At 42.6% G+C, this 144,179-nt stretch overlaps 1 protein-coding gene and 1 long non-coding RNA gene across 5 annotated transcripts in view; one reads left to right on the top strand and one right to left on the bottom strand.

Moving 5' to 3' along the window:
• Window positions 1-16,155: 16,155 nt before the first annotated feature.
• LOC123335031 lies at window positions 16,156-67,581 on the top strand. The gene is made up of 4 exons (XR_006553272.1): window positions 16,156-16,343; window positions 58,662-58,844; window positions 63,950-64,012; window positions 66,938-67,581. It is a non-coding gene; the product is annotated as an uncharacterized LOC123335031 (long non-coding RNA).
• A 62,861-nt stretch (window positions 67,582-130,442) lies between these two features.
• GRIA1 (glutamate ionotropic receptor AMPA type subunit 1) overlaps window positions 130,443-144,179 on the bottom strand; it is a 360,169-nt gene continuing 346,432 nt past the window's right edge. For all 4 annotated transcript variants that reach the window (XM_025292371.3, XM_025292374.3, XM_025292372.3 and 1 more), the window contains exons 15-16: window positions 141,404-141,538; window positions 130,443-133,297 (exon numbers count right to left, since the gene is read on the bottom strand). In XM_025292371.3, coding sequence (XP_025148156.1) covers window positions 133,097-133,297; window positions 141,404-141,538 — 336 coding nt within the window. In that variant the 3' untranslated portion in view covers window positions 130,443-133,096. The remainder of the gene's footprint in view (window positions 133,298-141,403; window positions 141,539-144,179) is intronic.

A 144,179-nucleotide genomic window follows, 5' to 3' on the forward strand; every position in this document is an offset into this window, starting at 1 on the left:
GATGAGAGTCGGTTTCAGGACCTTCTCTGCTAGGAAGATTACCTTGATCTGAATTTTCTTCTGTATGTCTTGTGTAGGGAGTGTCTTTCTTTACTTAAAAGAGCTACTAATTATTGAGTACCTCCTATGTGCCAGGTGGAGAAGGAAATGGCAACCCACTCTAGTATTCATGCCTGGAAAATCCTATGGACCAAGGAGCCTGGTGGGCTACAATCCATGGGGTTGCAAAGAGTCGGACATGACTGAGGGACTTCTGTGTGTGTGTGTGTATGTGCCAGGAATTGTGCTTGTTTTTGGAAATTCATAATTGAATAAACAAGGCCTTTGAGAGTATTACTCTCCTCTCAGAAAAATGTGTTAGAAAAATGAAAGAGTTGGCCATGAGGATAAGGAGTATAAAATGCCTATGTCATGATTTCTCAGTAGAGAAACATTTGATCTGTGTTTTCAAGAACTGACAGGAATTTAGAAAGAACAATATACAGAATGGGCCTTCTAAAGAGGAAAACATACAAACAGGAGGAAAGTGTGTGCTGAATTCGGGGACAGATTGGCTAGAAAATGCATGGCGGTGAGAAGCGGAAGGAAATGGAGCTGTGATGGTAGGAAGAGGCCTATTTACAAACGTTCTGAAGGTCATACAAATGATTTTGGACATTTTTTCCTGAACTAGTGGATAGGCTTAGAAAAAGTTTTGAGCAGGGGAGAGATAATTTCAGATGGTGCTTTAAGAATATCACTGTTGTAAAGGCTGAAGAGATATGAACTAAGAAGGGCTTTTAAAACAAAACTACTCTCCTATGGTAAGGGGACATTGCTGCCAATCTCATTGTTGCAAGTAAAACCCTGACTAGGGACTGTGCAGTGGAAATGTCTGTTTGGATCAGTTCAATTATTAAAAGCAATTAAAAAAATTTTTTTTACACAAGTGATGAAAGTTTGTAATAGAAAAAAAAAATACAGATGAGCAATAAGAAAACTAAACCCATCACTCAGAAATAACAATAGCTAGAACCATGTGTGTGTGTGTGTGTGTGTGTGTGTGTGTAGGGGAGCTATTCTTAGTGTATGTTTTGTACTTATCCTGTACACATGCTTTTTTGATTTATACTATATCATGGATTTAATTCTACATCATACCAATAATTATATATCTCCCTAATTATTTTAATGGTTACCTATACTTCCACTGAGCTTCCCTATTGGCTGAGTGGTAAAGAATCCACCTGCCAATGCAGGAGACATGGGTTCAGTCCCTAGCTTGGGAGGATGCCCTGGAGAAGGAAATGGCAACCCATTCCAGTATTCTTGCTTGAGAAATCCCATGGACAGAGGGGCCTGGTGGGCTACAGTCCATGGAGATGCAAAAGAGTTGGACACGACTTAGTGGCTAAAACAACAACAATACTTCCAATGGGTTAAGGTACCTCAAAGTCTTGAACCAATTTCCTTAAAATTTATTCCATATTTTACAAGGAAAACCCAGTGGAAAGTGAGTAAACTTTGGACAAGGGGAAAATTTTGAAGATTTTCAAGGAGAGGATTAACATGACTGGATACCAGCTTGGCACAAAATTCAAACTCTGTGAAGCTTTTCAAATAGCCTATAGCCTGTTAGACTTGAGATAGGGCTGGAGGGTGACTCTTGGGGTTTTCTCTGGACTCCGGGAGCTCACAAGTCTTAGTTGTTCTTATCTGTCTGCTGCCATAGCAAGAACTTGGCACCTGAATCTGAGCTGCTCTGACTCTAGCAAGAAGAACTGGAGGCCAGGAGTGCCACTGGGCCCTGGGTTTCTAAGCCTCTAGCTGTGAGTTTTAAGACCGGAAACCTCCAAACTTTTTGGGTCAGTTCGCTTCTCAGTAAATTGCTATTACATTTGCTTTAAAATTATATTCAAACTCTACTGTACTAGGTATTTGGTACATTATAAAACATGCAATACATAGAAACTTTAAAAATATGAGTGGAAATAAAGCATTTAAAAATAAAAACAAAATCCACTTTGCTTTCAGTTAAATATTATTATTCATACAGCATATAGCATAGTTATGTATTATTAATATTTTAGGGAGATCAATGTGGTTGAATATGTTTCACTATGCTTTTTTTAAAAATTGGTTTCAAACTTTAATATTTATGAATTCTTGTCCAAGTTCAATTCATTTTGATACTTGACTTTTACTGACTATCAAAATCAAAAAGATACTGCCAGAGATGTATTGATCCAAATAGAAGAAGAGTATAATTGGATGTACTTTGTAAATCATGATGTTCATTTAAAATTTCTATCCACTACTTTATGTAAAGATTTTGGTTGAAATTCAGCTAATAGATGTCTTTCCTTAGATGTCCGTTAATTGGTTTATTTTGAAAGCTGTGGTGAAACCATGGAAACTCTTCATTTGAAAGAGTTTTGAACAGGTTAGGAAGTAAAGTTTTTATTCTACTTTATTTATTCATTTTAGAAAATACAGTGGAGAAAAATTTCCGACATCTGTTTTCAAAATGATCTCTCCATAACAAAAGTTGTTGTTGTTTTTAAAGCAAACTTGGAAGTTTCTAATTTTTTAAATAAAAAAAATGAGTAGCTTAGCTTTAATTTCAACAACTCTTAAATATTTTCCCATAAAATAATCAGCTTATCTCAGTGGGGCACTTAAGATTTTCATGATTACTTCCTACCTCATTACAAAGTTGTATAAATATTCCATTATTTGGCAGTCATTTCTTTTACAAATTATCAATCTTAGTGACATTCTGAAGCATGCAAATTTCAATACGCTGTAATACTCTAAGACTGAGAAAGCAAGAGGGGTCCTGCTTTTGATTCTTCTGGGTTGTGTAATTCCATCCTTCTTTCTGGATCCATCACATACTTTCAATAATAAGTGACCACTTGACCTCAGACAAAGGGAACCAGTGCCAGCTTGCGCATTATGTAGTAACAAAGCGAAGCTTAGTTTCCTTCTCTGTTTCAACATAAAAAAATGAGTATAAGAAGAATTTTGAATTCATCTTCTTCTATACTGCAAGTCTGCACACTCCTTAAGGTTCATGGACACTGTGAAGTTCCTTCTCTTCAATAGGACACTGTTTCTCATCTTTAAATGAGGGGAATGGATAAGATTATGTGTTTGAGGCTTTCCTACTCTGATATTCTAGGAAGGATTATTTCAGTTTTTCAACTTAACAGGGTTCAGTTAGCTGAACCCTGTGGTGCTGGGATGCTGGATGGATCATTTGCTGAGCAAGGTGGGTGTAGGAGAAGTACCATTGAACAAAGATGTGCTGTGATTGGCAGTCCCAGGTGGGAGAGGATGGTGGAGGTGGCAGAAGAGCCGTGGCAGTGAGGAAAGGATGGTCCTGAAGGCATTGCTCTTGCTTTGACCTTATTCAGTTGCTAAGTCATGTCCAGCTTTTTGCACCCCTGGACTGTAGCACGCCAGGCTTGTCCGTTCTCCACTGTCTCTCCCGGAGTTTGCTCAAATTCATGTCCATTGAGTCGGTGATGCTATCTAACCACCTCATACTCTTCTACTCCCTTCTCCTTTTGTCTTCAATCTTTCCCAGCATCAGAGTTTCTTCCAAATGAGTCAGTGCTTCGCATTGAAAGTATTGGAGCTTCAGCTTCAGCATCAGTTCTTCTAATTAATATTCAGGGTTGATTTCCTTTAGGATTGACTGGTTTGATCTCCCTGCAGTCCAAGGGACTCTCAAGGGTCTTCTCCAGCACCATAGTCTGAAAGCATCAGTTCTTCAGTGCTCAGCTTTCTATATGGTCTAATTCTCACATTTGTACATGACTGTTTTTGACCTTGGATAGGCTATTTTTGATTTTCTGGACCTCAGTGACCTTATGGTAAAATGGAATGGGGAAGGGGAGTAGGTTATTTTTCAGATCTCTTTGAGCCATAAAGGATCCTGATTTTGTGGGGTTCTTGGAGGAATAAGGAATAACAGAGCAGGCATCCTCACCCTGGAGCCCAAAAGCTCCTTTCCAGGGCTGGCAAAGGTGATCTTGGTCAGGACTGTAGCTTCCGGGGCCTAGGGGACTTTTCCACATGGCATATTACACAGCGACTGGGAGGGCAGCCTCTGGGCTTAGAATGTCCCACTTCTTCCACTTACTCTGTGTGTGACTTTGGGTAAGTTTTTTATCCTATCCATCTCTCATTTTCATCATTTGTAAAATAATGGAAATAATAGGACTTTGCTCCTGGGTTGCTTAGAGGATTAAAGCTAAATGAAATAACATTAATACAAATTAGAGAGTTTAACACAGTGCCTGACATATGATACATCCTTAACAAACATCTGTAATTGTCCTGTAGTTCTTATTTGTTTCTCTACTTAAACCTGGAGGGAACCAGCAAACTTCTTTGGTCGAACCCCAACTCAGCCCTACCAAACAAAATAATAATAACCAACTAAATGTGCAGAAATAGAAAAGTCTTTCTTCCCATGGGATCTGTTCTGAAATCCGCTGAACAATCAATCCTTCCAGGTTTTTATGCTGGTCCTTAAATATGCCTTCTTCTTTCATCCCTTCGAATACCACCTCCTTGCACCGAACAAATCTCAATGCCAAATACAACAAAGTATTTCCTTTCTTTTTTAAGAACAGCTTGAAGCTTGGTTGAAGCAGAAATACTACTCTGTTAGAGCTTAGAATTTGCAAGAGATTTGTAAATCTCTTCCACAGGCAGGTGCACGAGCCCCAAAAGATAAGGGTGTTAAGAGGTACATTTTCATGTTGGAAATATTCTCAGATTAATTTGAAGGCACTCGTTAATAGAATACTATTTCTCCACTCTTGGGCATGGTTTTATTGCTCAGTTCACCAACTTGATGTCTTAAAATCAAACTCTTGATTAAAAAATGAGAGAAGGAATTATGTATTTCCACTTCTAAATCACTCCTAAATAAATAAGTGCATGAAATAATTCTGGACACCTTTTTGGAAGAAGAAAGGTATTTTGAGAAAGAAACAGGTTTGAAGCCAGGAGTTTGCTTCTGCAGCAAGTGCAGTCAGGTTGCCCATAGCTGGGTGTGGACTCCTGAAGAGGAGTTTGTGCCTGAGGTCACCAGCCTGAGGGAGCTGGCAGTTTCAGAAAACTATGCAATTGCTCATGGAAAAGATGTCAGAAGAGCCCTTCATGAATAATTTTTGATTGGCTTGTTTGGTATTCTGAGTTTCCAGCTGGCACCAGGGCATCCTCAGGAGTCTATGGCACTGTGCCCTAAAGCATGTGAGGTCGTAGAACAGACATGACATATTCTGTAGTACTGATTGGTCTCAGAATCCCCCTCTTCCTTTAAAGATTAAAATGAATGGGGATATAATTTGGAGATTGTTTTTGCAAATACAGAGATTAGGAACACAGGCCTTGTGGTTAGGCCAAACTGTATCAAATCCTGGCTTTGACATTTACGAGCCTGAGCCAGTGACATAACCTCTCTGGATATCAGGTTCAACACGTGTGGAATGGAATGGAGGTAATGATACCTGCTGCATAGGATTACAATGGGGACTATACGAAATTAAGTCTTAGCTCTCAGTACAATGCCTGTACATGTAAGGGCTCAGTAAGTGGTGACTCCAGTAGGCTCTTGGTAAGGGCAGAATTAATTTGGTCACAAACAACAGCAGCCCACTCAGTCTAACTCAGATAAAGAAAGGTTTGTTAAAGAATATTGAAGGCAATCTCAAGGCAACCAAAGTTAGGAAATATAATCCAGTTGGCTTTGCAGGGGCTGACCTGATAAAGACCCCGCCATCATGCTTTTATCTATATCTTCATTCTATTTGTCTGGTAAAAGTATGTGTTAGTTAATTCACTTCTGACATTTGGAATCCTTTGTTGGAAAAATTTGATAAAATATAATTGAATGTATTCCTAATATTGTGGATATAAAAGAAGAGAAATGATGAACTGTCAGAGAAGAAGAACCTCAGGTATCTTTTAGTCCGTGGATGGACACAGCATAGCGGAGAGGTTGCTTCTCACCCTGCTTATGCCCATGGCAGATATCACCAATCGATCTTGACAGTCCTTCCTAGCACTGCACTTCCAGACAGCCACTAGCAAAAGAACGGAAGAAGCTCATGAGACAAAAACTGATCTTCCGTTCTTTATACAGCCACTCTGTTACAGATGAACAACAGAGGTTCTTAGAGAAAAAGTGACTAGTCCAAGGTCATGCTGCTGAGTAGAATTAGAACCACACATTCTTTGGTAGGAGGGTAAAACTATTCTACAAGAGAATCAAAGAAAAGTTAAGCACGTGGGAGCTGGAAACTCTGGAAAGGTTTTACAGCAGGAACTGGAACTATCTGGACCTCAGAGGACTTGCTCAGGTAGAGATAGAGAGAGAGCAGCAGTCATAATGATGTACAGGTTTTCCAAGGTGAGGGGAGGATGGGAAGACTGGCTCTCTAAGGCAAGATTCTTCCATCAGCTGCTGTCCTGTCCGAGTTGCTGCTATAGGAATCATTACCATCACATTTGTCTCTGTTTAGAGGCAAGAAATGCAGTCTAATGTGCTGGTTTATTGATGGTCATCTTGATGGTCTTAATCATTGATTAGGCCAATCGTGCCATTGCACAAGACATTGGTGTTCTTAAAAAAGATTTTCCTTTTTTTTAGTATTTTTTTTCCCTACAAGAAGATATAACACAAAGTGGAAGCGAGAGTTACTTCTACTTTTGCTGGACCACTTTAGAAAGGAGCACACTTACTTACCTCCTTCCTGTCTTTAATTGAGCTCAAGGCTATAGTTCTGATTTCCATTTCTAAGAGCCTGCATATTTTAGAAATTATTCACTACTGAAGGTCTTCAGGCAGAACCCGTTAAGTAGGATGTTTTGAGACAATTTCTGCTCTGGGTTGGACATTTGGGTGAGAAGATTTCTAAGAGATGTTTTGGAGTAAAGCCTGCTTGAATTCTAAGTCCAGCTTCACCATTTTCTAGCTGTGTAATTTTGAACGATTACTTAACCACCCTGTGCTTCAGTTTTCTCCTCTGTACAATGTGAATAACACAGCTCATATCTTACAGAGTTGTTTGAAGAATCAATGGCACATTATGCTGAATTCTCAGCAAAGTGTCTCCATAAGTGGTAGCTATCACATTTTAAAAATAGTCAACTTGTACCTAGAATATTCTCTGGGCTCTTTAGGATTCTGGGATTTCCTACTTCAAAATGCTTCAATCTCATTTAAGGATTTCTGAGAAGGGGCAACACTAGGTATTTTTCACTTTTACAATGTTATTTTCCATCCCCAAAAGGCAGAGTGGCATTTGGGCATTAAAGGAAGGAAGGTATGTGGTATTGGGATGTCGGGGCTAGAAGGGCACTTCAAGGGCACAGAGCTCCAGTTCAGCTACTCACTTCTAGAGATGCAGAGACTCAGTCCAAGGCAGACTAAGTGGTTTCCCCAAAGTTACACACACAGCAAGTTTCTTACAGAAGGAAAGAAATGAAGCATGTGAGAAGTCAAGGGCTATCTTGCCCCGGGAATTATGATTTTTTTCCCCCTGCCTGTTGGTTAGTTCAGGCGAGCAGAGAGGATAAGAGAGACTTACACTCACATTCAGACTCTGCCAAGTGGCAGCTACGTGATCTTACAGCTATCTCTGAGCTTCAGTTCTCTCACTGGTGAACAGAATATATGGTGAAAGTGAAAGTCAGTCATGTCCGACTCTTTGCAACCCCATGGACTCTACAGTCCGTGGAATTCTCCAGGCCAGAATACTGGAGTGGGTAGCCTTTCCCTTCTCCAGGGGATCTTCCCAATCCAGGGATTGAACCTGGGTCTCCTGCATTGCAGGTACCTTCCCTACCATCTGAGCCACCAAGGAAGCCCAGCCATACTTGTAACTCTTTATAACACTGCAGCCAGACAGGCAGGCACTGGTGGAGTGGCGTTCTGGCAGTATGGCATGGGATGTTGGAGCAGGGGTACCAGGTTAGGGCAGTGTTAAGAAATTGGGTTCTGATCCACCTGAATTTTATTTTACTTGGACTGGTGCTTCTTCTCTTTGCCTTTCTGTTCCTTACTCTGTGAAAAGGATGTTCATCTAATTCATTTGTGAACTGCTGGGCACTGCACCTGGTGTGGGATATAGCAGACACCCTGGCTCCCTTTCCATGTCCAGTAGAACAGTCTCCGTGATGCTCACCACGTGGGGATGTTGTGAGGATCAGAAGCTCACAGAGAGAGAAAGGATTAGCAATTTACATTATAATTACCAATTTAATTATAAATTCAAATTGTGTTCTAAAATGAACAATGACACTAAAAAAGATTATAAGAGACACCTAACAAATACTAATTAGATAGATGAGAGAGCATGTGAATGGACCAAGTATTGAATGTGTGAAAGTACTTAAGAACAACTCTAATAAGCTTTGTTTTCTGGGCATATCAAGATGGCACCCCCTGAGGGGAGGAGCAGTGAGGTAGGAAAGAGATTATGGATGCTATTAGAGGAAGTGGCAAGACACGCAAGATAAAGTTCACCTCCTCACCTGCTTGTTCAGGGCTGTGTTAGCCTCAGTGAAGTACATATTATTTTCCAATCTCACAAGCCATCATTCTTCCCTTTTTCTTTTCTTTCCTGGCTTTTCATTCTTCTGTGTTCCGTAAAACCCTTCTGGCACTTGCTCTCATGGGAACATTGGCTGTTAGTCAAATCCTTCTTCCCTTCAGGGAAACAAAAGCAAATCAATAGATGATATTAAACAGCCTGGAAGACCCTAGTGATTTAACACTTCCCATAAATGTCAGCCAGCCCTGAAGCTGTGGATGGTCTTACTCTTCACATCTATTATTTTTTCTCTCTTCTCTCAGCTGCCCCTGGATGTCTCCCCTGGAGTAGCTTGGAGAGGCAGGGGGAAAATAAGCTTGGAAGAAATACTCAGAGATATAGTGGTCCCCGTCACTGAAGCTAGTCAAGCAGAGGCCTGATAACCTTCCTGTGTGGGACTGTGTGTCATGCAGGATTGTTTCAATTGTGAGTGACAGAAAATTCATCTTACAAGTAAGTAAAAAAGAAAATTTAATAATTCAGATCATTTAAAATCTAGGAATTGGGATGGCTTCAGGGATGGTTTGATACTGGGGTTCATATAATGTCATTGGGGACCAATTTATTCCCTCTGTCTCTTGGCTCCATTTTCTGCTGCTTAAGCTTGCATTCAGGGTCCAAAATGAGAGCAAAAACTCAAGACCTACTTCTGAGCTTTATATCCAGCAGGGAAGAGCATATACTCTCACGCCAGCATTCCCGGAAAAATATAGTTTCTCTCACTGTCTCTCCTAGGGTAGATGTCCACTCCTGAACCTATCACTATATCAAGGAGAAATAGGAGGGTCTGATTGGGTTAGAGTGTGACTTCTATGTGGATCAGGAGTAGAATCCTCTCCAAGGCCTATTGGCTGAGAGTGGAGGAGAATGTGGTTTTCAGAGGGGAAATCAGGATATGACTCTCAGAAGAATGGGGAACCAATAAAGAAGATAACATGTCACAGATGGCCATGACCAGCTCTGTTGCTTTCTAGGACCTATGTTCAGGTGGACTATCTAGTGATAATTAGGTTATGTTGTGTGTATGACTCAGAGCTGTAAACCCCTGTTGGTCATATTTGTTGTAGATGAAAGCCAGGACACTGTTATAACCTTTTGCTAAAGTGGAGGCCTAGGGAGGGTATAGACTTGTCCAAGCTTACCCAGTGTGTGAATAGCAGGGCTGGCATGAGAATGCAGCCTTCTGTGCTTGTCTCTCTTTCTCATGCCTTTGTTTCCCCATCTCCCAGCCTGCTTCTGGGAGAGCGGTTCACCTGGCTGAGTCTTCCTACAAAGGGATAGATGCTTGTTTTGTAGAGTAGGTGATTCATGGTAACATTGGATCCACAGCAAGGGTGTGACAAGCATTGGAATAAATTGCACCCTTTTAGCACCTGCTGACTGAAAGCCAGGGGTGATGGAGAAAGAAAGAAAGTGAGAGAAAAGTGGCCTTATTTCAAGGAAAGGAGCACAGGTAATTCTTTTTTCCTTTTTATTTGTTTATTCCATCTGTCCACTCTGCTCAAGGACATCTTTATGGAAAGAGATGGTATAGGGCAGAGGAATGAGCAGTGGCTTGGAGTCCAGAGATTTGAGTCCTCAGCCCCAATCTGCTCTGGACTTTAGACAACTTGAGCCCCATCTGTGGGCCACTTTCTCTGTTGGGTAAGTGAGGCAGCTGGACAACAGAGATCACCCTTGATGGAAAATGCTCTCATTCTATTTGGAGTGGTCACTTGTGCCAGTACAGCATGCCCTTTCATGCTTTGTTGCTGTTGTATCCCTCAGCTCCGGGGCCCGCATCACAACTACAGGGGCACCACCTACCCTGGAGATGTGCAACAAGGCAGCCTTTGATGCCTGGAACTTAGTAGGTGCTCAGAAAATATTTCTAAAATGACTGAATATAATTTGAGCAGAGACTGCATGAAGCACAAGCTGGAATCAAGATTGCTGGGAGAAATATCAATAACCTCAAATATGCAGATGACACCACCCTTATGGCAGAAGGTGAAGAGGAACTCAAAAGCCTCTTGATGAAAGTGAAAGTGGAGAGTGAAAAAGTTGGCTTAAAGCTCAACATTCAGAAAACGAAAATCATGGCATCTGGTCCCACAACTTCATGGGAAATAGATGGGGAAACAGTGGAAACAGCGTCAGACTTTATTTTTCTGGGCTCCAAAATCACTGCAGATGGTAACTTCAGCCATGAAATTAAAAGATACTTGCTCCTTGGAAGAAAAGCTATGACCAATCTAGACAGCATATTAGAAGGCAGAGACATTACTGTGCCAACAAAGGTCCATCTAGTTAAGGCCATGGTTTTTCCAGTAGTCATGTATGGATGTGTGAGTTAGACTGTAAAGAAAGATGAGGGCCAAAGAATTGGTGCTTTTGAACTCTAGTGTTGAGAAAACTCTTGAGAGTCCCCTGGACTGCAAGGAGATTCAGCCAGTCCATCATAAAGGAAATCAGTCCTGAATATTCATTGGAAGGACTGATGCTGAAGCTGAAACTCTCAAACTTTGGCCACCTGATGCGAAGAACTGACTCATTGGAAAAGACCCTGATGCTGGGAAAGATTGAAGGCAGGAGGAGAAGGGGATAACAGAGGATGAGATGGTTAGATGGCATCACTGACTCGATAGACATGAGTTTGAGCAAGCTCCAGGAGTTGGTGATGGACAGGGAAGCCTGGCATGCTGCAGTCCATGGAGTCACATAGAGTTGTCCACACAACTGAGCGACTGAACTGAACTAAACTGAACTGAATGGGAATCATTACACCATTAGAACATTCTGTCTTCAGGTCTTAAAAGGCCTTCTTATTAGAGTCTTCTTTTAAAATGTAAGCCATCTCAGGATTATTTGCATTTTAAGCTTGAAGTAAATAGCATCTATTTATTGAAAAGAAGCATGAGACTCAGATTAGGGGTTTGAGGGTGGAGACGGGGAGAAATGGCTAACCAGAGGAAAGGCTGACAGGCTGGATGTGGTGTGGAAGTTGGGTCTCTAAGGAACTAAAAAATAGTGAAATCTTCCAAGTATCCTAATGAATCGACAATATAATGAATACCATGTGTTTGCCACCAAGTTTTGGAAATTAAATATTATAAATAAATGCCAGACTCCTATGTGGTGTTTCCCATTCTCATCTAATCTCGGAGCTAACCATGATCATGACTGAAGTGTTTAATATTCCTGTAATGTTTTTACTCGGTTGACCAAAAAGTTCATTTGGTATTCTCTGCATATATATGTGGAGAAGGCAACGGCACCCAACTCCAGTACTTTTGCCTGGAAAATCCCATGGACAGAGGAGCCTGGTGGGCTGCCGTCTATGGGGTCGCACAGAGTCGGACACGACTGAAGCGACTTAGCAGCAGCAGCATATATATGTAAGCCTAAACAATGTGCAGAAATTTTTCATATTATATAACTTTTCAGAAATGGCATCATACTGTACGTATCATTCCACAGTTTGCTTTTCCCCTTTAATACTGTTTCGATGTTTATCCATAGTGAAATATGTAGTTTGTATTTGATCTAGATGAGTTGATCTAGTTGACCTAGTTTTAGTTTACTACATAATAATACCTTAAATGACAGTAATATACAGTCTATTTTTTCATTTTCCTGTTGATGGATGTTGAGTTTGCTTCTATGCATTTTGTTATAACCAACATTCTGTGATAAACTTCCACGTACGTCCCTCCTTGTTACACGTGCATGAGTTTTTCTGGGGTATATTGCCTAGGAAAGGGATTGCTGGGACATGGTGAGGCTACATCTTGAGCATTATTCAATGTTGGGACAAGCCTCCAAAGGGTTGGTACCCATTTGCACACTCCATCCCCTGCCCCAAACAGTGTGTGAGAGCTCATTCCTGAGTGATGTCAACTCATCTCATGGAACACCTAGGCCCACTTCTTCATGCCCATGACAAAGACCTGTACTCTTATTCAAACACCAACGGCCCTCCTAACACGGACTGTCTAAGAGGAAGGAGGTGGAAGAAACAATCTTTGGGTATTTAATTGGGTTATACACAAATACAGAATTTTTGGGAACCAGCATTTTACAAACCTAGAAATTTGATGGATTTGAGTCCTGGTGCTGCCACTTATTAGTTGTGTGGTTTTACACAACAGAGTTTGTCCCTCTTGCCTCAGTTTTTCCCTCTGTCAAATGGGGGGTTTTGTGAAGGATTTGTGAAGGATCACCTCATGGGTTATGTGAAGGATTGGATGAGTTAATACTTGTAACACAGGTAGCACAGCATGTAGCCTGACTCATTGTAAGCGGTCAACACATGGAAGCTATTAGCATTATTACAGGTGGCACAGCCTAGTCATTACCATTTTTTTCCATCCTTGAGGACTTCTTTTCAGCCAGGAAGTCCATGTTTTGAAATTTTTTTTTATGCTGAGCAAACTGTATGAATTAAGCAGCATTTAATTTGTTATTTCATTTCTAGCTATCAAGGCCATATGTGACTGCTCAACAGCTTCTGAGTAGCAGAAGGGGACAGAGTTGACACCAGGTTGTATCATGGCAGCCAAAAACAAGGGGACTTGGTTTTTAGCTATCTAGTGTGACTTTATCACAGGTAAATGTTCAGCTTCCATCAGCTTTTCCTCTAATATTTCTCTAATATTTTGAATTGGCTCTAAATAGTGACTTCCACGATGACCTCTGGGCTATAACCCTGATCTAGCCCTACCTCTGTGTTTCATAGATGGAAAAACAGAGGCCCAAAGAAGAGCAAGAAATTTTTAATTGTGCCTCCATGGAGACTCATCACTCACTTAATGGACAAATCTCACCTTGGTTCACACATATGACTAATTGGAAGAGAGGTACCTGGTTATCTATTGCCACGTAACAAACCTCCCCAAAGTCCTGTGGCTTAAAACAAACACTCATCCACTCTCATGTTTCTGTGGGTTGAATGGGCTCAGAGGAGTGGTTCTTGCTTGAGGCTGCTTATGCTCAGATGGTCTTCCCTGGTGGCTCAGAGGTTAAAGTGTCTGCCTGCAATGCAGGAGACCTGGGTTCGATCCCTGGGTCGGGAAGATCCCCTGGAGAAGGAAATGGCAACCTGCTCCAGTATTCTTGCCTGGAGAATCCCATGGACAGAGGAGCCTGGTGGGCTACAGTCCATGGGGTCGCAAAGAGTCGGGCATGACTGAGCGACCTTACTTACTACTTTATGCTCAGATGGCAGCTAGGACTGCAGATGTCTGAAGGCTGGAGTGGATGGTATATCCAAGATGGCTCTCTCACACGTTGGCACTTGAGGCTGGTTGTCAGTTAGAGTGCCCGCACACGGCGTCTCCAGGTGGCTTGGGTGTCTCACAGCATGGTGGTTGGGTCCTGACGGGGAGCATCTCAGGATGAGTGTTTCAAGAGGAAGGATGCAGAAGCTGCCAGGCCAGGTAAGGGCTGAGCCTACTTTCCTTCACTTTCACCGTATTCTCCTGGTCCATGCAGCCACAGGCCCATGAAGATTCAAGAAGATCAAGTAGATTCCACTTCTTGATGAGGGGGTGACAATGTCACATTGCAGAGAGCATGTGGCATGGGAGATGGTTCAGTTATCTTTGGAAAGGAGTCAAAATTTCTGTCATGGCATTATCCCCCACTCCCTACCAAGGATTTGCAAACATCTGTGGTCACCTGCTGAGGGAAGTAGATGAAACTGTGGCCTTTTCTCCCCAGCTCTGTCAATTCTGGGGGCAGGAGGGAGATACAACCTAATCTCAGTTGAAAAACTAGAAAGGGTGAAAAACTCTCCACTGCCTGGCAAAGCAGGAATATTAAATATTTTTTTTTACTGGAGCAACTGTGTGCATATTAATAAGAATGGATTTTTTTTAAAACTTGGGTTTTGGGGAGTGTTCATGATAAAACATCCTGTTCTTGCATTATTAAAAACAATGTTGAGTAAAGAATTGCTTAATTTAGTAAATAATTTTAAAGCAAGCCATTATTTTCTCCAAACTCAAATTTGCTGAAAGCACTCCAAGAATTTTATTACCAGGATGACTGCATAATGTAATTGTGTAATTAGTAATACATCTGACACTTTGGGAGAGATTTAGTTTTATTTAGGGCAAGAATGAAATGTAGTACTTTATTATTTTTAAGATGGCATGAGGGACACTGCCCTGTTTTGCTGATTGAAGTTTTGTTTTGTTTTAAATGGACATTGTATGGCTGAAGTCACAGAGTACCAACACTGACTGCTACTGGATCTGTGGAGAGAATATGTGGTCTAAAATTGGAGTGGTCTTGGGGAATTCCCTGGCAGGCTGGTGGTAAGGACTCTGCACCCTCACTGCTGGGGGCCTGGGTTCAATCCCTGGTCTGGGAACTAACATTTCCTAAGCAACACAGCATGGCCAAAAAAAAAATTGGAGTGATCTAGGTTTGAATCTTGGTGCTTCCTCTTGATATATATGTTTTTCTTGAGTAAGTTACATAAACAAAGTCTCAAGTTCTTTATTTATAAAATAGGAATAAGAATGTTTATTTATAAGGTTACTTTGACTCTTAAGTGGGATAATGCTCACAGAAGGCCTGAGACTTTACATATAAGGGGCTGCTGCTGCTGCTAAGTTGCTTCAGTTGTGTCCGACTCTGTGCAACCCCATAGACAGCAGCCCAACAGGCTCCCCCGTCCCTGGGATTCTCCAGGCAAGAATACTGGAGTGGGTTGCCATTTCCTTCTCCAATGCATGAAAGTGAAAAGTGAAAGTGAAGTCGCTCAGTCATGTCCGACTCTGTGCGACCCCATGGACTGCAGCCTTCCAGGCTCTTCCATCCATGGGATTTTCCAGGCAAGAGTACTGGAGTGGGGTGCCATCACCTTCTCCGGTATAAAGGGCAACAGGACTCAATTATTAGCCACATTTCACTGCAGCTTGAGGAGGCATAGGCAAGGTTACACAGCACATAAGAGGCAGAACTGGAATCTGAACCCTGATCTCTATCTTTCCCAGCTGGCATCTTAACCATTAAGCATATTGTCTGGTGTGAAACACAGAGTTTATTTATCTCTGAAGCACCAGAACACTGTCTGGCACGTGGTTGATGAATAAGAAATATATATTGGTGATCAAATTCTTCCCCAGGTCCCCCAGCTCCCCATCCAGTGCAGGCAGTTTTTGTGACAATGCAGAGGAAGAAGGGGGAAGCTGGTGAGGGCCTCTTTGGTGAAGAAGCTCTTTGTCCTCCGGCACTTTCCATTGCGTTTTGCCTCATTTGCTTTTTTTTTTTTAAATTTTATTAGAGTATAGTTGCAAGCTATATGTCCCTCAGCAGAGGAATGGATAAAGGAGATGTACTACATATACACAATGGAATATTACTTAGCCATAAAAAGGAACACAATTGTGCCACTTGCAGAGACATGGTTCCCTCAATTTGCTTTTTATTCAAAGGCCCAAACTGCCGAGGCTCGCCCCTCACTGAGGCTCTGCTTTGCTTTAGATAGTTGGCTGAGATTGTCCCAGCTGAGCACCGCATGGAATACACAGATGAGGAGATGGAGACAGTCAGAGCCGGGATTGAGTACAGGTGTGTATCGGCTGCCTGACTTTGCAGCTGCTGCTTCACGTGGGCTGAGCTAAGCGCAGCCACGCCCACCACACGGGACGCTACTCCGTGGCTGTAGCTGCCAAAGCGTGGGCAGAGGGCTGGAATTGGGCAATGGAGAGACTGACCTGGTGGCCCCTGGAGCTGAGTTCCCATACTGGCGGCACTTTGGTAAGAAGGCCCCCAGGACCCCCTGTTTTTTTTTGATACTCTAACGTCTTTTCACTGAGTTTCCTTTAGTCCGATTCTGTTATCTGTAATCCAAAGAACCTCTGCTAGTGGAGGAGCAGACTTTCAGAGCTGGAAAGGGCCTGGAACGTCGTCCTTCTCACTGTGTGGCCTGGTTGAGCCTGGCAGGGCCCTGCAAGGATCCCTGATGCCCACAGACTATAGGATCACTCGTGCCCTTCCCCACCATCTGGGTATAACCACCCTCCCCCAGCCTTCCCAAAGGACTCAATGTCCTTTGGAGAGGCTATACAGGCCCCATCTTCTACATGTCAAAGGCTTTAAGAAATTGTGCCATAAATATTTAAAATATTTCTCCTCTTCTATTCCACCCCTTATCTTCTCTACCTTTAACTTCCACTGGCTACAAGTGTATTATTAAGGTAAGATAAATCTTTTCTTTACGAATTGTTGCAAATTCCAACTTTGTGGCATCATCATAATAGCTAATATTTTTGTACTAACAGCTTAGAAGTCAGGATTACTAAATGTGTGTTAAGTGCTTCATGAAGTTTGGTTTGTTTATTTTAATCCTCTCAAAAATTTTATTGTGGTGTAGTTATTATTACTCTCTATTTCACAGATGAAGAAATTGAGGGTTTGAAAGGTTCTAAATGAATAAGGTTGTATTTCAGAACTGCTTAAATAGTGATGGCAGAATCAAATTGTGAAACATCTCTATTTTTTCCTTCTATCATCATCTGTCCTAGCGTGATTAGATTTACTAGTTTTCTGTGAGTATGGTTTCAGTGTGTTTGCCCTCTGATGCCCTCTTGCAACACCTACCGTCTTTCTTGGGTTTCTCTTACCTTGGGCGTGGGGTATCTCTTCACGGCTGCCCCAGCAAAGCACAGCCATTGCTCCTTACCTTGGACGAGGGGTATCTCCTTACCGCCACCCTTCCTGACCTTCAACGTGGGATAGCTCCTCTAGGCCCTCCTGCGCCCGCGCAGCCATGGCTCCTTGGATGTGGGGTTGGTCCTCCCGGCCATCGCCCCTGGCCTCGGCGTTGCAGCCAAAGATGGAGAAGCTCTATACAGTCAGCAAAAACAAGACCAGGAGCTGACTGTGGCTCAGACCATGAACCCCTTAATGCCAAATTCAGACTTAAATTGAAGAAAGTAGGGAAAACCACTAGACCATTCAGGTATGACCTAAATCAAATCCCTTATGATTATACAGTGGAAGTGAGAAATAGATTTAAGGGCCTAGATCTGATAGATAGAGTGCCTGATGAACTATGGAATGAGGTTCGTGACATTGTACAGGAGACAGGGATCAAGACCATTCCCATGGAAAAGAAATGCAAAAAAGCAAAATGGCTGTCTGGGGAGGCCTTACAAATAGCTGTGAAAAGAAGAGAAGCGAAAAGCAAAGGAGAAAAGGAAAGATATAAGCATCTGAATGCAGAGTTCCAAAGAATAGCAAGAAGAGATAAGAAAGCCTTCCTCAGCGATCAATGCAAAGAAATAGAGGAAAACAACAGAATGGGAAAGACTAGAGATCTCTTCAAGAAAATCAGAGGTACCAAGGGAACATTTCATGCAAAGATGGGCTCGATAAAGGACAGAAATGGTATGGACCTAACAGAAGCAGAAGATATTAAGAAGAGATGGCAAGAATACACAGAAGAACTGTACAAAAAAGATCTTCACGACCCAGATAATCACCATGGTGTGATCACTGACCTAGAGCCAGACATCCTGGAATGTGAAGTCAAGTGGACCTTAGAAAGCATCACTACGAACAAAGCTAGTGGAGGTGATAGAATTCCAGTTGAGCTATTACAAATCCTGAAAGATGATGTTGTGAAAGTGCTGCACACAATATGTCAGCAAATTTGGAAAACTCAGCAGTGGCCACAGGACTCGGAAAGGTCAGTTTTCATTCCAATCCCAAAGAAAGGCAATGCCAAAGAATGCTCAAACTACCACACAATTGCACTCATCTCACACGCTAGTAAAGTAATGCTCAAAATTCTCCAAACCAGGCTTCAGCAATGTGTGAACCGTGAACTTCCTGATGTTCAAGCTGGTTTTAGAAAGGGCAGAGGAACCAGAGATCAAATTTCCAACATCCGCTAGATCATGGAAAAAGCAAGAGAGTTCCAGAAAGCCATCTATTTCTGTTTTATTGACTATGCCAAAGCCTTTGACTGTGAGGACAATAAACTGTGGAAAATTCTGAAAGAGATGGAAATACCGGACGACCTGACCTGCCTCTTGAGAAATTTATATGCAGGTCAGGAAGCAACAGTTAGAACTGGACATGGAACAACAGACTGGTTCCAAATAGGAAAAGGAGTTCGTCAAGGCTGTATATTGTCACCCTGTTTATTTAACTTATATGCAGAGTACATCATGAGAAACACTGGAATGGAAGAAACACAAGCTGGAATCAAGATTGCTGGGAGAAATATCAATAACCTCAAATATGCAGATGACACCACCCTTATGGCAGAAGGTGAAGAGGAACTCAAAAGCCTCTTGATGAAAGTGAAAGTGGAGAGTGAAAAAGTTGGCTTAAAGCTCAACATTCAGAAAACGAAAATCATGGCATCTGGTCCCACAACGTCATGGGAAATAGATGGGGAAACAGTGGAAACAGTGTCAGACTTTATTTTTCTGGGCTCCAAAATCACTGCAGATGGAGACTGCAGCCATGAAATTAAAAGACGCTTACTCCTTGGAAGGAAAGTTATAACCAGCCTAGATAGCATATTCAGAAGCAGAGACATTACTGTGCCAACAAAGGTCCATCTAGTCAAGGCTATGGTTTTTCCTGTGGTCATGTATGGATGTGAGAGTTGGACTGTGAAGAAGGCTGAGCGCCAAAGAATTGATGCTTTTGACCTGTGGTGTTGGAGAAGACTCTTGAGAGTCCCTTGGACTGCAAGGAGATCCAACCAGTCCATTCTGAAGGAGATCAGCCCTGGGATTTCTTTGGAGGGAATGATGCTGAAGCTGAAACTCCAGTACTTTGGCCACCTCATGCGAAGAGTTGACTCATTGGAAAAGACTCTGATGCTGGGAGGGATTGGGGGCAGGAGGAGAAGGGGACAACAGAGGATGAGATGGCTGGATGGCATCACTGACTCGATGGATGTGAGTCTGAGTGAACTCCGGGAGTTGGTGATGGACAGGGAGGCCTGGCGTGCTGCAATTCATGGGGTCGCAAAGAGTCGGACACGACTGAGCAACTGACCTGATCTGATCTGATCATCATCTGTGCCATTATTTTGCACATTAGAAAAAAAACCACAAAGTGCTGAGAGGTTCAGAGTAATGTCGATGCTGCAAGAAATTTGGATGCAAAGTGAGGGAACACAGCTTTTTGTGTTTGAAAGCCAGGGAAGACTGTTTTAAGAAGCGGCACCTGGGAGGGGTGGTGTGTTATATTTTCCAAAGAAGGCTGCAATAATTCTCCCATCTTATGTGTTTTTCTAGAGTCTTAATATTCTCCATCAAGAGGTAGAGTCTGTGTCCCCTCCCCTTGAACACTGGTGGGTCTTTGTGACTATGTAGACAGAGTACAGAGCAAGTGATGGTCTGTGACTTTTTTTTTTTTTTTAAATAATGTTAGTGTCTTTATGAACCAGGACTTTTTTTGGGGGGGATTTATTTATTTATTTTCGGCACAGACTTTAGTTGTGACTGTGGGGGTGGGGTGGGCTACTCTTCCTTCAGTGAGCGGGCTTCTCATTGCAGTGGCTTCTCTTGTCGCTGAACACAGGCTGTAGGCACATGGGCTTCAGGAGTTGCAGCTCCCGTTGCTCAGGGATTGTGGCTCATGGGCTCTAGAGAACTGACTCAGTAGTTGTGGCACTAGGAGCTTAGTTCCTCTGTGGCATGTGGGAACTGCCCAGACCAGGGATCATACCCATGACCCCTGCTTTGGCAGGCAGATTCTCAACCACTAGACCACCAGGAAAGCCCCTGGTCTAAGTGACTTCTTAAGGCTAAGTCATAAAAATGTCATCCTATCATATGTTCTTAATATGTTCACTCTCCCTACCCAATTGCTATGCTGCTAGGAAGCCCAGCCAACTCAGAGAGGGGAAGTGAGTCCCTGTCTCTGCGGAAGTATAGCAGAGGCGTAGGGGAAGTATAGCCCTAGCTGAGTGCTAAGTCAATGGTCACACCAGTTTTCTAGCAGCGTGAATGAGCTATCTTGAAAGTGGGTCCTTTAGTCCCTACTTGGGCTACCCCAGCTGACGCCACATGGAGCACAGGTGAGTCATCTCCCGAGGGAATAAATGACTCTTGTTTTGGAACTCTAAGTTTTGGAGGAGTTTGTTAAATGACAGTGGATTAATGGCAGAAAAGAGGCTTTGAAAGATGGATATCTTTGCAAACAAGATTCTAAAGGTGCTATGCTGATTATTGGCGATTGCTACTGCTGCGGTGGTGGTGGTGCTAATGGTAGTAATAATAATAATAATAATGATAATGATATTACTGTTAGTAATGGTAGCAGTAGGTAAGTCTCACTAAGTTTTTTTCTGTGCTAGCTCATGCTAATTGCTTTAAACTATATCTCATTTAATTCTAATGATGATTCAATGAAGTAGGTACTGCTGCTGCTGCTGCTAAGTCAGTCCAGTCGTGTCTGACTCTCTGTGACCCCATAGACGGCAGCCCACCAGGCTCCCCCGTCCCTGGGATTCTCCAGGCAAGAACACTGGAGTGGGTGAAGTAGTTACTAGTACCCTCATTTTACGGACAGGAGTCTGGGTATTAGAGAATTTGAGTTTTCTTTAAGGTCATTTCGTACGTTCTAAGGGATGCTTCCAGAAGATTCATCCCCTTATCCAGGCAGGGCTCATGTGGCCCTTTCAAGGAAAACCATGCTTGTAATCAGATTCACACTAAATTGAGAATGACTAGTAGCTAGCTAGCATTCTTTCACAAATCTGTTTATATTTTCAAAGTGGGATGCCCATTAATCAAAATGAATAGCTCTTCCATGGAGCATGTCTACAGAGCCATCTGGGGGCAGAAGACTTCCTTATAGCACTTATTGGGGCTTCGCTGGTGGCTCAGACAGTAAGGAATCTGCCTGCAATGCAGGAAACCTGGGTTTGATCCCAGGATCAGGAACATTCCCTGAAGCTCTGCACTCCAATATGCTTGCTTGGAGAATCCCATGGACAGAGGAACCTGGCAAGGCTCCATGGGGTCACAAAGAGCTGGACACGACTGAGCGACTAACACTTCTGTTTAGCACTTGTGAAGTTATTGTGTCTTAGACAAAGGGCAAAAATCCAGCTGACATGGTCATGACAGCTGAGCAGACTGATGTCATTCCCTCTAAGCTCTGTCCCATCCTGAGTGGCAACTTAATTGTGTTATGACCCTTTTGGGGCTCAGGAGGTCACCCCCAAATATGTTCCAATGGCATATTGATTATTTTGAATTAAACTTAAGAAATGGCCAACACAAGAGGGATAGTCTGACCCTCTTCTCTGTTTCCCTGGAAGCAGGAGCTAAATCTCATGCATGTGGAGGTAGAAGAACACCCTTATAAGCAGAAATGGGGAATTCAGGCTGAGAAGCCTGTGTAAACAAACCTTGTTACTTCTTTAATTTGCTACCTCAAGTCCAAACTTTGTTTAGATTTTTCACTAAGTGAACCTCTAAAACCTAAGTTTCTTTGTCCTGTTGATTCCTCACAAATTCATTGTTTGTCTAAAAAGTAAAAAAAGCCGCTTGTTTTGGCCACTGTAAAAATTTACTGGCGGCATCTGATCTTAGTTGCAGCGTGTGGGATCTTTCGTTGTGGTGCACAGGCTCAGTAGTTATGGCTCATGGGCTTAAATCCCCCCTAGCATGTGGAGCCTTGAGGCTTCCCTGGTCGCTCAGATGGTAAAGAATCTGCCTGCAATGCAGGGGGTTTGACCCCTGGGTTGGGATGATCCCCTGGAGGAGGACCTGGCAACCCAATCCAATATTCTTGCCTGAGAATACCATGGGACAGAGGAGCCTGGCGGGCCACGGTCCATGGGGTTGCAAAGAGTCGGACATGACTGAAGTGACTAAGCACCCCTGCATTGGAAATAGGATTCTTAACCACTGGACTACCAGGGAAGTCCCTGGCCATTTTTAAAGTCCCATTTCTATGAGACTTCTGTGTGCACAATTAAAATTTTTTTTAAATTTCTCCTGTCAATCTATATATTGTTAACTTTAGTAATAGTGCAGCCACAAGAACTCAAAAGGGGTAAAGGGAGACTGTTCCCCTCCCTGAAAACCCCTAATTTACCCATGGGGAAACTGCAGCTCAGAGAAGTTGCTAGCTTGCCCTGGATCACACAGAACCAAGACGCAAGACTCTGGGTCTCCTGACTTCCGAAGATGGGTCCAGTCTGAAACTTGACTCTTTCTGTATCCCCTACACCACATGAAAGAGTCAGGGAGGTGGATGATAAAAAAACCGCCGCTGGCAGAAGGAAAGCAGTGATCTGAATACCTAAGGGAAATCCAAAACAGTGGAGAGAAGAAAGCAAACATTAAAACACCCATGGATAGGAAAAATATAGGGGAAAAAAAAATCAAGCCATTTGGAAGTGCTCATGAGTTGCTGCAGTGGATAATTTAATAAGCCGTCTGTTCAGATCCGTATTGCTTCCCTGATCTCAGCAGGGTGCTGTATGGAAGCTCCTACATAGTAATTACAAAGAATGATCTTTCCCCCTGTCTGGGATCTTAGCCTGTGATCTGGGGAGCTGGAGCCGTTAAGCTGTTTTTCTTGGGAGGCAGAGTTTGGAGGAGTGTGTGTGAGCCCTTGTGTGTTTGTATGTGTGTTGCAGCAGTAAGGGACTGAGTCTGGAATGGTCTGGAAACTCTCTTTGTAGCAATACTTTTTCTGCTGCTTCCTGGGGCCTGGTGCCAGGGTAAACTGCCAACCTTGTACCTGATCAATTCTTTCCAGGCTGCGGCCTCAGGATTCAGTTCCCTGCTATGCCTCAGTAAACGTATCAAATGAATCCTTCCTTAAGCTGATGTGGCTCCCACTCAGTTAAGAACATTCATTCATTCAACAGGTAATTATTGAAAACCTGTAAGTACCAGGCCCTGTTCTAAGAGCATTCCTGCTCTTGTGGAACGTGTTTTAGTAGAGAAGATTGGTGGAAATCAAGAAAACATATATGAATTTCAGAGACTGATGAGAATAGTATGAGCTCATGTGTTTGGTTTGGGTGATAGGGGATCAGTTCTGAGGAGGTGACATTTGAGCTGAGACCTGAATGATGGAGGGGACTCAGGGTGGGAGGGGTGTGCAGACAGGGGGAACTGTGGATGCAAAGTCTCTGAGGTGGGAAACTGGCTTGTGTTTAAGGAACTGGAGAAAGTCACAGGGGATCATGGTAAAGATGAGACTGCTGCTGCTAAGTCGCTTGAGTCATGTCCGACTCTGTGCGACCCCAGAGACGGTAGCCCACCAGGCTCCCCCGTCCCTGGGATTCTCCAGGCAAGAATGCTGGAGTGGGTTGCCATTTCCTTCTCCAATGCATGAAAGTGAAAAGTGAAAGGGAAGTCGCTCAGTCGTGTCCGACTCTTAGCGATCCCATAGACTGCAGCCTACCAGGCTCCCCCACCCATGGGATTTTCCAGGCAAGAGTACTGGAGTGGGGTGCCATTGCCTTCTCCCAAGATGAGACTAACAGAAGCTAACAGAAGCTAAAATAATTCAGGACCCTAAAGGCCAGGGTGACCAGCTAGATAACATGATCTGATTTCTGTTTTGCTGTGACATCAAGTCTTTGGGTATTAGAGTTGGAGGGTGCTTTAAAGCTCAGAGCTGACTTTTCCAAGGTTCCGGGGCTGGTAAGTGATGGATGATTTAAACAGTCTGCTTTGTGCTTGGGATTTTCAGGCCCTCTGGAGGCAGAAGCTGAGTATATTGGGAAGCCTGGGGAGGTCTTCTTTTCTTTTATTGAGACATAATTGACATACAACATTGTGTGAGTTTAAGGTGTTGATTATACTGATCAGATGGCTCAAATGATAAAGAATCTGCCTACCAGGCAGGAGATGCAGGTTCAATCCCTGGGTCAGGAAGATCCTCTGGAGGAGGAAATGGCAACCCACTCCAGTATTCTTGCCTGGGGAATCCCCTGGACAGAGGAGCCTGGCACAACAGAGTCAGACACGACTGAGCAACTAAACAACACAACGTATTGATTTGAAAGGTTTTAATACTGCAACATGATTACCACTGTACCTTGGGCTAACACTCCTATCACAGCATATAGTTATCATTTAGTTTTTGTGGTAAGAACATTTAAGATCTAGTTTCTTAGCAGTTTTGAAGTATGTGACACAGTATTGTTAACTATAGTCATGACTATAACTATAGTCATGACTATAGTTACTACTCGGAGAAGGCAATGGCACCCCACTCCAGTGCTCTTGCCTGGAAAATTCTATGGACGGAGGAGCCTGGTGGGCTGCAGTCCATGGGGTCGCTAAGAGTCGGATACGACTGAGCGACTTCACTTTCACTTTCACTTTCCTGCATTGGAGAAGGAAATGGCAACCCACTCCAGTGTTCTGGCCTGGAGAATCCCAGGGACGGGGGAGCCTGGTGGGCTGCCGTCACTGGGGTCGCACAGAGTCGGACACGACTGAAGTGACTTAGCAGCAGCAGCATAGTCACTACTATAGTACATTAGTTTCCCAGGACGTATTCATCTTCTAACTGCAGATTTCCCCTTTGACCCATGTCTTCTCAGTTCTCCTACCTTCCAGTCCCTGGTGACCATCACTGTACTCTTTGTTTCTTGGAGTTTGGCTTTTTTAGATTCCACATACACATGAATTCATATTGTATTTGTCTTTCTCTATCTGATTTATTTCACTTGGCAGAATTTGCTCAAGCTCCATCCATATTGTTGCAAATGACAGGATTTCTTTCTTTTTTATGGCTGAATAATAATCCATTGTGTGTGTGTATCATATATATATATATGATACACATATATCATCTTTGTCTATCTGTTGATGGACACTTAGGGTTTTTCTATATCTTGCCTATTATGAATAATACTGCAATAACCATGTTTAAAGCAAACATCTTTTTGATATCCTGTTTTCATTTCCTTTGGATATATACCCAGAGATTGAGATTGTTAGATTATACGGTAGTTCTATTTTAATTTGTTTTGAGAAGCATCCATATTGTTTTACTTAGTGCCTGTGACATTTTACATTCTACCAACAATGCACAAAGCTTCTGATTTTTCCACATTCTCACCCACATTTGTTATCTTCTTTTTCTTGGTAATAGTCATCCTCACAGGTGAGAAGTGATGTCTCATTGCAGTTTTGGTTTGCATTTCCCTGATGATTAGTGATATTGAGGCTTTATTCTATTTATATGGTATACTAGTTATATTAGTTGACTTTCAGATGTTAAACCAACCTTGTATTTCCTGGGATAAAACCCACTTGGTTATGGTGAATAGTACTTTTTATATGTTGCTAGATTCAGTTTGCAAGTATTTTATTGAGGATCTTAATGTATCTATTCACAAAGTATATTGGTCTGTGATTTTCTTGTGATGTCTGACTGGTTGGACTTTAGAGACCTCATAGAGGAAGTTGGAAAGTGTCCTCTACTGTTTTTGTGTAGAGATTGTATAGATTGATATTAATTCTTTATATATTTTTAAGAGTTTACTAGTCAAGTCATCTGGGTCTGGGCTTTGTTGCTAAATTAGTTTAAGAATTACTAATGCAATCTATTTGTTATGTCTATTCTGATTATCAAATTTTTAAACCAGTTTCAATAATTTATGACTTTCTAGGTATTTGACCATTTTATTTAAGTGTATCTAATTCATTGGAATATAGTTTTCATTGTTGTCCCTTATTATCCTCATTATTTCTGTAAGGTCAGTAATTATTTTCTTTCATTGCTAATTTAAGTAATATGAGTCTTTTCCCCTTTAGTCTGACTAGCTAAAAGTTTGCCAACTTTATTGATCCTTTCAAAGAGCCAGTTTTTGGTTACATTGTCTTTTCTCCATTGTTTTCCTAATCCATATTTCAGTTGTTTCAGCTCTGAACTTTGTTGTTTCCTGCCTTCTGCTTGCTTTAGGCTTGGTTTGCTTGTCTTTTTCTAGTTTCTTAAAGTGGAAAATTAGTGTATTGATTTGGGGTCTTTATTATTTTTTAATATAGGCATTTATAGCTATAAATTTGCTTCTAAACTTCCTTTTTCTGCATCCTGTAAGTTTTGCTATGTTGCATTTTTTATTTTATTTTATTTTATTTTTTTTTAAATTTTATTTTATTTTTAAACTTTACATAACTGTATTAGTTTTGCCAAATATCAAAATGAATCCACCACAGGTATACATGTGTTCCCCGTCCCGAACCCTCCTCCCTCCTCCCTCCCCATTCCATCCCTCTGGGTCGTCCCAGTGCACCAGCCCCAAGCATCCAGTATCGTGCATCGAACCTGGACTGGTGACTCATTTCATACATGATATTTTACATGTTTCAATGCCATTCTCCCAAATCTTCCCACCCTCTCCCTCTCCCACAGAGTCCATAAGACTGTTCTATACATCAGTGTCTCTTTTGCTGTCTCGTACACAGGGTTATTGTTACCATCTTTCTAAATTCCATATATATGCGTTAGTATACTGTAGTGGTGTTTCTCTTTCTGGCTTACTTCACTCTGTATAATAGGCTCCAGTTTCATCCACCTCATTAGAACTGATTCAAATGTATTCTTTTTAATGGCTGAATAATACTCCATTGTGTATATGTACCATGGCTTTCTTATCCATTCATCTGCTGATGGACATCTAGGTTGCTTCCATGTCCTGGCTATTATAAACAGTGCTGCGATGAACATTGGGGTACTCGGGTCTCTTTCCCTTCTGGTTTCCTCAGTGTGTATGCCCAGCAGTGGGATTGCTGGATCATAAGGCAGGTCTATTTCCAGTTTTTTAAGGAATCTCCACGCTGTTCTCCATAGTGGCTGTACTAGTTTGCATTCCCACCAACAGTGGAAGAGGGTTCCCTTTTCTCCACACCCTCTCCAGCATTTATTACTTGTAGACTTTTGGATCGCAGCCATTCTGACTGGTGAGAAATGGTACCTCATAGTGGTTTTGATTTGCATTTCTCTGATAATGAGTGATGTTGAGCATCTTTTCATGTGTTTGTTAGCCATCTGTATGTCTTCTTTGGAGAAATGTCTATTTAGTTCTTTGGCCCATTTTTTGATTGGGTCATTTATTTTTCTGGAGTTGAGCTGTAGGAGTTGCTTGTATATTTGCGAGATTAGTTGTTTGTCAGTTGCTTCATTTGCTATTATCTTCTCCCATTCTGAAGGCTGTCTTTTCACCTTGCTAATAGTTTCCTTTGATGTGCAGAAGCTTTTAAGGTTAATTAGGTCCCATTTGTTTATTTTTGCTTTTATTTCCAATATTCTGGGAGGTGGGTCATAGAGGATCCTGCTGTGATGTATGTCAGAGAGTGTTTTGCCTATGTTCTCCTCTAGGAGTTTTATAGTTTCTGGTCTTACGTTTAGATCTTTAATCCATTTTGAGTTTATTTTTGTGTATGGTGTTAGAAAGTGTTCTAGTTTCATTCTTTTACAAGTGGTTGACCAGATTTCCCAGCACCACTTGTTAAAGAGATTGTCTTTAATCCATTGTATATTCTTGCCTCCTTTGTCAAAGATAAGGTGTCCATATGTTCGTGGATTTATCTCTGGGCTTTCTATTTTGTTCCATTGATCTATATTTCTGTCTTTGTGCCAGTACCATACTGTCTTGATAACTGTGGCTTTGTAGTAGAGCCTGAAGTCAGGTAGGTTGATTCCTCCAGTTCCATTCTTCTTTCTCAAGATCGCTTTGGCTATTCAAGGTTTTTTGTTTTTCCATACAAATTGTGAAATTATTTGTTCTAGCTCTGTGAAGAATGCTGTTAGTAGCTTGATAGGGATTGCATTGAATCTATAGATTGCTTTGGGTAGTATACTCATTTTCACTATATTGATTCTTCCAATCCATGAACATGGTATATTTCTCCATCTGTTAGTGTCCTCTTTGATTTCTTTCACCAGTGTTTTATAGTTTTCTATATATAGGTCTTTAGATTCTTTAGGTAGATATATTCCTAAGTATTTTATTCTTTCCGTTGCAATGGTGAATGGAATTGTTTCCTTAATTTCTCTTTCTGTTTTCTCATTATTAGTGTATAGGAATGCAAGGGATTTCTGTGTGTTGATTTTATATCCTGCAACTTTACTATAGTCATTGATTAGTTCTAGTAATTTTCTGGTGGAGTCTTTAGGGTTTTCTATGTAGAGGATCATGTCATCTGCAAATAGTGAGAGCTTTACTTCTTCTTTTCCAATTTGGATTCCTTTTATTTCTTTTTCTGTTCTGATTGCTGTGGCCAAAACTTCCAAAACTATGTTGAATAGTAATGGTGAAAGTGGGCACCCTTGTCTTGTTCCTGACTTTAGAGGAAATGCTTTCAATTTTTCACCATTGAGGATAATGTTTGCTGTGGGTTTGTCATATATAGCTTTTATTATGTTGAGGTATGTTCCTTCTATTCCTGCTTTCTGGAGAGTTTTTATCATAAATGGATGTTGAATTTTGTCAAAGGCTTTCTCTGCATCTATTGATATAATCATATGGTTTTTATTTTTCAATTTGTTAATGTGGTGTATTACATTGATTGATTTGCGGATATTGAAGAATCCTTGCATCCCTGGGATAAAGCCCACTTGGTCATGGTGTATGATCTTTTTAATGTGTTGTTGGATTCTGATTGCTAGAATTTTGTTAAGGATTTTTGCATCTATGTTCATCAGTGATATTGGCCTGTAGTTTTCTTTTTTTGTGGGATCTTTGTCAGGTTTTGGTATTAGGGTGATGGTGGCCTCATAGAATGAGTTTGGAAGTTTACCATCCTCTGCAATTTTCTGGAAGAGTTTGAGCAGGATAGGTGTTAGCTCTTCTCTAAATTTTTGGTAGAATTCAGCTGTGAAGCCGTCTGGACCTGGGCTTTTGTTTGCCGGAAGATTTTTTATTACAGTTTCAATTTCCGTGCTTGTGATGGGTCTGTTTAAGATTTTCTTTCTTCCTGGTCGAGTTTTGGAAAGTTGTACTTTTCTAAGAATTTGTCCATTTCTTCCACGTTGTCCATTTTATTGGCATATAATTGTTGATAGTAGTCTCTTATGATCCTTTGTATTTCTGTGTTGTCTGTTGTGATCTCTCCATTTTCATTTCGAATTTTATTGATTTGATTTTTCTCCCTTTGTTTCTTGATGAGTCTGGCTAATGGTTTGTCAATTTTATTTATCCTTTCAAAGAACCAGCTTTTGGTTTTGTTGATTTTTGCTATGGTCTCTTTTGTTTCTTTTGCATTTATTTCTGCCCTAATTTTTAAGATTTCTTTCCTTCTACTAACCCTGGGGTTCTTCATTTCTTCCTTTTCTAGTTGCTTTAGGTGTAGAGTTAGGTTATTTATTTGACTTTTTCTTGTTTCTTGAGGTGTGCCTGTATTGCTATGAACTTTCCCCTTAGGACTGCTTTTACCGTGTCCCACAGGTTTTGGGTTGTTGTGTTTTCATTTTCATTCGTTTCTATGCAAATTTTGATTTCTTTTTTGATTTCTTCTGTGATTTGTTGGTTATTCAGCAGCGTGTTGTTCAGCCTCCATATGTTGGAATTTTTAATAGTTTTTCTCCTGTAATTGAGATCTAATCTTACTGCATTGTGGTCAGAAAAGATGCTTGGAATGATTTCTATTTTTTTGAATTTACCAAGGCTAGCTTTATGGCCCAGGATGTGATCTATCCTGGAGAAGGTTCCATGTGCACTTGAGAAGAAGGTGAAATTCATTGTTTTAGGATGAAATGTCCTATAGATATCAATTAGGTCTAACTGGTCTATTGTATCGTTTAAAGTTTGTGTTTCCTTGTTAATTTTCTGTTTAGTTGATCTGTCCATAGGTGTGAGTGGGGTATTAAAGTCTCCCACTATTATTGTGTTATTGTTAATTTCTTCTTTCATACTTGTTAGCATTTGTCTTACATACTGCGGTGCTCCCGTGTTGGGTGCATATATATTTATAATTGTTATATCTTCTTCTTGGATTGATCCTTTGATCATTATGTAGTGACCATCTTTGTCTCTTTTCACAGTCTTTGTTTTAAAGTCTATTTTATGTGATATGAGTATTGCTACTCCTGCTTTCTTTTAGTCCCTATTTGCATGGAAAAACTTTTTCCAGCCCTTCACTTTCAGTCTGTATGTGTCCCCTGTTTTGAGGTGGGTCTCTTGTAGACAACATATGTAGTGGTCTTGTTTTTGTATCCATTCAGCCAGTCTTTGTCTTTTGGTTGGGGCATTCAACCCATTTACGTTTAAGGTAATTACTGATAAGTATGACCCCGTTGCCATTTACTTTATTGTTTTGGGTTCGAATTTATACACAATTTTTGTGTTTCCTGTCTAGAGAATATCCTTTAGTATTTGTTGGAGAGCTGGTTTGGTGGTGCAGAATTCTCTCAGCTTTTGCTTGTCTGAAAAGCTTTTGATTTCTCCTTCATACTTGAATGAGATCCTTGCTGGGTACAATAATCTGGGCTGTAGGTTATTTTCTTTCATCATTTTAAGTATGTCTTGCCATTCCCTCCTGGCTTGAAGAGTTTCTATTGAAAGATCAGCTGTTATCCTTATGGGTATTCCCTTGTGTGTTATTTGTTGTTTTTCCCTTGCTGCTTTTAATATTTGTTCTTTGTGTTTGATCTTTGTTAATTTGATTACTATGTGTCTTGGGGTGTTTCGCCTTGGGTTTATCCTGTTTGGGACTCTCTGGGTTTCTTGGACTTGGGTGATTATTTCCTTCCCCATTTTAGGGAAGTTTTCAACTATTATCTCCTCAAGTATTTTCTCATGGTCTTTCTTTTTGTCTTCTTCTTCTGGGACCCCTATGATTCGAATGTTGTAGCGTTTAATATTGTCCTGGAGGTCTCTGAGATTGTCCTCATTTCTTTTAATTCGTTTTTCTTTTATCCTCTCTGATTCATTTATTTCTACCACTCTATCTTCTAATTCACTAATCCTATCTTCTGCCTCTGTTATTCTACTATTTGTTGCCTCCAGAGTGTTTTTAATTTCACTTATTGCATTATTCATCATATATTGACTCTTTTTTATTTCTTCTAAGTCCTTGTTAAACCTTTCTTGCATCTTCTCAATCCTTGCCTCCAGGCTATTTATCTGTGATTCCATTTTAATTTCAAGATTTTGGATCAATTTCACTATCATTATTCGGAATTCTTTATCAGGTAGATTCCCTATCTCTTCCTCTTTTGTTTGGTTTGGTGGGCATTTATCCTGTTCCTTTATCTGCTGGCTATTCCTCTGTCTCTTCATCTTGTTTAAATTGCTGAGTTTGGGGTGTCCTTTCTGTATTCTGGCAGTTTGTGGAGTTCTCTTTATTGTGGCGTTTCCTCGCTGTGTGTGGGTTTGTACAGGTGGCTTGTCAAGGTTTCCTGGTTAGGGAAGCTTGTGTCGATGTTCTGGTGGATGGAGCTGTATTTCTTCTCTCTGGAGTGTAATGAAATGTCCAGTAATGAGTTATGAGATGTCTATGGTTTTGGGGTGACTTTGGGCAGCCTGTATCTTGAAGCTCAGGGCTGTGTTCCTTTGTTGCTGGAGAATTTGCTTGTTATGTCTTTCCCTGGAACTTGTTGGCCCTTGTGTGGTGCTTGGTTTCAGTGTCGGTATGGAAGCGTTTGATGAGCTCCTGTCAATTAATGTTCCTTGGAGTCAGGAGTTCCCTGGAGTCAGGGTTTGGACTTAAGCCTCCTACTTCCAGTTATCGGTCTTAATTTTACAGTAGTTTCAAAACTTCTCCTTCTATACAGCACCACTGATAAAACATCTACGTTAAAGATGAAAAGTTTCTCTACTGTGAGGGTCACTCAGAGAGGTTCACAGCGTTACATGGAGAAGAGAAGAGGGAGGAGGGAGTTAGAGGTGACCCAAATGAGATGAGGTGGAATCAATAGTGGAGAGAGTGGGCTAGCCAGTAGTCACTTCCTTATGTGCACTCCACAACTGGACCGCTCAGAGATGTTCACGGAGTTATACAGAGAAGAGAAGAAGGAGGCAGGAGACAGAGGTGGCCAGAAGGATAAAAGGGGGAAATGAAAAGGAGGGAGACAGATCCAGCCAGTAATCAGTTCCTTAAGTGTTCTCCACCATCTGGAACACACAGAAATTCACAGAGTTGGGTAGAGTAGAGAGGGGTTAGGGAGGAGATACAGGTGACCTGGTGGAGAAAATGGAGAGTCCAAAGGGAGAGAGAGCAGTCAAGCCAGTAATCTCGTACACTAGTGAAAAATGGGTCCTGAAGTTTGGGTTCTTAAAGGTAGAAAATTGGTAACAAATACATAAAAGCAAAAATTAGAAATCTAGAGTAGAGTTTGGAATTTCAAAAATGCGATGTTAATGAAAAGAAGAAGGAAAAGAAAGAGAGAAAAAACGAACAAAGAAAAACAAACAAGGTCGTTAAAATTATAAAGAAACTACAGGTACAAAATTGATAACTAATACCAAAAAGCAAAAATTAAAAATCTAGAGTAGAGTTTGGAATTTCAAAAATACAACGTTAAAAAAAAAAAAAAAAAAGAAGAAGAAGAAAAATAAAAAGAGAAAACAAACCAACAAAAACAATGTCGCAAAAATTATAAAGAAAATACAGGTACAAAATTGATATTAAATACCAAAAAGCATAAATTAAAAATCTTGAGTAGAGTTTGGAATTGCAGATATACGATGTTATATAAAAGAAGAAGAGAAAGAAACAGAGGGGAAAAAAAGTCACAGAAATTATGAAAAAAACTATAGGTACAAAATTGATAACATATACCAAAAGGCTAAAATTAAAAATCTAGAGTAGAGTTTGGAATTTCAAAAATACAATGTTAAAGAAAAGAAGAAAAAGAAAAAAAGAAAAAAAAAAAACACGGTCAAAAAATTATAAAATATATATATGAAGTTTGCTGAAGAAGAAAAAAAAATAGGGTCTTTTTTTTTTTTTTGCAAAGTAATAGTTATAAAAGTAAAAATTAAAGGATAATAGAGCACTTAAAAAAATTTTTTTTAATTAAAAAAAAAAGAAAGAAAGATTGATCGTAAAAATAGTAAAAATATATCTAGGTCTTTCTCTGGTTTTGTTGTGAGTATTGTGGGTTCAGTTCATTTTTGGCAGTTCCTTAGTCCGACTTATATTTCTCAAGATCTATAGGCCCCTTCCTATGTAATCCGTAGTAACCACAGGGTTTTAATCTATGGCCTGTAGCTTCCAAGGCGTTTCCCTCTGTTATAGCTTCTTCTGTTTGCTGGTCTCTTCAGTGTCTGGTTCCCGCCCTGACACAAAGGGGATGGTTGAGGACACTATTTTTTTTTTTTTTTTAATTTAGGCTCACTTGTTCAGCCGCGCTGTGGGGAGGGAGGGAGGGATGCTGCAAACAGATAACACTGGCGTGTGCTCGCAGTGCCTCAGCCACACTGGGTCTGCCCCCGCTCACGGCGCATGTAGCCTCCCTGCCCACACTGCTTGGGCTCTAGGTTGTTCCGCCGGGAACAATCAGAGGCCGGCCCTGGGCTGAGCTCCCAGGTCCAAGCTGCTCAGGTTCAGGCACTCGGGTAGTCCTCAGAGGCGCAGACTCGGTTGGGCCTGCGTTTTGTGCTCTTCCCAGATACGAGCAGCTCAGGTGATGAGGTGTTTGGCGGGCGCCAATGCTGCGACTTATCGCCTCCCCGCCACTCGGTTATCTGGGTGTAAAACCGGCGCACCTTCTCAGGCAGCTGTTGACCGTCCAGACCCCCAAGAAGTTTTAGTTAGCAAAGAAGCCTGCTTACAGTTTTATAGATAGTGTCTCTCTGGGGCTGCGATTGCCCCCTTCCGGCTCTGGCTGCCTGTCACCGGAGGGGGAAGGTCTGCAACCGGCTATCTCTGTTCAGTCCTTTGTTCTGTGCGCGGGCCTGGCGGTGTCTTAGGTTAGGGCTGGCTTTTCGCGTGGTAGATATCCCACAGTCTGGTTTGCTAGCCCAAATTATTTCGCTCAGATAGCGCTCAGGACATTTGGCCCGATTCTTACTCTAAGGGACACAGCCCGCGCCGCACTTCCCTGCCCAGCCCCCGCTTGCTAATGCCGTGTGCAGGCGTCTGTGCTGCTTCTCCGCTGGGGGAGTTACCGTAGGGCTCACAATCCGCGATTTTTAATTGTTTATTTTTTTTTTTTCTCCCTTTTATGTTGCCCTCTGTGCTTCCAAAGCTCGGCACAGATTCGGCAGTGAGAGGGTTTCCTGGTGTTTGGAAACTTCTCTCTTTTTAAGACTCCCTTCCCGGGACGGAACTCCGTCCCTCCCTCTTTTGTCTCTTTTTTTGTCTTTTATATTTTTTCCTACCTCCTTTCGAAGAGTTGGGCTGCTTTTCTGGGTGCCTGATGTCCTCTGCCGGCATTCAGAAGTTGTTTTGTGGAATTTACTCGACGTTTAAATGCTCTTTTGATGAATTTGTGGGGGAGAAAGTGTTCTCCCCGTCCTACTCCTCCGCCATCTTGGCTCCTCTCCCGTATGTTGCATTTTTAATGGAGCCTCCTGTGCAGTTGACTCTTTGTTGTCCACAAAGCTGCTGGCTGCTGGCCACCAGGACTCTGAGTGGGGAGGGACGAGGATGGGAATAGCCCCAAGTTGAAATACCACAGGCTCCACTCTTTTGCTGATGTTCAGTAGTCTCTCTCTTGGATAGTTGATTTTAAGCTTCCCTGCTGGCTCAGATGGTAATGAGTCTGCCTGGAATGAGGGAGAGCTGGGTTCACTCCCTGGGTCTGGAAGATCCCCTGGAGAAGGAAATGGCAATCCACGCCAGTATTCTTGCCTGGAGAATACCATGGACGGAGGAGCCTGGTAGGCTAGAGTCCATGGGGTCACAAAGAGTCGGACATGACTGAGCAGCGTCACTTTTGTGGCTTGGTTAGTTGTCAGAGTCTAAAGTGATTGATTTTCATTGTTTTGCCCATATTTTCATTGTTTTCGAGGGAATGAGAGTTCATTGTGATCCTTGCTCCTCTATGCTGGCCTTTGGTGACTTTTAACTGCTCTGACAACCCTTTGTGGTGGGTACGATCATGATGTGCTCTTGGTAGATGAGGAAACTGAGACTCAGAAAGATTCAGTAACTTCCTAATGAAGCCAAATGGGGCCTCTGTACCCCAGAGTGATTTAATTCTTAGAGACAGGGTTTTGGATGAAATAGAAAAGATTTATTGCTTTGCCATGCAAAGGAGGCCAAAGTGGGCTAAAACCCTTAAAACTGTGTCCTAAACTGGAACGGCTAGTGAGGGTTATAGTAACCCTCTCCTTCAGAGAGGAGGGTGCAATCAGCTCATGGACATTCTTCTGATTGGTTAGTGGTGAAGGTCTGACTGGTCTGTGGTCTTTGTGCTTGTGGGCAGCATACAGTTAACTTCTTCCACGTGGTGGGGGCTTCAGTCTCTGCAAAACAGCTCAAAGATATTGTTATGTGTATCCCTGAGGGGGATCCAGGACCCTCCCCAAAGGCAGCACTATTGTTTCTTCACTGCTCCTCACTTATTTCTGCATCCCCTCCCTTCCCTAATTAGGAACTGTTTGAACCTGCCCTTTGGAACTCAGGGAAGGTCTTGGAGGCTGAATAAAGCCTATTTGCTACAAATGGAAACAAAGGACACAGAAAGGCTTTTGTGCCCAGGAGCCCCACAGGATCCGATATCAGTAAGGCCATATAGCTAGTAAATGGTGAAGCCAGAATTTCAACTGTGTAACTAACCTCTTAGAACATTCTGTCCGGCCATTCCCTTTGCCATAGATGTCTTCCTTGGACAACTTCTTTGCCTCCTTCAAGTCTCCTTTCAAGTTTTACTACTTCTTGCACCCTAGCCTGCCTCCTCCCTCTGCTACATTTGTGCCCAATTTCCCCTTAGTCTCCTCTGCTACTTTCCCCCGGAAACATAGCATTTAGAAACATACTGTATCTGTACTGTGTTTATTATCTTTCCCCTCTTGCTAGAGGGTCAGTTCCATGGAGGCAGCCAGCCTTGTCTATTGATTTTCCTTGCCAGAGTCTGAAAGGTGGCCCAGCATATTTCAGGCTCTCAGTAAATGTTTTTGGATCTGACCCAGAGTCCCAGCTCTCAACTCTTAAGTTAGCAGCAGGGTTTTGTTGGGGGAAGTCTGTAATTTCCTCGGTTCTGTCTTGCCACAGCAAAGATTTGAAATGGCAGACCAGTGTTACAGTTCGGTTACAGCTCAGCTTTATTAAGCAACGGATAGTACACGCTTGAGGTGTGAGGGCGGGCCAACCCTAAAGGAGAGGCCTTAATCTGTCCTGGCTTCTTCCTTATATACAAATTGTCTCCTCCCCACCCTTGAGCCTGCCCTACATAAATTGGGCTAGCAAAGAAGGGGGCATGTTTGTTTCACCTGAAGTTCTCACTCCAGTCCGAGGATTCAGTCTGAGGATTTTCCTTTGTTTCATTTTCGCAGGCGTTTCCCTTTCTTTATCTTTCAGCCTCTGCCATTTTGGACTCCTTTATCCTATTCTAACTACCTAACATTCCCTCCTCAAGAGATGGAGGCCCAATTCTTTGGGAGTAGGGGCATCGAGGTCTCTCTGGCTGCTTCCTGCTGAGCTGGGATGACAAGGTGCATTGGGCCTCCCCCTCTTGCTAGTCTCAAGCCTCCTTATAGTGGTGTCTGTCTAAGGGTGAGTGATATTTTCCATGGTCGGGTGTAGTTTTATATATCCTTGTTGAACTGGCACTGCATGTTGTAGCTTGTTGACCTGGGCAGAGACCTAACAGGTTAGACAATTGATAATACATGGAGCAATCATAAACAGCATCAATATGGTGATAATCAGGGATTAGTTGGGGCATTAGCCAATTCCAAATTCCCCCTCGCCAGGAGAAGGATCCCCCAAAGAGAGATTGTAGCCACCCTGAGAACTCTCCAGCTTGTTCTTTGAGATCCTATAGGATCTGAATGTTTTTCTTGAGGACTGTGAGACTTTCTTTAACTTAGCTGGAGGTATTTATGCAGAAACAATATGTCTCATTCAAGATGGCTCAAGTCCCTCCTTGTTCAGGGATCAGAAGATCTGTCTCTTGTCTCTTTTGGAGTACAACCCATGCCAAGCTGTGTTGGCTCTTTAGAGCTATCCTGAGAAATCTTATCCCCAGAAACTTAATTCTGAGGGGTGTTCATTAGAATGGGACTCATTTGTAGTTCTGAATAGGTATCTGAGCTCTCCCAGGGGCTCACAGGTGTATTGAGTGTCCTCTTCTGTTTTCTTCCATGGCTTGACTCATGAGTAGTGAATCTAGGAGTTATGTCCTGGTACCTTGACTGCTGCGGGGGTAGAAAGTATTACAGGGTAGGGACCCTTCTGTGTGGGCTGGAGTTGAGCCTTTGGGGACCCATCTTTCTAGATTTTAATTAGGACTTGAGTCCCTGGAGCATATAATGGTGTCTCTTTAGAATTTTTTGGGTCCTGGTTGACACCCCACAAGCATATTTCTTGTTGAAATTGCCCAAAGGCCATGGTATAAGACCAGAGAGTCTGAACTGCTGGATCTAGGAAGAGGTCATTGACATAAACAAAAGGTCTCCCATATAGCATCTCATAAGAACTAAGACCAACCTGTTCCTTAGGGGCAATATGGGTGTGGAGGAGAGTTATTGGTAAAGCCTCCTTCCATCCCAGGGAGGACTCCTGGGTTATCTTTTTTTAATCACTGATTTTAAGAATTGGTTGGCTCTTTCTACTATTCCTGAAGACTGAGGCCTCCAGGCACAATGGAGGTAATAAATAATGCCCAGTGCTTTAGAGACCCCTTGGGTGATCTTAGAAGTAAACGATGTCCCATTGTCACTTTGTAATGACCTGGGCAGACCAAATCTCAGAATTATTTCATGGAACAGTTTTTTTTTTTGGCCACCTCCTCAGTCTCCTCAGTCCAAGTGGGAAAGCCTTTAATCCATCCTGTGAATGTATCTATCATGACTAGTAGGTATTTATACCCTTGAGAAACTGGCATCTGTGTGAAATCCATCTGCCAGTCCTCTCTTGGGTAGGTCCCACACCGTTGGACGGGCTGGGCCAGCTGGGGTCTTTGAGCTCTTTGGAGGTTAATTGGCAAGTGGGACAAGAGGACCACTTGCCTTATAGTTGTTTGGAGGCCTGTTCCTCTGAAGGACCTTTCTAGTAATCTTTTGGAGGGCCTTCTCCTCTAAATAAGTGGTGGCATGTAAGGAGTTAACCAACTTCCATTGGAGGTTCTCAAGCAGAAAAGAAGTCCCTCCTTTTGGAACCACCCCATATGATCTTCTTGAAAGCTCTAACTCTTAGCTTTAAGAGTCTCACCTTCAATATATGAAGGCGTTTAAGGCAAATTAGTCTGTGGAAGTAAGGTGGCAACCCCTATTAGGTCATTGTTCTGTAATGCTGCTCTCTTAGCTGCCTGATTGGGTCCCTTGTGCCACTTCCGTGCTCCCTTTATGGCGTCCTTTACAGTGGGAGACTGAAACCTCAGTGGGAAGATGGACTACCTCCAAGAGCCTGAGGATTTGATTACCATATTTGACTGGGGACCCTCAGGTGGTCAAGTGGCCTCTTTCTTTCCAAATAGCAGCATGTGCATGTAGCACCAGAAAGGCATACTTGGAGTCAGTGTAAATGGCTACTCTTTTTCCTTTCCCCAGCTCTAAAGCTTGAGTTAGGGCTATGAGCTCAGCCAATTGAGCTGAAGTAGCTGGTGTCAAAGATTTAGCCTCTGTGGTCTCAAAATTGAAGACTACTGCATATCTGGCTCTTCTTTTTCCATCCAAGACAAAGCTGCTTCCATCAGTGTACCAGATTTCCTGAGGATTGGTCAGAGGCTCTTCTGACAATCCTTCTCAGGGTTTTGTCCAATCGTCCAAAGTTTCTAGGCAAGAGTGAAAGGGGAGAGAGCCCTTGGGAGTAGGTAGGAAAGTAGCTGGGTTAAGAACCTCACAAGGGGATATAGTCAGGCCTGGATTTTCCATCAGTACTACTTGATATCTGAGCATCCTTTGATCAGAGATCCATAAATGGCCTCTCCCATTCAGGAGTTGTTTCACTTGGTGGCTGATTAAAATAGTTACTTTGCCCTCAAAAGAGAGTTTTGAAGCATCTTCTATAAGGACTGCAATCAGTTCAGTTCAGTTGCTCAGTCATGTCCGACTTTGTGACCCCATGAATCGCAACACGCCAGGCCTCCCTGTCCATCACCAACTCCCGGAGTTCACTTACACTCACATCCATCGAGTCAGTGATGCCATCCAGCCATCTCATCCTCTGTCGTCCCCTTCTCCTCTTGCCCCCAATCCCTCCCAGCATCAGAGTCTTTCCCAATGAGTCAACTTCAGCTTTAGCATCATTCCTTGCAAAGAAATCCCAGGGCTGATCTCCTTCAGAATGGACTGGTTGGATGTCCTTGCAGTCCAAGGGACTCTCAAGAGTCTTCTCCAACACCACAGTTCAAAAGCATCAATTCTTCGGCACTCAGCCTTCCTCACAGTCCAACTCTCACATCCATACATGACCACAGGAAAAACCATAGCCTTGACTAGACAGACCTTTGTTGGCAAAGTAATGTCTCTGCTTTTGAATATGCTATCTAGGTTGGACATCACTTTCCTTCCAAGGAGTAAGTGTCTTTTAATTTCATGGCTGCAGTCACCATCTATAGTGATTTTGGAGCCCAGAAAAATAAAGTCTGACACTGTTTCCACTGTTTCCCCATCTATTTCCCATGAAGTGATGGGACCAGATGCCATGATCTTCGTTTTCTGAATGTTGAGTTTTAAGCCAACTTTTTCACTCTCCTCTTTCACCTTCAAGAGGCTTTTGAGTTCCTCTTCACTTTCTGCCATAAGGGTGGTGCAATAACTGCAGGATTTCAAAGGCAGGGAGGCCAGCCTCAGGCAGTTGGGTAGAGCCTCTTGGATAAGTAAGCTACAGGCTGGGGCTCAGGTCTCAACCTTTGAGTTAACACTCCCAAGGCTATTCCTTCCTATTTTTGGACATAAAGTTGGAATTCTTTTTCCGGATCTAGCAATCTCAAGGCAGGTGCTTGAGTTAAGGCTTGTTTTAGTGTAACCTCTGCCTTCTTTTGGGCTTCCCTGGTGGCTCAGATGGTAAAGAGTCTGCCTGCAGTGAGGGAGACCTGGGTTCAATCCCTGGATCGGGAAGATCTCCTGGAGAAGGAAATGGCAACCCACTCCAGTATTCTTGTCTGGAAAATCCCGTGGATGGAGGAGCCTGGTCAGCTACAGTTCATGGGTTTGCAAAGAGTTGGACACAACTGAGTGACTTCACTTTCTTTCTTTCTTTCTGCCTTCTTTTGGGGAGTTCCCCACATCAATGGGATTGAATCATCTCATCCCTTCAAGCTTTCATATAAGGGCTGAGCAATTAGACCATAGTTGGCTATCCAGATTCTACAATACCCAGTTAGCTCCAGGAAAGCTTGCAATTGTTTTCAAGTTGTAGGGGAGGGCAACTGGAGGATTCCTTGTATTGGATCAGAGGACAGCCTCCTGGACCTGTGTGTAATCTGAACTACCAGGTAAATGACCTTTGTCTCAACCACTTGTGCCTTAGCATGGGGGACTTTATATCCCTTCTCTGCCAAAAAGTTTAGAACCTGAATTGAATGATGTTGGGCATTTTTCTCATCTAGAGAGCAAATTAGTAGGTCATCTACATATAGTAATATTTTCCCATTAGGTCCCAGGTCCAGATCTAGGAGATCCCAGCTAAAAGCCTGCCCAAACAGGTGGGGGCTATCTTTGAACCCCTGAGGAAATACTGTCCAAGTCATCTGTTGGTGTTTTTCTCCTGGAGCCTCCCATTCAAAGGCAAAAGGATATTGGGATTCTTTAGCCAGTGATATGCAAAAGAATGCATCTTTGAGATCCAGGACTATAAACCACTTGGCACTGGATGGGATTTCTCTCAAGATTACATAGGGATTGGGTACTGTGGGATGGAGGGGGACTACAGCTTCATTTATGATCTGGAGATCTTGAACCATTCTTCAGGTCTCATCCTTTTTCTTTACAGGGAGGATCGGGGTGTTACATGGTGAATGGGTGGGGACCAATAGCCCACAGGCAAGGAATTTATTTATTAGGGGCTGTAGTCCTTCCCGAGCTTCTCTTCTGAGGGAGTATTGTTTCTGGTTTGGAAACCGGGTGGGTTCTGGGAGGACAATGATGACTGGTTCAGTTTGGTGGGCTCATCCAGGAGTCCCCTGGTCCTACACCTGGGGCTTAATTTTGTCCTCCCATAGTTTTTGGTCCCTCCCTATTGGAGAGGGTGTAATGGGTTCCTCAGTAGTAACCAGAAGCTGTAGGGCTCTAGGGGCTGAAAAGCTTCCCATCACAAGGGTGGTCCCAGTTTAGTGAGTATATCTCTTCCCAATAAGGAAGTAGGACACTCAGGGACCACCAGAAACTGGTGGGAAAATATTTGTCTGTCCCAGCAGCAAAGAAGTGCTCCGGTGAATCTTTTTGTAATTGTTTTTCCTGTAGCACCCAAAATGGTACAGGTTTGGGAGGAGAAAGCTCCAAAGTAGGAGGTCAGGACAGAGTAGGTAGCTCCTGTGTCAACCAAGAAATTCTTGGACCTACCTGCCACATCCAGTTATACCCTTGGCTCCAGCCCCGTGATGGTTATCTGTGACAGGCAGGCTGGCTGGAGCGGGCTGCTTCAGTCCTCTTGAACCATCATGAGGGAAGGCTTGACACTTGACCTTGAGGCTCTTAAATCCCAAGGGCAGAGTGCCACTCAGTGTCCCAATTGATGGCATTTGTAGCAAGCCATTGTAGGAGACTTGTCATGGTTTGGATACTCTTTGTCCCAATGTCCCACTTGTCTACAGATTAAGTTTTTGCCTTGTGCCCTTGTCCTTCAAGGGCTTGGGGTTTGCCATAGGGCAGCCAGCATGTGGGCATGCCTTGTCTCTTTCCTTTTCTCCCTTTCCTGGGCCTTGGCCTCCCTCTCCTGTTCTCTGTTATAAAAGGTATTGGTGGCTGTCTGGACCATCTCATCTCAAGAGGCAGCAGGGTCCTGCTGCTGTAGCTGTTGTAACTTTCCTGATGTTTGATGCACATTGGGACAGGAATTTGTCCTTTAAAATCACCTGTCCCTTGTAAGAGTCTAAGTCCAGATTGCTAAACTTTTGGAGGGCCTCTTTTAGCCTTTACAGAAAGGCAGTGGGGTTTTTATTGGACTCCTGAGTTATTGCTGATACTGGGCACTATCCCACAACTCATAGGCTTCCTTCTATTTCCATGGGTGGACTTCCTTAGGGGTGAATCTTTCTGAAGCTTATCCTACCGAGTACTGTTGCAACCTGAGAGCCAGGCGTCCCTGGGTCAGTGTGCAGATCCGCAGGCAGGCTGAGGCATGACAGTCTCCTGGAGACTGAATCCCCAGGCCAGTTGAGGCAGGTCGGCCTCCCGAGAATTGGGTCCCTGGGCAGGTCGAGGCATGTTGACTTCCTGGACAGGTGGATCCCCAAGCAGGTTGAAGCATGACAACCTTCCAAGGACCAGATTCCTAGGCAGGTTGAGGCAGGTCGATTTCCTGGGACCCCAGGCTGGTGGATCCCCAAGCAGGCTGAGATGTGACAACCTCCCGAGGACCAGATCCCTAGGCAGGCTGAGGCAGGTTGACCTCCTGGGACCCCCCCAGGCTGGAGTTGGGTGTCGCCAAGGTCTCCAGCATGACCAGTGCTGGGTAGGATTAAAGGGTTGTAATCTTAACTCATTGCTGGTTTGTCCAACCCAGATGGGAATAGATACCATGATGTAAAGCAATCCAAGCCTGTTCCCTGAGAGTGGGAACCTGGTGAAACAACCATAAACCTTATCTTCTTACTGCTCTGAGGGAATATAAGTCACTGATTTTTTTCCCCAGTCCTCCATAAGAGCAGTTTAGGGTGTTTCCAGTGGTAAACATTTCATTGTCATAGACACACTTTAGGTAATAACAGAAGTAATGACAAAGGAGTGGGTTATCTGGTCCTGTTAGGGGCATTAAGAGTATTTTAAGTTGGGTGGAGCTAAGTCCAGATGTTCCATAAAAGTGGAGTGGAGATTTGATCTGGGGGTATGTTTGTTAGCATATGTACTTCCAGCCATAAGGGCGAGGACCTCCTACCTTAACTGGAGGTCTTCTGGAATCTGAAACTGAGCTGCATGAGCTTTCTGCTGAGTTTGTTTTTGCTGTCCTGGTTTCCAGCATGCTGGGCTTCTTGTCACTTCCACTGTGCTGGGTTTTCTTTGCATTCAGCTTCCACTGAGTTGAGCTTCTGCTGTGTTTGGCCGCCACATCACAGGGGCCGAGCTGAGGTTGTTTCAGCCAGGTTAAATCTGAATCATGGCACCAGAGATGTCAGGGGCGTGTGTAATTTCCTCAGTTCTGTCTCACCACAGCAAAGTGTTACAGCTTGGTTACAGCTCAGTTTTATTAAGCAAAGGATAGTACACCCTTGAGGCGTGAGGGCGGTCTGACCCAAAAGGAGAGGCCTCAATCCATCCTGGCTTTTTTCTTTTATATATTTGTCTCCTCCCCGATCTTGAGCCTGCCCTATGCAAATTGAGCTAGTCAAGAAGGGGTCATGTTTGTTTCACCTGAAGTTCTCACTCCAGTCCGAGGATTTTCTTTTATTCCATTTTCATGGGCTTTTCCCTTTATTTGTCTTTTTGCTGCCACAATTTTGGACTCCTTTTCCTATTCTAACTACCTAACAGTTTGAACTTGAACTCTACCCTGCCTTTCTCTGAAGCCTGGGTTCTGAAGACTAAGTCCTGTGGCTTCCCTAAAGAATGAAGTTCACCCCAGCCCAACCACTGTTGGGTTTGCCTCACCCCGGGTGATACAGGATTTGTACCCAAATCCCCCTCGAGGGAGCTGCCCCTGTGTCCCTCTCTGACTCCCCATACCTATTGCAGCAGCATTTCCTAAAGAATGGAAATAGAATGGAAAGGGAGTAGATCTGCCAGAGGCAGAGAAAGTGGTGTGTGTGTTCCTGTTCCCAGTGCATGCATATGCACACATGGTGTGTGTAGAAACAGTAGATGTATGTGCAGAGTCTCTGAGATGGGAACTGGGTCAGGAGAGCTGAGGATAAGGTCATTCTGGGTGGAGCAGACTGAATGGATAGGCCTTCCTCAGGAAGGCAGGGGAGGTGGGGGGCAAGGTGCTGCATCCATGAGCTCCAGGGGCAGGGGAGCATCGGGCAGAGCCTGTCTCTTTTGGAACATGGGTGTGAGCACAGCTGCCCCTCCTCTGCTGCCCTCCCCTTCTTGGGTCCCTCCCTCCTCTGTGGCTCTGAAACACTTTCACAGTGACCAAGGAAGTCTTGGATAATGCATACAGATGACAGACCTAGAAAGCCATTCAAGCACATCCTTCTGTTGCTGGTTTCTTCCCTTTGACATGAAAGAATTCAGACATGAAGTGATAGTAAGAAGTGAATTTATTTAGTGAGAAACACACTCCATAGGAAGAGTGTGGGCCATCTCGGAAGGTGAGAGAGAGCCCCGAAACATGGTATGGTTAGTTTTTATAGGCTAGGTAATTTATAGGCTAATGAGTGGGAGGATCATGCCAATTATTTTGGGGCACAGGAGGGGGAGTTCCAGAAAAATGGGCACTTTCTGACCTTTTATGGTTGGCCTCAGAACTGTCATAGTGTTAGTGGGTATATCATTTAGCGTGCTAATGTGTTACAGTGAACTTATACTGAGGCTCGAGGTCTACTGGAAGTAGAAAATGCTGCCATCTTGGACCTAGTTGGTTCTAAGCAGTTTTTGTCATGTCCTATGGCCATGTCATTCTTTTAAAGGTTCTGCCTTGCCCCTTTCCCTCCTGTTTCACTTTCACGTGACAGAAGAAAACTGAGGCCCTGAGAGGCTGAGAGACTTGTCCAAAATCACAGAGGATGTTGGTGGCAGATTCCTTCCTCTTAGACCAGAGCTCTGTCATGGGGGATTTTATTTTTCATTCCTTTCTCTTTTCCTTTCTTTAAAAAATGTTCTTTGTATAGAGTGGGTGGGGCTTCCCAAGTGGCTCAAGTGATAGAAGTAAGCCAGAAAGAAAAACACCAATACAGTATACTAACGCATATATATGGAATTTAGAAAGATGGTAACAATAACCCTGTGTACGAGACAGCAAAAGAGACACTGATGTATAGAACAGTCTTATGGACTCTGTGGGAGAGGGAGAGGGTGGGAAGATTTGGGGGAATGGCATTGAAACATGTAAAATATCATGTATGAAACGAGTTGCCAGTCCAGGTTCAATGCACGATACTGGATGCTTGGGGCTGGTGCACTGGGACGACCCAGAGGGATGGTATGGGGAGGGAGGAGGGAGGAGGGTTCAGGATGGGGAACACATGTATACCTGTGGTGGATTCATTTTGATATTTGGCAAAACTAATACAATTATGTAAAGTTTAAAAATAAAATAAAATTAAAAAAAAAAAGAATTTGCCTGCCAATGCAGGAGATGTGGGTTTGATCCCTGGATCAGAAAGATCCCTTAGAGAAGGAAATAGCAAACCATTCCAGTATTCGTGCCTGAAAATCCCATGGACAGAGGAGCCTGGTGGGCTACAGTCCATCGGGTCACAAAAGAGTTGGACATGACTTAGCAACTGAGCATGCACACAGGAGGGGTAAACACTTCCCACCCATTACACCCATTAACTCTTCATGAGTGAGGCAGGCATTGCAATGAACCATATCTGGCAGATGAGAAGCTGAGACTCAGAGGTGGGGGGTATCTTTCCCAAGGTCACAAAGTCAGCAAGTAACAATGTCAGGATTCTTACCCAGGTCATTTCACCTTCCAATCCTGTATCAGGCCCCCAGTCCCTCTTTTCCCTTCACTGGCTGACAGACCAGTTAGATTGGTGGAGGCTGTTTTGATCCCCGAGAAGTCAGTGGGTGGAGGTGGGGTGCAGGCAGGGAGGTGGAGTTAGTTAGGCTGATCCAGGATGCTCTCTTGGGCCTCCCCTAACCTCAGAGGAAGTGAAGCACCTGTCCATCCAGGTGCTTCTGGCGCCTTGACCACAGCAGCACCTTGGCTCCAGGGTCTGAGTGAATTAACCTTGTCTGGTGGATGTCTTTGCCAGAGTCCCTGCCCCCACTGAGAGATCAGCTGTCCCACTGCCTGCAAGGCCCCAGCACTGCTGAGTCACAGTTGCCTGATTCCCAGTCTCCATCCACGCAGTTGCCAGACCTTCCTCACGGGAGCCCTCACTGCAGTTCACGAAGCTCGTACAGTGTGGTAGGCAACCACCACCACCAGCATTCCCGCTTGAGAGTTTTCAAAGTGCTTTTCTCATGAAACCTTTCATATTCTCTTCTGTGGGATTCATATCATTGCTATCCCCATTTTCCAGTGAGGAAGACTGAACTCTGATGTTAAAGATATATTAAAACACCCAGGACCACAGGGCTGCAAAACTGATGGGTGGAGTTGAGGCTCATGCTGTGGCCTTTATGCTCCCCTGGATGTACCAGTGTTGCACAGTAGCTGTTGTTTTGTGACTATGTGATCCTTAATCCTCTAATTTTTGGAGCTGAGAAAAATGGTGCTCAGAGGGGTCAGGGCTGGCTCTGGGTCTCATAGCTGGTGGGCAGACTTGGGTCTGTGTGAGCCACACAGTATGTGTGTACTGAATTGTGTGCCCCCCAAATCCACATGTTGAAGTGCGAGCCCACAGTAGCTCAGATGTGACCTTATTTGAGACCAAGGTTGCTGCAGATGTAATCAGTTAAATTAAAATGAGGTCATACAGGATTGGGAGGCCTGTAATCTATTATAACTGATGGCCTTCTAAAAAGGGGAAGTTTGGACACAGACATGCACACAGGAACAACGCCATGAAATATTAAAAGCAGAAATGGGGATGACGCTCCCAAGACCTGAGGAATGCCAAAGATTGTCAGCAGACCACCAGACGCTGGGAGAGAGGCAGCTTAGACTCGCTCAGTGTTAGGGAAGAACCGATCCTGCCTGTCATGGTCCTCTGAGAATGCGTTAAAAAAGAATTTCCAGGCACAAAGTATATCAGAAAGGAGCAGAGATAATGTAGGCTCTGCAAATGCAGTGAGTGGGCCGGGGAGAGCAGACACTTTTTGTGGGCTAGCAGCCAGTTTTTATAGCTTTAAGACAAAGAAAATTCCTGCTGGAAGGGTGGCATTAGGTGATTGGTTAGGACACTATAGGGTGAGTACCAGGGTGGGCATTTTTGCCTAATAGGGGTCAGGGAGCTGGCCAGTAAGAAGGAGGGGGCTTTTAGGCAGCAGTTACAATGGGGTTCCATCAGTTCTGGTGGTGACTTTGGTTCTGGGCTCCATGTCTGTGGCCTTGGTAGAAGGCCTCGCACCTGTGACTTAGGTATAGTGCTCCACGCTGCCAACACCTGTATTTCAGACTTCTAGCTTCTTCTAGTTTCCAGGACTATTAGACAATGAATTTCTGTTGTTTAAGCCACCCAGAAGCCTAGGAAATGAGTATGCAAGGCCATATTCTTAATGACTCCAGAGCATTGGCTCTCCCATTTCCTGGAATCTTAAGTTTTATAGTTCAGAGGATTTACGTCTAAGTTCCAAACGAAAGGAATGACAACAAAACCCTGAGTGCCACTGTGACAGCTAAGAGGTAAGAGAGGACAAGTTCTGCCAGGGGAGCTGGTGGCTGTGCTGTAGGAGCGAAATGCAACCATGCAGTCTCAGTTCGTGTGATGCCTGCTGCCGTGTAGGCAGGCAGCTCCTCTCCCCCTTGCTCCAGAGAGGCTGGGTTTTGGAATGTTGGTTAGATGGAGCATCTGATGCTTGAGGGGCCCCGGAAGGCCACAGAGATGAAGTACTGGACTGAGAGCTAGGAAACCACTCTGCCACTCATCCTGCTGTGTGACCTTAGAAAAGTGTCCTGCCCTCTCTGGGCCTCAGTGAAAAACTTTGAGTAGGTGATGTTTAAGGGCCCTGAGAAACTCTGTCTCTGATCTAAAGTGGAAACAAAGCAAAACTTGTCATGTGCAGAAATCAAAGAACTCAGGAGCATTCCTTTGCAGTTTGGGTTCATGTGTATTGATGAACAAGGCTGGCTGTCCTGTTATTCAGCACGCCAACCACAACTCTTTCTTCTCTTGACTTGCAGAGATCTCATTTCAGGGTAATGATGATAGTGGTGATGATGACAATGAATGAACACTATGTACTTGTAGGGGAAAAAGAACTTAAAATATACATTTGGGGCTCACTCCCAAGATTCTTGCCTTGGTCTTTTTAATGGACTTTTGCTGAGATCATGGGCACGTCCCTGTTCCTCTCTGCTTTCCCCATCTCTGAAGCAAGAATGTTGGCTTAGGTCTGTTTTCAAACTGTGGTCCATGGACCAGAGCATCAGCATCATCTGGGAGCTTGCTCTCCATGCAACTTCTCAGACCCCATCCCTGACCTACTAATCAGAAACTCTGAGGAGGGGACCTTGGTGATCTGTTTTAACGAGTCCTCTGTACGAGTTTTTGGCACCCTAAAGTCTGAAAACCACTGGACTAGACAGCCCCTTTGGTCTCCTGGCCCTGACTACCTTAGTTTGTGTTTAAATCCTCCGATGAGAGGGGCCTTCTTTGGGATTCTCAGAGAGAGGGGTGAGAAGTGGAGAAGGGGCCCTTCCTTGACTTCCCCTCCTTCTGAAAGTTTTAATGTCTCCTTTCCACCCCTCCCTTCTCTGTTGTCCTCTGATGACAGGAGCTTATTAAGATGGGGGATTTTCCACAGGCCTATTTCAGAGGTCCTAGGGAGGAGTTTTAATTGCCAGACTTCACACCGAGGGTGTTAACATTTATTAAAGTCAGCTCCTCTGATTGCCTTTTAACAAGGCGGCGACTGTGTATAGGAGATAACGCTGGGCACAGCCTGGTGGGGCCTCAGCGGAGGCTTAAAATAATCAGGTCCAGGGAAAATAGGAAGGCAGCCTGGTGCAACGGTGACAAGCCTCGGCTCTCTGCCCGGCTGGAGGTGGAGGGGTTTGGGCTGCTATGGGAGCAAGGTGGCTGTGTGGCAGGGGAGCGGGGGATGGAGAGGCCAGTGCTGGTCTATCCTTCTGGGAATAGAACTGTGGCGGGGCTGTGGTCCAGGGCTGAATCTGGGTTGCATTTGTTGGTTGAGATTCGATACTTTTGAGAGGAGGAGGGATGGGAGCATCCCCGTTGGGTAGTGGAGAATGGGAAACACAGCCAAGGCCCTGGATCTAATCTGGGTTTGCCACAACCGCCTAGAGCTTTGGTTCTAGGCCATTCCCCTCGGGCCTGCTGTTGGCTTGCATGGCATAGCAGTGATTCAAACTGCATTCAACTGGTTCTAGGGGCCCAGCTTCCCAGTCCCTGGGTTGAAGACTAGTGGAACTGAGGAAGAGACCTAGATGCTAGGAGAGATTGAAGGTGAAAGGAGAAGAGGGCAGCAGAGGATGAGTTGGTTAGATAGCTTCACCGACTCAGTGGACATGAATTTGAGCAAACTCTGGGAGATAGTGAAGGACAAGGGAAGCCTGGTGTGCTGCAGTCCATGGGGTCACAGAGTCGGACGTGACTCAGCAACTGAACGACAACAAGAACTGAGGGGTTCTCACTTCTCTAGGTGTGCTGAGGAGCTGAACAGTCTCTCCCTTCCTTCCTTTCTCCTGGAGGGGCTCTAATTTCATCCAGTTTATGCCAAGAAGTTGGAAAAGACATTCTCACAGAGTGAAAAGAAAAACAACATTGTCGCAACCCTCTCCTTGCTGGCGGCTATTGCTCTGAACTGAATCCCACCTGCTCTTTCTCAGGGCTCCCCCTTTTGGTGGAAGGTGGGTCCAGCCCGCACGCGTCCCTGCTCTCTTGGCCCCATCCCAGCATCCCGTCTGTCAATACCTGCTGCTGATTCTCTTTACCAGAGCCTGCAGAATCTGTCGTCTTATCTCCTCCTGTCCATTTTCGTCACAGCTTAGGTCTGGACCCACAATGAAGGCTCTGAACCGGCAGGTCTCTCTCCTGTCCTGTCCTCTCAAATCCCCCCTCATCCGACCAGAGTGATGCTGCCTCACGTTCTTCCCTTCAGTACCTTTCTCTTGCCCACCAAGTTGAAGCTCCATGATTCCGGGGTCTGGGACCCTTCACCAGCAGCATTCCCCAGCCTTACCATTGGCTGCTCGTCCCCTCTGCTCTGTCAGATCAAACGCCTCTGGTTCCGTCAGGACCTTTCGGGGTCAGCTCACGTGTCACTTCCTCTTTGGAGTCTTCCCTGCCTCCCTGGGCAGAGTGTATAATTCCCTGGTCTTCCTGTGACTCTAGTAAACCTTCTATCCCTCAAGATTGCATTTGTTTGCATAACTGACTTCCCCAGAAGTCTGTGAATTCCTCACAGCTACAGAAAGCATAGACGATTCAACATTGTATCCATGATGTATAGCAGGTACTTCATCAGGACGCTTGAATTCAGCACGGATGCTCAAAAAATCTTTTTCGTCCACTCCCCACTACTGTTTTCGACTTGATGGACATGAGTTTGAGTGAACTCTGGGAGTTGGTGATGGACAGGGAGGCCTAGTGTGCTGTGATTCATGGGGTCGCAGAGTCGGACACGACTGAGCGATTGAACTGAACTGAGGCTGCCATGCTGCCGTGTTGGTAAATGTTATGAGTAGCTGGTGGGCCCTGAAGGGCTGAATCTTGTTTGACTTTTCTCCTTAATTGCTGTGTGATCTTGGATTGGTCCCTTGACTTCTCTGGACTTCAGTTACTCTGTCAGTACATTTGATAACTTGGTGTCTTTGGCTCACAAGGATTGAGCCCCAGTGGCAAGTTCTCCATGTATCTCCCAGCTACAAATCATTATTTATCCAGTTGTTGAACTTATAACAGGCACTGTGCACAGGCTAAACTCTTTTTTATCTACTTAGGCTTATCTAATTCTCCAAATAACCCAAGGAGGTAGATGTAGTTACCCTCATTTCCTGGGGGCTCAGAAACATGTGACTTACATGAGGTCACACTGGTTGAGTCAGATTCTAGCCCATTTTGGGGGGAGATGAAGAAGAGAAGGATGTAACTACAAGGACAATATGCTCAAGGGAGAGCTGATGATGCAACTCACCACCCACTCACCACATGGGCGCAGGGGCCCTGGCTCCCTCTCACTCCCCTCATGCACTCTCTCCTTCCACTGTGTTCTGGCCCCATGCGTCCTCTTGCTGTTTCATGCACATGCCAAGCTTGTTGCTGCCTCAGGACTTGACAGTTGCTGTTACCTCTACATGAATGCTTTTCTGGCTACTCTTTATGGCTACTCCCTCATGACCCAGCTCAACTGTTGCCTCCTAGAAAAGGCCTTTCCTGATAACCCTATTTAAATTATTTCCCTCCTTCCTCAAGCCCCACCCATAACTCATTGTTCTGTTACTTTCCTCAGTTCAGTTCAGTTCAGTCACTCAGTTGTGTCCGACTCTTTGCAACCCCATGAATTGCAGCACGCCAGGCCTCCCTGTCCATCACCAACTCCTGGAGTTCACTCAGACTGACGTCCATCGAGTCAGTGATGCCATCCAGCCATCTCATCCTCTGTCGTCCCCTTCTCCTCTTGCCCCCAATCCCTCCCAGCATCAGGGTCTTTTCCAATGAGTCAACTCTTCACATGAGGTGGCCAAAGTACTGGAGTTTAGCTTTAGCATCATTCCTTCCAAAGAACACCCAGGGCTGATCTCCTTTAGAATGGGCTGGTTGGATCTCCTTGCAGTCCAGGGGACTCTCAAGAGTCTTCTCCAACACCACGGTTCAAAAGCATCAATTCTTCGGTGCTCAGCTTTCTTCACAGTCCAACTCTCATATCCATACATGACCACTGGAAAAACCATAGCCTTGACTAGATGGACCTTTGCTGGCAAAGTAATGTCTCTGCTTTTCAATATGCTATCTAGGTTGGTCATAACTTTTCTTCCAAGGAGTAAGTGTCTTTTAATTTCATGGCTGCAGTTGAAAGGTTGTTGTTGAATCACGTGAATACACCGGCATTCTTGGCCCCCGGAGGAGAAGAATTCAATCCGGGGCCAGAGACGAGGCTTGATCGCTCAGAGCTTTGGTGTAATAAAGTTTTATTAAAGTATAAAGGAGATAGAGAAAGCTTCTGACATAGGCATCAGAAGGGGGCAGAAAGAGTACCCCCCTGCTAGTCTTCAGCTGGATGTTATATAGTCACTAGCAGTCTGTTAATGAAAGAAAGGAATGTCTTAAAATTCAGAATAGCACCAGGCCCCTCACCCATAAGATGCATTCTGGGATAATCTTGGCACCAAATGGCTTATCCTGGGCCATAAAATGATTAACTTGAATCTTAAAGAAGGGCAGACCACCATACAAATAGTTTCATTTACATAGATTAGGGGAACAATATCTGAGTATAACATACTGGTTTGTCAAGTAGGTTCTGGGCCAAGAGGCGGAACCGACTTGGAGACAGAGTTTGGGGTAAAGGCATAGTACATTAGCATAGCTTAAGACAAACATTTCCATAAGAAAAAGGCATTGGTTATCTCTAGGCTCAAGAATAGCTAACTTCAGGGGAAACCAGGTGTCATTATGGCAACACAGTGTTTTAAGAGAAACCTCCCTTTAAATTTGTATAGAGAAGGAAAAAAAATATTGCTAGTTTGTTTCCTCCTGCCCCTTAAGAGAGATAAAAATGTCTGACACTTGCAGGCTATTTCCTCCATTTGGAGACCCCTCTCTCCTTGGGGACCCCTAGATTTCCTATCAACCTGCCTAGGAAATGACTCTCACAATCACCATCTGCAGTGATTTTGGAGCCCTCCGAAAATAAAGTCTGACACTGTTTCCACTGTTTCCCCATCTATTTCCCATGAAGTGATGGGACCAGATGCCATGATCTTCGTTTTCTGAATGTTGAGCTTTAAGCCAACTTTTTCACTCTCCACTTTCACTTTCATCAAGATGCTTTTGAGTTCCTCTTCACTTTCTGCCATAAGGGTGGTTTCATCTGCATATCTGAGGTTATTGATACTTCTGCTGGCAATCTTGATTCCAGCTTGTGCTTCTTCCAGCCCAGCATTTCTCATGATGTACTCTGAATATAAGTTAAATAAGCAGCACTCTGTACTTATTCTCTTCACCTTTTTAAAAAGTGTCCTGGATTCCCTCCTCCATCAAATGTAGGAACACTGAGGTCTGGGGCTTTACATGTTTTCCTCATAGCAGTATCCTCACCCAGTGCCTGACAAATGATGATGATAAAAAATACTTGAGTGAATCACAAAATGACTGAAGGATGGCCAGCCCTCCTTGACTTGCTCTCTTCCTATCTGGGCAACACTCACACTCATTGAATAACCTTGGCCAGTTTCCTGGACCTCTTTGGGCCTCAGTGTTTCCACCAGGAGAATGAGGGATTTGGAAGAGAGCAGAGATTAGCAAATGCGCTTAAAGAGTCAGAGAGTAATTATTTTAGGCTTGTGAGCCACATGGTCTCTGTTGCAACTTCTCAACTCTGCCATTCTCATGCACAGCAGCCCTAGACAGCTTGTAAACCAAAGGACATGGTTGTATTCTAATAAAACTTTTTACAAGACCAGGAGGCCAGATTGTGGGTCATAGTTTTCCAACACCTGGGCTAGAAGGCCACTGAAGACCTTCAGACCTTGGATATTTTAAAATCTTTATTGGTCATCTTCTAAGGAGCCCTGTTTGGCTTGGTTTCTTGGCCTCTGATGTCAAAAATCCCCATTCTGGTAGCATTTATGTTTGGGACCCTAAAGAGATGCTAATGTGGAAAGGAATAATAGACTTGTGAGGTCTGCATGGCCTGCCAACAGGTTACAATGTTTGAAGGCTTTCCTGAGATGGTTACAAACATTCCTCTAAAAATAGAGAAGATTGTGAAATTTGGGGACGGCCTTTGGAAAGTGTCTGGAGGATGCCTTTTCCAGGCTCTCTTCCTCCCTTTCCTGAAGACATATTTTACCTTCTCCACCCTTACTGGGCCCCTGGACATTCAGTGTGTGTGTAAGACCCCATCTCCCCTTAGAGGCACTGTTTTCCTACCCACAAGTGGGTGTTCTTTCTCCACTGCATTAAAAATCTCCTCGACAGAGAAGTTGATTTCTTCCTTTTCCCGACATAACATCTCATATTGAGAGAGTCATTTCCTAGGCAGGTTGATAAGGAGTCTAGGGGTCCCCAAGGAGAGAGGGGTCTGGAATTCTCAAGGAGGAAGAAAGGACAAACTTTTTTTCTTTCTCCACATTCCTTAGGATTATGTAACAGTAATGTATCCTGCCTAAGGACAGTCTTTGGATTCAACCTTCTGTTATCTTAAAATGTTAATAATGGGAGTAGACCTGGTCTTTACAAGGATGTATTTTGCCTGAGGACAGTATTATCTTAAAATGTAAATTATGGGAATAGGTCTGATGAGGTCTTTACAACTTCAAGATATTCTTTGGATTATATAACTTCATTGTTAACACTAGCAAGCGGGTACTCTTTCTGCCCCCTTCTGATGCCTATGTCAGAAGCTTTCTCTATCTCCTTTATACTTTAATAAAACTTTATTACACAGAAGCTCTGAGCGATCAAGCCTTGTCTCTGGCCCCGGATTGAATTCTTCTCCTCTGGGGGCCAAGAATCCCGGTGTATTCGCGTGATTCAACAACAACCTTTCAATATTGTTTTGGGCACATAGAAGTGCTGAATAAACATTCAAATTTACATCCTAGGACCCCTTGCCTTCCCTTTCCATCATGCATCACTCAAGAGGCTTGTCCTGCTGTTATGATGGATCTCAGTGGCTTTTCTGTTTGTTGGATTCTGTTTTCTGTGTCGTCTGGGAGCTGGGTTATCAGATACACATCGGTGTCATTTATAGTCAGGCCATGTGGCTGCAATGGTCAGATGGATATCCTCTGATACTGCGGGAGTCAGAGAGGCAGGCTGTTGCGTGGGAGGGAGTTGAAGCCCTGGCTGGAAATGGAAATGAAATGTGGAATGAAAACATCCTGGATTTAAGATACAGCTCTGCCACTAACTCGCTGAGGAAATTTAAACAAGCCACTTAACAAACCACTTAAGCCATCCAAAGCCTTGGTTTCTTAGTCTAAATGGGAGAGTAAAGCTCTGGGGTTTTTTTTGTGTGTGTTTGTGAAAATGGAAGTGAAATGATTTATGTGAAGGCATTGGTAAAGAGGAAAGGACCATATTAACATAATAAAAATTAATAACAAGCTACCATAACCAACTAGGACCTATTATATAGCACAGGGAACTATCCTCAATATTTTGTAATAACCTAGAAGGGAAAAGAATACACACACACACACACACACAAATGTGCATATAAACTGAATTGTCATGGTGTACACCTGAAATTAACATGGTATTATAAATCAACTATACTTCAATTAAAAACAAATAAAAAACAAGCCACTATCCTCTCTCATCTCCTAACTGGCCACCCTGTTTCCACCCTTGCCCACCGAGTCTGCTGTCCAAGTGGCATCTAAAGTGACCTGTAAATGAGAGTTGGATCTTAGATCTTGCTGCTCCTCTGTTAAATCCCCAAGGGCTCCCATCTTACTCAAAGCTCAAGTCCTGAAAATGACTGATAAGGCCCCTCCTCCCTTGGCTCTGTGGCATCTGACCTCACGTCCCACCCTTCTCCACTGTAGCCACAGTCTTCTTGTTCCTGCCTCGGGGCCTTTGCTCATCTTGATACCTGGTATGTTCTTTCCCTAGAATGACATGAATCTCTGTGTCCCTTGCTAAGGTCACTTTTCTTTCTCAGTGAGGCCTTCCCAGGCCATTCTTTTAAAAATTCCATCCTATCCCTCTTGCCTGCTTTGATCTTTGTCTGCAGCACTTACTACAAGCTAACATAATATTTATATTACTTGTTCTGTCTCTGTCTGTTCCTATACAGAGTAGACACTTCATGAGGGCAGGGATTTTCATATTTATTTATTCACTGCTGTATTTCCAGGGTTAAGCACTTTGCTTGATACATAGTGGATGCTTAATAAATATTTGTCAAGTGAATAACAGAAGTGATAATTTCATTAGCCCAATGAGGCTGCCTGCTGGGACACACAACTCTATAGCATTTATTGATTGATATGAATTCACTCATTTTCTAGAGCTTGGTCCCAATTAATGCTAACTTTTTCCCACTGGGATCTATGGAGACAGAATACAGTAAGTCTTCTACATATAACCTTTAAGTTGTGGACTTTCAAAGCAGCGAATGGGCTACTACCATCACTGAATCATTTTTTCAAGAGGGTAGGTATATTGAATCCAGCAAGAAACCAGAACCTGTGTCATCAGCATCAGTTTAGTTCAGTTCAGTCGCTCAATCGTGTCCGACTCTTTGCGACCCCATGAATTGCTTCCTTGTCCATCACCAATGACGTGAGTCAAATTGCAGCTCGCCCTCCATCTCCTATTGCTCACAGTCCTTCAGCTCTGCCAGCTTCCACTGTCTTTCCCTCCTCCAATCAATAACTCTTCTTCCCTGTTCACTCGATGCTGGCTGTACTACTGTACTTTTCAAAGCACGGTACTATAAGATTAAAAATGTTTGCTTTATTTTTTGTGTTTGTTTTTATGTGCTGTTTGTGGAAAGTATTATAAATCTATTACAGTACAGTGCTGTATAGCTGTTTGTGTTAGTTTGGTACCTAGGGTAACTTTGTTGGCCTTACCAACAAAATTGGACTTAACGAACATGCTCTCAGAATGGAACTCATTCATATGTAGGGGACTTACTGTATTAAAGTCAGAAAGAGAAAAATATCGTATACATATATGGAATCTAGAAAAATGGTACTGATGAACCCATTTGTGAGGAAGGAATGGTGACACAGATGCAGAGAATGGACTTGTGAACTCAACAGGGAAAGGAGAGGGCGGGACGAATTGAGAGTAGTATTGACATTTGTATACCACCAAGGCAATGGCACCCCACTCCAGTACTCTTGCCTGGCAAATCCCATGGATGGAGGAGCCTGGTAGGCTGCAGTCCATGGGGTCACTGGGAGTCAGAGACGACTGAGCGACTTCACTTTTCCTTTTCACTTTCATGCACTGGAGAAGGAAATGGCAACCCACTCCAGTGTTCTTGCCTGGAGAATCCCAGGGACGGGGGAGTCTGGTGGGCTTCCATCTCTGGGGTCGCACAGAGTCGGACACGACTGAAGTGACTTAGCAGCAGCAGCAGCAGTGTGTGAAACAGACAGCTAGTGGGGAGCTGCTGTGTAACACAGGAAGCCCATCCTGGCTCCCTGTATATAAAGGGACAGTTATGACTGACTCGTGCTGTTGTACGGCGGAAACCAACACAACATTGTAAAGCAATTATCCTCCAATTAAAAAATTTAAGAAAATGATTAAGTGGGTGGGTTTAGTAATCAGACAAAGGTCAAGACTGGTATTTACTTCTCACTACATGTGTGAAAGTGAAGTATAAGTGTTAGCTGTTCAGTCGTATCCAACTCTTTGCAACCCCATGGGCTGTAGCCTGCTAGGCTCCTCTATCCATGGAATTCACTAGGCAAGAATACTGGATGGGTTGCCATTCCCTTCTCTGGGGGAAACTTCCTGACCCAGGGATTGAACCAGGGTCTCCTGCTTTGAAGGTGGATTCTTTACCACCTGAACACCAGGGAAGCCCTACTATCTGTGTGAGGTTCAGCAAATAATCTACCTCTTGGAACCTGAATTTCTCAAATACAAAATGATCATTTCTACTTAGTGAGATTGTTGTGAGGATGAAATGGGGCTTATTATTTGTGAAAAGTGTTTAGACATATCTTTAGTCTATTGTATTATAAGTTGTTGGCTAATGGTTGGTAACTTTATGTCAGTAATGCTGTAATAATATCAGCATCCTCTAAGAGTGCATAGGAACAAGCGTAATTTTAATAGCCACTCTTTTTGTGTGAATTTGCTCAGAATTGTTCCAAATAAGCCTTTCGCCTCTGAATTTTCTATAATTTTCCTGCTATTTAAAAAAGTATGTTGTTTCCCCTTTTCCTCCTACTGTCCACCCTCCTCATTTTTCCTCAACTCCAGGAAACCTGTGTTTTCATCCTTCTATGCCACTCACGGGCCCTGGGTCTTGATTCCAGTGCTTTGCCACCATAAGCCTCATCGGTGCAGTGGGGCTGAAATCTGCGCCCTGCCAGCCTCCCCGACACACTGAGAGGACAAATGGAGAAGATGAATGTGAACAGTAAAACACAGCAAGCCCTACAGGTAACAGGCCTGCTCCTCATTTTTATAACCGCTTTCCAGCTACGGGAATCGTGAATGCCCAGCCAAGCCTCTCTGTTCTTGCCCATCTGGGGGAATTAGATGCAGCGTATGCACAATGGGAACAGCTTGCTTTTTTTGTCTCTGATTTTGTGGGTTTATTATGATCGATGCCTCCCTGAAGCCAAGATTGAGTTTATCTTTGGAGAACTGTTTTCAAGAGTGTTGTATGCAGGATGATGTTCAGTTCAGCACAGTAATTTAATTTGAATTATTGATGTGACTTGAACCTGGCATTTTGGATCTGTTTAAGCCTCGTGAAAGCTTGAAGATTTTTCAGCATTGTGAAGCCTCTAATTAACTATCTAGCCAGAGGTTTTCTGCATCCAGTAAACATAATGTAATTCTATTATGATAGTTTTCTGGAGAAGTCAACTGTATCCTTGGTGCTGAACTGGAAAATTCATCAGTCAGGAGACAGTGGTGGTGAACACAGGCCCAGAGATGGCAATTAGGGGTGGGGAGTCCAGCTGGTTCCCTTTCTCCTGGTTTCCTTTGTCTGTAGGGCCCTGCAGAGTTCAGAACTTCAGTCCTCTGTCCCATTAGATTTAAAATATTAGAATGGAAAACAAAATAACCCTGTTGGCAATTAGCTAGTTCCGGGATGGTGAATGGGTTTCTTTTCATGTTCTAGTAGGTGGTGTTTGCCTGAAACAAGTCTTGAAGGATTTTGAGTTCCTACTGCTTTATTTAGCAATTTATTTTGTACTTACCATGCTCCAGGCACTTTTGTAGGCCCCTCCACTTGGGTTAACTTAATTCTAGCAATAATGTGATGAGGCAGGTACCATTAATAATCCCTTCTCTACAGATGAGAAAACTGAACTACCTTGCTTCAGATCACATGGCTTATAAGATGAAGATCTGGGACTCAAGCCCATAGCGTCGATTCCATTGAGCTCTAGTAGTATTGTGTTGTGCTTGGCCCCAAGTCTGACATGTGATGAAAACTGGATGAATCTGGCTTGGACATACACTGCTGTTGTTGTCAGTGAAAGTTGTGATAGATAACTGTGCATTTTCCAGCACAAGAGATAGTTAAGAAACACACTCCCCCTTTGCTCGGCTACACTCTGCTCATCCTTTAGATCCAGCTTACAGTTCACTCAAGAGGGGCTTTACCTGATCTATCCAGTCATCTTCCTGGTCCTGAACAGGTGCCCTCATTATGATCTCCCAAGACATCCTTTGTTCTTTCTTTTTTACATCTTCCTCAATTTGTAGTATTTAGTATGTGTTTGTGTGATCCTTTGTGAAGCATCTGTCTCTTCCACCTGTCTGTAAGTTTGATGCTGTGTCCCCAGAGCCTGCAAGATGGCAAGCACTCAGTTGTTAGATGAACAGCTTGGTTGGCTAAGTAACCAGGGTACCCTAGAGTAGTGTTTTTTAAACTGTGGGTCATGACCCCTTTTGTTATTCAGTCACTCAGTTGTGTCCTACTCTTTGTGACCCCATGGACTGCAACACACCAGGCTTCCCTGTCCATCACCAACTCCTGGAGGTGCTCAAACTCATGTCAGTTGAGTCAGTGATACCATCCAACCATCTCATTCTCTGTCATCCCCTTCTCCTGCCTTCAATCTTTCCCAGTATCAGGGTCTTTTCCAATGAGTCAGTTCATTGCATCAGTTCTTACACTGGGTAGGATGTAAATATATTTCTGTGCATTCTAGCCAGAGATTTTTGAAAGCCCTGGTCTTAAGTGGCTTCCCACATGGGATGGGGAGTGAGACCAGGTGACCTCTGATGTCTCTTCTTGCTGATGCTAGGGCACCTACAGGTCAGGCAAGAGGTTTTGGAGCCCAGGGCTTGTTCCTCTCCATCAGATGCATTATATTTTTCGAGGCTATTTGATTATGCCTGGGTGATTTGGAAGCAATCTCTCTCTTGTTCAATTAAACTCGTGCTTGCTTTTCAGTCTGCTAAATGAAGCCTTTGATCACAGTTGAGAATTCACTGTTTCCATTGGTATTACAGTTCTAAATTTGCCCATTTTCAACAGCCGCTGATTCTAATTGAAATGGAAGGGCTGTGTTTTTTTTCCCCCTTTGGGGTTTAATTGTGTTTTTCTCCTTATGTATTACCAACTGCTGGTCTCAAAGTGGGTATGATTGGAGAACAAGGTGACAGCTTTTCTAGGGGGCAAGTTACAGCATTGAGGACCTGATGTCTCTATGACAGAGGACTAAAACAAAAACAAACCGGATTTTCTTTCTTTAAAATTGATGTGTCTTAGTGGGGGGAGAAGGCAATGGTGACCCACTCCAGTACTCTTGCCTGGAAAATCCCATGGACGGAGGAGCCTGGTGGGCTGCAGTCCATGGGGTCACTGGGAGTCAGCCACAACTGAGCGACTTCACTTTCACTTTTCACTTTCATGCATTGGAGAAGGAAATGGCAACCCGCTCCGGTGTTCTTGCCTGGAGAATTCCAGGGACGGGGGAGCCTGGTGGGCTGCCATCTATGGTGTTGCACAGAGTCGGACATGACTGAAGTGACTTAGCAGCAGCAGCAGCAGCTTTAGTGGTAGATTGAGAACATTCCTGGACACGCTCTGGCATCTTATTTGCTTGTGTCTCTACAGTGTTGCTACTCAAAGTGTGGTTAATGAATCAACATATCAGCATTATCTTAGGGCATTGCAGAGACCTGCTGCATTTGGGTCTATGCAGGTCCTGTGGGTGATCCCTGGCACATTTCAGTTTGAGAAGTGTGGTGGGCAAGACCCTGCAAGACCCAATGTATGGTGGGCATAAGTGAATAAATGATTGAACTGTTGAGAAGTTGTTGGATGAAATTTGGGAATTGTTCTGCAGTCAGGAAGTTAGGTTGGTGTATTAGGAGTCTTGAGAGAGACAAAATCAATAGGATGTATATTTTTATCTGTCTATCAAGACCCACACACACATACACGCACACAAAGAATTTTATTTTAGGAACTTGGCTTGTGCGATTGTGGAGACTTGGCAGGTTCAAAATCTGATGTGGAGACTGGCAGATGGAGACTCAGGAAAGAGTTGCAGTTGAAGACTAAAGGCAGTCTCCTGGTGCTTCAGGAAGATCAATGTCGAAGATTGTCTTAGTCAGCCTGGGCTGCTCTCACTGAATGCCATAGGGACTTCCCTGGTGGTTCTGTGGTTAAGAATTCACCTTCCATTTCAGAGGGGTGTGGGTTTGATCCCTGGTCAGGGAGGCAAGATCCCACATGCCTCAAGGCCAAAAAAACAAAACATAAAGCAGAAGCAATATTGTAACAGAGTCAATAAAGACTTTAAAAATTGTCCACATTAAAAAAAAAACAAAAACAAAAACCCTTAACATATAAAAGGAATGCTACATATTGGATGGTTTATGAGTAAGAGAAATTTATCCCTGACAGTTCTGGAGGCTAGAAATGCCAGATCAGGCTGCCATCATGGTCAAGTTCTGTTAAGGGTTCCTTTCTTTTTTGCTGACTACTATCCTCTGTTGTATTCTCACATTCTAACATCCCTATGGAGCAGAAAGAGAAGAAGCAAATGCTCTCGTGACTCTTATAAGGGCACTAATCCCATTCATGAGGAAGCTACCCTCTTGACCTCAGTTCAGTTCAGTCGCTCAGTCGTATCAGACTCTTTGTGACCCCATGGACTGAAGCATGCCAGGCTTCCCTGTCCATCACCAACTTCTGGAGCTTGCTCAAACTCATGTCCATCGAGTCAGTGATGCCATCCAACCATCTCATCCTCTGTTGTCCCCTTCTCCTCCTGCCTTCAGTCTTTCCCAGTGTCAGGGTCTTTTCCAATGAGTCAGTTCTTCACATCAGGCAGCCAAAGTCTTGGAGTTTTAGCTTCAACATCAGTCCTTCCAGTGAACACCCAGGACTGATTTCCTTTAGGATGGACAAGTTGGATATCCTTGCAGTCCAAGGGACTCTTAAGAGTCTTCTCCAAAATAAAAATTCAAAAGCATCAATTCTTTGGCACTCAGTTTTCTTTATAGTCCAACTCTCACATCCATACATGACCACTGGAAAAACTTTAGCCTTGACTAGATGGACCTTTGTTGTAGGACCTTTGCCTACTTTGTTGGCAAAGTAATGTCTCTGCTTTTTAATATGATGTCTAGGTTGGTCATAACATTTATTCCAAGGAGCAAGTGTCTTTTAATTTCATGACTGCATTCTCTTGACCTCATATAATCCTAATTACCTCCCCAAAGCCCAACCTTAACATTACCTCATTGGGGGATAGAGATTCAAGATAAGAATTTTTTTTTATAGAGGGGGTCACAACCATTCAGTCTACAACACAGATGAAGTCTGAAGGTTGTCTGCTGAAAGAATTCCTTTTGCTAAGGGGAGATCAGTCTATTGTCCTGTTCAGGACTTCAACTTTTCCACCCACATAATGAAACTCAATCTGCTTTACACAAAATCCACCAATTTAAATGTAAATCTCAGCCATAAATACTGTCACAGAAACATCTAGAATCATATTTAAACCGATACTGGTACTGTGGCCACAGTAAGTTCATATATGAAGTTGACCATCACAGTTGGTTTGGGGAAGAAATTATGATAAATGACAGGAAGAGAGATCATCCCACATCACCAGGAGATGTTATTTCCCAGGATTTATCTTTTTTATCAAGGAATCTGTGCCTATATTCTGGAGCTTGGACTTTATTCAAAAAGCCTGATGAGAAGAGCCAGACCTCAAGAAGAGTAGCCCCAGCAGACCTAGGGGATGGCTTGGTGCTCAGACTGTTGGTTCTGGAGGCAGACCACTGGCCCATCCTTCTCTGTCACTTGCTAGCTTTGTGATCCTAGGCAAGCCTCTTAGCTCTTGGGCCTCAGTTTCCTGATCTGTAAAATGGAGTCACTTTAGTTTTTATAATTGTCATGAATATGAATGGAGACCATGCTCACAGGGCAGTTAGTACGGAGCCTGACACAGGGTGACAATAAATACTAGCTGCCACTGCTGCCATTGTTTTCTGCTGCTGTTTGCTGCCAGTGTTGCTGCTGTGGCCTTGACTTCAGTGTGTGTTTCTCTTATCTGGCCTAGGTGTTTTACCATCTTTTACCATCTATACCCCACATGCTGATGGATGCCGCTTTAAGAAGCAAGGTAGGTGGGTCAAAATCTGGTGCTTACGAGCAGGTGGAACAGCCCTATTTTTATCACTACTGTTGCACTGGAATGAATCATTCCAAGGTAAAGGAAGAAAAAGTTACCCCCCCCCCCCAATTCAGGCAGACTCATTTCCAGGTAAAGCACATTCTCCAAAGACTGGAAGTTACAGCCACTCCGAAGCAGCAACTGAAATGAAGCACAGCCCTCATCCCCCAGCCCCAGACCGTCTGTGCTTTTGCTGCCATGTGTCTGCCCTGCCCCAGTTAGGCTCCTGCCCCATGGACTACATTTCAGTAGCCTAGTTTAGTCCAATCCTCTCAAGCAGATAGAGGGAAGTGTTTTCAATTAGCAGGATCTCATTGCTGAGGGCACTAAGAGACAGTTCTGGGGCAGAGAGAGTAATTGAACGTATGGCGTGTATTTACTGGAGGAGGAAGCACCGCACCGGAGTCTTAGCGCTCCCATGCTTGCTGGCTCGGTGCCACTCCAGTGACAAGGGCATCAGTTAAAGACGTGCAGTCCAGGCTCCCTCAGGAGGCATCCATCCCCTCTGCAATAGCCCTGCTGGTGGCAGGAAGCTCCTTATCACAGGCTAAGGGGGAACGTGCCTGCAGAGCAGCCTGTGTCTTTGTTGGACTCATCTGGCTATTGGAAATTTAGAGCTTTCTTTTTTAAAAAATAATTTTATTTATTTATGTATGGCTGTGCTGGGTCTTTGTTGCTGCAGGGGGCTTTTCTCTAGTTGTGGAGAGTGGAGGCTACTCTCTGCTTGTGGCGTGTGGGCGTCTCATTGTGGTGGCTTCTCTTCTGGAGCTTGAGCTCGGGTGTGCGGGCTAGAAAGCGCAGGCTCAGTGGTTGTGGTGTGTGGTCTTCGTTGCCCTGTGGTATATGGGGTCTTCCAGGATAGGGACTGAACCCATGTCTCCTGTGTTGGCAGCTGGATTCTTTACCACTGAGCCACCAGGGAAGTCCTAGAACTTTCTTTTTTATGTTGAGTACAACTTTGAGGGTTGATCACTCCTCCTTGTCGTATTTTCCTAAAATCTTAACATCACAGAGGTAATCACTCATTAATGTCCTTTGTTTTCCCATTTCTGCCCTTCCCTCCCCTGCCCCCACACAAGTATTAGAAGAAGTAGAAATGAGTGGCCATATTGAATGCATTCCTTCACCTACTATTTAATTGACCGAAAATGATCAAGTGTCTGCTCTTTGTCAGACACTCTTTAAATCTCTGGGGATTGAATGATGTACCAGGTTTCTACTCACATGAAACTTTTGCTAGTAGAGTAGATTGGTGACAAAAATAAACCAACAGGATCATTATAGGGTAACAAGGGTTTTTATAGAAGTAAATGAGGAGAAATGATTGCGAGAACTCTTGGTATATGGGGCAGGGATAAAGAGGAGGCTGGGATTAACTGGCTTTTCTTTAGATAGTCAGGAAAGCCTTCTTGTGGTGGTGATATTTGAACCTAAATCTAAAAGAGTAGGAACTATGCCAGGCAAAGGATTGGGAGAAGACCAAAGACATTTAGGTGTGTGTTGGATGGACAGAGGCAGAGGCTTATCGAGCAAGGGAGAGAGCATGGTGAAAGATCTCATGAAGAGGAAGGCAGGGCCAGCTCTGAAAGGCCTGGCAAACTAAGGAAGGGGGTTTGGATTTTATATGGACTGCAGGAGTAGGTCATTGGAGGATTCTAATGGGGTTTGGTGGTATGATTTAAGTTTTAAAAACAGCACTCAGTTATGTGTGGACAGTGGATTGTATGGTGGAAAGGGAATGATGGGAGGACCAGCGAGGCGCTACCATGGTACTTAGTGATGGCTGAGAGGATGCACGTCAGCTATGTGTTTAGAGGCAGAAACACTAGGACTTAGTGATGAACTCGACATTGTAGCTGAAGGAAAGGGTGTCCTCTCTTTATCCCCGGGGCTCTGAAAGATATCAAAAGGATATCTGTGTAGGTGCCATAGACTGAATGTTTGTGTCTCCTGAGAATTCATATGTTAAAATCCTAACCTTCAATACAATAGGCGGTATTAGGCTTGTATAAGGCAGGAGAGTGTCTTTGGGAAGTTATTGCATCATGAGGGTGGATCCCTCTTGAATGAGGTTGGTGCCCTTACAAGAGACCTCAGAAGATGTTCCCTGGTGGTCCAGTGGTGAGGAGCCCGCCTTGCAGTGCAGAGGATGCAGGTTCAATTCCTGGTCAGGAAACTAGGGTCTCACATGCTGTGGGGCTATGTACCACAACTATAGAGCCCATGCACTGCAACAAAGTCCCAGGGCAACTGAAAAAAAAAAAGAGAGACTTCAGAAAGATCCCTTGCCCCTGTTATCATGTGAGGACAAAGAGAGAAGATGGCCATCTATGAACCAGGGAGAGGGTTCTAACCATACACCAAATCTATTGGCACCTTGATCTTGAACTTAATCAGCCTCCAGCACTGTAAGTAATAAATGTTTGTTTTTTAGGCCACCCAGCTGGGGTATTTTTGTGATAGCCTGAACAGAGCAAAACAGCAGGAAGGGAGAAGAACAATCAAGTATACCTGACAATCAACGAGGGGGTGGGGGCATCCTATTCCTGGAAGAGATTTCATTTCCCACCTGAAAACACTTATAGATATGGTAACTGTATGGATGAGCACATAGAATGTGCTAGAACAGGGAGGGGTGGGCAGCTGGGCAGAAGAACCAGGCTGTCCAAAATATGGCTGCTCCTATTTGCCAACATTTGGGTCAACCCAGGGTTGAGGGCAGCAGCAGGTTGAAGTCACCTTTGGGGAAAAGGACTCTTGGTGTGGAGAAAGAGACACTTGGCACCAGATCCTACCCCTTTCTGTTCTAGCATTGGGCATTGGCCAAGTGACCATTTCTTCATCTCTGAAATGGGGTGATGATCTTATTTACAGTGTGTGGTTATCAACAAGACTAAGATCAACTTCACAAGGACCCAGGACAGTGGCCAGTGCTGATGAAGTGACCAACTTAATCAGCTTCTTAACCATTATCAACAACATCCTCAGCATCTCTTTTCATTGGTAAAGACCAGAAAAGCATAATGGGCCTCCGTCTTGAGCTCTGAGAATTGGAAGAATGTGATGTGTATATTTTGTAGTGCGGTGGGCAATGAAGATTAAACATCACATTACTAAGACAGTAAAAAACAAAGAAACAAAACAAAAAACCAAACAACAACAACAAAGAATGTACCAAAAGAGGTCTTAGAGACTAGACTGCCTTTTTTTTTCTAATGAACATATGAGAAAATTAAAGTCACAAAGAAAATCAGTGGCAGAGCTGAGACTAGAATCAAGTTCTGAGGTCCAGGTTCTTGCTTGTTCCACTAATCCACTCTAAACAAGAGGCCTCAAGTCAGGTATTAAAGGCCCTGAAGGGAGAAACTCATGCCTGCAGCAGGGAGCTCTGCTTAAGCCTTGTGGTGACCTGAATGGGAAGGAAACCCAAAGGGAGGGGATACATGTGTATGTAGGAGTTTCCCAGGTGCACTGTGGTGAAGAATCCACCTGCCAGTGCAGGAAATACAAGAGATGTGGATTCGATTCCTGGATCAGGAAGATCCCCTGGAGGAGGAGGGTCTGGCAACCCTCTCCAGTATTCTTGCCTGGAGAATCCCATGGACAGAAGAGCCTGGCAGTCTACAGTCCATGGGGTTGCACAGAGTCGGACACCACTGAAGCAACTTAGCACACACGCACGCATATCAATCAACTCTTCAGTCCAGGGATCAGAGAGTCTTGCTCCATGCTCCACTGGTTGAATGACATTGGAGACAAATGTTCCTTAAGTCACCCTTTGAAGAATGTTGGAGTTTCAATGGTCTGGGAACTTGGCAAAAATACTGAATTTTGTTAAAGAGATGGTATATTGAGCCTGAAGTAGAGCAAAGGCAGAGTTAGATATTCAGAGGCTTATCTTATTAAAATATTTTGGCTTAATTTTGAGTAAGTGAGTTCAAGTTGCTCAGTTGTGTCTGACTTTTTGCAACCCCATGGACTATACAGTTCATGGAATTCTCCAGGCCAAAATACTGGAATGGGTAGCCTATCCCTTCTCCAGCAGATCTTCCCAACCCAGGAATTGAACTGGGGTCTCCTGCATTGCAGGTGGATTCTTTACCAACTGAGCTATCAGCTTAATTTTGGGGGATCCCAAATAATAGAATGAGATCAATTGCTCTAATTTTCAGGAAGGAAGGAAGATTCTTGTTCAGTGCAAGAGTGGACAAAACAGTGTAGTATTTTAAAAATGAGGTACATTTCCTAGAGTGAGGTAGGGGAAGAGTGAATTGGTTGACGGGATGTATTCTTGCCCAGAATGTTGTTAAAGGAGGTCTCTGATATTTTGGAGGTAGGAGTGGATGTTTTCTCAGTTAATGTTTTCCATTCTGAGATTCTAAGGTACTCCTTTGGAAGTTAGTATTCACGCACTCATCATCTACTCTGAGTTAGGCTCACTGGTGAGTATACATCTATACTCAGTGGGAATATACACCCAGACTCTCATCTGGGTTTTTAGATCAGATGTGAGTCTGATCTGACCAGATTGAACTTCGTATCCTGCATTGGATGAGATTGGCCATTTGTCCCCCTACATTTTATGGAGGCCTCTTGATCACAAAATTTCCTAAGTGAAAAAGAATGTCTTCAAATGTGTTCATTAGATCCAAATCCAGTGCCAAATGGAAAACTCAGCACCCCCAGCTCGAGTCGTAATGTAGAAAGCATAGGAAGTGGTAACTTCTGTTTTTCTAAGTGAGCTTAATTGTTTAAAAGCCAGCTGGCTTCCAGGGTCCTGATGCCACATTTTTATTTCCCTGCAAATGAAGTTCTTCTCCACCCTGTTCCTTCTCTGCACGTCTCAGCCAAGAACAAGCTCTGTCTACAAGTAGCTTTCAGTGACAATTATAGTGGATATTGTTCCAAGCACCATCTTTGCTGGAGCCAGGGGACCCGGTAGTGCTCTGAGTCAGCGTGTTGCCTCGTGAGGGTAGCCCAGTGGGAATGTAAAGCCTTCTCTGACCAGGCTTTCCTCCCTGGCTGTCCTCCAGGCTGGGGGTATACTGGAAGAAGGCAGCCGAATCTGATGAGAAATAAAGAGATGGGATTCAGGATGCAGTAGGTCCTTCTGAGCTTGGTGTGGTCACCAGAATGCATCACTTCTTTCTCTCTGGATTCTTTGCATTTCATCTTGAGCACATTCAAAATCTGTCCTCTTGGACAGGACCTGCCCTGGAGGCAACTGCACTGAAGCAGAGAAGAGGTTCATGATGTGTCTGTCTACCCCACCCTCATTGTTTCTTAAGCTGCTTTCCTGAGAAGACACTATTTTCCCCCCCAGCTTCTCTTGGTCTGGTTCAGTTTATTCCTTTAGGTAATGCTCATCAATAAACAAGCCTTAAGTTGTAGGTTGAGATTCTTTAAATCTCTTCTAGGCAATTCTCATCATCCTATTGGTGATAGGTGATTGCTCACTGGGGCTCACTAATTTTGAACCTTGAAAACAAATTTATCTAACTTACCATCTGTCCAGAGCTCCAAGTCCCAAGTTTCCTTCTTTCTTCTGTCCTCTGAGACTCTGACTTGCCTTTCATCAGAGATGTGTGTTTGTGTGTAGTCACTAAGTTGACTCTTTGTGACCTCATGGACTGTAGCCCTCCAGGCTCCTCCGTCCATGGGATTCTCCAGGCAAAAATAATGCATTCTTGTGCCATTTCCTTCTCCAGAGGATCTTCCTGGCCAGGGCTTCAAACCCGCATCTCCTGTGTCTCCTACATTGGCAAGTGGATTCTTTACCTCTGAGCCACCAGGGAAGCCCTTTCGTCAGGGATACCTATTCAATACTGCATTTATCTCTAAGCATTTATCAACAGTGCCTAGACTTTATGGATAACAAAGATTAAGAAGGTATTACAGGACTCGATGTATTACCTTATGGTTAAAGTTGAAAACATTTATTTTGACAGTAGCACACAGAAAACCAGGTGATGTGTACAATGACATTTATTTTTCCACAAACATTTGTTGGCTGTCCTGATAGCATGGATAGTAGTAGGCAGGCAGGTTCTGGAGTCAGAACAGTTCCAATTGTAACTTCCTCATTTTCCATCTATGTAAATTTAAATCAGGTACTAGCTACTCTTGAGTGTCAGCAACGTAATCGGTACAATAGGACTAGTAATAGTACTGGCCTCAAAGAGGATTAAGTGAGGTAATATACATTAAGCATTTGACAAAAGTAACGATGTAATACCTGTTAGGTGTAAAGAAGTCACGTGTGCCAGGCTTTATTCTTGACCTTCTTGTCAAGAACCCTGAAGTAACTGATTGGAGCAAGGGTTAGAGGAATTGAAACCCCACTACAAATTGAACTTTGTGTTACTAATTATAAGTATCTTTCCTCTAAATATTTGCTTGTTTATCTTTGCTTCCATCTTTGTGCTGCCCTAGGTCTTTTCATAGCTATTGAGCCCCATCTGTTCTCATTTATATTCAGCTGCTATTTAGAATATAAGTGTTAATTATCTCCTTAACACCTCACTGCTACTAATTCTGAGCACTCTGTGTTCTTGGTTCCTTTGGTTTATACCATCTGCCCAGGGTCCCATACCAATTGTCTTCATGATCTCTTCTGTGTTTTAGTGGTTCTTCACTTTCTTTTTAAAAGAGCATGTTCGAATAACCTCCTTTAACTATTATTTTAAGATACATTCTGATGATAGAAGCAATTCTCAGTATAAAATTTAGAAAAATAGGCAGTAATCAAGCCTATAAGACTTCCACCAAGACAAGACAAGGATTTGTATGTTAAATATATTTTGTGCTACTCTTTTTTCCCCATGAGTCTACATATGTGTGTTTCAAACTTAGGATCATATCATTATTAGATGGGAGTTTTTGGCTTCAAGTAACAAAATAACTCAAACTGGCTTGTAAAGTGAGGAAATAGATTAGCACAAATAACTGAAAATCCAGAGGCAGAAGAGAATTAAGGATTCCTTTAATCCAGTGGCTCTGCCTCCATTTTGTGGGATTTTCTCAGCTCTACTCTCTTATCTTTCAACTATGAAGCACCGTAGCTTTTGCAACCCCAGACATCACATCTATACTCACAAAGTCCAGGCAGAAAGGGGCAAGCTCTTCTTACAGACTACTGTAAGTGTGGAGAGCCTTTCCCAGAAGCTCCCAGCAAACTTCCCTTTACATATCATTGGCCCCAATTGAATAGTGTGTCTTTTTCCTGAATCCAGACTAAAGGGAGATCAGTCCACCACGATTGGCCCAGTTCAGTGCGTCTTCAGTTTGGGTGTGTATCTGAATCCCCTCAAGGGCTTGTTAAAACTCAGATTTGGGGTTTTGCCTCCAGTGTTTGTGACTCAGTAGATCAAGATGGTGCCTGTTAATTGGCATTTCCAGCAAGCTTCCAGGTGATGCTAATGTCGCTGGTCCAGAGACCACCCTTTGAGAATCAGAAAAATCAGAAAAGAGAGAAATAGAAAAATTAAAGTCTCTGTTTGCAGATAGGTTCAATTTCTTCAAATGTTTTTTAGCCATGCAAAACAGGAAAGTTGAGCAGGATGGTGGAAAGAAAATCAAGGTGTCTACCACATGTTTGATGATTTCTCCCATATCAGAAAGTCGTTGAATATATGGATTTCACTGTTAAAATGTTATAAACCATGGTACTTCTGTATAATGGAATAATGTTTAGTCTGCTGTTGTTGGGCATTAATGGTTTGAGTATTTTGCTGTTATAAATTACACAGTAAGGAATGCCAGTGCACAAAATCTTTTGTGTCCTCCTCTGATTATTACCCAGAGACACATTCCTAGAAGTAGAATTACTCTTCTGGCTATTCTTATCTCACTGACTCAGGGCTCTTTTCTCCAGAGAAAAAATGTCCTGTTTTCCCTCTGGTTTCCTTAAAGGGCCAGATCTTTATTGCTTGTGTACATTGGTGAAATCCTTTCGCAGAGCTGTCAGGATGGGAAGGAGGGCAGGATGATTCAGCAAGTGGAAGCAAGCAGGGAGAACAGGTCCAGAGCCTTGAGAATGCGGGGCTGCTTTAGGGAGCGGGAAACCGTGTAGGAAAGTATGTGGAAGAAGTGAAGACAACATGGGCCCAGGAATCTGCATTTTGCCGAGTCTTCAGTGAGTCTCATGATCACAGAAGTTTAAAGAGGCACAGCTAGGTTGTAAAGAAACATTACAGTTTTTTTCATCATTATTATTATTATTTTGGCCATTGTGAGCAGTTGTGAGATCTTAGTTCCCTGACTACCTATGGAACCCCTGCCCTTGGCAGTTAGTGCGGTCCTAACCACTGCACCATCGGGAATTCTCTTTTCCTTTTTTTTCTATGGAAACGATTTTGACCTTACAGAAAACATGCAAATATAGTATAAAGACTTTCTACTATACCTTTATTTGATTTATTAATTCACATTCCCTTATTTGCTTTATCCTTCTCTTGCTTTGTGTGGCCCCACAACTCTCTCTGTCTCTGTTTGTCTCTATAGGTATATTTTTCACAAACTATTTGAAAATAAGTGAAGTGCACCATGTACTTTTATCTCTAAATACTTCATGGTGTTTCTCACCTTTTCCTTATCTTGCACAGTGTTGACTTTTTTGAATAATAGAGCTCTTCCTCTCTGTAACAGAATGCTCATTGTTTTGGGTCTGTCTAGTTGGACTATAAGGAAAGCTGAGTGTCAAAAAACTGATGCTTTTGAACTGTGGTGTTGGAGAAGACTCTTGAGAGGCCCCTGGACTGCAAGGAGATCCAACTAGTCCTCCCTAAAGGAAATCAGTCCTGAACATTCATTGGAAGGACTGATGCTGAAGCTGAAACTCCAGTACTTTGGCCACCTGATACGAAGAGCTGACTCATTGGAAAAGACCCTGATGCTGGGAAAGATTGAAGGCGGGAGGAGAAAGGGACAACAGAGGATGAGATGATTGGATGGCATTACCGACTCGACGCACTGCAGCACACTAGGCTTCCCTGTTCTTCACCAGCTCCCATAGCTTGCTCAAACTCATGTTCATTGAGTCAGTGATGCTGTACAACCATCTCATCCTCTGTCGTCCCCTTCTCCTCCTGCCTTCAATGTTTCCCAGCATCAGGGCCTTTTCTAATGAGTTGACTTTTTGCATCAGGTGGCCCAAGTATTGGAGTTTCAGCTTTAGCATCTGTCCTTCCAATGAATATTCACGACTGATTTCCTTTAGGATTAACTGGTTTGATCTCCTTGCAGTCCAAGGGACTCTGAATAGTCTTCTCCAACACCATAGTTCAAAAGCATCAATTCTTCTATAAACTTCAGTTCAGTTCAGTCGCTCAGTCATGTCCGACTCTTTGCGACCCCATGAATCACAGCACGCCAGGCCTCCCTGTCCATCACCAACTCCTGGAGTTCACCCAGACTGACGTCCATCGAGTCAGTGATGCCATCCAGCCATCTCATCCTCTGTCGTCCCCTTCTCCTCCTGCCCCCAATCCCTTCCAGCATCAGAGACTTTTCCAATGAGTCAACTCTTTGTATGAGGTGGCCAAAGTACTGGAGTTTCAGCTTCAGCATCATTCCCTCCAAAGAAATCCCAGGGCTGATCTTCAGAATGGACTGGTTGGATCTCCTTGCAGTCCAAGGGACTCTCAAGAGTCTTCTCCAACACCACAGTTCAAAAGCATCATGGCGGATTCATTTTGATATTTGGCAAAACTAATACAATTATGTAAAGTTTAAAAATAAAATTAAATAAAAAACAACAACAACAAAAAAACAAAAGCATCAATTCTTTGGCACTCAGCCTTCTTCACAGTCCAACTCTCACATCCATACGTGACCACAGGAAAAACCATAGCCTTGACTAGATGGACCTTTGTTGGCAAAGGAATGTCTCTGCTTTTGAATATGCTATCTAGGTTGGTCATAACTTTCCTTCCAAGGAGTAAGCGTCTTTTAATTTCATGGCTGCAGTCACCATCTGCAGTGATTTTGGAGCCCCCCCAAAAAAAGTCTGACACTGTTTCCACTGTTTCCCCATCTATTTCCCATGAAGTGATGGGACCAGATGCCATGATCTTCGTTTTCTGAATGTTGAGCTTTAAGCCAACTTTTTCACTCTCCACTTTCACTTTCATCAAGAGGCTTTTGAGTTCCTCTTCACTTTCTGCCATAAGGGTGGTTTCATCTGCATATCTGAGGTTATTGATATTTCTCCTGGCAATCTTGATTCCAGCTTGAGTTTCTTCCAGTCCAGTGTTTCTCATGATGTACTCTGCATATAAGTTAAATAAACAGGGTGACAATATACAGCCTTGACGTACTCCTTTTCCTATCTATAAAGTTACTGATCATCAATATTTTTTCAGTTTCTGAGAAAGGTGGGCTTACATTTCCAACTAATATTGTAGATTTTTATCTTTTCTTTTAGTTTATCAGCTTTAATCTGTTTTGAAGATATATTTTATGCACTCTCTACTTTCAATATTTTCTGTCCTTATAGTTAAAGAATATATCTTACAAAGAGCATAAAATTAGATTTTGCTTTAAAAAAAAATGTAGTCTGTCAGTTATTGTCTTTTAAAAAGCTTTTTATTGGGTATAGTTGATTTACAAAGTTGTGTTAGTTTCTACTGTACAGCAAAGTGTATCAGTTATACCTATACACATAGTCACTCATTTTTAAACTATTTTCCCATATAGGCCATTACAAGTACTGAGTAGAGTTACCTGTGCTATATAGGAGGTCTTATTAGTTATCTATTATATATATAGTAATGTGTATATGGAGAAGGCAATGGCACCCCACTCCAGTACTGTTGCCTGGAAAATCCCATGGATGGAGGAGCCTGGTAGGCTGCAGTCCATGGGGTCGCACAGAGTCAGACACGACTGAAGCGATGCAGCAGCAGCAGCAGCTGTGTGTATATGCCAGTTGAAATGTTTAGTCAGTTTACTTTTAATTACTGAGGTAATTGGGTTTAGTTATATGATCTTGCTGATTTTTTTAAAATAAATTAATTTATTTTAATTGGAGGCTAATTACTTTACAATATTGCAGTGGTTTTTTGCCATACATTGACATGAATCAGCCATGGGTGCACATGTGTCCCCATCCTGAACCCCTCTCCCACCTCCCTCCCCACCCCATCCCTTAGGGTTGTCCCAGTGCACTGGGTTTGAGTGCCCTGTTTCATGCATCAAACTTGGACTGGTGATCTGTTTCACATATGGTAATACACATGTTTCAATGTGATTCTCTCAAATCATCCCACCCTTGCTTTCTCCCACAGAGTCCAAAAGTCTGTTCTTTACATCTGTGTCTCTTTTACTGTCTCGCATATAGGGTCATCATTACCATCTTTCTAAACTCCATATATATGCATTAATATACTGTATTGGTGTTTTTCTTTCTGACTTACTTCACTCTGTATAATAGGCTCCAGTTTCATCTACCTCATTAAAAGTGAGTCAAATGAATTTTTTTATAGCTGAGTAATACTCCATTGTGTATACATACCACAGCTTTCTTATCCATTCATCTGCTGATGGACATCTAGGTTGCTTCCATGTGCTAGCTATTGTAAACAGTGCTGCGACGAACATTGGGGTACACGTGTCTCTTTCAATTCTGGTTTCTTTGGTGTGTATGCCCAGCAGTGGGATTGCTGGGTCATATGGCAGTTCTATTTCCAGTTTTTTAAAGGAATTTTCACACTGTTCTCTATATTGGCTATACTAGTTTGCATTCCCACCAACAGTGTAGGAGAGTTCCCTTTTCTCCACACCCTCTCCTTGCTGTTTTCTTTTTGATTTATTTTTTCTTTGTTTCTTTTTTGGATGAATTGATTATTTTCATTATTACATTTTTTCTATTCTGTTTACTTTAAAAATAGACGTTATCTTATTATTCCTTTAATGATTTTCCAGGACTGGATTTATCAGACTCTCCTAGATTAGTGCATTAACCCCTTCCCAAGTGATGTAGGGATCTAACAACAGTTTAACCCCATTTACCTTTTGTGCTGTTACTATATATTTTAAATTTACACACATTTGACTTTCTGTAAGCCAAGAAAATTTTTTAAAACATTTTTTTAAAATATATTTTTAAAATACAAAATAACCCACCAATCCTCAGGTCTCCCCTTTCTAATCTTCTACTAAATCTTTTGTTTCAAATTCTAATACTAGTTATGGTGTTTTTCAGTTCTAAAGGTTTCGTTTAATTTAAAAAATAGATTTCAGGTCTTTTAAAATATCTGTATTTTTATTTTTCATTTGAGCATACTAATCATTTTTATTGTTGTTCAGTTGCTAAGTCATGTCTGACTCTTAGCGACCCCGTGGACTGCAGCATGCCAGGCTTCCCTGTCCTTCGCTATCACCTGGAGTTTGCTCAAACTAATACTAATCATAGTTATTTTGAAGTTCCTGTTTTATACCATTATTAGCTCACTCATCTGTGGATCTATTTCTAGTGAAACCCATTTCTTTTGATTTTTAGTCATTTGGTTTTTAAAAATTTTTTAGCTTGCTTATTACTTTTTTTTTTTGTATTATGGATGTTATGTATAAAAAATGTAAAAGTTCTAGATGAAGTTATTTTTCTTCAAAGAGGTCAATTTTTCTCCTAACAAGTAGATAGTATATAGATGAGTCAACTTGATCTTGTTAGAGGCTTTCTAATGGGTGGCTTCTTTCAGTTTTGTCCTTACTCCTGGAGTGTGATACTTACTTGTAGGGTATGACACTCATGTTACCTTATGATTTTTACCTTATGATTTTTGATGACATTTAAACTTCAAACTCCACCTTTTCAGCACCATACGATGGCGTGAAATATTTGCTCAGATTTTTAAGTGTTCAGTTGCTTCCCCCCTGCCCCACTGGGTATCTTAGAGTCTTTCCTTGCATAATGCATCTTATAATGTGATCAGTAATTTGCGAGGAATATGTGCCCAGTGTCCAGGTTCTGTTTTCTCTGTGATTTTGCCCTCAAGTCCTAGCTGCTCTGTCAGTCCTGAATACTAACTTTTATCTATCCATCCAGCAAGGCTGCCATTTGTTTTGAGCTTTATTTACCTGAACTTGTTATTGTTGTTTAGCCTCTAAGTTGTGTGACTCTTTTGTGACCCCATGAACTGTAACCCACCAGGTTCCTCTGTCCATGGGATTTCCAGGCAAAAGTACTGGAGTGGGTTGACATTTCCTTCCCCAGGTGATCTGCCTGACCCAGGGATCGAACCCTCTAAATACGTCTCCTCTAAATATGTCTTCTGTGTGGCAGGTGGATTCTTTACCACTGAGCCACCTACGGAGCCCATTTACCTGCATTACAATTCGGAAAATGCTCTCAGAGCGGGGAAAAAAAGCCAGAATGCTTAGCCCCTTTCTAAAATCTCTCCAAAATCATAATCTCCCCCACTTCCATTTCTGTCTGTGCTGATTGTTCTACTAGGCTTCAAACATTTTTTACATATTTTGTGCAGCTTTTATAGTTGTATTTGGCAGGAGAGATAGTCCAGTAGAAGCGACTCTATCATAGTAGGGCTTTAAAGTCTTTCATCTCAGTTTTAAGTAAATAAATTGAAGCTTGGAAAAGTTATGTAAATTGTCCAAAGTCAAATTGTTTGTAAATGGCAGAGCTGGGATTTAAATCTAGGCCTTCTGACTTCCAAGCTATGTTCTTATCGACTATACTTGGTACATCCTGATCATAATAGTGACTGTGTATTGAGTACTTATTATGCTCCAGGCAGTGTTAGTTGCTTTCAAAATAATATCTTTTTTCTTGTTAAAAATCCTATCAAAGAGAAGGTGTTATCTCTATTTTACAGATGTAGAAACGAAACTCAGGAGTTCAGGTCTTTTTTTCAAGGGTATTGAGAACATAAATGGCAACTTATGGGTTTGAATCCAACTCTGTACCATCTCCTACCCTCATACAAGAAGTTAATTATTAGATGTAGGAACTTGGCCAATTACTTCTCTGAGCTCTAGCATTCTAATTTGTAGATGTGAATATCAATAATATTGTTTGACTTGCAGAGGAGGTTATGGGTGGGAAGACAGTGTAAAGGTTCATGGCATTCCTAGACATGAATATTAACTTTTGGACAGTTTTATCAACTCATGCTACAATGTTATTGATCCAAATGGAGGAGTCCCATGGGGGCCCAGGAATACTGACACTCCATAAGTATATCTGGTGGCTTTAATGTTAATGACCACTGACAAGTTGGAAAAATATTTCTAAATATGTCTTTTAAGCATTGTTAAAGACTGGTTTTAAACAAATGTGTAAAATAAATTACTGTGTTTAAAACTTTTATGTGATTATTGTTAACTGATATAAAAGTTGCAGGAGAAAATGTCTTCTCTGCATAGTTTTTGAGTTGTTTTATCAAATATTAAATTGTTTCTGCAAAGTTCTTCAGTTTGAATAGGGTTAAGTAATTTTTAGTGCAACATATATTATTTTTCTTTAAAGCAACAAAGTATTCTACCTCCAATTTTGAATATTTGTGCCTTAAAAAAGAAATATCTCTGCTGATCCAAAAGTTACAGATTTATCCTTTACATACTGTAATTTCCTTAATTTTGATTTTATTTGACTCAATTTCAACAAATATGCATTCAGCAACTGCTGTTTGCCTGGCACTCCAGGGGAGGCAAACAAGTGTCTGTGGCTCAGCCCGCATCTTCTAAAAATCTCATGAGTGAGACTGAGATCTCAAGCCTGAGATCATCGTAGTATAATAGAAACGCATAGAGCAATGGCTATATTGAGCACAAAGAAGCACTAAAGCACGTGGCATAGCCACTCTTGCTTTGGGTGTTCAGGAATGTTGGGGAGAACTTTCAGAGGTCAGACTCTATAGTTGGTCCCCTTGAATTTAAAACCCAGCTCTGTTGCTTACTGACCACATGACCTTTGGCAAGTTATTTACCCCTGTAAGGCTTGTTCCTCTTTTGTAAAATGGAGATAATAATAGTACCTAATTAATAGGTTTCTTGTGAGGAGTTTATCTATATGCATGTTTAACACAGTACCTTTCTCAATATGATGTTCTATAAATTGTTATTGTTATTATGAATATTATTGAAGGATGACAGAACTTGGCCTTAAGTGGTGCAAAGCATTCTGGGAGGTGAGATTGTTTGTGGAGCGAAAAGAGCCCATTCTCCAGAGAGCTAACAGAAATGGGCAGGAGAAGGAACAGTTAGACATGTTTATGCCCACAGTTTGGAATGGTCTTTGTTCCCTCCCTTAGATTTGGCACCTGTCTCCAATCTTCTTTTTGCTAAGCTCAGTTTTGCCATGTAAGGTTATGAGGGCTGATGAAGTGGCTAAAGTAGGTAAAGTTATTTTTCCCTAAGGTTTCATCATTCTCTGTTTCTCATGGGGTCTTACATGAACCTTCAGAAGTCGAAAGTTCTTTCTCTCCTGAAGGCATTCCCATGGAATTGAGGGCACCTTTTTTGGGGAATTGGGTTCACTTGTCTGAAGGGTGAAGTCTTATTATGTGTAATCAGTCAACTCCGTTTTTAAAATTAATTAATTTACTGGCTTGGCTGTGTTGGTCTTAGTTTCGGCACACCAAGTCTTTGTCGCATCACGTGGAATCTTTTTGTTGCAGCGCGGGGACTTTCTAGTTGTGTTGTGTAGGCTTCAGTAGTTGTGGCATGTGGGAACATAGTTCCCTGGTCAGGGATCATACCAACTGGCAAAGCAGATTCTTAACCACTGGCCAACAAGGAAGTCCCCAGTCAACTCCATTTTATTCATCTTTCTAGATCAATTGCTCATAGAGTAACCATACTAAAAACACCCACCCCCATATTATCATTAAGCTTAAAACTGGTTGGGTGACGTTGGGCAACTTCAGCTTGTCCAGATGTTGCAGTTCTGTTTTCCCTACCCTGTTACTGTAGGGCTAGCTGTGCTATCTGAAGTGGCCAGACCTCTAGTCCAGGTGTCCTCAGGAGTAAGTCAGGACACAGCAGAAGTCTCATGCTTGTGAGCAGCTGAGAGAAGTCAGTTGGGACTCACTGTTAGGGCATTGGCTTCCCCAGGTCCTCCTCCAGTCCTAGGACTGGTGAATTACAATTTAAGGAGTTTTTCTCCATAATATGTTTACTCATTGGTGGCTAGTGGCAGGTGGGGAGAAGGTAAAAGTTAAACCCCATTCATGAACAGTTGTTTTGTGGGGTCACCAGGATTGGCAGTGGTGATCTGGTGCCAGGAACCCTATACCACCTCCTCCCATCCCAAGCTTCGTTGCATTGACACTGATAGGGATCAGGCTTTATCCCGTGTTCAAAGGGAGAGTAGCTGATAGTCCCACGGTAAGGCCAAATAACAAGACTTTTGAGAGACATGATATTAAAAAAAAAAAAAAAAAAAACACAGCAGAATGAATTGCAGTTCTGTCAGAAGCAGAAATATTAAAAAAACAAACCAAATGACTGAGAATCTTAAGTTAGCCTGAAGGGATATCAGGAAAGATATGAAGAGTATGAAATAAAAACAACCAATCACAAGAGTAACCAAGCAGAAGTCTTCCTGTATGTAAAATATTACCATCTGGGGAATTTGAGAAAAGTTTCCAGCATCTTTATTATTTATTATAACTGTATATACATCTACAGATACCTCAATAAAATTTTCATTAAAAAGAGAGGCAGTATCTCTCATATTTAAAGAATATTGTTGGTCAGTCGGTAAGGCATGTCTGATTCTTTTGCTTTTGTTTTCTATCCCATCGACTGTAGCATGCCAGGTTCCTCTGTTTTCCACTATCTCCCAGCATTTATTCAAATTCATGTCCATTGAGTCAGTGATGCTATGTAACCATCTCATCCTCTGCCATTCTCTTCTCCTTTTGCCTTCAGCCTTTGCCAGCGTCAGGGTCTTTTCAAATGAGTCAGCTCTTTGCATCAGGTTGCCAAAGTATTGGAGTTTCAGCTTCAACATCAGTCCTTCCAATGAACACTCAGGACTGATCTCTTTTAGGATGGACTGGTTGGATCTCCTTGCAGTCCAAGGGACTGTCAAGAGTCTTCTCCAACAGCACAGTTCAAAAGCATCGATTCTTCAGTGCTCAGCTTTCTTTATAGTTCAACTCTCACATCCATACGTGACTACTGGAATTTGGGACTGGAATGAAAACTGACCTTTTCCAGTCCTGTGGCCACTGCTGAGTTTTCCATATTTGCTGACATATTGAGTGCAGCACTTTCACAGCATCATCTTTTAGGGTTTGAAATAGCTCAACTGGAATTCCATCACCTCCATTAGCTTTGTTCGTAGTGATGCTTTCTAAGGCCCACTTGACTTCACGTTCCAGGATGTCTGGCTCTAGGTGAGTGATCACACCATTGTGATTATGTGGGTCATGAAGATCTTTTTTTGTACAGTTCTTCTGTGTATTCTTGCCACTTCTTCTTAATATCTTCTGCTTATGTTAGGTCCATACAATTTCTGTCCTTTATTGAGCCCATTTTTGCATGAAATGTTCCCTTGGTATCTCTGATTTTCTTGAAGAGATCTCTAGTCTTTTCGCATTCTCTTGTTTCCTCTATTTCCTTGCATTGATCGCTGAGGAAAGCTTTCTTATCTCTCCTTGCTATTCTTTGAAACTCTGCATTCAAATGGGTATATCTTTCCTTCTCTTCTTTGCTTTTCACTTCTCTTCTTTTAACAGCTATTTGTAAGGCCTCCTCAGACAGCCATTTTGCTTTCTTGCATTTCTTTTTCTTGAGGATGGTCTTGATCCCTGTCTCCTATACAATGTCACAAACCTCCGTCTATAGTTCATCAGGCAGTCTATCAGATCTAGTCCCTTAAATCTATTTCTCACTTCTACTGTATAATCATAAGGGATTTGATTTAGGTCATACCTGAATGGTCTAGTGGTTTTCCCCACTGTCTTCAATTTAAGTCTGAGTTTAGCAGTAGGAGTTCATGATCTGAGCCACAGTCAGCTCCTGGTCTTGTTTTTGCTGGCTGTATGGAGCTTTTCCATCTTTGGTTGCAAAGAATATAATACATCTGATTTCGATATAGACCATCTGGTAATGTCCATGTGTAGAGTCTTCTCTTGTGTTGTTGGAAGAGGGTGTTTGCTATGACCAGTGCATTTTCTTGGCAAAACTCTATTAGCCTTCACCCTGCTTCATTCTGTACTCCAAGGCCAAATTTGCCTTTGTCTTACTCCAGGTGTTTCTTGACTTCCTACTTTTGCATTTCAGTCCCCTATAATGAAAAGGATATCTTTTTTGGGTATTAGTTCTAAAAGGTCTTGTAGGTCTTCATAGAACCATTCAACTTCAGCTTCTTCAGTGTTACTGGTCAGGGCATAGACTTGGATTACTGTGATATTGAATGGTTTGCCTTGGAAACGAACAGAGATCATTCTGTTGTTTTTGAGACTGCACCCTAGTACTGCATTTCAGACTCTTTTGTTGACCATGATGGCCACTCCGTTTCTTCTAAGGAATTCTTGCCCATAGTAGTAGATATAATGGTCATCTGAGTTAAATTCACCCATTCCAGTCCATTTTAGTTCGCTGATTCTGAAAATGTCGATGTTTACTCTTGCCATCTCCTGTTTGACCACTACCAATTTGCCTTGATTCATGGACCTAACATTCCAGGTTCCTATGCAATATTGCTCTTTATAGCATTGGACCTTGCTTCTATCACCAGTCACATCCACAGCTGGGTATTGTTTTTGATTTGGCTCCATCCCTTCATTCTTGCTGGAGTTATTTCTCTACTGATCTCCAGTAGCATATTGGGTAATTACCCATTTGGGGAGTTCATCTTTCAGTGTCCTATCTTTCTGGCTTTTCATACTGTTCAATGCCAAAGAATGCTCAAACTACCGCACAATTGCACTCATCTCACATGCTAGTAAAATAATGCTTAAAATTCTCTAAGCCAGGCTTCAGCAATACATGAACCGTGAACTTCCAGATGTTCAAGCTGGTTTTAGAAAAGGCAGAGGAACCAGAGACCAAATTGCCAACATCTGCTGGATCATCGAAAAAGCAAGAGAGTTCCAGAAAAACATCTATTTCTGCTTTATTGACTATGCCAAAGCCTTTGACTGTGTGGATCACAATAAACTGTGGAAAATTCTTCAAGAGATGGGAATACCAGACCACCTGAACTGCCTCTTGAGAAACCTGTATTCAGGTCAGGAAGCAACAGTTAGAACTGGACATGGAACAACAGACTGGTTCCAAATAGGAAAAAGAGTATGTGAAGACTGTATATTGTCACCCTGCTTATTTAACTTATATGCAGAGTACATCATGAGAAACACTGGGCTGGAGGAAGCACAAGCTGGAATTAAGATTGCCAGGAGAAATATCAATAACCTCAGATATGCAGATGACACCACCCTTATGGTAGGAAGTGAAGAACTATGAAAGTGAAAGAGGAGAGTGAAAATGTTGGCTTAAAGATCAACATTCAGAAAACTAAGATCATGGCATCCAGTCCCATCACTTCATGGCAAATAGATGGGGAAACAATGGAAACAGTGTCAGACTTTATTTTTGGGGGCTCCAAAATCACTGCAGATGGTGATAGCAGCCATGAAATTAAAAGATGCTTGCTCCTTGGAAGGAAAGTTATGACCAACCTAGACAGTATATTGAAAAGCAGAGACATTACTTTGTCAACAGAGGTCCATGTAGTCAAGGCTGTGGTTTTTCCAGTGGTCATGTATGGATGTGAGAGTTGGACTATAAAGAAAGCTGAGTGTCTAAAAACTGATGCTTTTGAACTGTGGTGTTGGAGAAGACTCTTGAGAGTCCCTTGGACTGCAAGGAGATCCACCCAGTCCATCCTAAAGGAAATCAGTCCTGGGTGTTCATTGGAAGGACTGATGTTGACGCTAAAACTCCAATACTTTGGCCCCTTGATGTGAAGAGCTGACTCCTTGGAAAAGACCCTGATGCTGGGAAAGTTGAGGGCAGGAGGAGAAGGGGATGACAGAGGATGAGATGGTTGGATGGCATCACCGACTCAATGAACGTGGGTTTGGGTGGACTCCAGGAGTTGGTGATGGACAGGTAGGCCTGGTGTGCTGTGGTTCATTGGGTTCCAATGAGTCTGACACAACTGAGCGACTGAACTGAACTGAACTGTTCATGGGGTTCTCAAGGCAAGAATACTGAAGTGGTTTGCCATTCCCTTCTCCAGTGGACCAAATTTTCTACATATTAGATGGTTAAGAAGTACATAAAAACCACAGTAAATATGGCCCTTTTCCTTGCAAAAGACCAGAACTTTTGCTTGTGTGGATGGGCCTCAGGAAGACTGCATGTGAGTGTTATGGTGAGGTGGAAGGAGGCTTGTCTGAAGTTGGAGGAAAGTTGTAACACATCCATGTAGCTTATTATGGACATGGTGAAGTGATGCATCTGATGGCTGTGTGGAATTATTCATGTGTGCATTTTGTTTCTTGTAGAGGAAATTATACATAAGAAAATGAAAAATTTGTATTATGCTCAAATATGTATCATACATCCTAATATATCAATCATATTGAAAAAAAAATCAACCTTTCAAAATAAGTGTTACAGCAGAACTGATTGTACCTGTCGGGCACTGAGAGGAAATTAAGGCAGAAATAAGGTAACCCAGAAGCTTTTAAACATGACACTTTGATTTTTAAAAAGTTTTATTTATTTTTTAATTTTTTAGTTAAATGGAAGATTCTTTAGAGGCTATCATGCTTTATAATTTTCAGAAGTTTTACACACATGGTTTCATATAATCCCCTGGTAACTCTTTTTCTCTTATCCCCTGCCCCTATACTGCCCCTCCCCACTTCCTGTCCCCACTATAGTTCCACAATAGAGGACAAACCACTAATTTGTTCTCTATATCTGTGAGTCTGCTTCTTTTTTTTTAATTTGCCAGTTGTATTTTTTTAGATTCCACATATAAGTGATATCATACAATATTTGGTTTTCTTTTACTAATTTTATGATGCCCTCCACGATTACCCAAGTTGCTACAAATGATGGTATTTTATTATTTTCTATGGTGGAGTAGTATTCCATTATATATAATAAAATATATACCACATCTTATTTATCCATTCATCTGTTGATGGACACTTAGGTTGCTTCCATACCTTGGCAATTATACATCATGCTGCTTTGAATATTGGGGTGCAGTGTACTTCTCTTAACCCAGCACTATCACCTCTAGGAATTTAACCTAAGGAAATATTAAGAGATGTTGCCCATTAATAAATAAAAATTTTTTAGCATAGTGAAAATTTTTGAACAAGGTTAAGGCCAACCATATGAGATTGTTAAATTATGGCCATTCATTAACAAAACAGTATGTTGTTGTTAATAATCATTTTTCAAAAGGGCATATATATATATATATACACATATATAAATAAATTTAAGTAAAAAAATGTTGAGTTGGTTTAAAGGAAAGCATTATGTACATACTGGAACAGGTAGCACACAAACATGGTGAAGTCTTGGGAGTAGTGTTGAAATACTGACATTTAAAAAAGACTAGTCAGTCATATCAGGTCCAGATTATTAGCCTGTAACCTATTGCTTATCTATTTATACTTTCGGAGAAGGCAATGGCAACCCATTCCAGTACTCTTGCCTGGAAAATCCCATGGATAGAGGAGCCTGGTAGGCTGCAGTCCATGGGGTCACCAGGAGTTGGACACGACTGAGCGACTTCACTTTCACTTTTCACTTTCATGCATTGGAGAAGGAAATGGCAACCTACTCCAGTGTTCTTGCCTGGAGAATCCCAGGGACGGGGGAGCCTGGTGGGCTGCTGTCTATGGGGTCGCACAGAGTCGGACATGACTGAAGTGACTTAGCAGCAGCAGCAGGTCTCAGAGGTTATACAAATCTCCCAACCTCTTGGATTATAGAATTGAGGTTTCCTGAAGGCTGTTTAAAGAAATCTGGCATCCAATGATGAATCATTAAAAGGGCATATATTGATGAGAAAATATTCATGATATATTACCAAAATTTGAAATGATCATTTCACAAGGCTGTTTATGGAATATCAATTTTATAAAACCAATAAATTACATATATATATAGCACAAATGTTGAAATGACACATGTTAACATTATCTTTTGGTAATTAGTTTATGCTTGCTTTATGTTTGTGCTTTCTTATTTTTCCCTAATATTTCAGCAGTGAATTTGTATTTTCTTAAAAAAAGATTATTTGTCTCATTTAAACTAAAAAAAGCACAGCTTGTCTTGATTCAGGATGCATTTGGTGTCCCCAGGACCCATCTTTCATCTCAGCTTTCCCAGAGTACCTTCACAGTTGGGGTCCCCCTCCAGACCCTTGTGGGAGTTGGAAGGAGGCTGCTGACTCATGTCTAGAAGAAAAGAGCCTGTGTCTGTTTTTATAATGAGAGAAAAATATACCTAAGTTTTGAAAGAACATACAATGATTTTACTGATGGAACCAAGTCCTAGAAGTCAAAGACAGGAGTAGGATCCGGGCACCAGCAAGGAGATACACACAGACACATACACACAGACACAGGCATACCCACACAGACACACACAGAGGCACACACAGACAAACATGCAGAGACACACAGATACACACACAGACACACACAGAGGCACACACATGCAGACACACACAGAGATACACAGACACACACACATGTACACACACACAGAGATACACACACAGACACACAGAGATACACACACAGACACACATACAGACACACACAGAGACACACACACAGACACACACAGATGCACGCACACAGACACACATGCAGACACACACAGAGATACACACACAGACACATATGTAGACACACAGAGAGATACACACACACAGAGACACACATGGAGACACACACAGACACACACACACATACATTTTCTTTCCCCTCCAAGAGGACTTCTGTGTGTGTGAATATGGATAGACCGCTGTGTTTCCTCCTCGCTCGAATCGTCCTTGAGGCTCCAGAGACCCATATGCTATCCTGATTACCATACTAGTCAGGGAAGTGTCTGGTATGTTTAATCTAAATCACTCTTTCTGGAAAACATAATACATTTTTTGATGTGTTTAACCTTTTGGAGAAATCGACTGGACATTATCTTTCAGCCACCAGAGTGCTGTTACATTAAATCTACCATCAGCCTTCTCCAATAGGGTGGTTTGTCTCTTTTTAATTTGCCTGTGAAGTGATGATGATGATCTGGAGTAGAGAATGAACTGTGTCTAAATCACAAGTAAGGATGAAGGAATGCCATGTGTGGGAAGTGGCACTTCAGAGCTTGAAATTTTGTATCAAATGTGACATCCTAGGGTCCTGCATTGGGTGATGTTTCAGAAAGCCTATCACCATCATGTTGAATATTCATTAACAGCAGCTTTGGTTTGCTGTACATTTTCCATGTGCTAGAAGATCCGAAGGAAAGAAGATAGTCTGGTGGGGACACAATATAGACCTGGAAGGAATGAGGTTTAGTGGAGTTGTTGTTTATGTGTTAGTCAGAGGGCAAGGTCATGGCAGACATATCACCATAGTGACTCAAATGGTTGGTGGATCACCTGTATCTTAATCTGACTTTTTGAGGTTTTAAGATTTAGATGCTTGGGCTCCAAGATCTAAGAGCCAGAATCTCTGGGAGTGGCTCAGGATTTTAAATATGCATTCTTCTCTCTCTTTCTCTTTATGCTGATGTATTTGGATTATTGGCAGAAGGTGTCCAGGGGAGGCTTCTTAGATGTGGCAGGTGGGAACTGAGCTTGATATGAAAAGATGGAGAAGAGCAGGATGCTTTCCCAGGTAGAGAGGAGCCAGACACAAAGGCGGAGAGGTGTCTAAGCAAGGTCCACTCTGTGGGCGGTGAGAAAGGCGATGTGGATGGACCACATGGTTGGGGAATATGGAGAAAACTGAGAAGGGTGTCTGAGACCTGGGTTGTAAAACCCAGAAGTTCTGTACTCTTTTTTTCATTTGTGTGATGATACAGATTTAAAAATTGATGTTTCTAGGCACAGAACAATGTCATAAGCATATGTAGCTTTTGATCCCACCCCCCACCCCCACCAATTCACACCCTGCCCGGCCAACGCAGAACTCAAATTTTCAGGGAGGTAAAGCCAATATTACCGTACTCTTTTATTCTACTATTCATAAGATAATTTTACAAGCATGCAACAACAAAATGAAACACTGCAAGTTCTTTAAACATTGCAGTTTATAAGGAGAATGAATAAATTGACCAATGTTTTCACAATTAAATTTTACCTTAGGAAAGGAGCTTTGGTTTTAGATATCACCTGTACTTCCAAAGAAGTATGTTTCATGAAAGAAAGACATAAATAAGTTCAGTTATATATTATGTGGTTAAATAAAAGTCACATAATTTACCAGTTTCAACATAAAATTTATATGCTTGTTTTACAGCAGACTTTGCTTCCATCATGTTGTAATGGCTCTGTTGATGCTCTGGATGTTCTTATAGTATCCTTATCTATGTGCAATGAGAAGAGAGAGAAACTGTTCATTCTTCTATCATCTCTCTCTGCTGTTTTCCAGGTCAGAAGGTACCTGACCTCCTCAGTGTTCAGGAGATGTGTTAGCCATTGGAAAGTTTATAAACCCCCTGGTCAGGCCTGCTCTGTAGAGATTCTGGCATGACAAGCAGCTCCATTGTGTCTAGACCTGCATTACACTCATGAATTCTGGTTGGATGCCCATGTTCAAAGCTGAAGTGCATTTCCCCTGTCACTGGCAGCTTGATGGAGGTGACATGTCCTCCTGATGGTTCACTGAACTAGCTTTGGCAAATCTTTTATCTGAATTGCCTTTTGACTCCTCTCATTTCCTATATCTTGATGCATCCTATCATAGATACTTAAATTCGGTGAAAGTTCATCAAGTGGTTATTACAAAATGAGACTACCAAACAGAGATGTAATAATATGGTTTAACCTGTGAGTAAAACTCTAAAAGGTAGAAGTCCCTGTCAAGTCAACTCCATACCACTTCAGTAATTCCTAGTTGTAGAAAAATGAAAAGCACAGGTATGAGGCTATGAGTCATGAAACCCCCACTTTGCTGGCTAAAAAACATCTACCTATTCATCTGTTGATGGCATTTTAGGTTGCTCTCATGTCCTGGCTATTGTAAATAGTGCTGCAATGAACATTGGGGTGCATGTGTCTTTTTGAATTGTGTTTTTCTTAGGGTTTATGTCCAGTAGTGGGGTTTCTGGGACATATGGTAGTTCTATATTTAGTTTTCTAAGGAAGCTCCATACTGTTCTCCATAGTGGCTGCATCAGTTTACATGCCCACCAAAAGTGCAAAAGGGTTTCCTTTTCTCCACACCCTCTCCAGGATTTATTGCTTGTAGTTCTTTTGATGATGGCATTCTGGCTGGAGTAAGGTGGTAGTCTCATTGTGGTTTTGATCTGAATTTCTCTAACTATTAGTGGTGTTGCACATCTTGGCCATCTGTATGAAAGATAGCTAGTGGGAAGCTGCTATATAGCACCAGGAGCTCAGTTTGGTGCTCCGTGGTGACCTAGAGGAGTCGGATAGAGGGTGGGTTGGAAAGAGGTTCAGAGGTGAGGTATATATGTATACATATAGCTGATTCACTTCATTGTACAGCAGAAACTGACACAACCTTCTAAAGCAATTATACCTACCCCAATAAAAAACCACCCATTTTCCTCTAACTTGAAAAATTATATCATGGTGACTCAGTAACAGTGATTTACTTTGTTATAAGATACCTCTGAGTTTAGCCTGATGTATATAATGAATACATCACTGGCAATCTCCAGTAGCTTAAGTGTTTTTCACACTATGATTCTTAGTGTTAAACCTGACAGCTGATGGAAACTACCTGCAGAATTGTGGTGGTTGGCAATGGGGGGTTCCCTGTAGGAATGTGACATGATAAAACTGATACACTATCTAGGAAGTGCAGGATGAACTGAGGGTGAGGCTGGAACAGGAGACTCAGGAGAAGATAATTTCAGTAACCCAGGGGAAAAATGGTGTGCATCCTCTTGGCTCTTGGTAGTGGGACTTGGAAAGAGGGGACATCTGAGAAGAGAAGGTAGATGTTTTTGGAGGAGACCAGTAGGAGGACACAGATGGCGTCTGTAAGAGAGGAATATTTTCTAGTGGTGTCCTGTCTCCTGAGGAAGGTAAAAAGAACAAATCGAGGCAGTCATACGCTCTGTGTGGCAGCAAATAGTCGGTTTACCCTGGGGAGAGACATGAAAAACCTCTGCTTGCGGGGACTGCAAGTCATTTCCATCTCCTCGGGCTGAGTGAAAACCCCAGCTGTGTGATTTCTTAGCCAATTATGGGAACTTGCACAGCAAATGCAGTGCATTTAATGCAAGGCCACAAATCTAGGATAAATTTCTGCTTTGATTTCCTTATTTCATCTGCAGTTTCCTTTTTACAGTTCTCACAGGGACTTACGGTGGCATCAAGGTGGACTAAGAGGCAACTTCCTCTCACATTTCTGTTTCCAGTCTTCTTCCTGAGATGCAGATGTTGGGCGACATGGCGGGTTTCTGTTGGAACCCTGCAGCCAGGGAACTGAGCCAGGCCCTAAAACAGGTGGGACTGGGGAGGGCAGGGTGGACACACTGTACTCGACTTCTCAGGGGCTGCTTTTCTACCAGGAAAGGAGCCTGGCCTGAGGTGTGGTGTCCTTTCATGCAAGGAGAAGTTGACCATGAAAAACTCAACACATTGTAAAGAGCGCCTGGGAATCTTTATTTATTTATTTATTTATTTATTTTTATGTTTATAGCTTTATTTTTTTTTAATTTTATTTTATTTTTAAACTTTACATAATTGTATTAGTTTTGCCAAATATCATAATGAATCCGCCACAGGTATACATGTGTTCCCCATCTTTAAAATATTTGCTCCAAAGGCCTTCACCATTATTTCATTACTGACTTTTCTCAGGGGCTGTTTGGGCCTCTTGCCTTGAACTGTAAGGACAGTGACTCCCGCTGCTCCTGCCGTGTTCTGCTAACAGATTTTGTTCTAGGTGAGCTTCAGTCCATGTGATCACGAAGAGTCGGACACGATGCAGCGACTAACAAACACACACATGATTTACTTAGATCGTCTGACACTCTGACTGTCCGTGGGTCTGAATTCTGATATCTCTGGCCAGTGCAAAATTGTTTGTTCCTCCACCAGCAGAGAGGAAGGAGCTGCTTCTTCATTCTCTTCTCTAAACTGTGTGTTCATTCGCTTAGTTGTATCCAACTCTTTGTGACTCCATGGACTATAGCCAGTCAGGTTCCTCTGCTCATGGTATTTCCCAGGCAAGAGTACTGGATCAGATCAGATCAGATCAGTCGCTCAGTCGTGTCCAACTCTTTGTGACCCCATGAATCGCAGCATGCCAGGCCTCCCTGTCCATCACCAGCTCCTGGAGTTCACTGAGACTCACGTCCATCAAGTCAGTGATGCCATCCAGCCATCCCATCCTCTGTCATCCCCTTCTCCTCCTGCCCCCAATCCCTCCCAGCATCAGAGTCTTTTTCCAATGAGTCAACTCTTTGCATGAGATGGCCAAAGTACTGGAGTTTCAGCTTTAGCATCATTCCTTCCAAAGAAATCCGAGGCTGATCACCTTCAGAATGGACTGGTTGGATCTCCTTGCAGTCCAAGGGACTCTCAAGAGTCTTCTCCAATACCACAGTTCAAAAGCATCAATTCTTCGGCACTCAGCCTTCTTCACAGTCCAACTCTCTCATCCATACATGACCACAGGAAAAACCATAGCCTTGACTAGATGGACCTTTGTTGGCAAAGTAATGTCTCTGCTTTTGAATATGCTATCTAGGTTGGTCATAACTTTCCTTCCTCTTCCAGGGGATCTTCCCGATCCAGGGATCGAACCCATGTCTCCTGCATCACAGATGGATTCTTTACCGCTGAGCCACTGGGGAAGCCCCATTTCTAAATTCCCACCTTCTAAAATAATAATAATAATAATAATAATAAGTGATTTCTAAAACTACATTCAAGAAGAATATTAAAACAGGAAGGATCTGTCTTCATACCCAGGTAACAGCGGGAACAGGGGTGTTACTCTCTAGCCCAGGGTGTCCTGAGTGAGCATCTCTGAATATAGGCTGAAAAAGGGTTCCCCAAAGATGTGTTCATATTCTAATTTCTGGGGCCTATAAATATTATTTTATTTGAAAACACAAAACTCTTTGCAAATGTTATTACATTAGAAATCTTGAGATGAGCAGATCATCTTGGAATATACGGGTGGCCTTCAATCCAAGCACAAGTGTCCTCATAAAAATGAGGCAGAGGGAGCATTTATGTATATGAAAGAGGAGGGGGCAATGTGGCCACAGAGGAAAAGACTGAAATGATGGGGCCACAAGCCCAGGAATGCTGACAGCCACCTGGGCTGGAGGAAGCAAGGAATGAGTTTTCCCTTACAGGCTGTGGAGGAAGTGTGGCCTTGCTGACACTTGATTTCAGCTTGGTGAAGCAGATTTCAGACTTCTGGCCTCTAGAACTATGAGAGAATAAATTTTTATAGTTTTAAGTTTGTTGCAACTTGTTACAGTAACCCAGAAAATGGAAACAGTTACAAAGCTGTTTTTTCAGCACTTGGCTTTAATAAGGGTCCTGATCTGTAACTATGGGAATAACACAGAAAACTGGGTAGAATGGAAGATGCAGGAAATATGTCTAATGCCCTGGTCCTCATAGAATCTGACAGATGTGAAAGCAACAACTTGAGGTCATTTGATGTCCAACTATTTTTCTATTCCCTGTAGCAACTGAGTACCCATTATGATCCAAGCACTTGGCCAGATCCAGATTTGTGGCCTTTGCCAAAGCATCTTTTTCCATAATTCAAACCTATCTTACCTGATCAAGACCTTGAATTTATATCACGTGGATGAGCCTTTTGGATAAGAAAATATAAAAAAGACGGGCTGATAAGGATAGCTGAACTTGTAAGGGAACTACTATGCCATTCTTTTCTTCCCCAGTCAACTCTGTGGCCAAATTTCAAGATTGCTGGGAGACATATCAATAACCTTAGATATGCAGATGACACCACCCTTATGGCAGAAAGCAAAGAAGAACTAAAGAGCCTCTTGATGAAATTGAAAGAGGAGAGTGAAAAAATTGGCTTAAAACTCAACATTCAGAAAACGAAGATTGTGGCATCCGGTCCCATCACTTTATGGCAAATAGATGGAGGAAACAATGGAAACAGTGACAGGCTTTATTTTTTGGGGCTCCAAAATCACTGCAGATGGTGACTGCAGCCTTGAAATCAAAAGACACTTGCTTCTTGGAAGCAAAACTGTGACCAATCTAGACAGCATATTAAAAAGCAGAGATATTACTTTGCCAACAAAGGTCTGTCTAGTTAAAGCTATGGTTTTTCCAGTGGTCATGTATGGATGTGAGAGTTGGACTATAAGGAAAGCTGAGCACTGAAGAATTGATGTTTTTGAACTGTGGTGTTGGAGAAGACTCTTGAGAGTCCCTTGGACTGTAAGGAGATCCAACCACCCATCCTAAGGGAAATCAGTCCTGAATATTCATTGGAAGGACTGATGCTGAAGCTGAAACTCCAATGCTTTGGCCACCTGATGTGAAGAGCTGACTTATTTGAAAAGACCCTGATGCTGAGAAAGATTGAAGGTGGAAGGAAAGGGCCCAACAGAGGATGAGACTCAATGGACATGAGTTTGGGTAACCTCCGGGAGTTGGTGATGGACAGGGAGGCCTGGCGTGGGTCCATGGGGTCACAAAGAGTCGAACACGACTGAGCAACTGAACTGAACTGAATAGAAAACAATGATTAAGTCTTGTGCTGAAATCAGCATCTTGGTGGTGGAAGAGCAGGAAATACACAGCCTTGGGTAACAGAAAGACTCCAGGTCAAACTAGACTCAGTCTGGGGCAATGGGTATTTAAAAAAAAAAAAGAAAGAAAGCTATAGCCACATTGGTAAAATCTAATCCAGGCCACCAAGGAGAACTGTGAATGTTCTAAAGACAGAAGGAAGGGAGTGAGGAGGGGCATGATGGAGACTGGTGCTCTGCACTAGCTGGGGGAAAGTCCTTTGGGTCATAAGAACATCTGCCTAGCAGCCGGGGCCAGTGGAAGCTTTCGTTAGGGTTTATTCACCATGTTTACAGGCTCATTCAGAAGCAAGGAGGTATGGCAGCAAGAGAGATGCATTTGCAAACACACCAAGTCCACTCAAAGTCTTTTTCCAGCTGGAAAGCCCACAGAAATAGTTTGGAATGGGTCTCATTTTTTTTTTCTTAATTTTATTTTATTTTTAAACTTTACATAATTGTATTAGTTTTGCCAAATATCAAAGTGAATCCGCCACAGGTATACATGTGTTCCCCATCCTGAACCCTCCTCCCTCCTCCCTCCCCATACCATCCCTCTGGGTCATCCCAGTGCACCAGCCCCAAGCATCGAACCTGGACTGGCAACTCGTTTCATACATGATATTTTACATGTTTCAATGCCATTCTCCCAAATCTTCCCACCCTCTCCCTCTCCCACAGAGTCCATAAGACTGTTCTATACATCAGTGTCTCTTTTGCTGTCTCGTACACAGGGTTATTGTTACCATCTTTCTAAATTCCATATATATGTGTTAGTATACTGTATTGGTGTTTTTCTTTCTGGCTTACTTCACTCTGTATAATAGGCTCCAGTTTCATCCACCTCATTAGAACTGATTCAAATGTATTCTTTTTAATTGCTGAGTAATACTCCATTGTGTATATGTACCATAGCTTTCTTATCCATTCATCTGCTGATGGACATCTAGGTTGCTTCCATGTCCTGGCTATTATAAACAGTGCTGCGATGAACATTGGGGTACATGTGTCTCTTTCCCTTCTGGTTTCCTCAGTGTGTATGCCCCTCAGTGGGATTGCTGGATCATAAGGCATGTCTATTTCCAGTTTTTTAAGGAATCTCCACACTGTTCTCCATAGTGGCTGTACTAGTTTGCATTCCCACCAACAGTGGAAGAGGGTTCCCTTTTCTCCACACCCTCTCCAGCATTTATTACTTGTAGACTTTTGGATCGCAGCCATTCTGACTGGTGTGAAATAGTACCTCATAGTGGTTTTGATTTGCATTTCTCTGATAATGAGTGATGTTGAGCATCTTTTCATGTGTTTGTTAGCCATCTGTATGTCTTCTTTGGAGAAATGTCTATTTAGTTCTTTGGCCCATTTTTTGATTGGGTCATTTATTTTTCTGGAGTTGAGCTGTAGGAGTTGCTTGTATATTCTCGAGATTAGTTGTTTGTCAGTTGCTTCATTTGCTATTATCTTCTCCCATTCTGAAGGCTGTCTTTTCACCTTGCTAATAGTTTCCTTTGATGTGCAGAAGCTTTTAAGGTTAATTAGGTCCCATTTGTTTATTTTTGCTTTTATTTCCAATATTCTGGGAGGTGGGTCATAGAGGATCCTGCTGTGATGTATGTCAGAGAGTGTTTTGCCTATGTTCTCCTCTAGGAGTTTTATAGTTTCTGGTCTTACGTTGAGATCTTTAATCCATTTTGAGTTTATTTTTGTGTATGGTGTTAGAAAGTGTTCTAGTTTCATTCTTTTACAAGTGGTTGACCAGATTTCCCAGCACCACTTGTTAAAGAGATTGTCTTTAATCCATTGTATATTCTTGCCTCCTTTGTCAAAGATAAGGTGTCCATATGTGCGTGGATTTATCTCTGGGCTTTCTATTTTGTTCCATTGATCTATATTTCTGTCTTTGTGCCAGTACCATACTGTCTTGATAACTGTGGCTTTGTAGTAGAGCCTGAAGTTAGGTAGGTTGATTCTTCCAGTTCCATTCTTCTTGGGAGAATGGCATTGAAACATGTAAAATATCATGTATGAAATGAGTTGTCAGTCCAGGTTCGATGCACGATACTGGATGCTTGGGGCTGGTGCACTGGGACGACCCAGAGGGATGGAATGGGGAGGGAGGAGGGAGGAGGGTTCAGGATGGGGAACACATGTATACCTGTGGCGGATTCATTTTGATATTTGGCAAAACTAATACAGTTATGTAAAGTTTAAAAAAAAATAAAATAAAATCTGTTTTGCAAAAAAAAAAAAAAAAAAAAACAACATAAAATGACAAAAAAAAAAAAAAAAAGATCGCTTTGGCTATTCGAGGTTTTTTGTATTTCCATACAAATTGTGAAATTATTTTTTCTAGCTCTGTGAAGAATACTGTTGGTAGCTTGATAGGGATTGCATTGAATCTATAAATTGCTTTGGGTAGTATACTCATTTTCACTATATTGATTCTTCCAATCCATGAACATGGTATATTTCTCCATCTATTAGTGTCCTCTTTGATTTCTTTCACCAGTGTTTTATAGTTTTCTGTATATAGGTCTTTAGTTTCTTAGGTAGATATATTCCTAAGTATTTTATTCTTTCCATTGCAATGGTGAATGGAATTGTTTCCTTAATTTCTCTTTCTGTTTTCTCATTGTTAGTGTATAGGAATGCAAGGGATTTCTGTGTGTTGATTTTATATCCTGCAACTTTACTATAGTCATTGATTAGTTCTAGTAATTTTCTGGTGGAGTCTTGAGGGTTTTCTATGTAGAGGATCATGTCATCTGCAAATAGTGAGAGCTTTACTTCTTCTTTTCCAATTTGGATTCCTTTTATTTCTTTTTCTGCTCTGATTGCTGTGGCCAAAACTTCCAAAACTATGTTGAATAGTAATGGTGAAAGTGGGCACCCTTGTCTTGTTCCTGACTTTAGAGGAAATGCTTTCAAATTTTCACCATTGAGGATAATGTTTGCTGTGGGTTTGTCATATATAGCTTTTATTATGTTGAGGTATGTTCCTTCTATTCCTGCTTTCTGGAGAGTTTTTATCATAAATGGATGTTGATTTTGTCAAAGGCTTTCTCTGCATCTATTGAGATAATTGTATGATTTTTATTTTTCAATTTGTTAATGTGGTGTATTACATTGATTGATTTGCGGATATTGAAGAATCCTTGCATCCCTGGGATAAGGCCCACTTGGTCATGGTGTATGATCTTTTTAATGTGTTGTTGGATTCTGATTGCTAGAATTTTGTTAAGGATTTTTGCATCTATGTTCATCAGTGATACTGGCCTGTAGTTTTCTTTTTTTGTGGGATCTTTGTCAGGTTTTGGTATTAGGGTGATGGTGGCCTCATAGAATGAGTTTGGAAGTTTACCATCCTCTGCAATTTTCTGGAAGAGTTTGAGCAGGATAGGTGTTAGCTCTTCTCTAAATTTTTGGTAGAATTCAGCTGTGAAGCCGTCTGGACCTGGGCTTTTGTTTGCTGGACGATTTTTTATTACAGTTTCAATTTCCATGCTTGTGATGGGTCTGTTTAAGATTTTCTATTTCTTCCTGGTCGAGTTTTGGAAAGTTGTACTTTTCTAAGAATTTGTCCATTTCTTCCACGTTGTCCATTTTATTGGCATATAATTGTTGATAGTACTCTCTTATGATCCTTTGTATTTCTGTGTTGTCTGTTGTGATCTCTCCATTTTCGTTTCTAATTTTATTGATTTGATTTTTCTCCCTTTGTTTCTTGATGAGTCTGGCTAATGGTTTGTCAATTTTATTTATCCTTTCAAAGAACCAGCTTTTGGTTTTGTTGATTTTTGCTATGGTCTCTTTTGTTTCTTTTGCATTTATTTCTGCTCTAATTTTTAAGATTTCTTTCCTTCTACTAACCCTGGGTTTCTTCATTTCTTCCTTTTCTAGTTGCTTTAGGTGTAGAGTTAGGTTATTTATTTGACTTTTTTCTTGTTTCTTGAGGTGTGCCTGTATTGCTATGAACTTTCCCCTTAGGACTGCTTTTACCGTGTCCCACAGGTTTTGGGTTGTTGTGTTTTCATTTTCATTCGTTTCTATGCAAATTTTGATTTTTTTTTTTTTGATTTCTTCTGTGATTTGTTGGTTATTCAGCAGCGTGTTGTTCAGCCTCCATATGTTGGAATTTTTAATAGTTTTTCTCCTGTAATTGAGATCTAATCTTACTGCATTGTGGTCAGAAAAGATGCTTGGAATGATTTCTATTTTTTTGAATTTACCAAGGCTAGCTTTATGGCCCAGGATGTGATCTATCCTGGAGAAGGTTCCATGTGCGCTTGAGAAAAAGGTGAGATTCATTGTTTTGGGATGAAATGTCCTATAGATATCAATTAGGTCTAACTGGTCTATTGTATCGTTTAAAGTTTGTGTTTCCTTGTTATGGAATGTGTCTCACTTAAACTGGCTGGTGTTTTTCACTCTGAGTTTGAATTTTTCCACCTGGAGTGAAAGGTTTGCATTAGAGAACTTTAACTCTACAGCACTAGAAAATTTAAACTGTCATATTTGAGAGGGACATTATAGATCACCTTGTCCATTCCAACTGGTTTACAGATCAGAAACCTGAGGCTCAGATTATGGCAATTACTTATCCAAAGCCACATGTCAAGGTGTTGGTGAAGGTAGGATTAGAATCTAGCATAAGGGGCTTCAGGACCAGGTTCTCCAGTATCCTATATGGATTTTTGAAGGGATGGATTTCCAGGTTTCTGTAAACCACCCAAATTTATATGCCAAAATTTTGTGAATATCTGTACCTTTTTTAAAAGAAAGAAAGCCATTTCTGGACATCACATTAAAGGTTAAGGACTTTTCAAAAAGCCATCCATTAGTTAATTCAACAGATTTATTGTGTCTCTGCTGCTGGTCAGACCCTCTTTGGAACACTTTGAGCAGTAGACAGAGGAGGCAGAAGTCCCTGCTTTCAAGGAGCTTGTATTTTACACATTAAATGGTAAAATATACTGTAAGTCAGGTGGTGATAGGTGTATGGAGAAAAATAAAGCAAGGGCAGGGAGTCCAGGGGGCCACTTCTGTTTTACTTGAATTGGAATGAAATATTCCCCACAAGTGCCAAGACTCCTTGCCCTGAGTATCAGGAGCACAGCACCATGAAGGAACCTGGCATGCTGTGCTATGGCCATTTTACAAGGGGGCAGCCAGAGGCAGAGGTGGTGTCCTCAAAGAGCCCGTGATCCTGTTCACTTGTTCATTGTCAGAGATGCCCGTGCTGGGCAAGTGAGAAATTCATTGTCTTGAGCCTCCTGAGGCTGGTTGCTGGGCCATCATCACTTACAGGAGGCCCCATGCTGTCTGCTGCACAAAGTAGTGATGGTTTCTGTGTCAGAATTATTTATGACTTGCTGCATCACTGCATCCCAGGGAGGGAGGGAAGACAGGGCAGCCAGAGAGGCAGCAGCAGCCGTGGATGGAAGTTCTGGGTTTGGGGATAAATAAAGGATAACCTTTCAATGGCCTGTGCTGCTTCTATTTCAAAGCATTTTGAGCTTGATTTGATCTTCACATGGTTCTTAGAGGCATGGCAGATATGGTTAATCCCGTTGTGAAGCTTTATCATCCAGCACACAGAGGGGTATGGGGTTGTATGGCAGGTTAGAAGCAGGGCCAAGGATTAGAGCTCAGATCCTCGCCTCCTCCATCCTTAGCCATATTTCATCCCTGTCTCCTTTCTTTCTCTGATCATCCACATTGAATCCAGCAGCAAATCCTTCTCCTTGGAATTATATCTAGAATCGGACCACCTCTCACCATCTGACCACAACTGCCCTAGACCAGAGCACTGTTATCTCTTGCATGGACTATTGTGATAAATGGCTGGCCGGCCTTCATGTTGCGACGTTTTCTTCCTACCTCAAGGTCCAGTCCATCCTCCACTCCAGAAGCTCAGTAGCCAAGAGTGACTCTTTATTTATTTTTAATTTTTTAAAAGTTTTTTTTTTTTTATGTGGACCATTTCAAAATTCTTTATTGAATTTGTTACAGTATTATTTTTGGTTTATGTTTTGGTTTTCTGGTCATGAGGCATATGGGGTCTTAGCTGCCCAACCAGGGATGGAGCTCACATCCCCTGCATTGGAGAGTGAAGTCTTAACCACTGGACCACCAGGAAAGTCCTTGACTTCCTTAAATATGTGTCATATCAAGTTCTCTGCCTACCGCCTACCCCAACATCCCCAGTAGCTTTCCATCTGTCAGAATAAGAGCCAGAGTTCCTTCCAAGGCCCAGAAGGCCCTACATCATCTCACCTCTTGCTCCCATTTTTGCCTAATTTTCCCCTCTTCTGTCTCTTATTCTCTCTTCTCCAGTCACATTGGCTCTGCTATTCCTCGAATTTGACAAATGCGTTACCATTTGGGAGCCTTTGTGCTTTCTCTTCCTTCTTCCTGGGAGTTCTTTCTCCAGAGATTTCTATGCCATTTCTTTTACTTTATTCATGTCTCTGGGGCTTCCCCGGTGGCTCAGCAGTAAAGAATCTGCCTACAATGCAGGAAACATGGGTTTGATCCCTGGGTCAGGAAGATACCCTGGAGGAAGCCATGGCAACTCACTCCAGTGTTTTCTTGCCTGGAGAACTCCATGGACAGAGGAGCCTGGCAGGCTACAGCCCATGGGGTCACAAAGAGTTGGACATGACTGAAATGACTTAGCATGCAAGTCTCTCTGCTCAGAGACTTGTCACACCATTTAGTATAAAACAGCAGCTTCTGTCACTCCCTATCCCCTGACACTGCTTTATTTTTCTTCGTTGCATTTGTCAGTACCTGGTGAGGTGTGATCACTGTTCATTTTGTTAGTAGCTTTCCCAATAGAACGTAGCCTCCGTGAGGGTGGTGACTCTGCGTGATCACTATTCATGCACCAGTGCTCCATAGTGTTGGCACGTGGTAGGTACATTTATTTGTTACATGAATGAAACAATATCCCTCTAACCAAGAGCATTTTTTTTTAGTTTTAAAAATTATATAGCATTTTTATTCTGTGAAAACTTATAATCCATATAAGGTATGTATGAGTCTCTATTAACTTGAATATTAAACTAAACTCCCTAATTCTTTTTAAAATTTTTAGTTTTTAATTGGTGGAAAATTGTTTTTCAATTTTGTGTTGGTTTCTGCTGTACACCAACATGAATCAGTCATAATTATATATATATATATTCCTTCCCTCCCTCCCTTTTCCCATCCCACCCCTCTAGGCTATCACAGAGTGGGACTGGGCTCCCTGAGTTATCACAGAGCTGGGCTCCCTGTGTTATTTAGCAACTTCTGATTAACTGTTTACACGTAATAGTATATATATATATGTTGATGCTATTTTCTCAATTCATCCCGCCCTCATCTTCCCTCTCTGAGTCCACAAGTCCATTCTCTGCTAGGTCCATCAGTACCATTTTTCTGGGTTCCATATATATGTGTTAATATACAGTACTTGTTTCTCTGTTTCTGACTGACTTACTCTGTATAAGAGGCCAAGAGCATTTTTTTTGAGGATGTTTAATGATGTTGGAAATGAGGATGTAAGAGGCTGTATGAGACTGCTCTAGCTGCCATAAAAGAATACCACAGACTGGGCGGCTTAAACAACAGAAATTTATTTTCTCACAGTTCTAGAGGATAGAAGTCCAAGATGAAGGTATCAGCACTATTGGGTTCTGGTTGCAGCTGTTCTCTTGGCTTGCTGATAAAGCCTTCTTGCTGTATCCTAACATGGCCTTTTCTCTGCATATGTAGATGGAGAAAGAGTTCTCTGGTGTCCCTTTTCTCTTATAAGTACACCAGTTGTATTGGAATAGAATCCCACCCTTATCACCTCATGTTACCTTACTTACCCCCTTGAAAGCCGTATCTCCAAATATACACATTGGGGTTGGAGTTTCAACATATGAATTTTTTTTTTTTTTGGGTGAGGGGATACAGTTCGGTCTATAACAGAAGCTAACATTTATTAATCACCCACTTTGTGCCAAACAAACACTGTGTAAAACACTTTATACAGTTTCTCATCTAATTATTAGCCATATTTTATAAACAAACTGAGGTTAGCAGAAAGATTACCTAATTTGATCAGTACAGTTCAGTTCAGTCGCTCAGTCGTGTCCAACTCTTTGCGACCTCATGGACTGCACCACACCAGGCCTCCCTGTCCATCACCAACTCCTGGAGCTTACTCAAACTCATGTCCATTGAGTCAGTGATGCCAGCCGACCATCTCATCCTTAATTCTTTGCTGCTCAGCTTTCTTTATAGTCCAACTCTCACATCCATACATGACCACTGGAAAAACCATAGCCTTGACTAGCTGGACCTTTGTTGGCAAAGTAATATCTCTGCTTTTAATATGCTGTCTAGGTTGGTCATAGCTTTTCTTCCAAGGAGCAAGCATCTTTTAATTTCATGGCTGCAATCACCATCTGCAGTGATTTTGGAGCCCCAAAAAATAAAGTCTGCCACTATTTCCCCACCTGTTTGCCACGAAGTGATGGGACCAGATGCCATGATCTTAGTTTTCTGAATGTTGAGCTTTAAGCCAACTTTTTCACTCTCCTCTTTCACTTTCATCAAGAGGCTCTTTAGTTCTTCACTTTCTGCCGTAAGGGTGGTGTCACCTGCATATCTGAGGTTATTAATATTGCTCTGACAATCTTGATTCCAGCTTGTGCTTCATCCAGTCCAGCATTTCTCATGATGTACTCTGCTGCTGCTACTGCTGCTAAGTCGCTTCAGTCGTGTCTGACTCTGTGTGACCCCAGAGACGGCAGCCCACCAGGCTCTGCCATCCCTGGGATTCTCCAGGCAAGAACACTGGAGTGGGTTGCCATTTCCTTCTCCAGATGTACTCTGCATATAAGTTAAATAAACAGGGTGACAATATACAGCCTTGACATACTCCTTTTCCTATTTGGAACCAGTCTGTTGTTCCATGTCCAGTTCTAACTGTTGCTTCCTGACCTGCATACAGATACACAAAGGTACTAAATACAGAAGTTGAATCTTGGACCAAGACCTGATTCTAAAGCCCGATCTTTGATTCATTTATAGTCTACAGCCGTCTATTTCATTTGGAAGACATGATGGAAGTAGGTTCCTTGAAAAGCTTTTGAACTTTTCCATTAGATTCTCCCATTTTCCTTGCCCAAGTCAAATATTTTCTTATTTTCAGAAACAATTGGGATTTAGTTATTTTTTTTTCAACATCTATTCACAGAGAACTATTGTTTCAAGAAAGTATATGAAATGCTGTGGGGGATATACAGAAAAATTATATTTTTTAGGATAAAGTAGGCTATGTTGAAGTAACAATGACAAAATATCATGGACTTAACATGCAATTTATTTCTCATTTATGCTCCATGCCCAATAGGGGTCAGTGGCAAATTCTGCTCCTCACTCTGCATCCAGCCTCAGCCACACTGTTAATCAGGGCCCCAGACTATGGAAACTCTGCCATCTTGTATCTGTACCATTTGGAGCAATGGTCTCTGTGATTACTATGGGAAAAGACAGAAGACAGGGACCAATGCATTTACCTGCCAAATAGACACACCATCAAAATTTCCCATAATTTCAGAAAGTTCCCTGATGTACTCTTTTCAGTTCCCCACTACTGTACTTTCTAACAGGAACAACCATTTTCTAGTTTCTATTGCTACAATTTAGTTTTGCCTAAATTTCCTTTGAAGGAAACCTTGCAGCTTTTCTTTGTGTCTGGCTTCTTTTTTAGCATAATGGTTTTGAGATTCATCACTGTGTGACTGTCAGCAGTTTGTTTCCTTTGATCGCTTGTGTATAGCGTGAATTAATCTTAGCCAGATGATCGTATATTTCTCTCTAAAGATGCATGAATTATAAGGTTAACCCTTGGCCAAAACTAGATAATGTAATAACTGGAGATAAATGATGTTTTATAACTATGTGCATGTGAGTAGTTTTGGACCAAGGTTTATCAGCCTGTCTGTTTCACTTACTAATAATAATTGGATTTATGGTTTGCATCTGATTTTTGATGGAGCCTGGGGAGGGTTGACAGTAGAGGCTGGGCATATAGTTGTATTGTACCTAGCTGATCAGTTCACTTTAAGAAACCCCTACTCCAAGCAGACTTTTGGCTTCCTGGTTCTGAGATTCTTTGCATGTATACTGGTGGTGGTTTGAGAACTGGAGACAATGCAGGTCTTGGGCAATCCAACAAGATAACAGAAAGGTAAAGAGGTCTGTACCTGAGAGGACCTGTCAATGCTGCTTGTATCCTTTGCTATGTCAAGGTTGTTTCCTAAGGATAGACTGTTTGAGTGCTGAGCATCCTTTTAACAATCAAGCCGTTTAAAGTAATTAACATGTTATTAACATTGCTGAGTAGCATTTCATTGCATGGATAACTGTAATTAGTTTATTCACTCACCTGTTTCAACATTCTAGTTCCAGGCTATTATGAATAATGGTGCTATGAAAATTCTTGGACAAATCATTTTGAGGACTTATGTTTTCATCTCTTGGAAAATGCCTATTAGTTTATATTATTTATTGTTGCATAACAAATTACTGTAAATGTACTGGTTTAAAATGACACATATTATCTCAGTTTCTGTGGATCTAAAATCTGGGTACTGCTTCACTCGATTCTCTGTTCCAAAGTCTCTTAAAAACCTGCAATCAAGGTGTCAGCTAGGGCCAGAATCTCATCTGAAGGTTTGATTGAGGAATGATCCATTTCCAAGCTCACATACTTGGCAGGATTCAGTTACTGGAGGCTGTTGAACTGAAGGCCTCAGTTCTTAGCAGGCTGTTAGCTGGAGGCTATCTTCAGTTCCTTGCCGTGTGGGTCTCTCTCAGTTTGATTTATGAAAATATATACACTGAGAAGGCAACAGAGAAAGCCTGTTAGCAAGATGGAAATGAGAGCCTTTTGCCATCGAATAATGGAAGCCAAGTCACTTCAATGTTGCTATATTCCATTGGTTAGAAGCAAGTTACTCAAAGCGAGAAAATTATACAAGCTATGAATAGCAAGGAATAAGAGATTATTGGAGACCATCTTAAAGTCTGCCTACTGAGTTACTGAGTTAAATTTCTGGGTTACAGAATAGGTGCATAAGTAAATAATTGTACAGAAAATTGCCAAGCTATTCCCTAAAGTGTTGTTCAGTCGCTCAGTCATGTCCATCTCTTTGCAACCCCACGGACTGCAACACGTCAGGCTTCCCAGTCCTTAACCATCTCCCGGATCTTGCTTAAACTCATGTCCATTGAGTTGGTGATGCCATCCAGTCATCTTGTCCTCTGCCATCCCCTTCTCCTCCTGCCTTTTTCCAGTGAGTCAGCTCTTCACATCAAGTGGCCAAAGTATTGGAGCTTCAACTTCAGCCATCAGTCCTTCCAATGAATATTCAGGACTCGTTTCCTTTAGGATTGACCGGTTTGATCTTACAGTCCATGGGATTCTCAAGAGTCTTTCCAACACCACAGTTTGAAAACATCAATTTTTCAGTGCTCAGCCTTCTTTATGGTCCAGTTCTCACATCCATACATGACTATTGGAAAAACCATAGCTTTGACTCGATGGACTTTTGTTGACAAAGTGATGTCTCTGCTTTTTAATATGCTGTCTAGGTTTGTCATAACTTTTCTAAGGAGCAACCATTTTCTATCATTATATCCTTCCTAAGTGAAGTGAACTCGCTCAGTTGTGTCCGACTCTTTGCGACTCTGTGGACTGTAGCCCGCCAGGCTCCTCTGTCCATGCGATTTTCCAGGCAAGAATGCTGGAGTGGGTTGCCATTTCTTCCTTCCAAGGAGCAAGCATTACTCTTTACTAAAGCAGTTTTATCATTTGGCATTCCCACTAGCAACATATGAGAGTTCCAGTTGCTCCACATTCTTTTAAACACTTGGTACTATCAGACATTTTTCTTTTAATCTGTCTGGTGAGTAAGAAATGGTATGCCATTGGAGATTTAATTTACATTTCTCTTATATATAATGAAGTCGAGCATGTTTTAATTTGCTTATTGGCATGTATGTGTATACACACACACACTTTTCGGAAGGGTCCAAATTATTTGCCTTTTTAGGGGATGGCTCTTCTTCCCCTTATTGATTGTAAGGATTCTTTCTATATTTTGGATATAAGTCTTTTGTCAAATTACTATTTTGCAAATATTGTCTCCTAGTCCCTAGACAGTATTTTTACTTTCTTAATGGTGTCTTTTGAGTTTATGTTGATATGTTATATCAACATAGAAACATGGTTTTTGTTACAAAGTTTTTACTGTTGACAAATTCAGTCTACCATATTTTTTTTTTTTATTATTAGTGCTTTATCTACCCCAAGGTCATGAAAATATCCTATTTTTTTCTAGAAAGTTTATAGTGTTATGCTTTTGTGTTAAGTTGATTTTTAAGTATTGTATAAAGAAGGAAGTATAGGTTCATTTTATTTTTTATACGAATTTTCATTCATTTTAGCACTACTTGTTGAAAAGACTGTCTTCTCCACATTGAATTACTTTAGCATCTTTGTCAAAAATCAGTTGGCCATGTGTGTTTAGGTCTATTCTGGATCTCTCTCTTCTGTTTTAGTGATCTTTTTTTTTTTTTTAAATAATTTTTTTTTAATCCTAGCACCTATTCCACATTGTCTTGATTTCTTTAGTTTTTGTAGTAGATCTTCAAATCAGAAAGTATAAATCCTACAGCTTTTTTTCTGTATTTTTTCAGATTCTTTTGGCTAATCTAGGTTCCTCATATTTTTATATAGAATTTTAGAATTAGTTTGTCAATTAAAAAAAAAAACCTATTTGGTGTTAATTGAATCTATACTGATCAATTTGAGGGGAAATTGACATCTTAAAAACATTATTTTCTAAACTATGGGAATGATATAGTTAACTCTTTTTTGTTTTTAGCCAATGCCTTGTAGTTTTCAATATACAGCTATTCATTCTTTCAATTAAACTTACAGTTGTTCCTCAATATATGGTATTGGGTAGCATGGAGTTAGGTCCAGGACCCTGGTCCCATTAAACTTCAGGGATGCTCGTGTCCCTTATTCATTTAAAATGTCATAGTACAGTTGACTTTTCCTACTCATATGTTCTGCATTTGTGGATTCAACCAACCCAGATCGAATTCCATGTTTGGTTGAATCCCAGGATATGAACCCAGCAGATAGGAATATACTCAGTCCTCACTATGTATGTTGCTTTTTGGATTCTATTATAAATGGTACTACTTTAAGTTTTAGTTCTTTATACTAATGTACAGAAATATAATTTTTTTGCCTGTCATTTTATTTTTGAACTTTGCTAATAAGTTTATTTCATTTACTAGTTCTAATAGAATTGAATTTTGCTGATTCCTTGATATTCTCTGTGTAAAAAATCATATTGTTTGTGAGTAAAGATAGATTTATTTCTTTTCATCAAAACTTTGTGCCTTTTTTTTTTTTTTCCTGCCTATTGCTATAAATAGCTGTCCCAACACAATGTTGAATGGAAGTGCGAGAACAGACATCTTTTCCTTTTTCTCAATCTTAGATTGAAAGTATTCATTATTTCACCATTAAATAAGAAACTGTAGTTTTGTTTTTTTTTTTTTTGTTAGATGGCCTCATTTAGATTGATGAACTATTCTCCTATTGCTAATTTATAGAGGGTTTTTATCCTTAATGAGTGTTAACTTCTCTTGAATGCTTTTTCTGCTTACATTGAGGTGATACATGTCATCTTTTCATTTTTTTTGGCTAACATTTTTAAAATTGAAGTATAGTAGATTTATGATGTTTCAGGTGTACAGCAAAATGGTTCTGTTTTATATATTTATAAATAAGAATATATTTATATTCCTTTATTAGCTTCTTTTCCCTCATAGATTAAAGTAAAATAAGTGTTAGTCACTCAGTTGTGTCTGACTCTTTGCAACCCCATGGACTGTATAGCCCACCAGACTGCACTTTCCATGGAATTTCCCAGGCAGGAGTACTGGAGTGGGTAGCCATTCCCTTCTCTAGGGGAATCTTCTCAACCTAGGGATTGAACCTGGGTCTCCTGCATTGCAGGCAGATTCTTTACCATCTGAGCCACCAAAGAAGCCCTGTAAGTTGTTACAAGTTATTGAATAGTTCCTTTTCTATACAATAGGTTCCTAATTTATCTCTTCCCCCTTCCCCTTCTCCCCCTTGGTAACCATAAGTTTGATTTCTATGTCTGTGAGTCTGTTTCTGTTTTGTAAATAAGTTCATTTGGATCAATTTTAAGATTACTCACATAATATTATGCAGCATTTATCTTTCACTTAGCATAATGCTCTCTAGATTCATCCACGTTGTCACAAATGACAGGATCTTCTTTTAAAAGGCTGAATAATATTCCATTGTGTGTGTATCACGTCTTCTTTATCCATTCATCTGTTAATGGACATTTAAGTTGATTCCGTCCTTGGCTATTGTGAATAATGTTGCATTGAATGTGAAGTGGCAGATATCTCTTTGAGATAATGATTTTGTTTCTTTTGGCTGTATACCCAGGAGTGGAATCCTGGGTCAGAAGGTAATTCTATTTTTAATTTCTTAAGAAACCTCCATGCTATTTTCCTTAATGGCTATACTAATTAACAGTCCCACCAGCAGTACATGAGGGTTCCCTTTTACTCATATCCTCATTGGATTACTTTATAGATGAGGAAACCAAGGTACACAGAGGTTGAATAACTTGTTCAAATATCACATAGCCAGGAAGTGACTAGGAGAGTGACAGAGGCCAAGTCCCTTGACTTCTATCCCAGAACTCTAGTCATACACAAAGTACAGGAGGAAGCCTGTCCCCATTCACCTCTCACTTGTAGAAATGAGTGGCATCATTGTGTCCATATGTGAAATACTGGCAGTATATGTCTCCGAAGGCCCCGTGGGTGGCAGAAATGTCCTCACCTGGGAGGTAGCCTTCCAGCCACTACTTGTGGTGACATTTACAGATGAGACACATTTTCTTAGCAAATAAGAACCTAATGGATTAGGTCTTATCTAATTATGCATTCTGCATTCAGCAATGCCTCTCCCTGCCTAGTGCTGCTGGCATAATTAAACTTAATGTACTTTTAATGATGTCTTCTTAGCTCAAGCATTCACATATGATTAGCCTCAAAGAGGGGGATGAGCTGTTGCAGGTCTAGGGGGTATTCTCCACGATGGCCCTCCTAAGACTCAGGTTCAGATATGAATGAATCATCAACTTTGAGGTTTGCAGATGTTAGCTTGCGGGTAAAGATGGGTTGTAATGCCAGTCACCCTTACTTGAGCCAGTAAAATAGCATCTTTTTCTAGTTTGGGTTAAATTCCAGGTGTCAGGTCCCAGAAACCAGTATGAGTCGTAAATTTTGTTTTGCTTTGGACTTGAGTGTTTGGCTGGCCAATGAGTAAAGAAAAAGTCAGGGAAACAGTGGAAACAGAACATCGTGTTGGAAGTCAAGATACTGGGTTCTAGTGAGTAACATCCCCTCTTTGAACTTTACTTTCTCTCTCTGTAAAATGGGAGGGTTGAACTAGATGATACTTATGATTCCCTTCAGCTCTTTAAATATGGTCTCTCTGCTGCCAGCCTCTCCCCCACCTCCAATCTATCTTCCTTCTGACCTCAACTAGTGACTTCCAGAACAAGATCTGGGTCATTCCCCTCATCAGAGATCTCTCATCACAGTAAAAGTGCCAGTATTTGTTAAGTATTTACTGTACAATAGACATTCCTTGTTTCACTTCACCTTCAACAGCCCAGTGAAGTTTGATGTTTAGTCATTTTTACTGAAGAGGGGGCTATGATTAAGATGAAAAGATTTTCCCAGCTCAGACACTGGGAAAGTGGTGAGGAGCAGTCTGTAATTGTCCAAGTGCCACATCCTTTCTCACATGTTCACTGTGGCCAACAGAAGAAAGTGGAGGCTGAGGCAGGCAGGCATGGCTCTCGTGATCTTGTCCCAGTTTAGTATTTCTAGCCTTGTACACTGTTGCCACTTGTACACCCCCTTCAGTGCCAGTCCCTTCATAGCTCTTCACACATACCCTGGTACTCAACACTTGTATTTCCTTCCTTCCTTTTATGTTCACACAGTATATAATATCTTAGTTCCCTGACCAGGGATCGAGCCTGAGCCCCCCTGCAGTGAAAGTGTGAAGTCCCAACCACTGGACTACCAGGGAAATCCCAGCCCCTGTGTTTTCACTCAGGCTTTCCCCTCTGCTTGTTCTGCCCTTCTGCCCTGTAATATCCCAGCTCAGCTTCAAGTACCCATTTAGGTAGGTCTTGCCTCTGCCAAGATTCCTTTCCCAATTGTTCATGTTTCCTTCTTCTTGTTTTAAAAGCACTTTAACTCTTGCTAACACAAAAAAGACTTTGAAGTGTCATAATTGAGTTATTTCTGTATGTCTCTATTGCCTAACTTGATTGTGAACTGCAGAGGATGAAGAATGTTAATTATGATTCTCTTCTTCCCCAGCACTTGATAGAGAATTCTGTGCTTATCATGTGGTTGGCTCTGATGAAGGGTGATATTTATGATACTTAACAACTGGTATGATGTGTGCACTGATGCGTGAGAATGGACCCCAGATGTACTGGTGAGTCTGTGTGGAATATCACCCCTCCCCTAATGTATAGGGAATTGAAACCATCAATGGAAGGACTGCTAGATGGATTCCTTCTTAGTTCCCTTCCAGTCTACTGTACTCCCTTCAGAATGATCCCCTGCATGCCCTTTTCCAAGGCAATCTCCCTTCTAGGTCCTCTCCCTCTGATATCACCTTTGTTTTATTTACCCCTTTACTTACCCTCCAGACTTCTATTTCCAGCCTCAGTCCAGCCTCAGGAACTATTGGGTTGGTCAAAAAGTTCAGGTTTTTCTATAAGATGTTACAGAAAAACCCAAACAAACCCAATACATTTTCCCTTTGCCCTCTGGCATGTGTGACTCTTCCCCCATCTCTTCCCATGGATGAGTCCCTCACATTGGTCATCTCTCTGCTCAGGCATCATCTTAGAGGGGGTCCCAAATAATCCTACTGAAAATCCTTCCTACTCCCTCCTCCCAGTCACTCACACCACTGTGACTTGTCTTTTAGAGTACCTGTTATAATTTTTGTTTGCTTATTGACTTGCTTTTTAATGTTCTGCTCCTTATCAGGATATATGAGTATGTGCATAGAGACCTTGGGTTTTTTTTTTTTTTTATCCACAGCTGTATTTCCAGTTGGTACATAATATGTAGTAAAATTGGATTATTTGTTGAATAAATAAACAAATGAATGCATGAATAAAGGAATATTAAAGGAGATTGCTTTCATTTGAAAGTCAGTTGTACTACAATACAGGGGCTAGTCATTTCTCTGGATATTGGGGCATGTAAAAATGAACCAGGGAGTTAATCCAGGGAGGTAGTTTGGTTGCAAACAAACCCTTCAAGTTGTATCAGTGCTGGGTAGGTTTTCCTGGGAGGAGACACAGGTACTCTAGCTTAAAGTGGGGATGTGGAGGAACCTAAGACCAGACCTCTTAATCAGTTGTGTTCTCATGTTTATTCTCTGCATGCTTGTCTCTACATCCTTCTGTGAAACTACTTCATTCTTGTCTCTGAGCTCTTTTAATTCTTCCATAAATTAATCTTGCACCTGCTTGCCCTTCTCATAGTCCTGACTCAGCACTGATGTCTCTTTTCATGGTCTTGCGCTACCAGCAATTCTCTAAATTTTTCTTATACCCTCTTTTCCTCCTTCCTTAGAGATAGACACAGATTGGTCCAATCCCTCCCTTGATGCCAGGCCACAGGAGGTTGCCAGCTAGCCTAAGGATTGGATTTACTTACATTAAGTTCAGCTTCTTGGGCAGCAGAGGTTGTGGATGGAACAATAGTTTAGTAGTAGTGAGGCAGACAGTGGTTGACATCCCAGATGAACATTTGTTAAGGAGATAAATGGACACAAAATAGCTAGATTTTACTGTAAAACAGGAAGAGGGCATGGCAACCCACTTTAGTATTCTTGCCTGGAGAATTCCCATGGACAGAAGAGCCTGGTGGGCTACAATCAATGGGGTCACAAAGAGTCGGACGTGACTGAGCGACTAAGCACAGCACTGTAAAACAGAAGGATTCCATAGGCATGAACAATAGTACTGGGGGTCAGGAAAGGGACAGATCACTTCTGACCTAAATGGGGTCATGGATTCATTTTTCCTTTGTAGGAGCAGTTTTCGTGAATCATAAATAAGAAACTTCTTGCGAGTATCAAAGAGAAGACAAAAAAACGGATTGTCAGGTACGTACAGAGGGACCACGTCTAAGTCCAAAGTTCTATTTCTCTTTATTCAGCAGTTCACATTTTGATGGGTAGATCAGTCACTCAGTCGTGTCCGACTCTTTGCGACCCCATGAATTGCAGCACGCCAGGCCTCCCTGTCCATCACCAACTCCCGGAGTTCACTGAGACTCACGTCCATCGAGTCAGTGATGCCATCCAGCCATCTCATCCTCTGTCGTCCCCTTCTCCTCCTGCCCCCAATCCCTCCCAGCATCAGAGTCTTTTCCAATGAGCCAACTCTTCGCATGAGGTGGCCAAAGTACTGGAGTTTCAGCTTTAGCATCATTCCTTCCAAAGAAATCCCGGGCTGATCTCCTTCAGAATGGACTGGTTGGATCTCCTTGCAGTCCAAGGGACTCTCAAGAGTCTTCTCCAACACCACAGTTCAAAAGCATCAATTCTTCGGTGCTCAGCCTTCTTCACAGCCCAACTCTCACATCCATACATGACCACAGGAAAAACCATAGCCTTGACTAGACGAACCTTTGTTGGCAAAGTAATGTCTCTGCTTTTGAATATGCTATCTAGGTTGGTCATAACTTTCCTTCCAAGGAGTAAGCGTCTTTTAATTTCATGGCTGCAGTCACCATCTGCAGTGATTTTGGAGCCCAGAAAAATAAAGTCTGACACTGTTTCCACTGTTTCCCCATCTATTTCCCATGAAGTGATGGGACCAGAGGTCATGATCTTCGTTTTCTGAATGTTAAGCTTTAAGCCAACTTTTTCACTCTCCACTTTCACCTTCATCAAGAGGCTTTTTAGTTCCTCTTCACTTTCTGCCCTAAGGGTAGTGTCATCTGCACATCTGAGTTTATTGATATTTCTCCTGGCAATCTTGATTCCAGCTTGTGTTTCTTCCAGTCCAGCGTTTCTCATGATGTACTCTGCATATAAGTTAAATAAACAGGGTGACAGTATACAGCCTTGATGTATTCCTTTTCCTCTTTGGAACCAGTCTGTTGTTCCATGTCCAGTTCTAACTGTTGCTTCCTGACCTGCATACAAATTTCTCAAGAGGCAGATCAGGTGGTCTGGTATTCCCATCTCTTTCAGAATTTTCCACAGTTTATTGTGATCCACACAGTCAAAGGCTTTGGCATAGTCAGTAAAGCAGAAATAGATGTTTTTCTGGAACTCTCTTGCTTTTTCCATGATCCAGGGGATGTTGGCAATTTGATCTCTGGTTCCTCTGCCTTTTCTAAAACCAGCTTGAACATCAGGAAGTTCACGGTTCACATATTGCTGAAGCCTGGCTTGGAGAATTTTGAGCATTACTTTACTAGCGTGTGAGATGAGTGCAATTGTGCGGTAGTTTGAGCATTCTTTGGCATTGTCTTTCTTTGGGATTGGAATGAAAACTGAGCTTTTCCAGTCCTGTGGCCACTGCTGAGTTTTCCAAATTTGCTGGCATATTGAGTGCAGCACTTTCACAGCATCATCTTTCAGGATTTGGAATAGCTCAACTGGAATTCCATCACCTCCACTAGCTTTGTTTGTAGTGATGCTTTCTAAGGCCCACTTGACTTCACATTCCAGGATGTCTGGCCCTAGGTCAGTGATCACACCATGGTGATTATCTGGGTCGTGAAGATCTTTTTTGTACAGTTCTTCTGTGTATTCTTGCCATCTCTTCTTAATATCTTCTGCTTCTGTTAGGTCTATACCATTTCTGTCCTTTATCAAGCCCATCTTTGCATGAAATGTTCCTTTGGTATCTCTGATTTTCTTGAAGAGATCTCTAGTCTTCCCCATTCTGTTGTTTTCCTCTATTTCTTTGCATTGATCGCTGAAGAAGGCTTTCTTATCTCTTCTTGCTATTCTTTGGAACTCTGCATTCAGATGTTTATATCTTTTTTTTTAAATTTTATTTTATTTTTAAACTTTACAAAATTGTATTAGTTTTGCCAAATATCTTTGATGGGTAAGCTGGGTCTTTATTTAAGTGTGTTTGTCCTATATATTTTTAAAAGATAACTGTGAGCTTGCATAGACTATTCAGCTTCAGGGACTTTAAAAAATTGCTAGACTGATTTTTTCCCTTGCGTTTTCTAAAAAAAGACTGGATTTGAGTTTTGGGGTTATATTAGTTAGGGCATGCTAGAACTGTTGCTATATCCACCATACAGATGAGCTGAGGCTCAATGAGGCCTCACGGTTTAAACCCAGCTTGACTCCAGCTTTCCTTTCTTAGTTGGTAAACTCCTCTCCCTCCCTTTTTTTCTGGCTCCCCTCCACTACCTTCTTTTTGTAAGATTCCCCCCCTCTCCCCGTTCTTCTAGTTTTGACTCCTACAGTCAAAGGTATACTTGATTTTTGAGCTGTTGAATCACTTCCCATAAATCAGTCAGTGCTTAGTCACCAGGAAAGTTTGGAATTTCACTTACCACCTAGATCAGCCAGACCTGAGTAGTTGAAGAGAGCAGAGTTCATTTGTTCCGTGACTCCCGTGTGGTCAATGTCACAGAGCTCTTTCAGCCAGCTGCCTGCCTGGAGGTCTTCCCTGTCACTGGGGAGCATAGAATGGAATCCCTTTCTTTGAAACCTCTGGGTTTGCTGGTATTTTTAAAAAGTATGTTCATAAAGAAGTTTTTTATTTTTTTATAAGTCTAAGCTTATTTTCAAGATAGGCAAGTGTTATGGTTGAAGCTATAGATGTATCAATATGCACATATGTTTATTTATAAGTACATGCAAAGAGTTCTGGGAGAATTCTCTTTGAAGCAGAAATAGCTATCCTAGAGAAGAAAGTGGAAATGCAGGAGCTCCAGTCTTTATGAGACATATTTCTATATAGTTTTCATTTTTTCAGTGGACAATGGCTTATTTAATTAAAGAAATTAAATACCAAGAAATATTGTACTATGAAGAAATGTGTATGGTCTTGGCAAAATTCTGTGGCCTCTCTGGGTTCCAGTTTTCTCATTTCCAAAGTGAGAAATTAAACGATCTCTGAGGACCCTGCCAGAGCACTAATATTCTCCAGTTCTTTCTGTTTTATCTTATAAAGTGTCGACCAGATCACCAGCAAGGGTAGGAAATCACTGTAATTTGCCTTTTAAGAGTAAATAAAGTTACAGGCTTAATTTCTTCTGTTCCCAGAAGTCATACAACCTTGCATCTGGCTCATTCATTTCATAGATACTTATTGAGCACATATTGTGGGGGCAGAGAAGATTCTGATTGCAGAGGGCAGAGCAGTGAACACTAGTGACAGGGCCCCTGCAGCTGCCAGAAACAAGACAGAAGATGAAGAAGAATGTATAAAACATCACAAGTTAGAATAACTGGTATGTTGGGACCATAGGTGTTGGCAGAGAGGGTGCTCAGGTAGCCATTCTTAGGAGAAATTCAAAGGGATGTCTGAAGGGTAAAAATGAGCAGGTGTGCAAAGAGCTGCAGGAAGTTGCATTCTGAGAGGTGGGGCAAATATGAAAGTCTAGAGGTGGGAATGACTTGGTGCCTCGGAGGCTGGGGCACAGTTAATGGGCCGGGGAACAAGATGAGTGAGGTCAGAGGGGTAGGCATGGGGCAGGGCCTGCAGACTAGCCATCCTGTGGGTCTAAGAGCCTTAAGTGTTGGTGAAAGATTTTTTGCCAGAGAGTTGTGCTCTGATGTCATCAGTGAAGGTTAGAACTTTTGGTATGTTTTGAAGTAGAACTGTGACAGGTTTTAGCAGTGGAGCAGGTAAAGAAAGTGGGGCTAAAAAGGGAAGAAGGAAGGATGGTATAGAACTAAGAGCCAGCCCTGACCAGAGCCCTGCCAAGAAGCTGCAGTGTTGGGTGGGGGCTCAGATCAAAATGTTAATGTCATTTAATCATAAATGAAACTCTAAGCGCTGCTTCAGGCTTGGAGTTGAGAAGGGAAGTGTAAGGTATGGCTCTGGCCCTGAGAAGCTTAAGGCCATTTTTAGGCTGGTGAGATACACACACAATGGCAGCCATACCACTAAAAAATGCTTGCAAATCCTTTGACACGCCCTCCATTGAGATGCAGCAGCTTCATCCCTTCTCCTGGACTCTGGGTGAGCTTGTGATTGCTTTGATTGATAGAGTATAATGGAAGTGATGGCACATGATTTTGAGGGAGGATTATAAGGGGAGTGCCTTGTTCACCATCACACTCATACTTGGAGCCTGAACCTCATGACTACCTGGGAACTACCACACTGTGAGGAAGCACAAGCCACGTGGAAAGGCCACATGTAAACCCGGAAAGTGACTGGAAGACCCAGTCATCCCAGTCCAGTGCCAAACATGAAGCTAAAGGAACCTCCAGGTGATTCCAGTCCCCGGTGGTGACCTAGGCTTAGCCTTTGAGTCTTCCTACCTGTGGCCCCAGACATCACGGATCAGAGAAGAGCTGTGCCCTGTTTAAATCCCTGACCCACAGAATGTGATTGTTGGAAGTGACATTTGGTGCAGCTTGTTACACAGCAGTGAAACCAGAGCAGCCAGAGTCATTCTGAAAAGGCTATGCACTATAGGGTTACAACTGTATGATGTTCTGGAAAAAGTAAAACTGTAGAGACAGTAAGAAGACAAGTGGTTGTCAAGGGTGAGGAGGAGGAAAGAATGAATATGCAGAACACAGAAGATTTTTAGGGCAATGAATCTCTGCCTGACACTATAATAGTGGATACGTGTGATCATACATTTATATAAACCCCTAGGATGTACAGCACTAACAGTGAACCCTAATGGAAACTGGGGGCTTGGGGTGACGGTGATGTATCATCATAGGTTCATTGATTATAACAAGTGTACCCCTCTTGAGAGGGGTGTTGATAATGGGGCAGGTGGCTCAGCTGGTAAAAAATCCACCTGCAAGGTAGGAGACCTGGGTTTGATCCCTGGGTTGGGAAGATCCCCTGGAGAAGGGAACAGATACCCACTCCAGTATTCTGGCCTGGAGAATTCCATGGACTGTATAGTCCATGGGGTTACAAAGAGTTGGACATGACTGAATGACTTTCGCTCACTTTATGCTGATATGAGGGCAAGGAGTGTATGAGAATTTCTGTACATTGTTCTCAATTTTGCTATGAATCTAAAGTTGCTCTAAAAATAGTCTTATAAAAAATAAAAACAGGGCAGCAATCTAGGTTGGTCAGTTTTTTGAGCCAAATATTTTCTTTTTTTTTGGCCTCATGCAGCATGTGGAACTTCCCCACCCAGGGATCAAACCCATGCCCCCTGCATTGATAGCATGGACTCTTAAGCACTGGACCACCAGGGAAGTCCTTGAGTGAACTATTTAGAAGACTTGGATTTTAGTCCTGGCTTTGCCACAAAATCACTCATTTCAGGTTTTGATTCTAAGCACAGATTATTGACACCAGTTGAGGATTTGATGCTAACCTGATGCCAGTCTGAGTGGCCCAGGAGGAGGGACAACAGTTTCAGCACCCTGGACCCCAGTATCTATATACCTGGGGCTTCTTTGGGGTGCTCTGTCAGATGCAGAAGCAGCCCGGGTCATTATGTCCAGTGGCCTCGAAGGTCACAGGTTTCCCACCTTCCTTTCCTCTCCTGATTCCCCTCAAGGATCATGGGCCTTGCAAAGCAGTGTTGGGGAGACTATGGGAGTTCTGCACTCTGCTCTTCTCAAGTTCTACACTCACTTGCTTTGTGACAGCTGGAGAAGTGCTGTTCCTCTGATGGGACTCAGTTCCTTATTTGTGAAACAGAGATTTGGACAAAACAGGAGCTGAGAGGCATTTTTGTCTTTTTTTTTCCTTTCTTTTTTTTTGCATGAGAGTCAATTGAGGAAAAACAAAATGATGACAAGTTTTGGGAAACGTTTCTTCTTTCTCTAATTCAAGATGAAAATGACATTTAGAGAACCAAAAGTTGCATAGAAGATGCTTAACTCTTTCTCGGTGGTCATCATCATTAACATATGTGTGAGGACTAGAGTGTGCCTGATATTGTGCCATGTGCTGAACATGCTTGAGGTGGTTTAGTGAAGCCCTGTGAAGGCATCTTTATCCCCATTTTAGAGATGAGAACATAGAAGCTTGTAGAGGTTAACCAGCTGCCTGATGTTATCCTGCTGCCAGGATTTGAGCACAAGACGCCATATTCCTGACTCTTAGCCACCATGCCGTCATGCTCTCAGTTCATCCTCAGGCATGAAGAACCCTTCTACGGCTTATGTTCCATGATTTTGAGATTTTTGTGGACTCCGCCTCCTCAGAATTTACTCCTTCGGTGGCCCTGGAGAAGAGATAGATCTCTGCAGAGTGGAGGCCAGGCCTTGGTACTTTCATTGATGATTAGTTTTTCCCCCCTCCAAAAAACATCTGGGCCACATGCAGAGGTGGGGCTTCCTCAGCCTCTGTGTCTAGGCTGAACTGCAGCCACCAAGGATGGCAGTGACAGAGATACTACCTGCTTCCCATCTGCTCTGTTGCCCAGAGCACTGCCTTTGGGGGATAGGAACTCTTTTTCAAAGTCCTCAACTTCTAGTGAATGAACAGAGCAGAAGCGTGGCTTTTGACATTGGATAACTTCTGAAACCTGCTAGTTTTATGGTTAGATGGTCAGGCTCTGAGGTTCCAGACATGGGCCCTAATTTTGATTCTGCCTTTTATAACTTTCAATCTTGGGCAAATGACTTATTTTCTCTTGGCCTCAGTTTCCTCATTTATAATAGGACACTCTCAGTCTCTTATAGGCCAAGTTCTTGTGAGGACTAAGTGGCCAATGATGCAAAATGTTTGCTTAACACCAGCTCATGAAATCTGACCTACTAGCATAGCAGCCCACTCGAGTATTCTTGCCTGGAGAATCCCATGGACAGAGGAGCCTGGAGGGCTCCAGTTATGGGGTCACAAAGAGCTGGACATGACTGAAGGACTTAGCATGCACGTATCTTCCTTTTCATCCTGAGGGAGGGAGTTGGTGATGTTGAGCTGTCTTGGGCTACAATTTAGGGGTAGAGAGATGAGCTAGAGCATCACTAGAATGCAGGGGAGGGATACAAACCATGACAGTGATAGTCACAATAGTATCAGTGGTGCTCCCTTACAACTGGTGTAGCTCAAGGAAGTTTACAAAATGCATGCCAATAAATATGCGTGGACACATATATAGCTTTTGTTGATCCTTCACATGACCCTGGAAAGTAAGGAAACCATATTACATGATGTATTGATATCATAGAGACCATAGCTATGTTTACCTTGATGGGTACAGGATATGAGGAGGTGAGAATTCCTTTCTGAACTCTGGGAAGAATGGGGACGTTTGGGAGGGAAAACCAAGAACCAGTGCCAAGGGACCTGTCTATGATTCATATACTGCATTTTTAAAAGAGCAGGCTAAGGGTGGACACAGCTACTTGTAAGAGGTGGTGAGTTTCCATAAGCCTCAAAGTAGGCATGCAGTAGGCACGTGTTAGATTGTGACTATCCCGCCCAGCTCTCTATCTGGCTTAATTGTGAGAGTCCAGGGGTCTGGAAAATTGCATATGATTAACTCAACAGGTAGAAAATGATAATCCTATGAGTCCCAGACATCCGTGATCTCTTTCACCTTCCCCTCCCTGGCACAGGCACAGCTGCACCTTTGTAATAAGATTAGCACAGTTGGAATGTCATTTCTGCAGGACTGAGGTGGCCAGTCTGGTCTGCCTGCAGCCTTCTGACTTGAATTCCACATTTGCTTCTTGCCATTTTGGTCTTGCTGTGCTGGTCTGGAAGAGGGATGGGCAGAAATGGCTCAGAGTGCCGATGCCAAGGCGGCGGGGGCGGGGGGGGGGTGTTGATGAGAAGTGTGGATGTCGGCAGGGTGCCAGCCAGTGGAAAGGGGCAAGTGGTCAGACAGACGAGAAAAGAACAAATGGAACTGAGCCCATGGGTGGGCTGATGCCTCTCTGTGGGGGCAGGGAATGCCAAGTTGAAAGAAAGTAACACTGTTGATCCCTGCCTCAAGGGTCCGCTGGAGGAAGCTTCCACATATTTGACCACTTCATGAGTCTTGGATTTTCATGGCAAGGAAACAGGCAGATCTGCATGTTGAGAATTTGAAACCACAATCCTTCTGAGACGTGGTCCCTGAACTGAGTCATCCATTATTCATTCATTAATTCATTGGGTACCAAATATGTACTAGGCTTGGTGAGGTGGTGGATTGGGAAGATTTCTGGTTAAATGTCCTGATTTGATCTTGGGCAACACATTGAATGCCTCTGAGCCTCTGTTTGCTCACCTGTAAAGTGGGGATCTGAGTGCCTGCTTTGTGCTCTTCACAGGGTTATTTTGAAGCTAGAATGAGGCCATATGTGTGGCCCTGAAGCAACCCTTTCTTTAATGGGTATAGAAGGAAAGAGGGCATGGTAGAGAATTGGTTTTCATTGTAAATTCCCATCTCCAAAAAAGTAACCATGAACCAGTTTACAAAGCCATGATTCTGGGTTCTTAATGAAGATTGAGCATTTCTCTTTCTACTAGGCTGGGTTAAAGGCAAGTTTGGAGCCAGACAACTCTGAAATGCAAACCTGGCCCCCACAACTGTCAGTTCTGTGATGTCAGGCAAGTGAAAACAGATGATGCCCGCTGCTCTGACCACTTTCTTGGGCATTGAAAGAGAGAGTGTATGTAATGCTGTCAGACAGTGGCTGGCTTCTAGAAAGTTATGTGACTGAGAAGCTGAATAATCTGATACTCTTCTAATTGATATTCTTTAAATAATTTTGTCACTATATAGAGGAGAGGGGCTTTGCTATTAGGGAAAATGGCAGCACCATCTCTGTTTGCTTGTCCCAGAGAAGAAGGAATTCAAAAGACTCCTGGTTCACTCCTTAGAAGGCATTCATTGCAACCATCTGAAGGGTAAGCAGAATCTTTGCCAACTTCTAGAAGGCAACAAAGACACCTGTCACCCTTTGGTTTGATTCTTCCTGTAAAACAATGTCAGTTTTCTTCTCTTCATGCGTTTGCTTTTAAGGCCAGTCCTGGGCCAAACACATCCTCAAGTTAGCTGATGCATGCCTTTGCTTTTTCCCTCCACAGAAGGGGTATCCCAGGACTTCCCTTTCCGTCCAGTGATTGAGACTTTGCCTTCTAATGCAGGGTGTGTGGGTTCAATCCCTGGTCAGGGAGCTAAGATCCTACATGCCTCTTGGCCAAAAAACTAAAACATAAAAACAGAAGCAATTTTGTAATAAGTTCAGTAAAGACTTTAAAGAAAGTCCACATCAACAAAGATCTTTAAAAAGAAATGGGGGTATCCATCATCAGCAGCTCTCTGGAGGCATCCTTAGATATAGTGAAGAGATCATGAATCAGGTGTTCATATGCCAGTCCCCAGCTAACCCAGTTTTGCTTCTGTGAATTTGGGTGCATCTCTTGACCTTCCTAAGCTCTGGCTTTTAATTGATAAAACAGATATGCTTATCTCTCCTCTGCCCATCATTCAGGACAGTGCTATGGATCAAGACAGACCATATTTATGAAGGAGCTTTGTCACTGCAGAATTCTGTGGCAATGTGAAATATGGTTATTCCAGAACAACCATCACTTGAAGGAAAAGAATCAAATTGAGTGAGTGGAATTTTGTGTGTGTGAATTGATAGGATGAGAATAGATTTCTCAGGGACTTCCAAAAGCACTCCACAGCTTCCTGTCCTTGCTGGCCGGTCAGTCAGTACACTTTGCCTCCACCATTTTTCTCTCTTTCGAGACTCTCATTTATCTATGCAGTCTCTCTCAAATCCACACAGAATTTATGCATTTGGTGTGCTTCCATCAAAGGCAGCACATGTAAGGCAAAGTTGATGGCCTATTGTAAGTGTCCGATCTCTGCTGCAGAACAGAAATAAACATGAACAAGACATCCCTGAAGCGATTTGATAGGAGATACAGATGGAGACAGAGGAGTAGAGGGGGAGAAAGTAGAGAGAGACCCTCCGCTAATAGACTTATTCTGGAAAGATGAATTAGATAGACTTTTATGGACAGAAAGGAACCCATTTGAAGCCTTATTGCTGCCCTAACACGAAGTCTTTTCAGAGAACTTTTGCCTTATTTGTGAGTTCACCGTCACAGCATCCCCCAGAAGACAGGTTAGCAGGAAGGTTTTATTTTCCCTGATAGCACAGAAGAAAATGGAGGCAGACAGAAGCCAGGATGGTGATACTGGTGCCTGCAAGACGGTTTGGGCAGGAAAAATTTTAATATGGTCAACCCAATTTGAAACCCGTTGCTACCATAGAGCAATTGGTTCGAGCTCAGTTACTGACATTCTTTTTCCTAATTAGTTATTATACAGTTCTTAGTTGTTCACTGATTGAAGAACCAGAATTCCTCTTGTTGTCAGAGATAGAAATATAACTCAAAATAGCTTAGGCAAGGGACCAGCAATGGTCTCCCACAACTGAGAAGTCCAGGTAAGGGCTAGTCTCAGGGGCTCAGAGGACATTAGAACTCTTTCCCTCCAGCCTGCATCTTGGCTGGGCTGAGTTGTCTTTGTTCTCGTCTACTGCAGAGGAGTCTGGAACTCTATGATTCAGAAGATAGCCCTTGGATAACTTTAGCTTGAACTAAAAATGGAAAGCCCCCCCTTGTCATTCAAACTTCAGATTAAAAATGTCCCAGGGAGGAGTTCTTAATTAGAACTGAATTTGGGTCACGAGATCACATCTCACCCAATCACTGTGGCTGGTGCAAAAAGGGACTATAATTGCCTGGCAGGGATATGGAGAGGCGCAGGGTACTTCAGCACCACCTGGACCACATTATTACAGGGTGATGGTAGCAGTTCCCCAAAGGAAGGGCTGCAGGTGGCAAACCCACAGGTGTTTACTCTCAGTATTGTATCGATCTTTTAGTGGTTTTCCCATAGCTCAGAATTTAGTTTTTATATAATCACTAAATGGTTTCTAAGCACTTCATTAGGCTGATGACTCAGTCAAATTAACAGTTTTTTTCTTCCTAAGTGAGTTTGTGTGTAAAGACAGAACCTCTAGTTCACAACCCATTTTTTGGAAAGAAAAACCAAAATGATTTTTTTAATGATTATAGTTTCAAGGCAAGATGACAAAAAGGCTAATGAGGTGTTTTATTTTCTTTTTTAAACTAGATAATGAAGTCTTTTAAAAAATCATTCTTTTCCTCCCAGAATTGTTTGGGATAACTGTTTAATTTTCCACTTCAAACTCCATATACATCCAGCCTCATGCTTGTCTGCTGAATAATCAATTTCGGCTATCTCTTCATGACTGCTTTTTAAGGTAACTACATTAAAACAAGGGCTTCCTAAATGTAAAAATACAGCATTGCCTTCAGTAACCTTTAACTTTCCATTCTGAACTCTTTGCTCTCCTTCCTATGCTTATCCTGTTCTTCAGGTGTCTCTCTACCATTCCTATCAAATGCTAATATCAAGAAAATACCTTGTAATAGGCATTGAAATACAGTTTGAATTTGCTAGATATTTTTGTTTACCAAGAGCACATACAAAGAAACTTAACTTCATGGAATTAAAGGCTTTATCCTGGATAAGGAATCTGGGGAACACAGTGAACACCAAGGAAACATTTGGGGGAAATTTGTATCACAATCCTGGAGTCCCACCATCTAGGCATTTGCCTGCTTTATTTAGATTTGAGACTAGTCTTAGTTTTAGCTGCCTCAAACCAAAACCAAAAACCAAAACAACAAAACAAAACAAAAACCCACCTTGCTCAGATTGTGGTTTATCCAGACACACTTAACTAGCCCTACCTATGTGTGTGTATGTGTGTGTTAGTCCCTGAGTCTTGGGGTCGCACAGACTTGACTCTCTGCGACCCCATGGACTGTAGCCCACCAGGCTCCTTTGTTGGGCTCCTCTGTCCATGGAATTCTCCAGGCAAGAGCTAGAAAAAAAGGCCAGACATTGATTTGTCAGGTTGTTTGAGTGTGAGATCTCTTTGCTGCATACAGAGTACCCTGGACTTGGAGCCAGAACAGGTAGCTTCTATCTAGTCTTGGTTTTAATTGGGAACTTACACGACCCTGGGCAAGTCACTTACTCTCTGGGGCCTCAAGTTTACTTTTTTTCTTTTTTAAATATAGTTTTTTTTAATATAAAATATAGTTGGATAAAATCATGATTAGATGATTTCTAAGGTCCCTACTAAACCTTTCAGGACTGTTTTGATTCACATTCATTGATGTAAAACACTCATCCAATGGAAATGCAAGTCTGTCTCCCCAAGGATATGTGAGCGTGAGATCAGACAGTATATGTGAAATGCCCAGCTCAGAGCAGATGTTCAACAAATCACCACTGATTGTTGTACCACATGGTTCCCGTATCTTGGTGTTTATGGATTGACTTTGTGGCCCGCTTTCTTTGTTGGTAGCAGCAGCCTTACTGCGGCAACAGTTGAAACACACACAACAGCATCCTTATGTAAATACACCCAAGGATCCCCTGCCATGCGAAGCTTGTGAGACACTGTTGTCAACATTTCTGAGGGGCCCAAACCCTGCCATCCACCAGGAACGGAGGAGGTTTTGCTGCAGCAGGGGTGGTGACTGTCCTTCCTCATCTTGTGCTTGTGATTTATGAATTCACCATGGTTCCCTTTACTGAGTATAGACAGGGGTCAGAACCCTTCTTTGTGTCTTTGGTGGTTCAGTCCCTCTTGGTGCCCTTGAAGTCACTGGCTCCTCCCCTGGTGGCTAATTGCATAGTCAAGCAAATGCCACCCATAGGTGGTGGGTCTGTCTCCTCCCAGTAGTGTCCTTCTGGTTTTTTTTAAAACTAGAACTGTTATGAGGACAGATGGCTTTCTATGATTTATTCCCGTGTTATAGGAATTATGGGAATTCTAGGTAGCTGAGTTTTTCCTTCCGCTTCTGGGCTGTTCTTGGCTCAGGTATAGAATTGGGTTGCTCCTTCTGCCTCACAGTCTTCCTGCCTTGGGGATGAAGTGAGAGGAGTGGCTTGAAGTGCTTACACAGTGCCTGGCATATAGTAGATGCCTGAAATATGCTTCCTGCTGAACTTAATACCTGATTTCTGAGTGAATTTCTTTCTCATCCCAGAAAACTTCAATTCCCTATTTCAGAATGAATTAAGTAACAGCTCCCGATGTCCAGTCCAGCCTTCTCATTGCTCACCTTGGCCAAGGGGTGCCAGTTGTATTGGGTACATGCCCTTTCCCAAACAGGTCCCGCCTATTCCTGCCTTCATGCCCTGGCTTGTTCTGTTTCCCTTCTTTGATGGTCTTCTCTTGTATGTCTGACTGTGTGATGTCTATAGACCCTCAAGGCAACACACACGTCATCTCCTCCTCTGATTATTTCTCCAGTCAGGAATGATCTCTGCCTCTTCTGTACACCAAAGGGCATTTCAGCTCTACCTTTCCCATTCATCAAGTCATTCAGCAAATGTTGACTGAGGATCTATTACATTCTGGCATTATGCTGAAGCAGACAGGTCCCTGATCTTGTGAAGGCATCATCTAGATTGGAGGGGTAGATTTCGGAGTGCCCTTTTTATTTTTTAGTTTTATTTATTTATTTTGGCTGTGCTGGGTTTTCCTTGCTTTGCACAGGCAAAGAGCAGCGGGGGCTGCTCTTTGCTTGTTGCACACCACAGGCTCTAGGTGCACAGTCTTCAGTTGTTTAGTAGCATACGGGCTCAGGAGTTGTGGTACATGGACTTAGGTGCATGGCATGTGGGATCATCCCAGACCAGGGATTGAACTCGTATCCCCTGCACTGACAGACAGATTCTTATCCACTTCGCCATTCGGGAAGTCCCCAGAGTGCCATTTTTAGAAGCTGGACACAAGGTGATGAGTAGCCTGTGGAAGGCTGGATCCAGGAACTGCCTTTTAAAAAAAAAAATCTATCTTCAACCTCATGTTATACATAATTGTGTTTACGAGTCTTATTTTTCCTTCCTGACTCTCTCAAAGAGACAGGAATATTTGTTTTTTGCCTTCAAATTCCCTATGGCATCAGCCTGTGGACATGGGTGCTTGTTGTCTACTTTTTTAGTGAGGAAGAGCGTATATTCTGGGGTTAGAAATGAAGCTTACTAGGTTTTTGGGGAGTGGATAGGTCTTGCTGTTAGGTTTCTCTGGCTCTTGGTGCAGAGTCACTTGCAAAATGTGACTGGGCAGAGCGTGAGCCGCTCAGGCGAGCAGAGGCCTCTGCTTTCTCCTCCATCAAGCTGTCAGTTCTGTCTGGATGCCTCATGGACCCCAGCCTTGGCTTCTGTGTACTCTCTACATTTATGCTACTGGCCAAACTCTTCTGGCCTCAACCTGCTTCTCTAAACCCAGTTTCTTCCTTGTCTAAATTCATGTGACTGTTTATTCTCTCTGATGTTCACCTGGCTCAGAATCCTTGCCCTTTTACTATTCAGGCTTGTCTTGCATTCATCCATATCCCAAGTATTGAGATGCTATAATTGTGGAGACAGGGCTTCTTAGCCTCCGTGCTATTGATATCGTGGGCTGGATAATTCTTTGTTGTGGGAGGCTGCCCTGTGTGCTGTCGAATGTTTAGCAGCATCCCTGGGCTTCTACCTACTAAACTGCAGTAGCAGCCTCTACCCCCAGTTATGGTAACAAAAAATATCTCCAGACTTTGCCAAGTGTCCCAGGGGCACAAAATCACATCTGGTTGAGAACCACTGATATAAGGCTACAACCAAGGGGGTTTGAGATCAGTTCGATTAATCTCCCTTATCTTATTTCACAAACAAGGCCACTGAGGCTCAGAATAGGGAAATGAATTGCCCAAGATGGCACCACAAATTGGCTATGATGGAGGCTGTAGACAAAATATTTTCTATCTTAGTCGCATGCTTTTCCTTAGCATGCTGAAATCTCCTTAGGAGACGATCAGTGAAAGGGAAAAGGCAGTGACTTTGGAGAGAGACAAACTGGGATTAGAATCTTGGTCAAGTTATTGATGACCTTGGGTTCTGAAACACTCTGAGCTTCCATTTCCTCCCGTGGAAAAGAGGGGTGATAGATTTCCACCTCCCAGAATAGTTCTGAGGACTCAATGAGATGTTTGTGAAGCTCTAAAATCCTACTTGATATGCAGTTAGTGCTGAGCAAAGGCTGGTTCCCTCCTCCCCTGTATGTAGTGCTATAAAAATGGTGAGCATACCATTGAGGAAGAAGTTAGAGTTGTCCCCAGCAGCACCCAGAGTGCCTGTGAAAGATGAGGCTTATAGGCTGTGATTTCTGGTGGATGATATTCAAAATGCAGGTGGTGGGATTTGGTTCTATAATGGAAACAGCCAAGTAGTTTTCCAGTTTGGAAAATAACTGGCTGTGTTGAAAGCTGACTCATCTGACAGACTTGTTTTTTTTTCTCCTCCCCTTTCCTGAGGATGCTCCTCTGATGATTATATCTTATCTCTAATGTCTTTTTCTCCGCTCCCCCAACCCCAGCAGAATGTTATTATTAATATTGCAAACATGCCTAAAGGGTAAAGAAACATTTAGAGCCCAAGTTGGGCACTGTATCCTAGCCTGCTCTTGTATCAGATTAATGTAATGGTATTTTCTCTCCTGGGGCCATGGAGATTTGACTGCCATCAGGTAACCAGGGTTCTGGTGTTGGTCTGGCCAATTATAGATAACCCTAATTAGTACCTTGAAATTTTGATTTTTCATGAGCATTTTCTTTATCCCTGTGATGGCCTGATTGTAGTAGTGCTCAATCTTGGCTGCACATTGTAATCACCTGAAAGTTCAAAACAAAACAATAAAAGAACAACAACCATGCATGCACTCAGAAAAACTGGATTTGGAGATGCATCTTGGGCATTGGTGACTTTATTTAAAGTTTCCTACGTGACTCCAGAGTGCATTTAGAGTCTAGAGTCACTGCCTAATTTGACACTAGATGTCCCATTTCTTTGATAGGAAAATGAGGCTCAGGTAGTTAATTTTCTTGTCCAAGGTTGAAAAGACCAGAGGAGAGGAAGCCAGGCATTGTGAATCCTCATTTCATCTACTGGCTTTTCCACTCCAGCACATTGCTTCTCTGCTCAAGGTGTGATCTGGAAACTTCAAGAAACAAAATTTGTTTCTGAAAATTACAAAGCAGTCTATTAGGGTCATTTGTCAGTGGCCAGACTCACACCAGGGACTTCCCAGGTGGCTCAGTGGTAAAGAACTTGCCTGCCAATGCAGGAGATGCAGGTTCAATCACTGGGTCAGGAAGATCCTCTGGAGGAGGAAATGGCAACCTGCTCCAGTATTCTTGCCTAGGAAATCCCATGGACAGAGGAACCTGGCCAGGCTACAGTCCATGGGGTTGCAAAAGAGTCGGACATGACTGAATAACTAAACAGTAGTAGCAGCAACAGGATAGGAATGGACCTCCATAGATATTTTTTCCTAGAGGGAACATTAGCATTTGGTGAGGAAGGAACTTGCTGTCTTGTCTCTTATGAGGATAAGTTGATTTTGGACACAATTTTTGTGATATTTATGCTCATTTTTGTAGGGCCTTGTTGACCTCCTCTTAACATATATCAGGGTGTTACTTAGCAGATAACCTGAACAGGGCTGCAGAGATGTGAAGATAAAGTAAGGAACATTAGAGGATATATATTTCAGCTTTCACATCAGTGGCATCGCCTCCAGGGGCTGTCTCATTCTACCATGGGGATACTTGGACCATTATGAACTCCTTCTTTAGTCCCACAACTGATCCTGGTCTTGTCCACTCAGAAGCTAGCTCCACTTCCTCTGGACAGCTGTGAGGAGACTTCTCCAGGCTGAAGCAACTATTCTGCAGGGGAGCCTGCTTTCCAGCCCCCTTTCCAGCCTGCTTGCTACTCTTTAGCCTGAGTATTGATATTTTAAAAGGGCCCAAAGTGACTCTTTCTCCTCTTTTCCTTTTGGGCTAATCTTGTCTGGATTAGTGATCTCTCATGCCCCAAGAGGATAGACTGACTTTCCGAAAGCTGTGGCCCGTGTACCTTGCACCATTCCATTTTCAGTTACTTTGGTATTAAAGGTAGGCAGAGGACTATTTGCCTGTGGTTTTCCTGTTCACCCCTGATTTTCCTGTTCATATTATAACCTGGTTAACAACGAGGTGGGTAATGTAAAGCCTTTGGGTTCCTGGCAGAATCTTGGCTCTGTCACTTACAAGACTGTGAGGAGGTTGTGATATCTCTTTTAAGTCTGGGATTCCTCATTTCGTATGGGCCCCTGTCACGCTTTAGGAGATATGAAGAGTGCTTAACATAGTGAGTGCTCAGTGCATAGTAACCTATGCTCTTATAGCCGTCATGATCACTATCCCAACTATTTGATGGGAAGGTGATAGATCAGTTTTCTCCTTGTGGCAGCTGGTGCTGAGGGCTTCCTCATTCAGAAGCACCCTAGATGCTGGAGGTGACTGCGAGTGGGTCTGAACAGTGACTGAAACCTCACACAAGTCTGCTAGGTTCTTTCCCTTCCGCCAACCCTTTTAAACCGTGGTAGTCACTGCTTGAAATGCCACTCTTTAGACCTCTGGCCCCTTCTAATGTGCAGAGTTCCCTAGTAAAGAAAACACTTGAAGCTGTTCTTAATCATTGGTATTTACGTGTCAAAAAATGTCAGGTGCTTTACAGAGTCCATCTTGCTCGAGTGAAAGAATAACTTTCAGGCAAGAAGAGGGGTCTTGTGGTCTGAGGACAATTGTCTTTTTATAAGCCTGATCTAGATTTGGTTTCAGTTGTGACTCTGCACATCATAGGTATACCTGGACTCCAGCTGGGGGGATGTCTGGAAGACATTCCGTGTGAACCATCCAGTTCCCTAGAGGTGCTGTGACCACTGCAAGTTAAACCCTGCTCCTTATGCAATTGGAACCATAACCCTTGAAAACCAATACCATTCTGTCTTTTTGTTGTTGTTTTCTCATTTGGGTGAATAAACCACAGTGATCTAGTTCATCTGCAATGACTTTGTTTGAAGAACTCTTCTTGAGTCAGGAGTATCGGTCACTATTGAAAATGCTTAACTTAGGCTTAACAATAAGGAAATAACATAGTTTAGTGCTCTGGCTTCAGAAATGGCACAAAAATGGAATGGACAAATATGAAAAGTAGATAATGGATCCACAGTGATTTAATTCTTGGTGATATTTTCATTTTATGCAAATACCAAAAGAAAAAAAAAAAAACCTGTCTATTTGAAAGAAAAACAGGAACCAAGAAAAATATTTAGTGTTTGATCAAGCAAAAATCCTTTCACACATCTGCCAAGAGAGTTAAAACAAATAGAGATGTTAAATAAAAGGCCCAGGTACCAAAGAGCAAAATTTAATGAAAGCCAGAACTGTTAAGTATGGATTCCTGTTGAGAAAAATGTCAGTCTCCTTCAGTTTTCCCATTGCTCTATTTTTAAGAAAAGTGTAGTAAAAATACATAATACAAGTTAACTTTTTTCTTACTTTTGTTTTCCCCGTCACCCCTCTGTCAATGAAAAACATCTTCTGCTGGAGTCTTGGACCCCTGCATAGCATACACACTCATTTCTAGCGTAGCTGATCTGTTACTATCAGCTCATGTTACTGGTGAACTCAGTGGCTGAAGAGGCATCTTACCAGGCCAAAGACAAAATATTTTTGAAGCATGTTGATTGTAGAGGGTTATTTCGAACTCCTCTGAAATGCAGACTCCATAAGGGTGGGTCAGATCAGATTCTGCAGTGGTAGGCTAAGGGTTAGGGAAAATCTGGTGGGAGGACAATGAATGGGGGAGGACACCAGCTGGGCAGTATCAAAAAGTGACAGTCCTTCTCGAGGGTCCTGCTTCACATACCATGCCCACATTGACATGAGAGACTGAACGACACTTGAATTGAGAGGGCAGAGCGTTTGATTTGGGGATGGTTCTTTGCTATGGCTGATGAAAGGAGGAAGAGACATACAGCTGGTGGGGGTCCGTGGAGAGAATCCACATATGAGGCCAGTCATGCTGCAGCTACTTGGAGGCAGGCTCCAAACCCTTTAGTTAGTCCATTGCTAATGATGATCCCTAGCAGAGAAGACTGGATAGAAGGTGGGGGGTGAGGGAACAAGCCAGAATGTGGTTTTCAGTAAATGCTGATGACACATGGCACACTCTAGGCGATGGTCACGCCCCTAGGAGAGGTGCTGGAGAGAAGGAAGCTGGCTGCACCGAGAATGAGAGCTGGGATCTCCAAGAAAGCCAGGTGCCAAGGTCCCAACCAAAGTTGTAGTCAGCCTAGGCTTCTCTCCATGAACCCTGTCACTTCTCCAATCTTGTTTTAGTTTCACACTGTGGGCACAATCCAATGATTCTAGTCATTGGATTACAGCATTCTCATTCTGTCTTAGCTGGGGGAAGGTTGGCCTCTTCAAGTTACAAGTTGGGATCAGGGATCTTAAGGTCTCCCAGTGTTGTTATCAACTCACTCCATCTCCCTATCCTTCAAATCATTCAGCCTTGGGCATTTCACTTTCTAAAGATGACAGTTCATCTGACCACCTGATAAAATAACACTCATACATGGACATAAAAACTCAAGTTCTCCAGGTCACTAAAACCCTAAACTTCACACTTGGTCTCTCAGTCTTAGGACAGGGCACACTATAGAAAGTTCTATTGCTTGTGGGCTTGGATGAAGCTTCCTCTTCCAAAGTTCTTCCATCAACTTTTTTTTTCTTATTTATTTATTTTTTTTTGCATTTAGCTTGTATAACATTTCCCCCACATCAGAGGCTCCAAGGAGAAAGAGTCTACTCTACAATGGGGTTGCTGCAGAGGACTATCAAATGAAAAGTGAGAATCAGGGATGAGAGTTTTCTGGATGTCAGCTATTCCCAAGGCTCGACTTGGTTTAGGAGGCCATTTGCCCTTCAGCCACCAGAATGCCATTGGGCTTGAGCATAGCAGAAGGACATACTCCTCCGGGCTCAGCGTGACTCTATGACAAAGCATACTGTTCCACCTAAGGCCTGTGAGATGGCTGTTACACATTCAAGGAAGCTTTATCTGAGTCTCCAGCAATAACTTCGAGTCTTCTTCTGACTGCACGTCTGCCTTTACAGCTTCTTTGCCATCCAGGGTCTGAGTTGCTTCACACATGTTTTTAACTGAATCAGTGCCTGGGCAGTGCCCTGTGTGGAGAGGCAGCCCACTCCTCCAGCAATGTCGGTCTCCATCCATGGCTTGGGGCCGAGGTGTGGAGGGGATTTGGAGAGCTCCCATGATGAATTCATTGGAAGATTGTTGTTTTCCTTTTGCTTGCTTGTCAGGTGGAATGAATCTTGAATCTCCAATCTGAAAACTAAAGTGGGATGGGTAGGGAGTTGGGAGTAAGAAGGAAAAGGAAGGGATCTAACAGAACCTGCAAACCATGGATATTAGTAAGAAAAAAAAAAAAATAGTGCACTAAGACACATGAACAACTGAATTAAAAGAAAGCAGTACAGTTTCCTCATTAGTGCCCCAGTGACACAGGCTCTATGTGACGGGGTTATTCTCCCCTTATTGCCGTACAGTGTTACTTGTCATCCTCACTTAGCCAACGGAAAAGGGCAAACGAACATCAAAAAAGGAGAAGGGGCCGCAAAATGGTTTATTGATTCTTCAGGAAAGTCTGTTGAATCCTCCTCCTCGTGGTCCTGGTGGTTGGTGGCGGTTGTGTTTCGTTTTGTTGTTTTTGGCACTGAAGGGTGTGGGATGGAACTGGGGGAGCCTGGGCATACTCCCCGAGGGGGTCTCCATCTGCTCCAGTTACAATCCAGTGGCTCCCAAGGGCATCCCTGAACTGTGGCTCATGCAGGGGATCGATTGCATGGACTTGGGGAAGTCATGGCTGACTACCCGGCCGTTCTCTCCACTCCCGGCACCGCTGGCTCCTGCCCCACTGTTTCGGGGGAGCGTCGACGTCCGTATGGCTTCATTGATGGATTGCTGTGGGATCAAACAGAAACCCTTTTCAGGAGGACCGGGGGTTCTTCCCCAGGTCCTTGGCAATGACTGACAAGGAGAATGAGTCAACACTGGGCTTAAAACATCACTCCAACTCTCCTCCCTACCCAGCTTGTTTTCTAATCTATAATGCTAATCCTGACTTCCTGCGAACTCACAGAACTGTTACCTGGCTGTGGACTAGTCTGATTCCCTCTCTGGACCTCACGTTCTCTAAGTTTAACGAGATGTGCTGGATTGGGTGATCTCTAAGATCCTTCACCTTCTGTGATTCCTAAAGGTACGATGGTTCCATGGTAGTATTGATGATAATAAATGTAGCAACATGACCAAGTAGAAAAGCTCTGGAAATGGGGTTTAGGAAACTTGAGTTTTAGCCCTAATTCTGACATCAACTTGCTATGTGACTTTGTGCATTGCTATCTCTCTGAACCTTTGAAATCTCCATGTTTGTCAAAGTGTATTAGAGAGAATGGTTCTATACTGCATGAAAAAATGAGTTGAAATGTTACACAAAATTGATGATATATCATTGTTGGGTGAAAATTTAAAACTACTTATGATTACTTCTGGAAAAAAATGTCATCCTGCCTCTAGCAGTGTGTGTTAAGAGAACATAGGACTTGTTTGACTAATACGGTGTGCATAATATAATGGGAAAAAAGCCTGTGCTAAAAAAAATGAAAATGAATTCCAAAGATCATTATCTGTCATCCACTTCCCATTAGCGCATATAACCTGTACTTCTACCCTGACACATCAGATTGGTGCTACTGATTTGTGAAAGATTGTGACTTCTAGAATGTTGGAATTCTAGATGTCAAAAGAGCTCCAATGATCACCCCAGGATGAGATGAGTTCGACAAAATGATCAAGACCAGAATCTGTGATTATAATCATATCCTATTAGACAAGAGGAAGTGTTCTTTACTGAGTTCCTTTGGAGAATTAAATTTCATGACCAGAAATCCAAACCCTCTTCCTGTCCCCTCCAACTTCCTGTTAAAAGATACCCATAGAAATTTTGAGGTAGGACTTAGTTTCTTGGTGAAAATCAACACGAAAAATTGTCTATGAGTTTAGAGGTTTCTTTCTATAAGGCCAGTCTATCCATCCTTCAAGACTCAATTTGTTCCTACCTCTTTGAAGTTGTCTTAGACTGCCCCAGCACGTCCTGCCCCCCATCCTCGCCAGTTCTCATACATTATACACTTGCTTGCAATGATTCTACTTCAGGTATGTAACTTCTGTCTTCTTTAAGAGAGCTAACTGGAGAAGGACAAGGGCTGTGTCTTCTCAATCCTTAGCTGCCTGCCAGCATGCCCAGCATGTCGTTAGAGGCCCAGTAGATATCTTTGAATATGTCTAAGAAAAGCCAAACACATAGGGCCGGTCTTAAAAAGTTGATGGCTTCCCCCTTTGCATATTGGCATGATTCTAGTGATCAGAGAAGTAAGTCAATCTCCTGTGGCCTCATGGACATAAACAGGGCAGTTTTGACCCAGTTGTTATTCTTTCTGCTACACTATGCTTTGGGAGGATCATCTTATTATTAGTAATTCTGACAGTGTTTTAAAATAGTTTTTCTTTTTAAAAAAATTCCATGATTCAGACAGATCTGCCCCATATGATGCTCCACCCACACGGGTTCTGTCTCCTCTTCAAACTCCTGGACATGGTGTATTTACATTCTGCCAGCACTGAAGAGGAAGTGTGACCTGGAGAGCATTCTTCTAAGTCAAGGTCACATCAACACCTCTGTGCTGCTCTATGGGGGAAATGTAAAAAGAAAATAGGAGGAATTCACGATGACTTGTTCTCACTTTTACATTGTTGAAAAGAACTTTTTATTTGGGTGTGGGGGCAGTGTGGAACCTTCTATGAATTGGCTTGGGATGTCTGTGTTCTATGAGTTTTCTCTGCCACACTCCTTTAATTAAAACAAAAAGTTTAAAGTTCACACAGATCACCCTGGGCTTTGTTTCTCAAAAGGTCTCACATATTTCCATAATATCCCAAAGAAGTCAGTGGTACTTGACATATTTATTTTAAAGGAGAAGGCTAATCAGTATTGGTGCCTATGAGTCTGAGGTAACTGAGCCAGGCATGTAAGCTAGAACTCTTCAAGTCATTCGGGATTGGTTTTCATGAAAGCTGAGGGGTTCTCAGAGGTCAGTGACTCCATACTGCTGTTGATGGTGGGGGTTTCCTGCTTACTGGTTTCCTTTCTAATCTCAGGAGAAGGGATGAATAGAGTCAAAATGGGAGTGGGAAGCATTGCTAAAAATGACCATTTCACTAGTTCTCAAACTTTGCTGCAGGTTCTAGGGGTTTCGGAGGAAGAAACACTGATGTCTGAGACCTGCCTCAGGGATGCTGACTGAATAGGTGTGGTGTGTGGCCTGGATGTCTAGAGTTTCAAACCCCCCACCCCCTCCGCCCCAGGTTATTCTAGTATGCAAATAAGGTGGAAACACACTGGTCTTAGTTGATTTCACTTTCTAGAGCAATTGAGGACTTGTCACTGACTTGCTTCAAGTTTCAGTTATCTGTGACCTAGGGTGAAAGTGAATGAGCCCCTGCCTGTGGGGCCTCCTCCCCCTGGTAGCTAACACGTTGGAAGCTGACGTCCTTTCTCCCCTTGCCTCTGGGAACTGTGGTTCTCCCCTGTCCATCCTTGACATGCCAGCCATTCATCAAGTTCATCTTTATAAGTAGTTGTTTCTGAAATAGATACTCAGGGAGAAAAGGGCGAGTGAAAAGTCAGCCTCAAAGTCCTGGAGTTGCTGCTTCAGAAACTCATTTATCTAACAGTGATGACACCCTAACTTTTCAGCTACTTGCTTTTCTAAGAAAAGTCTGCCCAGCCTCTGCACATCATAGAACACCCTAGTAAAAGCTCAGCCCTTGGTGATGCCTTGGAGTCAGAGGGACCACCTGCTGTGGAGGATGCACCTCCTACCCCCCAACCCCCGACCCCCAGCACCCATGCCTGACCATGTATCTCAGCTGCTCATTAATTCCAGGGAAACATGCAAAGCCTTGATGGCCGTTTTCAACACAACCTGTGTTAGCACAGCCACTACAATTATGAAAAGTCAGCGCCTCTGGGGGTGGGAGCGGCTGGGAATTATTTTTTGGGGGGAATAATGTGGTAGATAATAAAGACCCTGGTTAGCCTTAATATCAGTTAAAGTTTTCTTTTCTTTCTATCAGGTTTCTGTCTGTTTTCCCAGGCAGAGGAGAGGTACAGGGTGTCTGAGAGTTTATTCAGTTTGAAGTATGTCTTGGATTTGAAGTTTTTTTTACTGTGTGACAGTTTCAATTAGGCTAAAATGTTGGTGTTGCCTGAAGTCCCTCTCTGAGCCCCCAGCTCTTCCTTGCTGTCCTTTCTCATAAGTCTTCCTGTGCCCAGTCTCCCTGGCCTTCCTCTTAAGTCTGGGCAAGAGTTCTGGTTCTTGGGTCTGTGATCCTTGTGCCTCCTTTGGTGACAACCATCATGCCCTGGTTAACTCCTCTGCCTCAAGTCTGTTCAACATCACTGTTTCAGGGAAGCCTCTTATCCTGCCCCTGACCCCATTCCCTGATCAGGACTTGACTGCTGTGAGCATTTTTCTTCAAACACTCATTGAACATATATTACTTATTTTTGTCATTTGCTTATTTGCTTATTTTCTGTCTGCCAATTAAATTAACATTTTCTTATTTTAAGCCAATTAACATTTGCTTATTTTCTGTCTGCCAATTAAACTCTCAGTTTCCTGAGAGCAGAAACTGTGTCTGGCTTGCTCCTAACTGGATCCTGAGGGCTGAGTGATGCCTAGCAGGCAGTGGTGCTCCATATGTCTTTGTGGAAAGACTGCCTGCAGGGCGCCTTCCCACCGTCCCTGTGACACTTGCTTTGTGTCCTGCTCACATGACATCAAAGGGGAAGCGGTCTCAGTAATGCACAAGCCAAGATCACGTCCCATGGATGGCCTACACAACTAGATCAGAAAAACCTAAGGAGAAGGACTGCATCTTATTTATCTGTGCACTGTGGATGGCGTTTGGATGGGACTAGTAGGTGATAGAAATTATCTGTTGCCCTGAGGTTGGGGTGGAGAGAGAAATTGATGACGAGTGACTTGGCTGGTACCAAGAACCCAGGCTTTGCAGAAGCCAAGTTGGAGATCTCATTCCTGTTCCACCAGCTCGGAGTTTGTTGGAAAAACTACTTAACTTCTCTAACCCCCTATTTCTTCATCTGTAGAACTGCAAGCACAGGGTTAATGAAAATGTATAATAAGTACTTTGAACAGGGAAGTTACTAAAAAGGTATTTTTCCTTTTTTCCTCCCTTTCTTCTTTCTTTCTCCTTTCCTGCACCCTCTTCTTCTCTTTCCTCTCTTTTTCATGCGGGGCGGGGAAGGGGAAGAGCTCCTTAAATACTGTTGAGAAATAGGAGGCTGATTGTGAACTAGGTTTAGGGGCTGAAGGTCTTAAGAGTTGGCCACATACTGTAGTTAAGGGAAGAGACAAGAGGGAAGGTTCTTGCCAAAGGCCTTGAACACTGCCAATGCAGTCCTCTGTGTGAAGGTGGAGGCTGCACTTTTGAAAAGAGCTAATCTGCCTTTGGAGCAGGCAAAGTACACAATGATAAAGAGAACTGCAAAGCAGCAAAGTCTGAGAGGCCAGCAGAATGTGTTCACTTATCTCCTTTGGATAAGAGAGGGGTTGATGGAGCTCTGAAAATTAAGGACTGGGTTGACTCTTAAGGCCCATAAAGGCATCTTTTCTGTAGGTAGAAGATTAAAAATTCTATTAGGAGTCTCATTGTGTTGGGCAGAAGTCATGCCAACCGATGGAATTAACTATAGAAGGTTGTGATGGAACAGCTTGCATTAATGATTCTAAGAGATCCTGATGTTGGCTCCTGAGAAATTTGATATCTTCCTTAGAAAGGGAAGGGAGAGAATGTCTCCCAGAAGTTATGGTATGACTCAGTTGACTTTCTTAAGAATTCTTGTCTTTACTTGCATGCTGTGACTTCAGTGGTGAAGGTCAATGTTATACAGGCTTAAGAGGATCTTTGTTGTTAGCCACCCTGGTACCACCACCTGGTACTGACCATGATTAGTAGGATATGGTCATCCCATAGGAAGGGCTGGAAGTCCAGTCCTGCTTGGGCATGTCTGGTCTCATCAGATCTCATCATGGGGCCAAAAGCACATCAGGTGATATGTGTGCTTCCTGGCTGGGTGGTTCTGATGGTTGTGTTTGCTTCACCTAACAGCAGTTCCTTCCATTGCCTCACCCTGTCCTCTAGGAGATTTTCTTTGGATACAATCCCACATTAATCTAACTAACGCTTACCCTATGTGTGTGGGATGTCCAAAGAGAAATCAGATACAGCTTCTTACCTTAGGAAACTCACAATCTCTATGGCTTAAAAAACCCTAGGACATGTAAGTAGAGGCTATGAAATGAAAGTCTTAAGGAGGCTGTAGCTGGCCACTAAGAATATAATTCTAGTTAATAATATAATTCTAGTAATTATTATTTACTTAGGGCTTACTATGGCCCAGGCATTTTGCAGAGCCTTTATACCCACTTTTTCATATAATCCACAACAATTTTTATAAGGTGTATATTGGGTTGGCCAAAGGTTTGTTTAGGTTTTCCATACGATGTTACTGAAAAACCCAAATGAACTTTTTGGCCAGCCCAATGCTACCACTAGCCCCATTTTATGAGAAGGAGGATCAGAGAACTATTGAAACTTGTTCAGGATGACTCAGTTAATGTGCAGAGCAGGCAAGATTTGTGCTCAGATATTCAGTCTCCAGAGCCTTGCTGTACTGTGTTTGAGGGAAGTTCCCTCAGTGAGCACCAGGCCAGTCCTGGGAGCCTGGTTTTGGTTATGGCCCATGGGGGAGATTGTGGGGGGCTGTAAAAGTTGTGCTCACCTAGGTCTTCTCCTTTTCCACTTACTGCCTCTGAAGTAACCTTTATGCACTTTTGAAGGGTAAGATAAGAGAGTCTTTAGGCTTATGTTTTGAATAGGGTAGGCAAAGACAGCCCTTCAGGTTCTAGGAGACCTTGTTGTGTCCAGCCAAGCTCCTTGGAGGTCTACATTGGATTTAGAATCTGAGGTCCATACTTTTGCTGTGCTTTGTCCTTTCTGAGAGGACCTGAACTTGGATGAATTGGTCAAGGGTGGGATGGAGGTGGTCCTAGGTCCCTGACCAAGTACTATCACACTACCGTCCCTTAATTACTCCATGTGTATATCTTGGGAAGTTGACTTTGGGGTTTTTCTAGTGGTTCAGATGGTAAAGAATCTGCCTGCAATGCAGGAGACCTGGGTTCAATCCTGAGTCGGGAAGATCCCTTGGAGAGGAGAATGTTTTCCCACTCTAGTATTCTTGCCTGGACAGAGGAGCCTGGAAGGCTATAGTGCATGGGGTTGCAAAGAGTTGGATGCAACTGAGCGACTAATTATGGGACAGAAGACAGAGAGAGGCATTGGCTTGCATCAAGGCACATGGGTGGGTACACATGGAAAGCATGAGGTGGGTGGCTGGAGTATGGAGCATGTAAGGAGAGCAGATTGCCTGGGGAGGGGAAAGTAGGCTAGAACTATGATGTGGCAATGTTGAATGCCAGGACAGAAGGCCCTCCGCTCTCAACTCCCACTCCCTGTGTACAGAACTCAGTACAGAGTTTCCAAACAGGGGAAGCAAATGTCCAGCAATGTCTTCTCCAAGAGGGACCTGGAGGTATATGTAGGGTGGGTGCCTAAGGCAGGAAAAGGGTTGGTAGGAGGCTATGGCTGTGATCCAACAGTGGGTATGCTGAGTCTGGGAGCGATTGCATGTTGAAAAAAGGGCTTCTTAGGGCACATTCTGGGAGAGAAGATTCTATCAGTGAGTCCTGTTAGTCCACTCAAGTCAAAATAACAGCCTAGGGTACATTGCTCAGAATGACTGTGCTTCTTGCCACTTCTGTTGGTTTGAATTCCACTTGTCCTTCCTCTTAATTTCTGGTTCTTCCTGGAAGCCTTCTCTATTTTTCTCCCTCCTATATATCCCTATAGGTCTTCCTATCTATGCCATAGTTTGGGTCCCTGAGTAGATTTTCTTTGTTAAAAATGCTGAAGGTTACAGATAGTATCATAGTCCTCTCTGCCCCCTCATGATGTCTTGCTTATAGTGTTGCTCACATGAATAACATTTCCTTGCCAAAATATTTTCTTTTTGAAGCTAAATGATGACAAGTGAGGGGCCTTGATGGTCATTTAGTCCAGACTCCCATTGGATACTTTGAATCTATACATTTGTCAAGAATTATTCAGCCTCTACATGTTTGCCTCTAGTGATGGGCTATGTGTTACTTACTGACACAATCCATCCCATTTTGGGATAGCTCTGAAAGAAAAGTAGATCTCACTGTGTTCACATCTGTTCTCTGTAACTTTTAGTCATTAGTTCTTGTTGTATACTTTGGGACTCCATGAAACTGATCTGTTTTCTTTCACTCCCAAGAATTCGTCATGTTTTTATGGGCAGCTCTCATAACTTCTATATTTCTTCTCTTTTTGAGTTAGCTGCCTTCACTATATTTGATGTGGTTTGGGGTCATTAGTTAATGTGCTTACCTCTCTGCCAAAGTCCATCTTACTGTATGATGGCCAAGAATAGACCTACCTCACCCGGCATGGCAAGATCATCCACCTTGCAGAGGGAAGATGCCCCCTCTGCTGTTTTGGAGCTACGCTGCATTTAGCATGACCTCAGAGAGTCACTGCCAAGAGTGACCATGAGGCAGTCACTCTTGCCTCTCACTGCCTTGAGTGTGCACTCAACCCCTAACTTTTCATCTCACCCCCCATCACTGGCTGATGCATCTGTTTTCTCAGGCCTTGTGTTTACCCTGACACATGCCAACATCTTCCTTCCTCTCTCACCGCTGCCTCTTTCCCTGCCACCTTCCTCATAACCTAGCTCTCTGTCATCCCCTGCCTCGAACTGACCGCCACCTCCCATCACTCCCCACCCTTTCTAGCAAAAGGGAAACCCAGCTGTATCACAGAACAGGTTAGGCAAAAGGTCTGGGAAGACAATGCCACCTTCATCCGCTTGGATTCGCTACGCGATTTGTAGCAGAACTCAATTAAGGCAACCAGCATCGCGAGTCCAAGTCCTCCGATCAGGATGTAGAACACGCCGGCCACATTGCTGAGGCTGAGAGCACTGGTCTTGTCCTAGGAAGAGGAGGAGGGAGAGGGGAGGGGGAAGAGTCCAGTGAGCCAGGGGGCTAGAGACTAACCAAGCAGCAGCATTTTAACACACATACACTCAACCCCATCACCCTCTTTAACATTCATAATAGTTGGAAAGGCTTTGTATATATTGACAGAGTGTTCAACATTCCCCAGGAAAAAAATGTGTGCCTGTGTTTATGCATGTGTGTGTGTGTGTGTGTGTGTGACAATTCTCTGAGCATCCCTGATTATATTTAGTTGATAATTAGATTTCCCATCCTCCCCAGTGCCTGTTTTAGGGTGGGGGATGCCACAAGAAGTCGGGGCAGTTTCCACCAAGATCTGCACCCCTGAGCTTACCCCATTCTTTCAGGAAACTGTGTCCCTTCATTTTCAGCCGAATTCCTGCCCCCTACCCCCTCAGTTGCTCAGCAACACACTGGCCTTGCTTATTGTTTATGCCTGTGAGCATTTTTCTGTGAGTTGGTACTTAAAGTGAACTTTCTCCTAGATGTGCATTTGATTTCAATTTAATAAGACAGTTATTGTATGTATAATAAAGATCAACCAATGTATACCTTTAACTTACTGTGCTGAGTCCCAGTGAAGGGAAAAAGAAAACTGGGGGGCTTGGAATAGAAAAAAGGCACTGAGGTAGAAAAATGGCTCCATTAAACCCTAATAATTATGCTTAATTGGAGTCATTTTTCTCGTGGAGGTGCTTGCTGAAAAACTCCATAGGCAGATTCAGATAGCTGAATTTAGAAATCTCTGTTGCCTGGGCTAAAAGATCTTGTACTAGTTCTGAATGGGCAGGATCAGGGAGCAGGGTGCTTAATTCCTAGGGTCCTGGGGACAAGCGTCCATGTCCAGTAGGAAGTGGATAGAGCTCATTTCATGGAGCCTGAGAAACAACATCAGTTTGTGAGACCATCCCTGAGTTCTGTCACTTCCAATGGGATTCATGAGTTGGGGACTGAGGGACAGCATCCTCCCAGTTGGTGAAAACAACCAAACAAAACTTCTGGTTATGGGGGGAGGTAATGACTTGGGGAGATTGACTGTGTAGCTCAGTCATGTCCAACTCTTTGCAGCCCCATGGACTGTCGCCCACCAGGCTCATTTGTCCATGGGATTCTCCAGGCAAGAATACTGGAGTGGTGTGCCATTCCCTTCTCCTGGGGATCTTCCCAACCTAGGGATTCAATTTGGGACTTGTGCATTGCGGCAGATTCTTTACCATTTGAGGCACCAGGGAAGCTGACTTGGGGAGAGGGGGATCAATTAAATTCTTGACTCAGGAAAGAAAACATCTTTAGATCTTGGAAGCATACTCATCCCCAGATGCCATGGTGGCTTGAACATCTTGGTTGATATTGTTTGCTCAGGTTCAGATTTCTCATTGAATTAAAATGAAATGCATGCCTCCTCTGGCACTGGTGCACAGCTGTGGTTGGTCGGTGGCACTAGGTAGGATAAAGCTTTTATAGGATAAAGCTTTTATATCTCTCTGTGTGTTCTTTTTCAGGTGGGGATGTTGGTGAGTCACACAGAGATGAGCTGTCATGCCCTAGGGACTGCTCTGAATCTGGGTATGTGGAAAGGGGCCAGCAATTGACCAAGTCAGTGGCCTCTGCCCCAGTTCTACTTGGTGCATTGTACAGGATTCAGCTCGGCTGGGCTTGGGGACCACAGCTGGCAAATAGCAGCCTCCCTTCTCTCCCCAGAAGCCGCCTTGGCTGGCAGAACTGTTGGATTATCTAAAGCATATTTCTCTGGTGGCTTCCTGTATTGCTAAAACAGATGGTTCTTGAATATGGTTACACTTGGCAAGGTGTAGCCTGGCTTTGGAAGTGGTGGAAATGATTATTGAGAGGGGTAGAATTTCTCCTGCTCTGGTATCGTGGCCTGACAAGGGAAATATGCAAAAATGTGTTTGGGGCTTGGTTCAAGAGTTGGCTGAACAAGTAAATTCTCACTTGGCTTGGTTTTTCAGAATGCTCAAAATGTCTGCCTGTTTGGTGTTTGTGAGTTCTGTAGTTCCCCTGGGAAGTAAGTCTTTAGAGTTTTTGGAGGACTTATGATTTATAGAAGTTCCTATAAAACTCTCCTGTGTGGGCAGGTCTGGGGTGTGGCAGGGAGGCACATTACTATATTATCAGCTCACAGCTTGGAAGAGAGTGATTGACAATGAAGCTCAGACGGAGTGGATGGGGAACTGGACTGGGGGGAGGTGGTAGACAAGAAGGCTAGGAGGAAAGGCCTGAGTGCTATTGACTTCACCAGCTGATCAGCCTTTCAGCAGCTGAAGTACATCTTGCCTCCTGGTTACCAAGGCTGTTTTTGTTTCCTTCTTTATAGTCTTTTCAAGTTCACTTTGGTTGTAGATTATCTTCAAGGATAAGGGAGTGGTGGGCACCTTTTTTTGTTACTATCTTCAAAAAAAATCATAAAAAGCCATCTTTCTCCCTGACTGTAGAAGGTGGACTGTCCATTTGTGATACATCATGGAAGGAAGTAGGGTCAGATCTTCATATAGAAATGGGAATAGGAGGCATAGTCTGTGTATCTCCAGAAGGAGGAAGGTCCAGTGACTGAGTCTTTATATCTGGAGGTAGAGAGCATCCTTTACTTCTGAGGG

This window comes from Bubalus bubalis, chromosome 9 (assembly GCF_019923935.1).
Source record: "Bubalus bubalis isolate 160015118507 breed Murrah chromosome 9, NDDB_SH_1, whole genome shotgun sequence".
In the NCBI taxonomy this organism is placed as follows: domain Eukaryota; kingdom Metazoa; phylum Chordata; class Mammalia; order Artiodactyla; family Bovidae; genus Bubalus; species Bubalus bubalis.